This window comes from Helianthus annuus, chromosome 10, assembly GCF_002127325.2.
Source record: "Helianthus annuus cultivar XRQ/B chromosome 10, HanXRQr2.0-SUNRISE, whole genome shotgun sequence".
Lineage (NCBI taxonomy): Eukaryota > Viridiplantae > Streptophyta > Magnoliopsida > Asterales > Asteraceae > Helianthus > Helianthus annuus.
The window spans coordinates 13,487,793-13,631,971 of NC_035442.2; the positions used below are offsets into that span (position 1 = coordinate 13,487,793).

Below are 144,179 nucleotides of genomic sequence, written 5' to 3' on the forward strand. Positions count from 1 at the left end.
TATTTTCTTTAGGGTAAATTACTTTTTGAGTCCCTGTGTTTATGGGTTTTAACCACTTGAGTCCAAAAGCAAAAAGTTTAACGACCTGAGTCCCCATAAGCATTTTCTTTAACCATTTGAGTCCAAAATTTTAACAATGTTAGAATTATTCTGTTAACTTTTGTTAAATGACCAAATTACCCTTGTACTTAAAAACCATTTTATTATTAGGGTGAAGGGGGTGCTCACCTAATAGGTGAGTCCCCTCTCTTACGCCAAACCAATCCCCGTGTGCCACGTCAACTCCCCTCTTAAACTCCCCTAACACTCCAATTTGATGGCGCCACTCCCCTCTTAGGTGAATTGGTTTTTTTTTTTTTTTTAAAAAAAAAAAAAAAGAAAATCATTGATTGGATGGCAGCTCCCTCTCTCCTCTCTCTCTCTTCTCCCTCTCTCCTCCCCCCTCTTCGGCAGCTCACCACCGTTTTAGTCCCTCTCTCTCTTCACCGCTTTTGTTGGCGGCACATTACCGATTAGGCAGGAGGGGTCCCCGATTGCAAATCGGTGGGTACCCCGCCCACCCTTATTAAATATATAAACAAATTCCATCCATTGTCTCAGAGATATCTCTCTACCAAATCACTTTCTCTCTCTTATCTTCTCTCTCAACAAAACAACCACCACCATCATCACTCCACCACAACCACCACCATCATCGCCGCACCAAGATATTTTTTTTTCAATAAGTCAACTGTCAAACTCGTACCTGTAAACAAAATCAACAAATCAATGCTTCAAAATCACAAAAATGACTTCAATTAACTGTAAACAAAATCACCAAAACTCTTAGCTGTAAACAAAATCAACAAATCATTACTTCAACAAATAATAGTTTAAAAATCACTTGTTAGAGTTCTATTAACAGATGATAGAATTGAAAATTATCAAAAAAAAAAAAAGAAACCACCTAATATTACTTCAAAAACTGAATAAGACAAATGAAAATTAATGAATGACATCATCTAATATTACTTCAAAAATCGCTAGATCCGACTACAATTAATAATCAAGAAACAACATGAACAAAAGTTAAAGAAAAATCACCTGGAAAGTTTTTTCCGATAATTCGTAAGATTTTGCGATTGTGTTTATCTTTGCCTTTGATTTTGAACAAATTAAGCTTGTGAATGTGTTTAATTTGATCAGGGTGCGGTTGTTATTCAGCCATGGTGATTAAAGATTTGAAGCTTGATTTGGAGGATAAGATGAAGATTAATGATGAAGATAGGGTTTGATTGAGTGGTTATTTATATGTGGAAATTTGTTGAAGATTTGAATTGAAACTTGAAATAGGATAAAGTGGGGGAAGAAGATGAGATGGAATCAGATCTAGATTTGACAGTGGATATGAGATGTAATCAGATCTGAGATGGATGGGTATGAATACGGTGTCGAGTTTCTACAGCGGGATGAGTATAGAGATGTGTGCCGGTGGGATGGTGGTGGCGGCAGTGGGATGGTGGTGGCGGGGATGATGCGGCGGTGGAGGTAGTGGGATGGTGTTGGCGGCAGTGGGATGGTGGTCGTGGGGACGATGCGGTGGTGGAGGTAGCGGGATGGTGGTGGCAGTGGGATGGTGGTGTGGTGGTGGGTTGGAGGTGGTTTAGGTTTAGAGGAAGAATGAAAAAAGATGAAAAGATCTGGTGTTTATGTTTAAGGAGAAAGGGGTTATAAATTAGTTTATTTATTTATTTTTTAATTTTAGGGGTAATTTGGTCATTTAACAAAATTTAACAAGAAAATTTTAACAGTGTTAGAAATTTGGACTCAAATGGTTAAAGAAAATGCTTATAGGGACTCAGGTCGTTAAACTTTTTGATTTTAGACTCAACTGGTTAAAACCTATAAAACACAGGGACTCAAAAAGTAATTTACCCTTTTCTTTAGAGAAAAATGCCCGGATAGTCCCTGTGGTTTCACCTTTTTTCACCTATAGTCCCCAAGTTTCTAAAACTACCTGAATAGTCCCCAAGTTTTCGATTTTTGTTCCCGGATAGTCCCTGGGTCTAACTTCAGTTACTTTTCTCTGTTAAGTGACCCCATGTGCATATCACGTGAGGGGTATTTTGGTCAGTTTACTTGTGCCTAACATATAAAAGTATACCTGCACCCCTACTCCCTCATTGTCAGTTGTTTTCCCTCCCTCCCTTAGTCGAATCCGGCTCATCATCTTCCCCTAATCTCTTCACCCCAGGTAAACCCTAAATCTGATCGATCGATCATCTGATCATCAGAATCTTCCCACGAAAATGAAGGACGACGATCCTCAACATCCAAACAACAACCGTCAGTGGAATTTCCGGTCCAATTCTGAGTATGTGAAGCCGTTTGTACCAGAGACTGTTTACGGTAAGTATCGTTAAAACCCTAGCTTCATTGTGCAAGAATGCTACAGGTTGAACAACATGCAATATAGAGAAATAAACTGTTAAAACCCTGTCATTTTATACCCTAATGTAAGTTTACTGTATGTGCAGATGGTTTTGAGAACTTTTTCAGCATAAAACTTCTTTATGGTGGTGTGTTTACTCCGTCACCAGGAAGAAAATACGCTTTTGGCAAAGCTGCTTATGTTGACTACTGCAACATTGAGGAATTTTCAGTGCATGAAATCGATTGGATGGTGAGAGATCTTCAACTATATGTTCCTGATGTGAAGTTCTATTACCATTTTAAGATTCCTGAGTTAGATTTAGATGTTGGATTATGTCCTTTAGGTAATGATGGTGATGTTAGGCTTTTGGCCAAATATGTTGCAAAAAACAAACTTATTAAGGTGTTTATAGAACATGGTGAAACCAAGGTTAAAAATTACTTTAGTCCGACACAATCGTCGAAGGTGGTTATTCAAGAATTAGAGAATGAGGGGGGTGCTGTTAATACCATTCAAAGGCCTAGAAGAAAGAAACTTAGGGTATCAAAAAATCTGTTACTTCAATGGAAAGATGTAACTGATGTAGAAGGTTCAGAGGCTGCTGATAAGGTAATTAATGATGTAACTGATGTTGAAGAGGGTAACACAGGTGGTGTAGAGACTGTTAATGCAGAGGGTAACACAGGTGGTGTAGAGGCTGTTGATAAGTTAAGTAATGAAGTTGTAAATGAAGGTGTAACTAATGAAGATGTAGAGGCTAATGTAGGTGGTGTAGAGGCCAATGTAGGTGGTGTAGAGGCCAATGTAGGTGGTGTAGAGGTTAATGTAGGTGGTGTAGAGGTTAATGTAGGTGGTGTAGAGGTTAATGTAGGTGGTGTAGAGGCTAATGTAGGTGTGGAGAATGCATCGTTCCATAACAGTTTTAGCTATGATGGTGCTGAGGCTGATGATGAATCAACTGAGGGTGATGATTCAGATGACAGTGACTTTGTAGAGGGGTTAGAGAGTATGGATGAGGCTGAGTATGACATGATGGACTACCATGCAAATGTTGACAGGGGTGTGGAGTTTATGGGAGCTGAAGTAGAGTCTGTTGGCAACCATGATGTGGATACCAGTGATGACTTATTAGATGATGAAAATCTAAGTTATGAGTCTTTTGACAGTTTGACTGATGAGGAAATGGAAGATTTCGAAACTAGGAGAAGTTTGAAATTAAGAGAGTTGAGGAGGAAAAAGAGGGTTGCACAATCAACATCCCAAGTGACCTTTTATGTGGGTCAGTTGTTTCCAACAGCCAAAGCGGCAAAAGACAAGATAAACAAACATGCAATTGAAACAAGGAGGTCACTGTCTTTTCTGAGAAATGATAAAAGAAGAATTAGGGTGGTTTGTGAGGGTAGATGTCCAATATTCACATGTGGGCCAAATCAAACTGGGCCCAGCCAAAGTGGGCCTGGTATCCATATACAATCTGCAAGTGGGCCTGGTATCCAAAAAGGCAAGGAATCTTCTGCAAATGGGACAAAAAAGGGGTTTAAAAAGGGATTGGTAGAATGCAATGATAAAAGGAAGGGTAGGTTAAATAGTGTTGATTGTCCTTGGGTTTTGTACTTGTCTAGATTGAGTGATGAAGATGAGACTTGGGTGGTAAAGACTTACCAACCGGATCACAAGTGTCTCACATCCAGAAAAATACAGCCTTTCACTTCTACCTTCTTGGCTAAACAAGAGTTTGTGATGAATCAGATTGCAGCCAACCCTAATATTTCAGTAAGTAGGCTACAAGAAGAGCTTGGGAGGAAGTATGAGCTGTCTGTGACAAAAATGAAGGTATAAACCCTAATTTCTGCTTCTGTTTATTTTCTTTAATTATAAACCATTGACTAATTTTAAGTTGATTACAGGCTTTCAGGACAAAGCTCAAGGCCACCAAAAAGATTGAAGGGGACTTCAAAGTTCAGTATGCAAGCCTCAGGGACTATGTCATGGAACTGCACAGGACCAATCCAGGTACAACAGTTAAATTTGTTGTTGAGCCTGAGTGTAACCCACATGCACCCACAAGGATCTTCAAGAGGATTTACATTTGTTTGGGACCACTGAAAGAAGGGTTTAAAGAGTGTAGGAGGGAACTGTTGGGGTTAGATGGGGCATTTATGAAAGGCCCCTACCCTGGTCAGATGCTAACAGCAGTTGGTTTAGATCCCAACAATGGCATTTATCCTTTAGCTTATGGAATTGTTGAGGCTGAGAACAAAGACTCCTGGATCTGGTTCCTACAGTGTATTAAAGATGACTTGGATCTTCCAGATAATGCAAATTTCACCTTCATTTCTGACAGGCAAAAGGTATGGTATTAAATTCAGCAAGAGTCATTCAGCAATTAGCATAAGTCTGTTTTTTGTATGATTAATGTTTGAAATGTGATGAAACAGGGAATAATACCAGCCATAAGTCAGGTATTTCCAGCAGCTGAGCATAGATTTTGTGCAAGGCATATTTGGCAGAACATGAAACTTCAATGGAGAGGAGATGCCTTCAAGGATTGTCTTCAAAATGCATCCAAAGCTTATACAGTTCCAGATTTTGAAGCAAAAATGGAGGAGTTGAGGTTGTACAACATTGAAGCTTATAATTGGTTGGCAAGTATTCCACCCATTCACTGGAGCAGGTCTCATTTTACAGGTATATGACTGCTGTTTAACCTGTTTATTGATGTTTCTGCTGTTTATTGTTGTTTCTGCTGTTTAATGCTGTTTATGTCTGTTTATTGATCATTCAGTTTGGCAATTTGATATACAGGTAGGGCACAATCTGATGTGGTGCTGAACAACATGTGTGAAGTCTTGAATGCAAGGACAGTCAATGGTCGAGACAAGCCTATAATTTCTGCTTTGGAGTTTGTCAGAGAGTATCTAATGCAGAGGATAGTGAATGTCATCAGGAAGATTCGGCAGACAAATGGTCCACTTACTCCTAGAGTTGCAAAGATCTTTGAAAACACAAAGAAATTAGCTGCAAATTATAATGTTAGGTGGAGTGGTGGGACAAAGTATCAAGTCAGTGGTAAGGTCACAGTGGATGGTGCTGCAACACATAAACAGTATGTTGTGGATGTTGTGGATAGGGTTTGCACTTGTAGAGAATGGGAAGTTTCAGGAATCCCTTGTAGGCATGCTGTGGCTGTCAATTGGGACATGGCAATGAATGGCCAAGAGGTTGGACCCCCAGAATCATGGGTTAATGAATGTTATTATCTTGAAACATGGAAGAGGGTTTACAGTCATACCATTGGTCCCATTAATGGTAGAGAATTATGGCCAAAATCACAGGTTCCAACCAACCTAACCCCACCTCTGCACCACACACCTATCGGCAGACCTAAGAAGAAAAGAAGGAAGGATGCTGTGGAGTTGCAGGATGAAGTTGAAAGGGCTTCACAAGCAAGAAACAAGAGAAACAGGGCTGCTGAAGCTGATAACGAGCAGGCTGTGGTTGGTGGCAAATTCACAAGAAAATGGAAGTCCGTGAAGTGCCAGAAGTGTGGTGAAAAGGGCCACAACCAAAGAACTTGTGGAAGGACCAAAACAGTTGTCGGGCCGAAGAAAGGGAAGAAAGGTAAGAAGAAGAAAGATGGTAATCAACCTACTGAGGCTGGTGAGGGAGCTCCAACTGTTTAAGGGTTATGGTTCTTCGGGTTGTCGGGTTATGGTTTTTGGGTTGTCTTAAGGGTTATGGTTCTTTTGGGTTGTCTTAAAACAGTTATGCAGTCTTTTGTGTCTCTTTAACCTGTTAAAACACTATGACAATTATCATGTATGGTTGGATGTTTAATGTTCAGTCGTTTAAAGTTTATGGTTTGTAGTATTTTCTGTTTTACTTTCATGTTTGTGGTTTAAAGTTTGGACAAGTCATGTACAGGTTATTGTGTTCATTTGCAGCTCATGTTTGTGGTTTAAAGTTTGGACATGTCATGTACAGGTCATGCACAATGTTGTATGTGCAATGTACATTTTGCAGGAACATGTTATTATGTTCATTTATAGGAACAGCTCATGCACAATGTCATTTGTGCAATGTGCATTTTGTAGGAACAGGTTCATACACAATTTCGTTTCGCATAAGATTCGACCAATATGTTTTGCACAATTTCGTTTCGCATAACATTCGACCAATATGTTTGCACAATACACTTTGCACAATACATAGTTACTTCCAAACAACCTGCTGGTCATTGAATGCTAACCATATTTCACCAAACACAGTTTTCCAACATTTAAGACATTGAATGCTAACCATATTTCACCAAAACAACCAACTTCATTGAATGTTATCCATACATCAGATTTTCAAAAACATTACAACATCCTTAACATTTAACACATTACAATATCCATACAAATGCATTCAAGCCTTAACATATATCCAAAACACAAACCCTAAAACTATCAAAAGAACCGTAATAATCTTGTTCTTCAGCCGATTCTTTTCCCGCATCTTGGCTAACTCAACATCAACTTGGTTTCTGTGTCTTAGAAGCCCTGGAATAATTGCCACTGCACGACTGCACATTGGTGGGTCCACCCACCCTATGAATCTTCCACAGTTGGGATTCTACAGAGAAAGACGAAAGGATCAAACCTTTTAAGCCCTAGACTATTAAAATCGCTAATAGTATACATTACCATGGTTGGACAGGAGTAGAATCGGCGACCAGGGTTGAGATCAGTCCATGACGTAACTATGATTGCATCTTGGCCACAATTGCAGAGAACCATGACGATGATGGATTCAGGCTGCTGAGGAAGATGAACAATGGAGAAGACGATGGAATCGATGCTGTTGGTGGTTAGGTTTGTGGGAAAAAGGGTGTTATTTAATAGGCAGAGAAAACAATGAATGTAAACTGACCAAAATACCCCTCACGTGATATGCACATGGGGTCACTTAACAGAGAAAAGTAACTGAAGTTAGACCCAGGGACTATCCGGGAACAAAAATCGAAAACTTGGGGACTATTCAGGTAGTTTTAGAAACTTGGGGACTATAGGTGAAAAAAGGTGAAACCACAGGGACTATCCGGGCATTTTTCTCTTTTCTTTATTTTAGACTTCATATTGTGTTACTATTACAAAGTATACCAAAAGATGAAGTACTTCCATATTTTGTTATTGTTATTTCATACCAAAGGATAAAGTAGTTTCATATTTTGTTTAAATTTGTTATGCATATTCATTAAATTTGTAAGCTATTTTATGACATCATCTGGTTTTGAAACTAGTATGGCCAACAAGACAAACAATTTTATAACTAGCCTCATGATAAAAACATTGGATTTAGACAAACAATTTTACAACCGGCCTTATGATAAAAATATTGGATTTAACATTTTTCCGAATTCGTTCTAGGTATATTTCTTTTCATTCTAAAATTTGATGTTAACAAATTCTATATAAGTAAAGTATATAAAACAATAAAATTCAGTTACAATTTCTTTAAGTTTCAATCAAACAAACTTTTTAGTTTTCTTTAACGACACAATAAACTAAGGGTCCCAGAGACACATGTTGTGTAACCAAGCTCCCTTGCATGCCACATCTTCAATATTTGTAAGTCCATTCGAACGAAGAACAAACACAAGATATCGAATCAAAGATGTTCCAGTGAGTGGAAATCACTAAAACACCTATCGTGGGTAAAGAAAACGACATGAACAAGATAACACGAGATTACTTCAACTTTCCTGAATTTACTAATCACTAACAAACCCACACAACACTACAATAATCCAGATGGTCTTCTATGCAAGGATTCAAGCTCTCAAGAACCTTAGGAAAATCATTAGTCACGAACTCCTTAACATGCACTATATATAGGTATGGGCTAGAAGACCTAGGCTCCCTAATGGGCTTAAATCACCATTAGGGCCCTAGTTACAATACAAATAAACCAAAATGACTAATCGAGCTAACTGTCAAAATATGCATCATCAATATTCAAACTACCTAAATCGGTGGGGGGCGGAAGCTAATGGATCCAAACAACCTGATCTCCAACTTTCTATAATAAACCGATACAACTAATTATAGATTTATACCCGAGCTCCTACCTATGAGCCCTACCCACACACCTTATGATGGTGTAGTCCCACTACGTGAGCAACCTGAAAGGAGTTACCCAAATGATGCCTCCATAAAAAACGCTAGCGGAAAACTAACAAAAACCTATACAACAAACCAAAGAACCCCACCAACTAGGGCTGTAAACGAACCGAATGTTCAGCGAACAACCGTTCGGTGGGAAGTTCGTTTATGTTCGTTAATTAGCTTAAAGAATGAACACGAACAAAAAATTTTGTTCGGTTAGTTTAGCGAACGAACACGGACAAAGGTCTCGTTCGTTCGACTGCGTTCGTGAATGTTCGGTAATATGTTCGGTTACGTTCGTTCGTTTTGTTTGATTATATTAAAAAAATAGATAATAAACCTTTTATCTAAACATATTGAAAACTTGAAACCCTGTTTTTTCTAAGCTAGCGAAAATTTGGACATTCAAGACATTTTTTTGGCACAATTATGTCTAAGTTAGTTAAACTTTGAATAATTATGTTAAGTTAGTTAAACTTATTCATCTCTTGGTGGTTGTAGTAAACTTTTTGTGTTTTGATTTATCATTTAATGGTTGTATTTAACTATTTATATCCAATATTTAACGTTAACAATGTTTTTATTTTTTATTTTCAAGTTAAATGTTCGTTTTTATTTATCTGCGTTCGTTTGTGTTCAAAACTAGTGTTTACGAACAACTGAATTTCCTTAACGAATATAAACTTATTAGTTATGTTCAGTATGCGTTCGTAAACAGTTCACGGACATAGTAATTTTCTGAACGAATCGGTTCGATTACAACCTTACCACCAACCCTTCTACTTACGTAACATGATTGCTCTCTCAAGAATCTATATATATATATATAAATGAGATGGATTTGGGCTAGGTGTCATTTGTATTTGGCCATCTTGGCTGATGTGGCAATTTAGTTTAGGAGGGAAAACATTTTGGTTCTACAAACACGATTCCAAGTAAAAATAAGCGGCATCCGAATGACCTCCGGGTCGGATGAGTTTGATTTGGATCATCCATGCCCTAAAATGGACCTCATATATTATTTTTCAAAACCCTAGACGCAACCTTCTCATCTGTATTTTCTCTCATCTCCATCCTCCATTCTGGTTCAAGCCATTCCAACGATTCAACATCAGGTATGAACAATCTTCCTAATTCAGAATCTTCTTTCAATTCGCCATTCCAACGATTCAACATCAGGTATGAACAATCTTCCTAATTCAGAATCTTCTTTCAATTCGAAGGGGGTTCATCATAGGTATGTTACACAAACTTATGATTCAGATTGCAATTAATTTGCTCCGTCATTCTTCGTCTTCTCAACCGTCTAATAGGAAGGTCAATTTCCGTGGATTTTATGGTTTTCAGATTTGAGGTTTTCTTTTCGTAGATTTTAGGGTTTTAAGATTTGAGGTTTTCTTTGCATTTTGATTTATTAGGGTATTTTATACATCAGTTAAATCGTTGATACTTTATCATATTAAGGAATTGATTTTATGGTTTTTACACTAAAATCATCAACGACGACTGTCACCGTGCTAATATATTCTGATTAACATCCGACCAAAGCATGTGTGTATTTTTTCGGTACGTATTCCTTTGAGCTGCTATGATTGATTTGATTTCTTTAGTATGCTCTTAATATTTTAATGTTTGACCTAAATGATGGATGCATTCCAATTTCCAGGTGTGTGTATCTATAATCTAGACGATCTTGATGATCGTGGTAATGATTAGGGCTCAAAATTTCCAGATCTGAAGGTAAACATCACGCAAAACAAAAATCATTTTTTTTTGGGTTTCTTCATTTAAAACAGTCAAAGAAATTGATTTTTGCCTTGGATTGCATCCATTGATTATTTAGGGTTTGGGATGTTTTGCTTTATAATGCTGTGATATATTCTACATTAGATAATATTTGGCTCCTAAACTACTGAATTCGGAACCATTGGCTCAGCAAAACATTATATGTAATTTAGCTTTGGTTCATTGTCTTGCTACATAGTGATCGGTAAATGAGGCTTTTTTTTCAAGTTCTAATGCTAAAAATCATATTAAATAGCTGCCCAAATTGTTCGTAGTTCTCAAGTTGAACAAATTTATTTTGGAGGTCTCAGTTTGCCATAAAATTCCTTTTTTTGCAGATACGAAAGTATCAACGAGTGGCTAAACAACAAAAAAAAATTTACGGGTGATAACCTAGCTGAGTGGCAAGAGGCAGGAACTGATGGTACTCTATCCACATGAAACTGGGATACCGAGCTTCTTTTCAAAATCACCACATCTATGATTTGATTTAATATGCATGTCGGTGGGACATTGATGAGAACACTGCGGATTATGGCAACCAAGCACCTCAATAAAGCTTCTTAACAGGGTAGTTTTATCATCTGATGAACTATAATAGTCATGTCCTCCATTTAGCTTGTGGAATTGCTTGAAGAGGCTTGGTTCTAAAGGAACAATAGTAGGGTCTCAAGGAACAGGTGGTAATGAATCAAGTTTTTAGCTATTTTTTTTAATTGGCCCATTTAATATGTTTGAGATAAAACACAACCCGTTTGACTTTGTTTGTTAGTAAATTTGTCACCTATTAGCTCATTGTTACTTAATTTTACAACTATTCAAAAATTCAGTATGCATGTGTTTGTGTGTGTGTAAATAGTTGCACACATAATCTCACTAAATTCCTATATGTTAACATTGGTTTAAAAAGGTGCACTTGAGGCATGAGGTGATCAGAAAAGCGTCCCATGGCCTTGATACAACTGAGTTAAAAATGGTCAAACATGTTGTGATAAGTAAAAAACAACCAGATGAGACAAATGCATCATTTGGTTGTATATAAATCTTATTTTTTGGTTGTACATAGAGCAATGCCTTACATATGTGAAGCCCACGCCTCGGCGTTTTGGACCTAAAAGCCACGAAGTACCTTGCGCCTTTTTAAACAAAGATGACAACTTGGACAGGTAAATAAGCTTTCCTCATTATTTTAAAGTAGGGGTGGTTAAGTAATTTCACACTTATCCTCAACAATGAATTTCTTTGCAGATATTTAATCATTATTATATAATTTTGCAGGTTCCAAAACAAACGAGTTGCTGCCACAATAGGCTATTTAGGGTGGTAAAGGATAGACCAGGTATTTTATTTTCTATAAATTTTTGGCGTGTCTGATTGTTAAATATGTTATCAAAACTATTTAGTGCAGCTCAGCGGTTCGGCGCGTCTTTCGTACATATCACGTTTGAGATCCAAAAATGACATGTCATCAAGTGGATTTATAAAACTGGTAATAAGTTGCAGCTTTTGTTCATGATTCTTTTTGCACAACCAGAACAAGGATTAAGAAGGCCTAATGAGCTACACTTCGGAGTTAACTTTTGATTCATTTAAACTGTTAGACCCGTTTTCTTTCCAAATGCATCAATTACCATTTTTTCTAACCCATTAGAGACAAAATTGCCACCTCTTGATTGTATTATTTTTTTTAGTTCATTAATTTATGATAAAATTACCTAAATATCAACCAGGAGTATACTGATACTATGCAATATTATGCAGATGACACTTGAAGGAAGTATTGGTTACATGGCATGCCATATAATGTGCTAATTGAGGTGGTAAATTAAGATTCCGACACTCTTGGGATAGAACGGTGATGTTAACTTTTCTTTAGCTGAACCACAACAGTTATATAAGCGAATTAAATAATAAATTTATTTGATGCTCAAAAACCAAATTCAGACTACTATAAATCTGGTAATGCCATTATCCAGTCATTTTACCTTGATTGTTTATTCAGTCTTCACAATTATTTATTAGCGAGACCGTTTAGTAACGACGAGTTGATGAACAATGTGGCCCAGGTGGAGTGAGGTTGCAGTTTGTTAGAGCATTGCTGAGAAGTAAACTGATAGGGTGTTTACTTTTGATAAGGTGTCGTTGTTAATGCACTTTTGGGTGATAAGTGCAAGGCTTCCAACATTTAGGGTCTTTATTGAACAATGTCCAAAGTTTAGAAAGAGTTTATTGTCTAGAAAGAGTTTATTGGCTAGAAAGAGTTTATTTGGAAAGAGTTTAATTTTAGACAGAGTTTATTTAGACTAGCCTTGTCTGAGTTTGTATAGAATAGTTTTGTCTGAGTTTTGTAGCAAAAACTCTGTGCTTGCTTTGTGCTTTTTGTTTAGTCCGAGCTTTCTATTTAGTGTGGAAAGTCCGGGTTTCACCTTGTATATATACTTTAATATGGAATAGACAAGGTAACGATTTCTGTGTGAATTTATGTGCCCTAATCATTGTGCTCTTTGTCTGGCGGCGCTTTGTGTGAGTGACGTCATTCATCTTCATATACTCTGTGTATTCTTGATTTCTCTCTCAAATCCTTGCATTCTTGTGTTCATCTACAGTGGTTGATCATCAGGTGGATTCCGCACACCTTTTGGTTGCTTTAGCTGAGTGAGATCTTGGATTAGGAGGCCTTACAAGTGGTATCAGAGCAGTGTGCTCATACTACTGTAGGTGTTCTTAGTTTGAAGGTTTTGGTGAGTTAAGTTCATATTTTGATTGGGTTTAGTGAGATTTTAGTGAGTTTTTGTGTGTTATTCATGATTCTTCATTCATTTCTAGTGTTTGGATGATGGATTTTGAGTAGTTTAGTGAGTTTTTAGTGTTTTCTTCATCTGGGTTTTACAGGGTTTTTGTTCTTGTTCATACAGAGCTTTGAAGGAGATAAAGATTCTGAGTTTTGATCTTTGGAAGCTTGGTCTGAGGTTACACTTTGTGTTTGTGTCTCCGGGGTATTGTTGAACCAGTGTGTAGTCACATTGGGGAGATACTCCGAAGATTGGTTTCTTTCTGAGTTTTGAAACTTGTCTGAGTTTCAAATCAGTCTGAGTTTTTTTCCTAGTCTGAGTTTTCCATTTAGGGGTAGTAGAGTCTGAGTTTGTGTTTAGGTTTGTCCGAATCTGTCTATTTTAGGTAAATTGTGTCTGAGTTTTTATCTTGTCTGAGTTTATTTTCTAAGTGTCTGAGTTTATTTTGTTTTTACTAGGTGTCCGAATTTGTTTGATATAGTAAATCTTTGAGTCTGAGTTTTAGAATTTTGGTTATAACCGAGTTTAAATTAAGTTTTGAGTCCGAGTTTAAACTTGAGTCTGAGTGTTATCTCAAGTCTGAGTTTGTTTAGAATTACATTATACCCGAGTTTAATATATATATATAGCCGAAGTTCCCCTGTGTCCGAGTTTGTATATATTTAGTGAGTCCGAGAAAATTGATATATATTAGTCCGACTTTTAGTATTATATTATATATAAGTCAAGAGTCGGTCCGAATTTCTTAAACAATCTTGAGTCCGAGTTTAAATTTTTTTGTTCTGTCCGAGTTTCTTTTGTTGTTTTTCTTTTAGGTTGAGTCCGAGGTATAGAGTGTCTAGATGGTCCGAGTTTAGTATTTTTTTCTTGGTGTCCGAGTTATTTAATATATAAAGGTCCGAGTGTTTTAATTTATTGTTATGTCCGAGTTTAGATATTATTATTTAAGTCCGAGTTTATTAGAAGTCCCTTGAGTCCGAGTTTATTAGATTGTCTTGAGTCTGAGTTTACTTTTATCCTGTAGTTAGAGTCTGAGTTTAATACTCTCACTCTAGTCTGAGGTATTAGTGCAGTGTGTCCGAATTTTTTTCAATCAGAAAGGGTGTCTGAGTTTTAAATTTCTAACAGTGTTGTGTCCGAGCTCTGTTGTGTGTGATTAATTTCAGGTTTCTGTGATCTTGGGTACACACTCTGACTATAGCTCACTTCACTACTTGGAAGTTCACTGTTGTTGTCTAAAATGGCAAACAACAATCTCACTACAATGGTGCAAAGCCTCAAGCACAATGCTGAGGTAGGAAGTAACGACAAACCTCCTTTGTTGATCAACGAACTTGATTTTCCTGAGTGGAAGGAGCGTTTCGAAAGATATGTTCGAGCAAAAGACATCAAAATCTGGTTGTGCATCGTTAAAGGATGTGGAGCTACTCCAGTACGTACGTTGACGATTGATACGTACTTGGCGCTTACTGACGATCAGAAGAAGTTTTATGACTGTGAAGAGAAAGCAATGTCAATGATAACGATGGCAATGACACAATCTATACTTCATACGTTCCGTAAGAGAAATAGCTCAAAGGAATTGTGGGATAGTATGATCCAGCGATATGAAGGAAACGAAATGTACAAGAAACGACGTCTCGAACGTTTGAAGACTCAATTCGTTGTGTTCAAGGCTTTGAAGAATGAATCGTTTGATGACACAGTGAATCGATTTTATCATCTGCTGAGCGAACTTGATAGAAGTAAAGAGGGTATCTACACTGAATTCGAGAAGGTTGAGAAGTTTCTGAATTGTCTTTCGAGAGAATGGAATATGTACACCGCTTTGATCAGAGAGGGTGTTCTCTACGAAGAGCTTACATTGGAAGAAGCTGTTCAGAAGCTGAGGGGTTACGCTTGGAATATGGAAGATCAAGCATCTGAATTCGAGAAGATCCAAGATCCTCAGTTGTATAAGGCTTCGAAACCAACGGATAAGGGTAGTAATGGTGGAGTCGGTGTTGCTTTGTATTCGGAAAATGAAGGTGCTGCAAGTGAACACGCCTTCATTAGCAACAATGTCAGTTCAAGCGGAACAACCAATTCAAATCAAGGGATGTACTCTTCTAGTGGCGCTCAGAAGTCTCAAGGAACAAGTGTGAACATTCCTAAGATTGATGCAAGCTGTTTAAAGATGATTGAAGAAAACATGAGTCTGTTGGCATCCTTCATGACTGCTTACGAGAACTTCTGTCTTGGGAAACTCGTTGAACCGTCAAGTCTCGATGAAGACTTTGATCAGATAGATCAAGACGAGATGGAAGAACTTGATCTACAACTCAATATGGCACTGCTGGTGCGTAGAGCGAAGAAGTTTCTGCTAAAGACGGGTAGGAAGTTCATAGGGGGACAGACAAAGACTCGTATGGGGGTTGACATGTCAAAGGTAAAGTGTTACAACTGCGGGATCTACGGGCATTTCGCACGTGATTGTCGAAAGCCGAAGATGGAAAGATCTGACAACAACTCCCGAGGAAACAACTCAAGACCTCAATACAATGCATCAAATGCTACGTCCAACTCAAGTGCTCGTTCAAGTGGGTCTGAAAATACCACACCTTCGACAAACAATGCTATGGTGGCTCAACCTTTACAGAGTGTGACTGGGCCTTATGACTGGGGTTGTGCTTTGGAAGACATCTCAGGAGCTATTGTGTCACAAGCGTTTATAGCTGAAATTGTGAACGAAGAAGTGTATGAAGAGGTTGTTGAAGAGACAAGCATTGAGGAGCTTGAAGTTGTGGCTGAAGTTCTTGGGGAAGAGTTGGATTCAGGGAATGTTACTGAGAATGAAAGTCCTTCGATCGAAGAGACTGTTGAGAAGCCTAGCAAGACAGAAGATGGAGAAAAAGGAGAACGCTTTGAATTCAACATCTCCACAGCTGAAATGCAGCAATTTGCGGATGCAGAAGCTAAAAGGTTGGAAGAAAACTCCGTAGAAAACGAGGCTTGTGCATTCATGGCTGGCATTGAGGTAAAATCATCTTCTGTAGATAAGCGTTGTGCTAGATGTGTTGAGTTTGTGACTAAGATTGATAGGTATGCACTTCATAACACAAACTTAATTGCAGATTTAGAAAAATCCAGAGAACTCATTGCTGTTTTGTCTAATTCGGATAAAGAACACCGAATTAAGATAAAAGCACTGAAAAATGATATCTCTGAATTTGAGAGACTTGTGGCTGTGGGTAATCTTAGAAATCAGGAATTAAAATCTGAACTTGAAATGAATCAAAATTGTGTTTTGGAAAAGAACAAAATCATTTTGGAAAAATATAATCTGATTTTAGATTTGCAACGAAAGATCGAAAAGTTCAGGGATTCATCTGAAGTGATGAACTTCTGTATTAACAGCCAACGTCTCAAAGAATCTGAGGAAGGAATGTTTGGCATTGGTTATAACAAGGTGCCTCCTCCGGTAAACCATAATTATACATCGATGCCAAGCATTGACCCTGAATTGGCAAATTTTGTGCCAAAGACTCCTCTGACAGTTGAACCACAAAGTGAGTCAGAATCTGAACCAGATGAAGTCACTGACTCAGATCAGTCGAAGAAGAGTGGAATTTCAAAAGAAAAATGAGGTGAACCTTGAAAACATTGAAAATTTGATAAGCAACAAGATTTTAGAAATTTTCAATCAAGTTCAAAATGAGAAGTCAAAACCTAAGTCACGTGGGAAAACTAAAAGGACTTTGAAAAATATCCCTAAAACTGAGTTTGTTAAAGGGGAGGATTTTGTCAAAGAAGAAGTAAAAATCGAAACAGGTTCCAACTCTCAGTTTGTGAATCAAATTTTGAAAAATTCCACCAACGGCTCTTCATCTTCGACCGATCATGAGGAACGTCCGAAGAACGCTGCGAAAATTCGCAAATGCTACAAGTGTCGTGGGAAAGGACACTTAGCAGCAGACTGTCCAGATGACAGGGGTAAATCACTTGTTGATCCTGATCAAAAGAAACCATTTGTTGAAAAACCACAAAATGAATCAGTTAATGTGGAAAAGAAAAATGGTAAAAATCAGAAGGTTGAAAAAAACAAAGTGATTAAACAAGAAGTAAAACCTGATATTAAACCAAATGTTAAATCACAACAAAATCAGGATCAAGAGGAGAAACCCGCTGTTATTAACCGTGGGTACAGATCAGAAAATGTACCTCAAAGACATGATACTCGTGAGAAAACCCCTCACAGACGACAAAATCATGTCACCTTTCAAGGCGTTGAGAATGACAAACGTTCTGGAGGTTCGAACAACAACTATGCTAGACTTCATGCACAGAACAGATTCGTGAATGATCGAAATGGGTCACCCCCCCGATTTCCAAATCTAAGACCGCATTCGGATAATCATCCACGATCATTCTCAAGACAAGAAGATACTCCTAGATTTGGTAGGAATTTTGAGTCTCCCAGGAATCAAAATTACAATTACCAAAACTATGGAAGCCGAGGGTATGGAAACTCTGGTTATACCAACAGATCGTCAACTCCGTATAATCCACGATTTGCGGGGACTCATTCCAACAATTTCCGAAATGGAAATGGTGGACACAGAGGCGATGATGGTTATTTCAAAGAGTTTTCTTATGTTGACGAATCAGGACGACCCAAGACCATCATGGCTTGGGTCCCACACTCTAACTAAATTTTTGTTGGGGAGTGTAGGAGCAGCTGAAGAGGGCTATCTATATTTGGTATATCGATAGTGGTTGTTCCAGACACATGACAGGAAATAAAGAATTATTGAACAACTTTAAACAATTTCGTGGTGGTTATGTGAATTTTGCCGGTGAAAAGGGTGGTTATATCACCGGTGAAGGCTCTGTGTCCAATGGAAAAATCACGCTGCATAAAGTGAACTACGTTGAAGAACTGAAGCATAACTTGATGTCGGTTTCTCAAATCTGTGATAACAAGTACACGATGCTGTTCACTGATAAAGCTTGCTTCGTATTGCGTCCGGGATTTGTTGTTCCTGAAGATTGGATCGTTATGAGGGCTCCAAGGGTGAATAACACATATGTCATGGACATGCGCCCGTTGGTTAACTCGTCTGCTCCAGTGACTTGTCTACTTTCAAAGGCGACTGAAGATCAATCGTATCTCTGGCATAGGAGAATGGGCCACGTGCATCTGCGAAAGATGAACCACTTAGTGAAAAACAACTTGGTGTTGGGGGTTCCTTTACGTAGTTTTAATATGCATAACAAATGTGAATCATGTGAAAAAGGAAAAATCAAACGAAAGCCTCATAAACCGAAAACAGTTAACTCAATCCAAAAACCACTTGAATTGCTTCACATGGACCTTTTCGGCCCGATCCATGTTGCTAGCATTGGTGGGATGTCTTATTGCTTAGTTGTCACTGACGATTTGTCACGTTATTCATGGGTATTTTTCTTAAAAACAAAGGATCAAACCGCTGGTATTTTAAGAGATTTATTCAAACAACTTGAGAAAAATTATTCACTTCCTATTAAGAAAATCCGAAGTGACAACGGCACTGAGTTTAAGAATCAGTATATGGATGAGTTATGTCGGGAAATGGGAATAATTCATCAGTTCAGCGCTCCATATGTTCCTCAACAGAACGGAGTTGTAGAACGGAAGAATCGTACCCTGATTGAGGCGGCCTGCACTATGCTTTCTGAATCAAAATTGCCAATTTTCTTCTGGGCCGAGGCGGTGAACACTGCATGTTATGTGTTAAATCATGTGCTTACTGTCAAAAGAGAAGATAAAACTTGTTATGAATTGCTTGAAGGCAGGAAACCGAACCTATCTGGTTTTCAGCCTTTTGGGATTAAGTGTGTTATCAAACGCACCAAAGATACTCCGAAAATGGGTGAAGTTGGTGAAATTGGGTTCTTTTTGGGTTATGCGAATGGAACTCCAAACAAACGCGTTTATAACATCAAGAAGCGAACAGTGGAGATCGTGTTTGACATAACTCCTTTGAGTTTCGATCCTCCACCGTCCGAATTCGGTCCCAAAAGCGGTTATGATTATGATAAATTATTTGATTCGTTTGATCTTCCTGATGTTTCAGAAGAAGATTCGGAGGTTGTATACACACATCTTGTGAACCAAGATGAAGTGGATGCGAGCTGGAGAGCAAGTATTCCTACAAATGTGTCTTCGAGTGTTCCAGTCGCTGATTCTTCGACCGTAAATGATGTTGTTGCTGAGCAGATCCCCAATGCAGCTGCTCAAACTACAAGTGGTGATCTATATGTTGACTTTTCAGCATATCCAAATGTTGTTGCGTCTTCTGGTAATGGTGAAGCTTCTAGTAGTAATGCAAATGCTGAGGGGGAGATTCAATCGAATTTGGGAAACAATCTTCAAGCTCCGGCAATCCCAGTTCCAAGAACAAATATTCATCATCCTGTTGATAATATTATTGGGAATCCAATTGCGGGAGTGCAAACGCGAAGAAGTATTTCAGAAATGCAATGTCTGTTTTCTGCTATCAAGAAAGAAGAAATCTACAATCTTAGCCTGCACGAATGTTTTATCTCTCAGATAGAGCCGAAGAACTATCAAATGGCTCTGAAGGATAATTCTTGGTGTGAGGCGATGCAAGAAGAGTTAGCTCAGTTCGACAAGTTAAAGGTGTGGAATTTGGTCGATCTTCCTAAAGGCCAGCATGCAATCAACACGAAATGGGTTTTCAAGTGCAAGAAAGACGATAAGGGTGTCGTGGTCAGAAACAAAGCACGGTTGGTTGTTCAAGGCTTCAATCAGGAAGAAGGGATTGATTATACAGAAGTGTATGCACCGGTGGCAAGACTGGAAGCTATTCGTTTGTTTCTAGCCTTTGCTGCACACATGCGTATCAAGGTCTATCAGTTGGATGTGAAAAGCGCGTTCCTTTACGGGAAATTGCATGAAACTGTGTATGTGTCCCAACCGCCGGGTTTCGAAGCTCCAGGGTTAGATAACAAGGTCTATTTGTTAGACAAGGCTCTCTATGGTCTCCATCAGGCCCCTCGAGCTTGGTACGAGACGCTGTCAAAGCATCTTTTGGAGCATGGGTTCTCGCGTGGTGCAATCGACTCCACACTGTTCATTTTGAAGAAAGGGGGAGATTTTCTGATCGTGCAAATTTACGTTGATGACATAATCTTTGGTTCTTCAAATGAAGAGTTGTGTCGTGAGTTTGAGAAGGTGATGAAGTCAAAGTTTGAAATGAGCGCGATGGGCGAGTTATCATTCTTTCTAGGTCTTCAAGTGAGTCAAGAAAAAGCCAGGACGTATGTGCATCAGACAAAGTATGTCCACGAGATTCTCAAGAGATTTGGATTGGAAGATAGCTTACCTTATGACACGCCTCTACCGACAAATCTCAAGCTTTCACCCGATGATGAGAAAGATCCTGAAGTGGATCCGACTCTATATCGCGCAATGATAGGTTCATTGATGTATCTTACTGCTTCACGACCAGATATTATGTTCTCTGTTTGTTTGTGTGCTAGGTACCAATCAACTCCGAAGGAGTCGCACTTGAAAGTTGTCAAGCGTATTTTCAGATATCCGAAAGGAACGCCTAAGCTTGGATTGTGGTATCCAGCTGAAGGTGGTCTGGATTTGATGGCGTATGCTGATGCAGATTTCGGAGGGTGCCGGATGAACAGAAAGTCAACCTCTGGTGGCGCACAACTTCTTGGAAACCGTCTTGTCAAACACGGAAGTTTATAGCTCAAGAGGCTTCGATGTCTGCTCGTCAACAGACCTTGGTTAGTACTACGGATCGGCTTATCGGGGTCGTGACAGGTCTCGTATCACTCCTTGCTGCTCAGGGGGAGAGTTCATCTTCTGATTTTCAAGTCCAGGCTCAGTGCAAAATGGATGAACTCAAGAAAATCAGAGAAGACCTTGATAAGGACAAGGATCCCAACGCATCAAAGCAGGGGGAGCAGTCAAGGAGTACACGTGCTCCTGAAGCTGCGACTCCGGCTCATGTTGAGGGGGAGTCCTCAGGTGCAGTTACAGGTGGTGATAAGGGCCCTGTAGAGGCTGTTGCTGAAGTAATTTTAGAGCCTGGAGAAGTGGCTGAGGGAACATTTGAGGATTGGCGTACAGATGATGACTTGGCTGGCAAGTTCAGCTTTATTGAAACTGCGAAAGGGAAGTCTATTCAGTATGAGTCCTTGCCGGTAAACAGCGATATTCTCAGAAGCTATGTGTTTGGCGTTGAAATGCCTGAAGAAATCTTCAACCCACTACGAGTTCCCGAAGAAGTTAGTGCAGCAGCTCGCCGATGGTTTAGGGTTCTTCCAGATGACACGCAAAGGAAGAGATACCTATCGACTAAAGGCGAGTACTCGGGTCAAATTCGTAGTTGGGATTTCGACGAGCAGCATGGCTTGGTGATGATTAAGAGGACTGATGGAGTTCAATACTTCAGGCCTAGGGCTAAGGATCTTCAGACTCTTCCCGCACGTGATCTTCATCACATCGCTCAACTTGACCTCAACAACCATACAAGCGTGGCTAGTATCAGAGGTTTGATTCCTCATTTGGTTGCTGAAAGTCGTGAGAGCAAGTGGAAGCTGTTCAAGCCAGCTGTCGGTCAAGGGGTTAAATATCTGAATAAGTTCACTGGAAAAGAGGAATGGAAAGTGGTTTACCCACCATCGAGTTGCCTTCGTGAAATCCCTATGAGAAAGTTCGATCGCAATAAGTTTGATAAAATAGGGTATTGGTACCTCAATGGAAAAACTGGGGAAGCCGTGATTACTGAGACGAATGTGGCGGTGGAGATTGCGAAGATACTGGATCCGATTTGGCTCGCAAACTTGAGGGAAGGACACTTGAAGAAGCTTCGTCGCCTGCCCCTGAAATACAATGCAGAGGATCGTGTTCTTGCGGACCAGTTCATCAAGGTGGTCCAGTTCTGTGTGAAGAACAAGGTCTGGGCAGGTAGCGTCTTCTCAAAGAGGAATTGAAGATCTCAAGTTCAATGAAGACCATGCACTGATCAAGGGGGAGTTTGTTAATGCACTTTTGGGTGATAAGTGCAAGGCTTCCAACATTTAGGGTCTTTATTGAACAATGTCCAAAGTTTAGAAAGAGTTTATTGTCTAGAAAGAGTTTATTGGCTAGAAAGAGTTTATTTGGAAAGAGTTTAATTTTAGACAGAGTTTATTTAGACTAGCCTTGTCTGAGTTTGTATAGAATAGTTTTGTCTGAGTTTTGTAGCAAAAACTCTGTGCTTGCTTTGTGCTTTTTGTTTAGTCCGAGCTTTCTATTTAGTGTGGAAAGTCCGGGTTTCACCTTGTATATATACTTTAATATGGAATAGACAAGGTAACGATTTCTGTGTGAATTTCTGTGCCCTAATCATTGTGCTCTTTGTCTGGCGGCGCTTTGTGTGAGTGACGTCATTCATCTTCATCAAGAATACTCTGTGTATTCTTGATTTCTCTCTCAAATCCTTGCATTCTTGTGTTCATCTACAGTGGTTGATCATCAGGTGGATTCCGCACACCTTTTGGTTGCTTTAGCTGAGTGAGATCTTGGATTAGGAGGCCTTACAAGAAAAAAAATTTTCACACAGAAATCGTTACCTTGTCTATTCCATATTAAAGTATATATACAAGGTGAAACCCGGACTTTCCACACTAAATAGAAAGCTCGGACTAAACAAAAAGCACAAAGCAAGCACAGAGTTTTTGCTACAAAACTCAGACAAAACTATTCTATACAAACTCAGACAAGGCTAGTCTAAATAAACTCTGTCTAAAATTAAACTCTTTCCAAATAAACTCTTTCTAGCCAATAAACTCTTTCTAGACAATAAACTCTTTCTAAACTTTGGACATTGTTCAATAAAGACCCTAAATGTTGGAAGCCTTGCACTTATCACCCAAAAGTGCATTAACAAACTCCTCCTTGATCAGTGCATGGTCTTCATTGAACTTGAGATCTTCAATTCCTCTTTGAGAAGACGCTACCTGCCCAGACCTTGTTCTTCACACAGAACTGGACCACCTTGATGAACTGGTCCGCAAGAACACGATCCTCTGCATTGTATTTCAGGGGCAGGCGACGAAGCTTCTTCAAGTGTCCTTCCCTCAAGTTTGCGAGCCAAATCGGATCCAGTATCTTCGCAATCTCCACCGCCACATTCGTCTCAGTAATCACGGCTTCCCCAGTTTTTCCATTGAGGTACCAATACCCTATTTTATCAAACTTATTGAGATCGAACTTTCTCATAGGGATTTCACGAAGGCAACTCGATGGTGGGTAAACCACTTTCCATTCCTCTTTTCCAGTGAACTTATTCAGATATTTAACCCCTTGACCGACAGCTGGCTTGAACAGCTTCCACTTGCTCTCACGACTTTCAGCAACCAAATGAGGAATCAAACCTCTGATACTAGCCACGCTTGTATGGTTGTTGAGGTCAAGTTGAGCGATGTGATGAAGATCACGTGCGGGAAGAGTCTGAAGATCCTTAGCCCTAGGCCTGAAGTATTGAACTCCATCAGTCCTCTTAATCATCACCAAGCCATGCTGCTCGTAGAAATCCCAACTACGAATTTGACCCGAGTACTCGGCTTTAGTCGATAGGTATCTCTTCCTTTGCGTGTCATCTGGAAGAACCCTAAACCATCGGCGAGCTGCTGCACTAACTTCTTCGGGAACTCGTAGTGGGTTGAAGATTTCTTCAGGCATTTCAACGCCAAACACATAGCTTCTGAGAATATCGCTGTTTACCGGCAAGGACTCATACTGAATAGACTTCCCTTTCGCAGTTTCAATAAAGCTGAACTTGCCAGCCAAGTCATCATCTGTACGCCAATCCTCAAATGTTCCCTCAGCCACTTCTCCAGGCTCTAAAATTACTTCAGCAACAGCCTCTACAGGGCCCTTATCACCACCTGTAACTGCACCTGAGGACTCCCCCTCAACATGAGCCGGAGTCGCAGCTTCAGGAGCACGTGTACTCCTTGACTGCTCCCCCTGCTTTGATGCGTTGGGATCCTTGTCCTTATCAAGGTCTTCTCTGATTTTCTTGAGTTCATCCATTTTGCACTGAGCCTGGACTTGAAAATCAGAAGATGAACTCTCCCCCTGAGCAGCAAGGAGTGATACGAGACCTGTCACGACCCCGATAAGTCGATCCGTAGTACTAACCAAGGTCTGTTGACGAGCAGACATCGAAGCCTCTTGAGCTATGAACTTCCCCAACTGAATACTCTGAGCCTTGGATAGACGGAAAAGCTGGGCCAACTGTTGCTCTCGAGCTACATCCCTTTTCTTCAAGAGTTCAATTTCACTTTGCAGCGTAGAAAATTGAGTCTTGTGTTGAAACATGACCTTGGCTACATCTTGAAACTGATCACGAACAAACTCTTGAAAGTTCTGCTTTGTACCTGAACCGGATGGACTCGAAGCAGAAACTGGAGCCGATCTAGGAGCAGGAGGTCTCGAACCAGACGGCTGAGCCCTGGATGGCCTAGAACCTGAAGATGGCGACACTGGAGGACGTGAAGAAGCTTTCTTCCGTCGAACTGATGGCGGATTTTTACCAACAGCGGTCCTTGCACGTGTCCTCCCTGTCTCTGGATCTGGCAAATCAATAGGAGAAGTAGGCTGAACTGGCAAAGATGAACTTCCTGATAAAGCAAACACATTGCTCGTACCCGTCTGAGATGATAAAGACTCAAATAGCGGTAGTACAGGAATAGGAGAAGACATAATCGGCGTATCCGGTAAAACGGACGTAGTCACACTGGTAGCTTCCACAAAGGAAGGGAATGGAAGCGGGGAAGATAGTGTCGGAGGAGCTACAGATAACTCCGCATTAAGAAGACCTATTGAGTCGGATGGAGCAGAACTGGATGTGACTGAAACTGAGGCAACCATCGGACTAGAAGACTGAAGATCCGAAACAGCGACACGTCGTCGCTTAAATTTCCTCAAAGGAGCTGAGGCACGAACCGTATCAAGGACAGGACGTGGACGGTCCGCATCATCATCATCATCAGAAGAGCTAAAAACAATGGAATCTGGATCACTTGCTTTTTCATTCCATCTAGCTAGGCGAATACCCCACTCGGAAGAGGGACCGAGAGAAGCAACCTTTGCTCGAAATAACTCAAGCGATTTACTTTCGTGGGGTCGAAGACAGTTTTGGAGCTCACTCATTACTGCCATAAGATATTCCTTTTCGGTTGGCATATCATCTAACAACTCATTCACAACAGCATCCTCCATAGGCCGTTTCCCTTTGTCAACAGTACGGGAAGACGGACATGCATCTAAAGCAGCATCAAGCTCTAAAATCTCATCATCAGTTTCTACAGCAACCTCTGTTGCCGAAGACGTAGAAACTGGAACTTGAACAGACACAGCGTCTTGAATCGAAGTAACAGTAACTGGTTCAGAAATCATAGGCTCTTGAACAGGTTCTGGCTCCGGAATAACCGCCGGTGGTTGTTGAAGATCAACCTGAGGTTGAACAACCACGGGCTCTTGAATATCACCAACAAAGATGTGATCTAAACCATCTCTAATGTTTAACCATTGCAAATCAGATTCTGGATTGTAGTTGTCTTGAAGAATAGCACCACACAGGGGAGTCAGAACTGGGCGTGCATCAGTTCTTGTGGACTTGTTAATCTTCGTACAATCCTTGAAAATACGATTACCCATCGGCGTTAGACCGTACGCAAGCAAAGTTCCTTCGAATGAAAGATTCGGCAACAAATGTCGAAAGATAATACAAAGGAATCGAGGATACAAAAGCATCAGTCGCTTATCATTCGCCTTTAGACCAATCTGCTGTTTGAGAGCTTGGAAAATCATTAGAGAAAAATTGTATGGCTGGTTGTAGGGTAACCCAATCATCCCAGACACAAGATCATTACTCATCGTATCAGTTCCCGATTTTCGTGGAGACAAACACTGCATCAACACATGAAAGAAGAATCTCCACTGCCCGAGAAACATTGCCTTGGAAATCTCCTTTTTATCAAAAGAACCAGCATAACCGAAGGATCTAACTCCACGTTCCCGTATTTGACGCACATAACACGTGCTACCATAATCTAAGTCACCAAAACGGAGAGCCGCACGAATAACCTCCTCCGTGATAACAATAGAACTCCCAGAAACAGTAGCCTCGATAGTATCATCAACAACCCGAGCTGTACGCCAAAAATCATCAATATACGCTTGCACTAGATGAATACTTTCTGAAATCGCGAAACCAATTCTTGAATTTCGAAGAAAACGAATAATATCGGCATATTCGGCTCCACCACGAATGTTTACATCTAGCAAAGCAGTTTGATTATGACCTTTGTGAAACTCACGAACCGGATGCGGTTGTTCGGCCATTTCTGTTGAAACCAAAACATAAGCGAAACACATGCATCAGTTTTAAAAAAAAATAAACATTCCGTTTACACATAATAAACTTCAATGCAAAATGACGGGTAAAATTTACTGTCACATAGACTGTCACATAGACGAAAACATACAGTTTATGTATATAGAAGACAAAGCATGCATAGTGCACAGGTTCAAACTTAAACCAAAGTATAGAAAAGTATGTAAGATTAATCTTCATTAGTTAACCAAAAACACGCAAGTAAAGTTAAAACATCACACATAGTTAACAGTTTGCAGAAACAACAAAAGATATAAAACTCCACAACAGAGGACTGTTTGACTAACCTCGGACCAACAAACAACCTCGGACAGATGATCAAACATTTTTCAGACATAAAAATTTGGAGCAATGAAACCAAACTCGGAGATGCTTAACCAATAAACAAACTCGGAGACCAAAACTAGAGGCAAAACTCGGAGCTGTACATGTGTTTCTAAATTCTCGGACTGACGTTTCCAAAACTCGGGAGAGATAATGCACGGACCTGTGTTACACTCGGGACAGTTTAAACTCGGATTGGCTGTTTTAAACATTTAAACTCGGAGACAAAAGTTTGATGGTTTAAAAACTCGGGTTAGTAAACTCAGCTGCCCTTTTATTAAACTCGGGGACATCAGTGAAAAGTCAACCATCCTCGGTACTGCAGAAACAAACTCGGGACAAAAAGGAAAGAAATTAAACTCGGTTTAAAACTTTACCTCTCCAAAGAAAACTTAAACTCGGGATGAAGATTGAAAACTCGGACCTTTGAAACCTCCGACCTAAACTCGGGACATGTTTAAAACTCGGGAAATGATAGATTTGAACCTCGGGCTGTAACACGGTACTCGGACCTTTAATTTTTAAAAACAACAAACGAACCTCGGAACAAAAGAAAAGAAAACTTGAAACCTCAAACAAACTTGGACTTGTTAAAATCAAATCACCGAATCAATCTTCCTCTCTCCGAACTTACGGAAGAGACAAAGGACCGATTCTCAACGATTTTAACACAGGAACTCAACTTTCATTACGAATCAAAACGGTAAGAATTCAAAAAGTTTATCTTCTTCCCAACCAAGCTAAATTCGCGCCAAGAACATGTTCAAGAACTTTGTTAACCATATAAAAACAATCTAACAATTTTCATATGAACAAACACATTCATACAAGATTTTGCAATCTAAGAAAGCTCAAAAACATTCAATTAAGCCCTCTTCTTCAACATTCATCAACCCCAAGCTCAAGAACACCAAGTTCTTGAACCTAATCTCAAAACCCCCAAATTTTCTACACAAACCCTAGCTTCAAGAACACCAAAATCAACACATGAAACCCACAATTTGTAAGAAAACAACCATGTTCAAGCATAAATTCATCAAGAATCATGAACACAAAGTTCTATCCAAGCCCTAGAATTCAAAATTCCTTACCAAGAGAGAAGCCATGAAGATGTAAAGGGTAGAACACATACCTTGATGATGAATACTTAGTTGAATCTCTACAAACAAGAATCTTGCTAAAGGAAAGATGGAGATGAAGAAGAAAGTGTAATGGAGTTTTGAAGGGATAATGAAACCTCAGAGGTTTTTGGAAGAAGAATAGAGAAAGACTAAAAGAAATCGGACCCTATATACATAAACTCGGTCCCGATTTTTTTTTTTTTTTTTTAAGGTCGGACTAATTTATCTATTTTCACTTTACACCCTTAGCCTTTACTCAACTTAATCATCCTTACCTAAAAACTTTTGAACTCCTCAACAAAAACATTTAAATCTTCTAATTTAGAAAAACGAACAAATCGAGATGAAAAATCTTAACACTTGAAAACCGAATGTTTTTATCGACTTTCCCTCCCGATGAAATTTCCCAACACTTAGATGAATCTCACACGACCGATTTTTCAAAGAAAACTTATTTTAACCTTACCAAAGTTGATGTTTAACACCTTATTAAGTATTTTTTTTTTCACGACCCTAGAGTATTTCAAATGAGTTAACTCGCACATAGAAACAAGAAAGCAAAATCTTTTTGTGATTTTTCAATTTAAACTAAACTAAGAATTTAACCTAGAACGTATTTACACTAATTATCCTTTTGTGAAGTCGGAGCAAAGGAATCATATCGGTTTTTCTGTCGGTATCCAACACAGAAACCATAGCATTTAGCTTTAATGTTTTAGACTAATGTTGACAGTTCAAGACGTTCAACGGTATTGTAGTCCACTTAAGTTTTAGCACGCTTTCGAACACTGTTTTCGAGATATGGAATTAAGTGTATTAAGCTGACAGTAACTATGTTTACCCACCTCAGAATATACTCCCGTATCAAGGTATGCGTGAGAGATCATCTTACTGGTGAGTATACCATTTATCATCTGTTTTTGACGTATAAGCTTATGTGAGATACTCACTTATTTGAATTTCAGATGCAAAGGGCACAGGAGCAAGTCATTTGTGATAGAATCACTTATTGAGTATAGACTTGACTCCCGCAGGATTTTGAGGGACATGTGATTGTTTATCACTTATTCGGGTCGGATGCATCATGTTTTGAAGATATTTACACGTATGTATGGTATCATGGAAGATCTAGACTTGCGTCCCCGTTATTTTCCGGTAAAAGAAGCAACCATGATACCCAGATGATAAACAGCATAAAGACCACGTATCTCAGAACCTCGGCAATCTATCAAACGAAATTACGGTACCAAGACCATATATCCGAGAGATGCGCCACACGAGTTACGCAGTTCATTATGTTTATATACCAAAAACAGGTTCTTATTTACGCGTAAAACCTACCGATGCAACGTATAATGAAGCTGTCACATTTAACAGTTAATCTCATATATATATAGCCATAGTCTTGCACCAGATACGACTAACCGATGTACTATCATTTCCCTTATATCTCAACACGACTTCATTTTAGATTTTTCATATGTTTTTGTATTTTTCTGAAAATTTTTCCTACAATTAAGTAAAATATTTTTGGAGTTTTTCAATATTTCGAAAGCGGTAAGAACTATACAGAAAAGATAAAATAAAGTTTCTATGCGAGTTTTGAAAGCATTTTACTCTGGGTTGATCATGCCAATCATTCGGACCAGATTTTCAAATCTAGCCCGATCAAATGTTTTCGTAAACAGGTCGGCAAGATTATCCAAGGTGTCTACCCTAACCACTTCAATTAAACCCTTCTCAGCACAGTCGCGAATAAAGTGATGCCTAACATCTATGTGCTTAGTGCGTGAGTGATTTACCGGATTGTTTGTTATGGAAATGGCAGAGTTATTATCAACAAGGATAGGAGTTCGATTAAAATTCAAACCGTAGTCCCTCATTTGCTGCTGAATCCACAAAACCTGAGCACAACAGCTTGAAGCAGCAATGTACTCGGCCTCGCACGTGGATAGAGAAACGGCAACTTGCTTTTTGCATTGCCAAGAGACAAGACGGTTTCCAAGAAGTTGTGCGCCACCAGAGGTTGACTTTCTGTTCATCCGGCACCCTCCGAAATCTGCATCAGCATACGCCATCAAATCCAGACCACCTTCAGCTGGATACCACAATCCAAGCTTAGGCGTTCCTTTCAGATATCTGAAAATACGCTTGACAGCTTTCAAGTGCATATTGTGTATTTGGAAATTGAAATTGCATTTTGATTAGTGTTTTATTGAATATTGCTACATGTCCAACAATATTGTGTATTTATTTTTGAAGGTTTGTTGGATAAATTTTTTCCATGACTTGAATGAAGAAGTGATGGCGGCTGCTGCTCATGGCCATGGTCTACTAATAGGCGTTCAACAACTTGAGTCACAAATCCATTCAATTGAAATTTGAAAGGGTATTTCTATCCGAAACACCCATTCAGCCTTAAATGAGTTGACCGATGTCCTTTCTTAGTTAGTGGAGCTTTTCTTAAGGTAAACTATATCATTAATTTAATATATATTTAGTTTATAGTTTTTGTTTTATATTTGATTTTTTGAGTTAATTACTGTTTTCGTCCCTGTGTCAAAAATCACTATTTCAGTCCATTAGTTTAAAAATTATGATTTCAATCCCTGTGGTTTCACTTTTATAACCATTTCAATCCATTATTCTGTTAAGTACATGTGGGTAGTTTTATAAGGTGCTTTTTGCAGGGTATTCATTTGCATAAGACGGGTCCGCTTATTATAGAGTATGTATGAGTTGATTCTGCTTGGACGTACAGTAAAAAGAAGAGAGAGCATTTTTTAGCTTATATCAGTAGGGGTTTCAGAATCTCGGTGAGCATACACTCTCTCTACCTACCAAAGTCATAGCATCTTTAGTTTATGGCTTAATATCTGTTTTTTGTGTGGTATGGCTATATGCCCATGCTTTAACTTGCAGGCCTATTGAATCATAGATTAAATGACCTACATACTTGCATATGGCACACAATTTGGAAATTGGTTAGGGGAGACCCATGCCACTTGACTGGGAAAGGATGTTGGAGGTATTGTTCTACAGAAAACTTTAAACTTTGGATAGTTTTCATAGGAAGCTTATTACAATAGAATTTTGTTTTGCATCTTGGTACCATAAAAAGAATTACCTATATAATGAGATAGATGTGCTATATGGATTGGGTAACATGTCAAAAGCGGTGGGTTTAAACGTGTCATTTTTAAGCATGCGTCATGGGGGGGGGGGTGACCTGTTCGTCTTTGAGCTCAGTTTTTTGACATAATCCTGGACTCATGGTAACTTTCAATTTGTGTCATTTTGTTAATATTCTCAATTAAAGTAGTTTTATTTGTCTTTAACTTCTAAAACAAACTGTTATAGTTGTGGGGAACCGGAGGAAAACACGACATACTCAATAAAACATTAGTGGGCATTTTATTTGACTTAAACTTCCAAGAGAACCATTCTACTTGGCTTTAACATCCAAAAAGAACAATTGATTTTATTTGACTTAAACTTCCAAGAGAACCATTCTACTTGGCTTAAACTTCCAAGAGAACCATTAAGGTGTTCAAATTTAAAGCTTTTTTTGGTGATACGATATTTATGCTTATGAGAATGTATACTTTATTTTTACGATAATTTACTAAGATGTGACATGTTCAAGACTTACAATTGATTGAGCACTAAGTATTTGTTGGGTCTCTCCCATCCGGATGATGATATGGGTTTAATAAAGTTGTAAAACGGAGCTTTGCAACAATTATATTTGTATTCATATTTACACGTATTTTACCATATTATGTAATACAAATTAGTAATTATATATGTGTGCAGGTGCATTCGGTCCGCCCCTAAGAGCTGGAGAGACTTCATGTGGGTATTTTATAAATATATTTTTTTTCTTTTTTGCTTTTGGGTATTATTATTATTTCTTAGAGTTAATAGCTAAAATGGATGTTTTAGTTTCTTTTTAAAGATAAAATTTAAAGATTCAGTATATCATGTTCTTGAAATATCATGAAATTCATGGTGATTTGAAGCATAGATCTTCATGTGGGTATTCTTAATTTTTTTTGTATTACCTTTTTGCTTTTGGGTATCATTATTTCTTAGTGTTCATTGCTACAATGGTTGCTTCAGTTTCTATTTAAAGATTCAGTTTTTTCATGTTCTTGAATAATTACAAATTTTTCATGTTCTTGAATAATTACGAAATGCAGGGTGATTTGAACTTTTGGTTGGGTTGCATATGATTCTTTTATGCAGCATGATGTTCAAGAACTCAATAGGATTCTTTGTGAGAAATTTGAAGATAAAATAAAGGGAACTCTTTTAGAAGGCCCAATTCAACAATTATTTGAAGGGTTGTACATTACCATGGAATTGAGGCGATTGGCTGATGGATATAGTGAAGCAAAAATTGAAATTACGGACTGGCATGATGTATAAAGGTGTGTTTAACTCTGATTTTAAGGACTCTAACCAAAATTGAGTCCGCCTAATGATGAATTTGAACCAGTTTAATTGAGATTTTTTATTGTAGATGCAGCTAAACTTTTTTTTAATTTGGCCCATTGAGACTATATTGTTAATGATGGCAGGTATGTGAAACTGAAAAAATGTGCGAGCCAATCCACAGACGGAGAAATTGCTGTTGGTGCGATTCCAAAGTGGCCAGAACGACTAAAACAAGCTCCATCACGGACCGCATTGATTAAAACGGAAATGACGTGTTTGATGCCGCCACACGCCATTGGGAAAGAAGGATTTTTCAATATAAGAATTCATTAAACTTAAAACTGTGGACTCCAGCGGTAAGAAATGTGATGGATATGAATGCGTTTTTTGGTCGTTTTGCTGCTGCTTTAGCATCCGATCCGTTGTGGGTGATGAATGTTTTTGCAGACCGCAAGCCTTCAACTTTGGGTGTCATTTATGATAGGGCTTATTGGTGTTTATCATGATTGGTAATTTTCTTGTAGTTTGATTTTGCTTTAAAACTATTATATTCGTTTTTCAATATTTGCACAACTTTATATCATTATTTTGTGATGTCTCTAGGTGTGAACCTTTCTCAAGTTATCCTCGAACTTATGATTTCATTCATGTGGTTGCAACTGAATCCCTCATAAAGGATCCAGCACCCGACAAAAACAGGTAATTTATTGTTGTTTGCTACAATTTATGATCTTATAACTAAAACGATAGCATATCATATTGCTTTTTTTTTAAATTCTTTTATGTGTCCATAGTGTAACTAATGTTGGAGAAGTCTATACCTTTTTGTTTCCACTTTTTGCCGCCTTATTTTGCGGGGCTTCAATTTTACAACAAGGTTCCCAAGCACAAAATTACTATTTCTGCAAGTCCTTTTTAGACTGGAGGGTAATTGTTAGGAAGATTGCAAGTGGTTTCTTTTTCACAAATGGATGAACAAAAGTAGCTAAAGATGTGTTTTGGGGTTTTGGCTCTTTGCTTTTATGTCAGGTGATGGAATAATCTTACTTCCCTATGACTGCTTTTAATGCAAATTGCTTTCAAAACGTACTACCTACTGAAGCACCTCTCAAGAATGTTCAAGACATCTTAGAAGAACATGTTATTGATGTTGATGCTCATGATAATTCAGATGAAGAAGATGATTTAGACAATCGCTTGATTAATGAGGAGCGTGTCTACGACATAACCAATCTTGGAATCGAGTGTAATAATCAAACTGTACACAGCAAAAACTATACTCTCCAATGTGATTGTGCATATCAAAATATATCGTGTTTGTGTGCTTCAAAGGTTGGTGACGGTGGCGATGTTAAAGCGTTGGAGAATTCATGATAGTTTTTTAGTATTGGTACATGTTAATTGTTACGATAAAGAATGGACACAACATTAATAAAGTTCTAATAATCTGTTATAATAAATAGAAGTTTTTTTTGTGTCGTGGGTCATTCAGTGACACAAGTTTCTGCCTCCGGTTCTTGCCCAAAGTTTCTGACTCTACTCGCAACCCTAATGACTACAACTTTCAATTTAAAACAATTATAAAACAACTTTCTTCGCAACCTTAATGACTACAACTTTCAATCCAAAACAATTATAAAACAAGTTTCTAACATAGTTCGATTAATATAAAGTAAATTTTCCTACCCGCGAAGTTCGCGGGTGATAACCTAGTTTAATATAAAACCTTAAAAGAAAAACCCATGTATTTCAATATTTCATAGAACCCTAATCCCACAAGAAAACACTCTCCTAAATCAACAAACATTTTTGGGGGCATTCATTCTCTTACACAAATCACACTTGAAACCCATCTCCAATTCACCATAAAGCCCCAATCTTCATCCCCATTTTCATGCTTCAATAACACTCTCACTCTAATCCTCCATTAATGCATCAACAAACCTTAACCTTAACCCTCAATCCCCACGTTCCCACGCCCACTTATGGAACACGATTCTCTCCCCCACTGTTCATCCAAAACCCCAGATTAAGAATACCCAATTTGAGAACCAGTTGTGTTGTTAGGAGTAACAATCATGTCCCGGTTAATAATGGTGTTGAGGTTACTGTTTTTGAAGACGATGATTGTCGTGTGTTTCCGTTTGGTTTTGGTGGAGAGAAAGCGGTTGATGTGGCTACACTTGGGAACCTTTGTGTTGATGTTGTGCTTAGTGTTGATAAGTTGCCCCCTTTGGGGTTTGATGAAAGGAAGGAGTATATGGAACACCTTGCTAAAACACCTCCTGATAAGGTCTTGTTTTTTTTTTTTTATATTCTTTAACTTGTACTTTGTTTTATTAGATTTAGTTACCTGTGCAAAAGTGTTGTTATGGAGTTTATATATTACAAGGGGCGGGAGGGGGCGGTCGACCCCCTGAACTTTTCGCTCAGTAATGGAGAATATGTAGTTTTCGTATAGAAATTTTTGGGTATATACGTTTTCGACCCCCAGTTTTATAGAAATTTTTGGTCCGGCGGTCGGAAATCTCAAGCTTCGTCACCAGTGGCGAAGCTTGAAAATTTCTACCGGGGGGTCGGAAGTCACCGGACCTAAAAGTATATACCTAAAAAATTATTTTTTTATAAAACCGGGGGGTCGAAAATGTATATACCTAAAAAATTCTATACGAAACGTACATACATAACACTACGGAGCGAAAAGTTCGGGGGGTCGGGCGCCCCCTCCGGCCCCTTCATAGCTGCGCCACTGTTCGTCACTAACAAGGGGTGTTTGGATGTGTCACACTATGTGTTCATAAGATAGTGTTTGGAATTTGGATGTTTATATGGGAATGATAACCACTTTTTATGCTGCATTTTGCTTGAAACTTGTTATTATTTAAGGAAGACCGTGTAAAGTAAAAGCAGTGTTGTAATAATCACTAGGCGCTAGTCGGCCAGTGGGGTACGGACGAGCGGTTAATCGGATTGAGATTTTTATATGTAATCTTCAGTTTTATTATACAAGAGTTGTAAGAATCGGTAGGCGTTAGTCGGTCGGTGAGGTACCCGCTAGCGATTAATCAGGATTAATAAGATTGAGATTTTTATATGTAGTTTCTAGTTTTATATATACATACATATTGTAGACTTGTTTTAACCCCTTGTAGACCCATTTTTTAAGTAATTTGAGGGAATTTACAAAGTTTGGTCGATGTTTGGCCGGAATCTGGCCAGAATTTGGCCGAAATAGGACCAGCGTTGACCGCCTAGCAATTAATCAGCCATTACTCGGTGAACCTCCGCTTAGTGATTAATTGACGACTAATCGGAGCCTAGGTGGGATTTTTACAACCATGGTTTTATATATACACACACACATTTTTATGTTTGATTTTTTTAGCAAGACAAGTTTAACCCCCTCGTTGGCTCATTTTTTTAAGTAGACAAGATTAATCATCGATATTTACAAGTTTTGACCGGAAAATGACTGGAATTTGTCCGGAGCCATCATTTTTTGCTGATTAGAGGAAAATTACTCGGTGAACCTCCGACTAGCGATTAATCGGATGCTAGTCGGGATTTTTACAACCATGAGTAAAAGTATGTGCTGTGTATCAGAAGTGTTAATCAAAATCGAATATTTGATCCTTAAATCGTTTGATTCTATAAAAAAACTGATTATTTTACTCTACCCTTTTGATAAACTTTTTTTTTTCTAGGAATTCAATTATTTTGTTGTGCTTGTAGAAATACTGGGAAGCTGGTGGTAACTGCAACATGGCTATAGCAGCAGCAAGATTAGGACTCCGCTGTAATACGATCGGTCATATCGGGAATGAAATTTACGGGAAGTTTCTATTGGACGTGCTTCGTGATGAGGGAATTAACGTGATCGAAATGAGAGACGAGGATGACACTATCGACACATCATCAAGGAGTGAATACGAGACACTTTTATGTTGGGTCTTGGTGGATCCATTGCAAAGACACGGGTTTTGCAGGTACACATGATTATTTAAAGGTTCGTTCATGTTTAAGTTAGTTTATATTCGAGACGAGAGTATCAACTTTGGGAATGCCATTTCAACTGGTATATGGTAGCGGTGGCATATTGACCCGTTTACGTATTTGAGTCTAGGGCTGCAAACAACCTGAACGAACATGAACAAGACCTTGTTTGTGTTCGTTTATTTGTTAAGGAAATATATGTGTTCATGAACTCTTCATGAACACTTACCGAACAAGATTTTCTGTTTGTGGCCGTTCATTAAGGAAATGAACGTGTTCATGTTCGTTTGTTAACTTTAGGGGACGAACGTTCATGAACATAAACAATGAAAACAAATGAACACAAACAAGCATTCATGAACAAAACATATAACACAGTGATACTTATTAAATATTTTATTTGTTTAAATTTTAAAGTGTTTAAATAAAATATAAAAATTAAAACACTAATGAGCTATCGCACAACACAAAAGAACATAAATGAACACGTTACCAAACGTTCACGCAAATTAATGAACGAACTCGGTCTCTGTTCATGTTCGTTCATTTAACTAACCGAACGAAATTTCTTGTTCGTGTTCATTCATTTATTAAACGGACGAACACAAACGAACTTCCCGTCTAACGGTTCACGAACTATTCACTGAACGTTCAGTTCGTTTGCATCCCTATTTGAGAGTGTTCACTTTGGGAATTACGTGTTAACTAGAATATGGTAGAGGTGGCATATTTTGACCCGTTTACTTATTTTGACGCCTCTAGTATTTGACCATGATTTGATTATTAGTCGAGCAGATTTTAGCAAGGAGCCTGCGTTTGCTTGGATGAAAACATTATCTGATGAAGTGAAGTCAAACATCCAAAAGTCAAAGGTCCTATTTTGTAACGGGTATGGGTTTGATGAGCTTCCCGCGGGTCTGATTTCTTCTGCACTGGAGTATGCGGTTGAAGTTAATACATCTATCTTTTTTGACCCTGGACCAAAGGGAAAGTCTCTTGCGGTTGGAACACCGGAAGAACAAGACGCACTTGCGAAATTGTTGAGATTTAGTGACGTTCTTCTTCTAACGTCAGAGGAGGTTTGCTTAATAACCTTTTCAAATCAAAGTCTTAGAATTTCTTGTACACATTTTCATTTGTTAACTTGTTTTTTTTTTTTTTTTTTTTTTTATCAGGCTGAATCAATAACGGGCTTGCGGAACCCTATAGCGGCTGGAAAGGAATTTCTTAGTAAAGGAGTTCGCACAAAATGGGTTATAATCAAAATGGGATCCAAGGGTTCTGTTTTAATAACCAAATCAGGCATTTCCTGTGCGCCTTCGTTTAAGGTAACATTTATGTCCTTTTGTTGTTTAATCGCTTATGAAACATACATTAATGATTAAACACCCCCTGCTTAGCCACTTAACAAGTCATTTTGCTTGATGCTTCTCATCATTGCCAAATGATGTATCAATACTCGATAGGATCATTGTATTTGTATGTACACTGTAAGAGGGAATATTGGTTTATACATGGAATATTACAACTTAAATACTTAACTATTTCCAAATGATGTTTTATTAGCGTATTTTGCCTTTTTGCTAGCTAGTTTCATGAGTTTTTTCCTAATATGGATTTCGATTTTATATATATCATAACAAAAAGAATATGAGTTGTATTTTATAATTTCACGTATGATTAGAACCAGAAGAATCATAATCGATTGTCTATGTTTTATAAATCGAACCAAGTTAATGCGATATAACATATAATTCAAAATGAGATAAAATAATTGTCCTTGCTCAACAAGACTACAAAATGGAATGAATATGATTTTCGATTGTGTTTGATATAAGACCACTAGCTGGTCAAGTATTAATGTTTGATTAAAATATTTTATGCTTCTAATTTGATTGTGTAAATTTATATAACATGATTCTTATAGTTCGTACTTGGGGAAAAAACCATTAGAAAGCCTATAAAGAGCACAATTGTCAATAGCGGCTATAGCACTCGCTATAGCGTGCTACGTAGCGTATAAGTCATATGTCGCTATATAGTATGTTACCACTGCTCGATACCTCAAGTATGGTCTTATAACATGTATTTTTCCCATCTCCACTGCTTGATAACATGTATTTTTCTGTTTCTCTACTTTATCGCTAAACATAATATAGCGGGTGCTATTTTGTCACTATCGTTACGTAGCATATAGGTAGCTTGTCGCTATTAACCGCTATTCGCCATTGACAACTATGATAAAGAGTTGATTGATAAAAATTATTAAATTAACAGAATAAAGAAAGAGTGTTATAAAAAATTAAAAATGATAATGGAGCATTTGAGGAAAAGAAAAACAATAAAAAAGTATAATATCTTGGTTAGAAATAGAAGGTAAATACAAAATATAAGGTAAACATTTTAGTAAATAGTTTTCAAGGAACACCAAAACGATAAATACTTTTTCCACCAACACTAGTTTAAGAAAAACTCCCAATTTCCTAGTGCAAGGTAAAGATCTTTTTGTTCATTGGTTTATACATGGAATTTTACAACTTAAATACTTAACTATTCATACTCGGTAATTATTTGTATAAATTACACAAAATGTGTTCATGGTCAACCCGACCCGTATCAGCCTATATCAACATTATCCAATTCTAATGGAAACGCACGACCCATTATTTTTATAGGTAAATGTCATGGACACAGTTGGATGTGGGGACAGTTTCGTGGCTGCAATTGCATACGGTTACATACACAATATGCCATTGGTTCATACATTAACCATAGCCAATGCAGTTGGTGCAGCAACCGCAACAGGTTGTGGGGCCGGTAGAAATGTCGCACGTTTGCAAGAAGTTGTGAGACTTATAAAGGAAGCAAATATTAATGAAGACGACGACTTTTGGAACAAATTACTTGATGAAATTTCAAACAAAGAAGACATCACAATTCTCTCAAAAACAACGGTAAACGGTATCAAGAACCGATTTTTTAACCTTGTAAACCTCCAAAAGGTGGTTAGTGAGGTTTTGCATAAACTTGAGGCTGCATTGGCAGATGGGATATTGTCTTCTTGAATGTTAGAAACTGAGATTTGATGTGGATTTTTGTTTGTTTAGAGCAGGAAATGAAAATGGTAGAAACTGATATTTGATCATGTGGTTAATTGGTTATGCTGCATGATTGATAAGCAGTGAAAATTATTGCTTGTTGCTATATTGATGTAGAACCTGTTCATGATTGAGTGTAATCAAGGATAGTTATGGGTAGTTTGTTGAGGCTGTCTTTTTAGATTTCTGTTTGATATGCTGAGAAGAGTAAGAAGTTTATAATGTATTTGTGCAATGTATATATTATAATATAATATATATTATAATAATGGGAAATTGGCCTGTAACAATTCCTAGTGGACGTCATTGGCTATTGGCAGTCCCACTTTTGAATATACCCTCTACCAGTCCAACCTTTCACCTATTTTTCCTCCACCGGTCTCTCGTTAAAAAAACTCTCTCGTTAAAAAAACTTAACAGGGTTAAGTTTTTTTTCGAATTACAAACATATGTTTTAGGGTTTTTGACCAGAATGACGATACGAGTCTATTGATGTAAAACTTACCTGAAAATGGTGCTCTAAAAGACTTAATTTTTGTTAATTGTAAGTTTAAACACCCGAATTGAAGCACCGTTTTTGTCGTTTGGAGCACTGTTTCGAGGTAAGTTTTACATCAATGGACTCGTATCGTCGTTCTAATCAAAAGCCCTAAAACTTCTGTTTGTAATTCGGAAAAAAAAAAACTTAACTCCGTTAAGTTTTTTTAACGGGGGTCCGGTGGAGGAAAAATAGGTGAAAAGTTAGATTGATATGGGGAATATTCAAAAGTGAGGCTGTTAATGGCCAATGACTTCTACTAGCGATTATTACAGACCAATTTTCCTATTATAATTAAAGTAGTGGGAGAGATTAAGTGTGATAGTTATGTAATTGTCCTATGCATCACGTTCAAAATACTAGATACAAATGTATTATGAAGTAAAAAGGATGGTATAAGGTCTTTAAAAAGCCTTAAATTTTTGGTTATATTGTTTCTTAACAAGAAAAGACCACGGAACAAGCGATTATAACTAGGGTTATGAAGAGCCGATTCTTCTAAATCCGAGGCTAGCTCGTTTAATGTAATAGTGTTCGGCCATGTTTGTTTCGAGCTATATGTCGAAAGCTTGGACGGGTTTTAAACTCAAGATGGACTCTTTTATTATGTAATTATCTTGCTTATACACATAATTTTTTAGGCATGTACCTTATTATAACTGTATATATATGACATAATATATATAGTTTAGTTACTTAATAATAATAGTTTTTATGTATTATATACTTATAATTATAATATTATATAAAGTTTATTATAGTTATATAAAGAGTAAATTTCAAAGTTCGTCCTTTATGTATGTCTAATATATCAAAGTATGTCCTTTATCTTTAATAACCTCAGAAAACATCCTTAATGTTTGAAAAACCAATCAGGTTATGTCCTTTACCCTAAACTTTGTTTGTTTTCCCAGTTAAATCAGGTCATGTGAGAAGCACATGAGGGTATATTGGTCTTTACCTTAATACTAGAAAAATAAAATTATAAAAAATTCAAATCTTCTTTCTCTTAACTATAAGCTTCATAATCTGCACATTATATCTTCAAAACTTCAAACAAAACCCAGATCTTCAAAACACAAAGAAAAAAATATTCAAAACTTCAAAACCCAGATATTCAAAACTTCAAAACCCGGATATTCAAAACTTCAAAACCCAGATTATCATCAACATTATCATCAATAACCCATGAACAAAAAAACCCCAATTTCTTACAACTCACCAAAATTAGGGCAACAAAGTGGTTTATTGAGATCTAACAATCCTACCACCACCACAACCTACCTACCGCCACCACCGCCACCACGACCCACCTGTCGCCGCCATCACCGCCACCACGACCCACCTGTCGCCGCCATCACCACCGCCACCACGACCCACCCGTGTTGACTGTTTGACTGATGTTGACCCGACACCGAATCTGAACCGAACCCAAACTGAAACTGGGTTGTAATGAATCTGAAAATAAATCCAAACAGAATCCGATTTTGAAGTGAAACTGGAACTTAACCGAAAAATACTCAAAACCCTTACCGGAATAGAGACGACCATGTTAACCCGGTGTCGACTGAACTCGAACCGAACCGAGTCTGACCCGTGTCGTGACACCCAAACTTAGAATGATGCCCGACCCCATCAACCATCAAACCTGAAACGCAAACAAAACGGACTTGAGAGATAGCTCGTTACAGACCTGAGAGTAAAAGAGGTGAAGATGACGAGTTGGATAAGTTTACCGGAGAAAATTCCTGAACCCACGACTGCTGTGACTCGAGAGGGTCGCTGGAACCACCGCCGCCGTAGACGACGGCACCGGCTCCGCCTGTTCTCTCTCTCTTTCCTGCCTCCTCTTCTGCTCGATCTCTCTCTCTCTCACTCTCTCTTGAATATGCCAGGTTGTGGTGGTGGTAGGATTGTTAGATAGAGAGAAGAAGGGGGGTATGTTGATGTGCAGGTGATTGAAAGATGAAGAAGATGATGGTGGAGTTTTAGGGTTTTTATTAAGGTAAAGACCAATATACCCTCATGTGCTTCTCACATGACCTGATTTAACTGGGAAAACAAACAAGGTTTAGGGTAAAGGACATTAACTGATTGGTTTTTCAAACATTAAGGATGTTTTCTGAGGTTATTAAAGATAAATGACATACTTTGATATATTAGACATACATAAAGGACGAACTTTGAAATTTTACTCTTATATAAATGATGGGCTCAAGCTCGTTTAATTTCAAATTAACTATCTATGTAATTAACATTAACACGAAGACTCTTACTACAAAGTATATTTAAAAAACAATTGATTCCAACCAACTTGCCATTTCTTCTTCCATGATTCACCCTCTAGCTAACACCCTTGCTATCACATCCATCGAGGATCACAACCACCACTCGCAACAACGATTCACCCTTCGTTCTTCTATGACCACCCTTGACCAACCCCGCTATAAGATGCCCTTGCTAAATGCACCACTACAACCCCACAATATTCAACAAAATTGTGTTTTAAAAACAAACCAGAAGAAACAACCATGACTTAGTTGTTGCCAATTGTGATGAATTAACACTAACAAAATTGAAAAAAGTCTACTATTTAATAAATAGTTACCAAAAGGCTTATTGCCTAGCGGTACTAAGATACCATGAAAAAATATTCTTCAATAATTGGTCGTTGAGGGTTCAAATCTTATAGCAAACATTAGTATAGCTTTAAGAATATGTTTTAGAGTGTCCCCGAGTTCTCAAACCGCAATTAAGAAAATAAAGAGTAAATTACAATTTTTGTCCTTTATTTTTATATCAAATTTCAACGCATGTCTTTTGCCTTTAAAATTGATGACTTTTGTACTTAATGTTTCCAAATGCTACATGTTTTGTCCTATGGCACTAGCTAAGATTTTTTTTTTGTCAAGTATAGTCATATGCCTTACACATGAGGGTATTTTTGTCATTTCACCTTTTTAAGGACTATTGTGTAAAAACTTCTTACCCTCCCCCTTCTCTCTACCTGCAACCACCCTCCACCACTGTAAACACCACCAAATGCCACTACCCTCCACCATTGTTAACACCACTACCAATCAACTACCATCCACCATGTACCCTCACCGTTCACCTCTAACTACCATCTCTACCATCAACCCCCACTCAAACATTGTCGCCAAGCACGCAATCGTTTAGTCGTCGCCCTTGCTACCACTTCAGCCACCGCCCGACTTTAAACCACCAACCATCTCTAAACCCTACCACCATAACCATCGCTCCGTACCAGCCACCACAAACATCAATGAACCACCACAACCACTTTTCACCTTCATCCAACCTCCGCCTCAACCTACAATTTCTATTCAACCACCATATCCACCACATCACTCACCATTTCGTCACCTACCAACCACTGATGATCCACGATCCTCCATCACACCACACACCCACTCAATACCCGAACCCGCAACCCACCATCACCGCCGCAAACCCTAACCCACCATCGTCTAACCATCTTTGGTCACCATTCTTGTCGAACTATGTTATAGACTGAAACCATTGCAAGGTATGAGACTTGTCCCATATCGGTTGTATGGGAAACCAATGTGGGTTTTATATACCAAATGAGTTCTCTCATCCATTAGACTAGTATTTTGGGTTGAGTTATCTTGTTTGGTATGTAACAAACTACCACTCCCACAAGTTTCACCTTTACCTGATATCTCTCGTCACCAAGAATGTTAAAGGAAAGAAAGAGAGTTAAAGTTTTGTGAGTAACCGCTGGATAAAGGTGTTGATTACGCGAAAGTTAAAAAAAAAGTGGACAAGGTTTTAAGATGGTGGTCAGAGTGTTCGGTTTTCAGATGATAGGGGTGGCGATGGTGATTGTCATGGCAGGTGCCAGGTGGTGGTTGGCTAGGGCTAGGGTACATATAAAGAGGGGGATAGAAACAGAGATAGTGTGTGTGTTTAGAAAGAGAGTATTAGAGAGAGAAAATATAGCGTATGGTGTGTCGGTTTTATATGTTTTTCTATTAAACGAAACTATTAAAATAGAAAAAGACAATAATACCCTTAGATGGGGTGCACATCATCTAATTTAATAAAATAAATTAATTGAGTTAATGCAAAGTAAAAAACAAGTAACATTTTGAATCATAAAGTATAAAAGTGATGCATTCTCAAAACAAAAAACATGCTTTGTAAGTTGATATAAAGACAAAAGGGAAAAATTTGTAATTTACTCAAAAATAAATCAATAGTATGAGTTCATCAATATACATATAGCAACTAGAAGGGGCAAAATAGGAAAGACAGAATAATAAAGGGAAAAGATGGTTGGATAAAATAAAAGCCCTAAAAGTCCCATCGATACCCCTACTTCTCATTCTTCGTTTTCCCCTTGTTGCCCTCCCTCACCCTGTAATTTCACTCTCACTCCCCGCCTTTTTTTCAAAACCTCTTTCTTTATTCATCAATTCATCCATCTTTAATCCCAATTTTGTTCTTCTTTGCAGATCTTGGACCCTTTTTTCACTCGAATTCTGCCCCAAAATTTCATCTTTTTTTCGCTGGATCCAACGCTTGGTGAGTTTTCGTGTTGATCGATTCATGTATCTGTGTTTCTTTTGTTGGGTGTGTGTTGATTTTTCAGATGTCAATGTTTGGTGTACGGAATTAAATGGTTTATAAGCTATTATTAGGAGATGTGATTGTTTGATTTTTTTTTTTTTTTTGTGACATTTGATTTTTTTATGATGAGTTTATATGTTTGACATAAGGTTAGGGGCCTGGTGATAAATTGTTTGTTTTAGCTTTAATATAAAGGAAGGTTTATTGTAGCTTATTAGATATTGTTGGTGATTTAAGTGTCATTAAGTCATTTTGGTTGATTGGGACCCACTTAAGATTAAAGAAGGAATTTGAATAAACATTGAAACCTAAGTAGTTAAAGAAGGAATTTGAATAAACATTGAAACCTAACAATTACGACTTGAAACACTAATAGCAGCAATAAGAAGAAAGACGTATGGTAGAACTAAGAAGAAAGGTACTGATATCGGGAAAATCGGTGATATATCGCCGATAGTACCGATATTCTCACCAAGGGATGATAACCGATATATCACTGATATATCGCGATATTAACTACATAGATTGATACAAGTCAAAAAGAGGTGTGGAGTACATGCGTGCTTGGTTTTAAAAAGCGATAGGCGCACAAAAGCGACGAGATCTAAAATTGAGGCGCGAAGCGCAAAAGCGGTGGGCTTTTTGTACCCGAGGCGCAAAGTGTTTATATAATTTTTTTTATATATCCCATAGGTTTTTAGCTTCTTTTAACCAAAGTATAGCTATAAATAAGGCTTTTATACCATTTCACTTACATGTACAAGTAAAAAAACCCAAGGTACAACTTTTTTCTGCAGAAAAACGCCTCAGTTACATGAGGCGCGCACCTCAGGCCAAAAAGCCCCCCCCCCAAAAAAACCCAAAAATCTGCGCCTTTTGGGCGCTTCTTGTAATTACACAAGGCGCTGAGGGAAAAAAGCCCCAGAAGCTGTGCCTTAGTGCGCCTCGCGCCTCAGCGCGCCTGAGGCACGCTTATTTAAAACCAAGCATGCCTGCTCAAGACTATGCTTTTTAAAATTATCTACTACCTTATCGCTAAACACGAAATAGCGGACGCTATTTCATCGCTATCGCTACGTAGCATATAGGTTGTCTATTGCTATTGACCGCTATTCGCTATCGATAACTATGTTTTCACGAATGGTTGCAATAAATCGTCGCGACTGTTCCTCACCTATAAAAGGGAAATCTTTGGTCTAGGTTTAGTACACGTGTTTTATAATAGAATTCCATATTCGTTTCTTCGGATTTGCGTGATCCTCCATTAGTCCATTTGTCCCTTGTCCTCATCTCGCTATAGGTGATCTCCATGTCAAACGCTGCCAGTTCATCATCCGTACTATACTTATCGACGTATATATTACCTATTCAGTTTAACATTTTTTTGATATAGCAAAGAAAAAAGTTTGATTTTTAACTTTGTTGAACAGGTCTGTTTGGCAGTCAAGATTGATGTTATGGAGAATCACAGCATGATTATTGGTCAAAGGCCCGACATACCATGGCATGCACATACGATGGTGACTGGACAGAACCATAATTCGCAACCGGGACAAGCCCTAAAGCCCGAAAACGGATTAGGAGAGAACGGTAACCGACACATGAGCATGCCACATCATCATCACGATCACGAACTTCTTTTGGACCACGAGATAGCATCCATGCCACATCATCACGGTAACGGAGAACCAACTGAGTTTGATGGTGATGACGGCGATTTGGATCACGGTGGTATTGGTCAACCATCGGTCAACAATCCTGATAATCAGTTAGTTCTTGCTGATCAACATCACGAGATGGGTTTATCCGTTGTAGATAACCATAACCATGATCTTGCTGGCCCGTTATCGTTTCACCAGCCGGAACTCGTGTTCACGAATCAAGTAATCCAAACCCGAACCACACCGCCTCCAAACTATGAACTAACAGTGGGTCAAGAATTTCCAGATGTTGCCAGCTGTCGTAGGGCGTTAAGACACACGGCGATTACGCTTCATTTCGAGATACAAACCGTTAAATCGGACAAAACACGATTTACCGCCAAATGTGCGAGTGAAGGCTGTCCATGGAGAATACACGCAGCGAAACTACCTGGTGTACCGACTTTCACAATCAGAACGATTCATTCGGAACACAACTGTGGTGGGATCGCTCATTTGGGTCATCAACAAGCTTCGGTTGACTGGGTTGCAAATACCGTTGAACAACGGCTCAAAGAAAATCCGCTATGCAAGCCGAAGGAGATTCTAGAAGAAATCCACAGGACGCACGGGATTACGTTATCGTACAAACAAGCCTGGAGGGGAAAAGAACGGATTATGGCTGCGTTACGTGGTTCATTTGAAGAAGATTACCGTTTTCTGCCGCAATATTGTGACCAGATTCGGCGCACGAATCCCGACAGTATCGCCTCTGTTTACGTGAATCCAAATGATAACTGTTTTCAACGTCTTTTTATCTCTTTTCAAGCTTCGATTTACGGGTTTTTAAACGCGTGTAGACCGCTTATCGGGCTTGATAGAACCGTTTTAAAAAGTAAGTATCTTGGGACGTTGCTTCTCGCAACGGGTTTTGATGGTGACGGCGCTTTGTTTCCGCTAGCGTTCGGTGTTGTTGATGAAGAAAATAAGGAAAATTGGATGTGGTTTCTTTCGGAGCTTCACAATTTGTTAGAAATCAACACCGAAAACATGCCCCGACTCACGTTTTTATCCGACAGGCACAAAAACATCGTGGATAGCGTCGAAGTGAATTTCCCGACGGCTTTTCACGGGTTTTGTATGCACCACCTCAGCGAGAGTTTCCGGAAGGAATTCAACAACACGATGCTAGTCAACCTGCTCTGGGACGCCGCCAATGCGCTCACGTTAATGGAATTTGAATCGAAGATTCTAGAAATAGAAGAGATATCTCAAGAAGCTGTATATTGGATAAGACGAATCCCGCCGGGTTTATGGGCTACAGCGTGTTTCGACGGGACCCGTTTCGGCCATTTGACGGCTAACATAGTCGATTCGTTAAACGCTTGGATTGCGGAAGCTTCTGGGCTCCCGATCGTTCAAATGATGGAATCTATTCGTCGGCAGTTAATGATGTGGTTTAACGAGAGACGTGAAATGAGTATGCAATGGACTTCAATTCTCGTTCCGACTGCTGAGAGACGCGTATCGGAAGCTATTGACCGTGCGCGAACCTATCAAGTGCTTAGAGCAAACGAAGCTGAATTCGAGGTTATTTCACATGAAGGGACTAACATTGTCGATATCAGAAACCGTCGGTGTTTATGTCGGGGATGGCAGCTTAACGGCCTGCCGTGTGCGCATGCGGTGGCTGCGCTTTTATCTTGCAGACAAAACGTTCACCGGTTTACCGAGAGTTGTTTCACGGTGGCGAATTATAGGAGAGCGTATTCACAAACGATACACCCGGTTCCTGATAAGACGCTTTGGAACGAAATGACGGATTTACCCTCGCAAGGTGATGGGATTGAAATCATTATCAACCCCCCAAGGTTGATTAGACCACCGGGACGGCCGAGAAAGAGGAGGATAAGATCGGAAGATCGTAGTTCTGTGAAGCGAGTTGTGCATTGCAGCCGGTGTAATCAATCCGGGCATTTTAGAACTACCTGTTCCGCTCCAATTTGACCCGACCCGTTTTATTTGTCAAGTGGGTCGTGATGGGTCGATAGTCGGGCATGCGGCTAAAGTGTACTGACTAGTGGTTTGAGGTTAAAACTTGTTTAATATGGTTAACAGATTTTAGGTTTGAATGTGGTGTTTGTGTATTGCTGTTTTGAGGTTATAATGCATATGGTTGAATATAAATACTGTTAACAGGTTATTTGAAGTGAGGTCCAAACTGTGTTTTTCAAAGATGAATACATTTGTTGACTTGTTGAATTTACTCTTAAGAAGGTTGTTGTCATGTGACCTGCATGTCACAGGTTCGAGTCGTGGAAACAATCTCTTGTAGAAATATATGGTAATGATGCGTACATCAAACCTAAGTTGGTCTGATACCCTCGAACCTCACACATCCGGGAGCCTTATGCACCGGTTTTGCCTGGTTTTGGTTCAAAGATGAATACATCTGTGTAATTATTTCATTATTAAACTTTTCTTTGGTTTTAATCATCCCTTTTAACTATGCCTATCAATACTACACCACGGTGAACATCGCATGTTTTCTCTCACGTCTTTTTCTCACCACACGGGTGCACCTACCATCTTTGGTCGATATCATCCTCGCTAAGACTATCTTCAACCCAAAACACTCATGAACGCGCATAGTAATATGCAGCGTCACATTTCCACCATTTATTCAAACACACTTATTTTCTCCCCTAACCTACAAACATCTTTACAAATCCTTACATTTTCACATGATTATTACTTTATACATTTATTTTTCATAATCATAATTTTTTTATATCAAATCTAATTACCTATACAAAGTTATATAACTATTATAAAAACAAATACTCAAAGTTCGGTTTTTATTTCGGTTCGGTTATTTTGTTTTTTTACTCACCTCTACCAACAACCCTAAAAATTGTACTACCCAATCTATCATAGAATGAATACAAAGGCTAGGCTAAGCTAACATAACATGATTATGAGACATAAAGGGCATGATCAAATCACTTATGAACATGATTCAAGTTGGTGTATTTTGACATCCCCTCAACTCAATTAATCATTGCACTTCTTTAATATTGATAAGCTTGCTCTTTTTAATAGCTATAACTAAGGTTCGAGTTCATAAAGGTTCGATTTGATAAGCTTTGATAGTCTCACAAAGTGTAGGTTTAGGATGTAAGCCTTGCAAATGAACTCAAGCTTTAGCCATAGAACTCGAAACAAGTAGAACTCAAGCTCTTTTAAGTTATGCAATGTAGGTTTCACAATGTAGATATCTATATGAATCATGTATGTATTACCATCAACTTGAAGTATTTCAATGGTACTCTTGAAATCTCAATCGAATAATTCTGATAGAAACAAGAACGAGCATCTTGTGGATAACGTGTATAGGAAATGACCGAAGACTTGTGTTTTATAGTTGGAGAACCATCACAACGTTGTGCCAACAATAATTTAATTACTATTGATCACTCAAGTTGTTGCTAATGCACATTTACTTCTAATATCCTAAGTTGTTAGTAGCCCAATCTACTTTTGAATGAAGTTACTACTAAGGCCATCCGTAGTCATAAAACCCCTTGTGGGGCGTTATACGACACGTGTAGTGCCACGTCACACAGGGGCTTTATGGGGCGTTATATCACTAGAGCCCGTAGTCATAAAGCCCCTACCTATCATTACCTAATTATTAATTTTAAATTTTATTAATTAATTAAAAAACACTTGCTTTTTTTTATTGGTCCATTTTTGAAATCCTTCCCCCCATCAAGCGCTATATATATAGCGCCACCCACCATCTTTTATCTCATAAAGCCCCCTGTAGTGGTGTTTGGGGCTTTATAGGGGCTTTATGATGGCATATAGCGCCCCACTACACAAGCTCTAACAACATATTTATTGGTGATCATAGTTGTCACTAAGGCCATGTGTAGTCATAAAGCCCTTTTGGGGGCGTTATGCGACATGTGGCATGCCACGTCACCCCGGGGCTTTATGGGGCGTTATGCAATTTGAGGCCGTAGTCATAAAGCCCCTGTGTAATCATTACTCATTTTTTAATTTTTATTTTTTTAATTCATTTGTAAGTTTTTTAAAAATAAAATTCATTTCATTAAATAAAAAAAAAGTACAATAAAATAAAAAAACATTAAACTAGAAAAAAAAACATTAAACTAGAATAAAAAAATTTTTACACAATCAAAGGTTATATTTTTTTTCAATCAGCTCCTTTTGTGCCAACGCCATTTTCAAAGCTTTTCCCGTTAAGTGGTCATGCGGTTTCGAGTAGAACTCAAAGTCGTGAGCCCAATGTCTATCCCGCATAATCTCCGTAACTTCGTGGTTCTCCTCCAAACATTTATTACCGAGTTCGTGTATGTCTTGAAGTCGCTTGTTTATCTCCGAAAATGCGTTACTCATATCCGTTCCCATAGACATCGACGACGACTCGGGTTTTTTCGCCCGGCTTTTTCTTCCGGGCGGTCTTGGTAGCTCCTCCACCGGCTCGTCATCCAGAATATCCTCGTTCAAGTCGGTGTTTCGAGCGTCGGAGGTTGGCGTTTCGGGTTCACCCGACTCGTTTGTTTTGGACCTCTTTGATGGCCGTGTATTTCCCAAACGACCACTCGGAGTAGATACGGTGGCCCATTTGGGGCTATGGCGAAGGATTTGCCAACACCTCATGTACGGGAAATGGCCATTAGCCTCCGTATACTCGACCAATGCCTCTTGCGTAATGTCTTCATCGCTACTTCCACTTTTCCATCCGGAAAACAAGCGTTGGTACACGGTTTGAAAGTTTGTGCATTTCTTGTTTATATCGGTCCACTTCCCCGATATAGAGTCCGGTAGGCGGTATTCGTCTCCTCTACCCATGAGATCGAAAAAAAGTTCTCGTATTCGGTTCCAAAATACGGTTTTACTTTGATTGTTTGCTAAAAAAAACAAAATATAATGTTAGTCTAAAATTTAAAAAAAATAAAAACAGAAAATAAATAACAAACAGAAAATAAATTTAAAAACAGAAAATAAATTTACAACAGAAAATAAAAAAAAAAACAGAAAATAAATTTAAAACAGAAAATAAAAAAAACCGAAAATAAATTAAAAAACAGAAAATAAATTAAAAAACAGAAAACGGAAAAAAAAAAACAAAGAAAGAAAAACATACATATGACCGGGTCCTCCGAAACATCGATGAAAGCGCGGGTTAACGCATACTCCTCTTCGGGCTCCCACGTTATCACATTTTTTTCGCTCGGGTGGTGGTTTCCACTTTCTTTTTATGTGGCCGTTTTGCTTTTGCTTTTCCTTTTCCTTTTTGCGTCTCCGGTACCTCATGCAACTTTTCAGCAACTATGCAAATCCGAAGCAACTTCCAAAGGCCTTACAACAAAGGTAATAAAAAACTTCCACTGTAAGTGCCACTTGAGAGGGTTCACCCCCTTGGACCGCACAAGCGGGCCAACATCAAGGGTTGAGTCCATGGGCCGCACCAAGGAGGCGATGGCCCCGGGAACTCATTAGTCAAAGAGGCTTTGCCCTTTTAAACCATCGGGTTCATTGGTGCCATAAATGAGAATATATTTGAACACGTGTGTATTCCACACCTCCTAACTCGTAAGTCGTAACAATATTTGTACAGTGAAGATTATAACAAGTTGATTTGGAAAGAGTCATTTTTGTATATATTGTGTTGAAAGTGGAAGATAATGGTTGTTTAGTGAACAGAAAATGGATGTTACATAGGTTGTATACACAAGCCTTCATTATAGCACAGGCCTTACAATACTAGTTACTTATACACAATACTTAAAAACAATATATTACAGTCCATATTTCGTCACATATTTTTTTCTAATTCGATCCTTACGTTGTAGAACGAGTTCAAGATCTACTCCTGTCAACTTGCTCGTATCCATCAACAGGAACTGGAAATCCTTATCCTCTCGTTTTTCAAGTTCCAGACTCGTGAGCTGAAGCAAGCTTTCATGAAACTGACGAAAACCAGCATCCTTCTCGGGCTGCACTTTGGACCCATTCGCAAGATCCATAATTTCTTTTTGCACAAGTGCCTCATGTAATTTGGATCCGGTTGATGACGATGTAGCATCTGACTTTCCTTCTTGATGGGTTGACTTTTTACCAGGTGGATGTTGAAGCTCAACTTCATCATCTTCCGTTTCCAGGTTTACTGAACCATGTGCGTGTGAAGACGACGTGTACACCCCGGTCTTAGACGTTTTTAACCTTTTGCTTTTGCTTTTGATTTTGCTTGTTTGGTCGGTTAAAACGGGCGCTTTCCATTTCGGCGAGTCTTTAAGCAGAATCCACACGTGCCAGAGACTGAAATCCCGCCCGACGTCTTGTTTGTATCTAGTAAGGGCAAGCGGAAGGATATCCTCTTCAGATTGACCACTTTTACAATCTCTCTTCAAGTTTGTTATGATCTCGTTAAACTTACCGACCTTTTTGTTCATATCGGTCCACTTACTCGTGAGCTGATCTTTCGTTCTGTCGATGGTAAACGAGGTGTTCTGTCGAAAGTACAACACGACTCGGTTCCAAAAAGCAGTAACGTGTTGCCCGTTTCCTACTGTGGGATTCTCGGATATTTTAAGATACACCGTAGCTAAAAACTTCTCTTCATCAGGTATCCACGGATTCTTCATCTTTTTCTTCTTATCTACGTAAACATTGTCCTCCGCTCGTTGCTGAGTGTCCTCTGCCATTTCCTATAAATCATAACAAGTATCAAACTTATCAATGCAATCATTTACAAGTTCATACTTCCTGCAAATTCTACTTTTTTTGCAACCATTTCCTTATGAGAGCTAAAAAATGTAACCGAACTTGCACCACTGTTGTAAAAATCGGGATTAATCAACGATTAATTGGTAATCGGAAGTTTACCGATTGAATTTCACCTAGTCGGACCTAGACCCGGTAACCGGTCAAAGGCAGTCAAAAGCTGTTAAAATTCGTCAAAATCTTTGACGTATTTGAAAAATTATATGAAAAATTCCAATCTGACGAATCCCGATTAATCACTAGCCACGCCAGTACCCCACCCTCGCCGCCCGACTAGTACCTGACGATATCTACAACCATGATTGATAGTAAGAAATGGTACATTAAAGGGGCGTTTGGTTCGCGGAATGATTTGGAATTTGAATTGGAATTTGTTTAGGAATTAGAATTTGAAGGAATTGGATTTGGAATTTACACATACCGATTGGAATTGGAAATTGTTGGAATCGGAATCTCAATTCCATTTTTGTTGTGTTTGGCAGTCAAATGAAAATTGGAATCCATCACCACGGCACCCACAATCACCAGTTCGGGTCGAAACGGTTCGCGTCGACACGGTTCGCATCGAAACAGTTCGAGTCGAAACGGTTCGATTCTAAACGGTTCAGGTCGAAACGGTACGGGCGTCAAAACAGTTCGCATCAAAACGGTTGGGTCAAAACAGTTCGTGTCGAAACGGTACGCGTCAAAACGGTTCGATTCGAAACGGTTCACGTCAAAACGTTACGGTTCGAAACCGTTATCATCGAAACAGTACGAGTCGAAATTGTTCGCTTCGAAACGGTACGGGTCGAAACGGTTCGGATCGAAACGGTACGGGTCGAAATGGTCGAAGTTTCCAATGAATTTACTTTAATTCCTTCACATATAGGAAGAATTTTGAATTCCTTTAGTTAAAGGAATTTGAAGGAATTCATGCGTAATTCCAATTCCAATTCCATTGTCAAGCAAACACATGAAGATTGGAATTAGGATTCCAATTCCATCAAATTCTGTGAACCAAACATCTTAAGAGATGGAATTCCAATTCCCTTAAATTCCACTGAATTCCTGCGAACCAAACGGGCCCTAAGTGTTAACAACGGAATTCAAACGGAATTTCGTTTGTAATAACAAGATCAAAGTTCAAAATCTGTTGCTACATAACAGTTGAGGCAAAATCAAACAATCATGAATCAATTTAGGGTTAACAAGTCATGGTGTTACTAAGGTAAATTCAACAACTAAATTCCCAAAATCAATGTAGGTAAACGGTAATAACTGAACAGTAAGGGTTCAACAAAACCCTAAGCAAGAAGAATACAACACAGATCATCAATTCAACCTAAAACTACACATTAAAGTGAAATGACGAACAACAAACTCAAACGAAATTAGAGATGATAGAGCGAAAATCAACAAGAACACGAGACATCTTTTATGATTAAATTGATAGTTATAGTTCAGTAATGATTTAAAAGCGAGTGATTGCAATCAACTTACACTAGGGTTTATAGCGAAACAGAGGGCTGGCTGGCTGGCTCTGTGAATCGGAAAATTAAATTGCGTATATGGACTACGGAAATAAATAAAGGAGGACAAGAGGGTGTTATCTTTATTAACGGCAAATTTGGATCACTAACGGACCACTAGAGTATCATCACCAAAATGCCACTAGGTTATAATGTCATGAGTGTGTCCTTGTTGTTAACTTGTTATACGGCAGGGGACACAAATATTGTTTTTGGTTTTCACGTAACATGTTAGATTTTTATAAATTAAAAAATAAAAAAAACTATAGCAATATCATGCTTAAGGTAAAAAGAAAAACATGCTCGTTTTTATGATGTGATTTCTTTTTAAAATATTAATGTATGAAAATTTTATAACCGTTTAAAAATAATATGAGAAGTTGGTTTAAAAGTTAACAATATATTTTAATGAATAATGTATTACACGTTTTAAAGTTGTAATTACTTAAGCTATTAAATTTATATAAAATTATTTTTTTTGTCATCCTTATATATATTATAATAATAGGATCAAATTCAAAGGCTCTTAAAAATAAGAAGTCGTACAAAGGGTATCAAATGGACTTCGATTGACCATATTCAAGTGGCATTGGAACCGTCTCATTGAACTCTACGATGTGAGATTTTAAGTTTTCACTTTTGGATTTATAGGTTGTAGATTTTAGAATTTTTGTTTATTATTAAGGGTGTGAATTACTGACACGACACGAACCTAACACGTAATTCGTGGGTTTGGTTTTATTCTAAACGGGTCCGGGTCAGTTTCAGGTTGAACCCGCGAACCAATTTAGCTAAACGGGTCAGGTTCGACATTGTGTCATCTTGTGCTATTCATTGTGTCTTTGTACACTTCTTACTTTTAGGAGCCTTTGTAGAATAACTTAACCCTACAAAATAAATTATCTTTTTGCTACGTGGACGATATAAGTTTTGCTTTTGTTCCTTCACTTCTTAGGTTGAATATTGAAATAAACGTTTTAGAAGTCTCGGGTATGTTTTGTTCACTTGCATTTAGTTGATAAGATTAAAGTTGTAAACTAATCGAACAAACACGAACAAGATTTTGTTTGTGTTCATCGTTAAGGAAATAATTATGTTCACGAATGGTTCATAAACACTTGATGAACTATGTTCAGGTTCTTCCATTAAGGAAAATGAACGTGTTTATGAACTGTTCACAAACACAAATAAAATTGGCAAAAGCGACGGAGGCTAGAGGTGAATGGCGGAGGTGCAGTGCCGAGACTTGAAGTCGTAATCGTGGAACAAGGTCGATAGTGATCGCCGATATCAATATTGAGGAACGGGAAAAGTGCATAAACAGGGGGGGGGGGGGTAAGGTTTACTATTATAATTATTAGGGTAATAAAAATAAAGAATATAAACAATTTAAACAAAATAAAAGTACAAAATCTCTCATAAACAACATAAACAAACGAACATTCACGAACACGTTACCAAATGTTTACGAACACAATTAAACGGATGGGACCTCTGTTCATATTCGTTCGTTTAACTAACTGAACAAAAGTAGAGAAAACCATGTAAGATCATGTGTAACGATGTACTATAAGTCAAGTCACATGCATCTGTCATGGTTCACATACGACTTACATATCAAGAAAAGAAAACAATGTCTACGACGAAACGGTCTATGTATTGTAATACTGTGTGTACCCAAAATGTATACAAGTATATGAGATATAAATTGATTGGATATGGTTTTGCAGGTTTTTAAAAGAATAAAATGAAATAATCAAATGGAAGAAAGATAATTAGTCCCTATAAGACCACCATGGTCAAAAACCTTGTTAGCAGCTTGTAACTTGAGCCGAAAAGTAGATCTATTTGACTTCAAAAAGTCAACCCGTATCATCTCCTCAAAGCAATGTTTCAAAAATCTCACCCATATACACACTGCATAATTTAGCAAAGATTAGGCAATCTAAAAACTGTACGGCTATATACATAAGGCGCGCAAAAATGCACAGATGAATCAATGACTCTATGAAATCATATACCATTAGGGTTGTAAACGAACCGAACGTTCAACGAACAGTTCGTGAACTATTCGGTGGGAAGTTCATTTATGTTCGTTCGATTAGCTCAACGAACGTTCACGAACAAAATATTTTGTTCGGTTAGCTTAGCGAACGAACACGAACAAAGGTCTCGTTCGTTCTACTGCATTCGTGAACGTCTGGTAATACGTTCAGTTACGTTCGTTTACCTCCGTTCGTGTTCGTTTAATTATATCAAAAAAATAATAAATAATAAACCTTTTATCTAAACATTTTGAAAGCTTGAAACCCTATTTTTTTAAGTTAGCTAAAATTAGGACATTCAACACATTTTTTGGGATAATTATGTCTAACTTGATTCATCCTTTGGTGGTTGTAATAGTTTTCTTGTGTTTTGATATTTCATTTAATGGTTGTATTTAACTACTTATGTCAAATGTTTAAAGTTAATAATGTTTTTATTTTTTATTTTCAAGTTAAACCTTCATTTACGTTCGTTTTTATTCGTTTGTGTTCGAGACCAGTGTTCACGAACTGTTCGTGAACTGAATTTCCTTAATGAACGAACACGAACATAAACTTATGTTCGGTTTGCGTTCGTGAACAGTTCGCAAACATGTTAGTTTCCTTAATGAACGAAACATGGCCTTGTTCATGTTCGTTCGGTTCGATTACAGCCCTATATACCATTGATCCATGAGAAAGATACAATTTGACCTTTTAAAGTCAACTCTGACTTCTCAACTTCAGAAAGGATTTCTTGATGAATTTGCAGCATTTGTATTAAAGTTCAATGTGATTATCTATTAACCGAACTAGAACGTCAAGGTTCGATTACAGCCCTATATACCATTGATCCATGAGAAAGATATAGCATTTGTATTCAAATATGACATTGTTTGTAAAATAAAAAAAAATAAAAAAAAAAACAAAAAAAAAACAAAAAAAAAAACTTAATAATGGTTTGTGAAATGAAAATATAAGTCTCTCAAATTAGAGATTAGCTGTTGCAGCTAGAACCGATTATTTGATAAGTGTTTATTATCAACAAACATGCTAGTATCTTTCATAAGTCAAACGGGTGGTTTTCATTTTAAAAACGTGTCTAAAGCGATAAACGAAGGTACATAACTTTATGATTTTGGAACTCAAATTAAGTTCATTTTCTTTCGATAGATTGTGGTGTCATTACTAAGCGGACAATGGGACTCACTATGGGGCGGTGGAAACTTACCTGCATTCAGGGTGGGAGCCATGGCGGCTGCCGCTAGTGGGATTTTTGCTTTCACTGTGCTTCCTTCACCATCGCCAGACGTCGTCCTTGCAAAGGTTTAAGGTGGCGGGATGCATTAGAGTAAGTTGAATGCAAAAAACCCACTAGCGGTGCAAAAATCTCTAGGTCCCGCCGAATACCAAGTCCCGTTCTCCACTTAGTAATGACATCACAATTTGTTGAAAGAAAATGAACTTAAATTGAGTTCCAGTATCATAAAGTTATGTACCTCATTAATCTCATTATCGCTTTCGGCCCGTTGTCTAAATGTACATATAGAAGCATATATATTATTGTCAAGTGAAATCGCACTAATTTTACGCCCCGCTTGCGGCGTGCAAATATAATGTGTATATGTGTGGGCCCTCGGGGGGGGGGGGGATTGCACTAATTTTAACGTTATTTTACTAATTTCATGAAAAAACGTTAAAAGTGGCGGACAGTTAATCATGCATCATGTGGTGGCATTGATAGCCGAAAGACAAAAGGGTACATGCACTAATCGGCCTTTGTTCCGATTGTTGAGTGTTATGTGCCTTATGTCCAAGGTTTGATGCAACACTACTATCGAGTCGTGGGTCTCACTGTAAGCAACCTCTTTATTCCTACGGGGTAGAGGTAAGGCTGTCTACATCCTACCCTCCTCAGACCCTACCTTAGCTTTGTTGTTGGTGGGATTTATATCACATTATCGCTTTGGACCAGTAAGAACAGTGGTTTTATACAATAATTATATAAGAACAAATGAGAGGCCTAATGTTACAAAAATTAAGCTGCTACTTTGCTAGGTCATACTATAAAATTAGAAGAGAGACTCGGGTCACAGTAAACTAATTTGGTTTCATGCTAGGGCGGGTCAATCACGGAAGCGATACACATTCTAAGGAGATTAATGGAAAAGTATAGGGAGAAAAGGCGAGACCTACTTATAGTGTTCGTTGACCCGGAAAAGGCATGTGAGAGTGTGCCATGTAGACTGATTTGGGATAGTTTGTAGAGTAGAGGTATCCTAATGAGGTATGGTAAGACTGAAACTAGTGTACGGGTACTCGTAAGGGATACTGATCTCTTCCCTGTGGAGGCAGGACTCCACCAATGCGAGATTAAAGGAATGGCGAGTAGCTTTAGAGGCCAAAAGTTTAAAACTTAGTCGATCTAAGACCGAGTACATGTACTATCAGTGGTGTAAGGGACAATGAGGACACCTAGATAACCACTGAGGGTCAAGTGGTTCCGTAGACACCTAAGTTCAAGTATTTAGAATCGTTTGTACAAATGGATGGCCGGATGGGGATATAAATAGTAATGTAGCCCACCACATCCAAGTTGGCTGGTCATTGGAGTATTGTGCGACATAACTAAATTAAAGGGGAAATTTTATAGGATTCGGGTTAGACCTACTATGTTATATGGGACATACTATCGGGCCATCAAAAAGACACGCGCGCAAGATGGAGGCAACAAAGATGAGGTGGAAGTGTGGGCAAACAATCTAAGACTGGATAAGAAATGAGGATTTTAGGGAAAGGTTAGAAGTGGCTAGTATATCGGATAAGATAAAGGAGGGGTGATTGAGATGGTTTGAGCATGTGAAGAGGAGGCAGGCGGCAACGCCAATTAGAGTAGTCAAAGGTTCAAAACCCTCACCATGGAGAGGAAGAGGAGCAGAGGTAGACCTAGAATTGCTTTGGATGAATGGATTAGACATGATTTGCTAGAGTTACACCTCTCTAAGGACATGATCCAAAATAGGACTTTATGGAGACGTAGGATTAAGGTTAAGGACTTTTAGAGATGGATACACTTTAGGTGGATGTTGCATGTGCTTGTATTCTTGTACTTATGCATATATGTTGTTTTATGATGTTATATCTGCTTCTATTTTTACTATGTTATTCTTTCACCACTCCTTTTGTATTGTTTTTGTTGTTGGTAATTTTCTATTTCTATCTAAATAGAGTCAGGGGTTTCTCTAGAAGCAGCCTCTCTATTCCCGGAGGTAAGGTTTGCTTAGTCAAAACTAGAGCAATAATTTGGTACTACATTTTATTTGAAGCAAAAGATTATAAATATTAAGTTTGCATTTAGAAAAGTGGTAATTAGTATTGAAAAGAAAAAGAAGGAAAGTATAGGTCAACCTGACACGGTTTGACCTGTTATCCAACCCGACCCGACCATTTTGGCACCTCATATTACATGGTTCCTAAACTAAATGGATAACACTTCTTATAGAGCAACATTAGACAATGATTAAGTGACTTAAGCAAACATAAAGTTGGCATGTTAATTGTTAACCTAGTGTCGATAACGTTAATCGGATTGTGTTATTTAACTTTATCCATCTTTTGCAAGTTGCAAGTCTAAAATACATACATGTATAAACCAGACCGCCAAATAACACTTTTATAGCATATAAACTAAAATAATCAACAAGATCATTTTTTTTTTAAAAAGAAAGAAAATTCTCACCTTCACTGCCTCTTGAAATCCCATTTTAACTGAATTTTCGAAAAGCTTGTTGCTTCTGCAAGACTTCTTCTTGAAACAGCATAAAGAAAAGTTCCACAATAAAGTTTCCCACAAAATAAATCTGTCAAAAAAATAAATAAATAAAAAATACTTGTTAGGGTATTATAGCTTTTTCGATCCGTTTTGGCGATTACAACTTTTGATTGGCCTGCTTTGGTAATTAAAGTTTTTTTTTGTGTTCCACTCTAGTAATTATATGAACTTATTTTTGGCCCTAAACAGTTATTATTTACTACGTTTTTTCCCACTATATTAACCATAATAGGTTGCTTAAAAAGTCTTAATTAGCAAAACATACCACCCCCCTAATTTATATTGCTATTTTACGGCAATTGTCAATCATTTTATTCAAAAGAAATTAGATTACTAAAAAACAAACAAATTTTGTAAACCATATATGACGAACTAAAACTATATATTTAGACACAAACTTCTTTCGGATCAACCCATCTAGGCTCCGATTAGTCATTAATCGGGGGTTCACCGAGTAATGGCGGATTAATTGCTAGGCGGTCAACAGTGGTCCTATTCCGGCCAAATCCTGACCAGATTCCGGTCAAATTTCGACCAAGCCTTATAAATTCTCTCCAACTACTTAAAAAATGGGTCAACCAGGGGTTAAAAACTTAAAACATGTCTACTTAAAAAAATTACATATAGAAATGTGTGTGTATCATAGTTGTTGATAGCAAATAGCGGACGATAGTGACAAGCAACCTATACGCTACGTAGCGATAGCGATGAAATAATGGGGCTATTTTATGTTTAGCGATGCACTAGGAGAAAATTTTAGAAATTTTTAATATGTATGTTATATCCAAATACGGTGTTTCTATACGTATATTTAACAAAAAAAAAAATCCTAAAATCCAGCTATTGTATACATATATTTTATTGCTATTTATATTAAAACAAAAAAAAATAAACAAAAAACCTGAAATCCCGTTATTTGCTCGCTATAGTGGCACCAAAATCAGATAGAGATGAATGAGCGCTTCACTTCGCTACGCTATTCGCTATAGCGCTCGCTATGAGCACTGTTAACAACTATGGTGTGTATATATAAACCATTTAAAAATCCCCATCTGATTAATCCCTATTAATCCCGATTATTCGCTAGTCGATACCTCACCGGCTGACTAGCGCCTACCGATTCTTACAACATTGGCCACAACTAAATTAAGGGTGAGGGGTCTAAATACCTGTTGGATGTGCAGCCTGACATGAATTATAAACCAGCTTACACCTTCCCAAATCAAGCTTTACAAGACACCGATTACGACAGTTTTCCTGCCGTCTGTTTTGCTCTTCCCTTTTCTTGTTAAAAAAGGTTAATCTTTAACAAAATTCAAGATATACGATCAAAACTCTTGATTATTAGCCTACTTCAAGAAACGTTCTAAGCGTATCCAAATACTTTTTATACTTCTCATCTTTGGATAACAAATCTACCATCAACGAGAGCGTGGATGCATCCGGGGTGACTTTACGTTCCACCGCTTTCTTAACCAATTCAACCACTTTCGGTCCCATATTTGAACCTTTTCTCATAAACGCGTTGAAAGTGACCACATTTGGAGCACACTTGTTCTCGATCATTTCAAAAAACAAACTATCCGCTTTTTTTACCTGACCCGTTTTGCAAAAACCGTGGATCATGATCGTATACGTTACCACCGTTGGTTTCAAGCCTTTCGATGACAACTTTGTGTATATGTCGTAAGCAGTCTCCATTCGTCCACTTTTACACAATCCGTCAATCACGGAGTTATAAACTTTAATCCCCAATTCGGTTCCATTACTTTCTAGAGCTTGAAGCAAGTCTAAAGCCTGCGAAACACGATCGTTTTTACAAAGCCCGCTTAATAAGATGTTATATGTACATAAACTTGGAGTGAGATGATAAAGCGGCATTTCATCAAAAAGCTTCCGTGCAGTTAAAACGTCACCTTTTTGCAGAACACCGGTTAATAAAACGTTATAGGTAACGACATTTGGCTTAATCGTTCCACGAACCATTTGTTTAAAGATCCGTAAAGCTTCTTCTACTCTCCTAACCTTGATATACCCGTCAATAAGCACATTGTGAATTTGAACATCCGGTTCGATACCCTTAGCCACCATCGAAACGTATAACTCCTTCGCCTCTTCAATCTTGCCCTCTAAACAATACCCGTGCATTAACGTGTTATACGACAAAGAATCAAGCTTTTCTCCTTTCCGAACCATGAACTCAAACAACCCGCTCGCCTCATTCAATCTCCGGTCTTTGCAAAGCACGTGTACCAAAAGATTAAACACCGTTACACTCGGACGAACCCCTTCGTTAACCATCTCGACAAACAAACGCTTAGCCTCCCGCAAATCCATAAAACACAAACCACGAATCAAAGAACTAAAGGCGACAACATCCGGCGAGATTCTTCGCATCCTCATCTCCATAAAAAGCTCTTTCGCCTTACTCACACGCCCATTTTTACAAAGATTATCGATCAACACGCTATAACACACGCCACTCGGCTTACAAACAAACCCTAAACAACCCATCTTCCCATGAACAACATCTTCATGTAACCGAATCGCAGTATCTATATCCCCAGCCCTACACAACCCACTAATCAAAGTCCCATAAGTATAACTAACATTAGTATAACTAACATTAGTATAACTAACATTACCGAACAAAACCATCTTCCTAAACAACCTAACAGCCTCAAAAATTTGATTTTTTTTCAACAACCCTTGAATCAATGAGGTGTAAGTAACACTATCAGGAACAAAACCCTTTTTGAGAATCAACCCAAAAACCCCAAAAGCAAAACCAACTTCATTCAAATGACAATAACAGTTAAGAACGATGTTTAGGGTTATGAAATTAGGGGAAATGGGGAGATGGGTGTTGTTGAATTTGCGAAAAAGAATGATTTTGAGTTGAGATTTGGGTACGGAATTGAGTAATTGGTTGAATTGGGAGATTGGGGGGATGGGTTGTAAAAGAATCATGTAATCGAAACAGTGTAATGGGTTTGTGGTGGGGGGTTTGAAAGTGATGGGGGGTTGGGGGGGTTTTGGGATTGATTTTTGGAGTAAAGATGAGAGCTTTGTAGCATTTTTGGAAGCAGAAGATGTGGAGGGTTGGGGGAATGAATGTGGGGTTCTTCTGAAGCTCATGGAGCCACAAGGGGAAGGAGGACTGTGGCGGATGAACTATGAAGAAGATGTAAGACGAGAGGGATCTAATCCAAGTTTTTGTTTTTGTTTTTCTTTTTGTTTTTGTTTAATGTGTAAAAATATTGGTTTTTTTTTTTTAACTTTGTACATATTATAAAAATTCGGTTACTATAGTTATAAACCATGTATTTTACTTGATTACTTATATTTTATAGAAGAGATATAATATGTTTATTGGGTGGAAATATTAGGAAAAGGTTGAAAAAAGAGTTTGGTTTTATCATGATTTTATATTTTAAAACCAGGTTTTAGACGAAATGATTAGGAGTTTGCTACACGTACTTTGTGAGTATAGTAACCGAAAAATCTTACATTCACGTAAACATGTTCTCTCTCATGTAATGATCAGATTTTTCGGAAAAAAAAATTACAATTATCTTTGTTACATGTCATTAATATAAGAATAAATCATTAATAATTACATGTGAAGTTGTGAAGGGGCAGACATATATGCGAAAACGTATATCCAAACACGTGTGGACACATACAAGAACGTGTGTTGATACGTCATAAGAGATAAATTGATTGAAAAAAAATGTATATCCAAACACGTTTGGACACGTACAAGAACGTGTGTTGATACGTCATAAGAGATAAGTTGATTGAAAATTTACTTCGCCACTCACAGAAAATACCGCACACGAACTCATTATTTAGTATTAAGCTTAGTTTTAAAATTACAATGACAATAGTTATTTTCTTAATTTCCCAAGTTATCTCTAACCCAAAGCCATATTTTCTCACCAATTCGTAATTGTTACTTTAAGACTAGTCAAATTCACTTTCTTTCACTAATTATTCTTTTATTCTCTATTTGAATAGAAATTAAAGATTTATTATTGATTAAAAACTAGTTGTTGCCCAGCTCACGTTACGAAGCAGTACATCAAATATTTCTCAACCAATTAAAAAAAAACATTACCATAGATTTGCTAGAAAAAAAAGCTAAAACGATGGCAAGATCATAATTTTGAGCTCGGGGCAAAACTGTAATTTTTCAGGATTAATGAGTGAGTGTTAGGCAACTGTTTGACACGAAAAAAAATTAAATCGAGTCAATTAATTAAAACAAAACACTTCAATCGTTTTACTAAAAAAACTAAAACGGTGACAATATTGTAAATTTGAACTGGAGGCAAAATTGTAATTGTTGTCTAGGGGTAAAATCATAATTTGTCAGAAGCTAAAGCGATGACAATACTGTAATTTTTAACTAGGTTTAAAATCATAACTATGAACAGGGGCAAAATCATAAATTTTAATACGGTAAAATCGTATCATACTCGGGCCAATGGAGGAGTGGTAGGCTATTGCCCGACTCTATTCCCTCACACACATTTAAAAAAATTAAAACGATAACAATACTGTAATTTTTAACTAGGGTAAAATCGTAATTTGCCAAAAGCTAAAGCGATGGCAATACTATAAACTTTGAACACGGGGCAAATTCGTAATTTTAAACTAGAGGGTAAAATCGTAATATACCCGGACCAATGGGGGAGTGCCAACCAGCAGCGTGGCACTATTCCCCCACATTGGTTTTGTAGGATACTAGTTTTTGCCTCGCCCGTGTTGCAGGACACTAAGCCGAATATTTCTCTCTCATAACATGTATGTCTGTGTTTCAGTTACTTGTACATGCTACTCATAACACGATCTAAAACAATTACATCGAGTCAACCAATTAAAATAAAACACTACCATACTTTTGCTAAAAAAAAACTAAAACGATGGAAAGACTATAATTTTAAACTGGGAGCAAAATTGTAATTTTTCAGGACAAATGAGCATGTGTCAGGCATGCCTGGACAAATACAAATTACACTTATGCCCGCTCGCGTTGCGGGCCGTTAAATCGAATATTTCTTAGTTTCATAACAGATATGCATGTATTTAGGTTACTTGTACATACTACTTATAACACGATCTCAAAAAAAAAATATACATCGAAACAACCAATTAAACCAATGAGCAAGTGCTAGACAACTGCTTAACACAATAAAAGTTACATTGAGTCAGCCAAGTAAAATAAAACACTACTATAGTTTTGCAAAAAAAAAAAAAAAAAAAAAAAAAAAACCCAACTAAAACGATGGCAAGATCACAATTTTTAACCGTGGAGAAATCATAATTTTTGAAATAGGGTAAAGTCATAATTTTGAATAGAGGGCAAATCGTAATTTTAAGCTGGGGGCAAAATCATAATTTTATTTTGAACTGGGGGCGAAATAATAATTTTGAACTGAGGGCAAAATCTAATTTTGAGCTAGGGGAAAACATAATTTTATTTTGAACTAGGGATAAAAACATAATTTTGAGTTGAGGGCAAAATCGTAATTTTGAGCTAGGGACAAAAACATAATTTTATTTTGAACTGGGGGCTAAAACGTAATTTTAAACTGAGAGTGAAACCGTAATTTTAAACTAAAGAGAAAATCATAAATTAATTGAATCAATATGGAAATGACACGCATCCCCAACTTCTATAAACTTGGCACTATTCCCCAACTTCTGAACGTATATGTAGTATTATATAATATAATATAATATAAATATGTATATAATAAGTTATATTCCACAACCTATAGAGCTTTTGACTTTGATTAATGAAATGGTTATATTCAAGAATCAAATTCAAAAAAAGAAAGAAACAACCAAACAATTTATTTAATTTATAAATATGGTCAACTAAGTTTAAAATTATCAATAGGTTTAGTCATGGCCTTTATAATACAACCCAAATAAGCCTTACTCTGTATCTTTACAGAACTCCCTTCTTATATCATCAACCATTACTATTAATACAACACTATCAATCAAGAAAATAACTATTGTAGATAAAAAACATGTTGATCGACACTTGAGTAACACCAGCAATAAAGAGACTACTTTGATTCGAAGTAATCTTAGTGGTGGTGTAATCTTTCTTCATTTGCACACTAGTAGACATGACCAGTGTGGGCTAAAGCCTGCTAGACTAGACTCATAATTGGTTAAAGAGTTAATTACTGTTTTCGTCCCTGAGGTTTGTCAAAAAATAACGGTTTCAGTCCATTAGTTTAAAAATTGCGATTTCAGTCCATTAGTTTCATTTTCGTAACCGTTTCAGTCCACCAACTTAACTCCCATCCATTTATTCTGTTAACTTTGGGTGAAATTACAAAATTGCCCCTATTGTTTAATTAAAAAAAACGCTGGTCACAGGTTCGAAACCTGTGACCTTTGCTTTGAAATGCGATTGTTAAACCAATAGGCCATGTATCAAACTTGTGAATGAATTCAAATTGTTTACCTTATAACATTGCATATTCATCATCATCTTCCCCAAACCTTTCATCTTTATCAATGGCAGAAGCTACCATTAACAACCAACATCTTCAATTGAATCCTTGGAAAAGATGACTGTTGCAGCATAACAGCTTCAATTGAATCGCCTGAGAAGATGATTGGGGCCGCCGGAGATGAGGTGTGGTGGTGTGTGGCGGAGGCGGAGGTGTGGTGGTGTGTGGCGGAGGTGTGGCGTGTGGCGGAGGTGTAGTAGTGTGTGACGAGGATAGTGGTGGTGTTTAGGCAGAGGTGGTTGCGATGTGGTGTGGTGGTGGTGTATGGCGGAGGTGGTTGTGGTGGTTGTGGTGGTTGTGTGTGGCGGAGGTGGTTGTGGTGTGGCGGAGGTAGTTGTGGTGTGGCAGAAGTGGTTTAGGGTTAATGGTGGCTTCTGCCATTGATAAAGATGAAAGGTTTGGGGAAGATGATGATGAATATGCAATGTTATAAGGTAAACAATTTGAATTCATTCACAAGTTTGATACATGGCCTATTGGTTTAACAATAGCATTTCAAAGCAAAGGTCACAGGTTCGAAACCTGTGACCAGCGTTTTTTTTAATTAAACCATAGGGGCAATTTTGTAATTTCACCAAAAGTTAACAGAATAAATGGATGGGAGTTAAGTTGGTGGACTGAAATGGTTACGAAAATGAAACAAATGGACTGAAATCGCAATTTTTAAACTAATGGACTGAAACCGTTATTTTTGACAAACCTCAGGGACGAAAACAGTAATTAACTCTTGGTTAAATTTCAACAAAGTTTATATTTTTTTCTAGTGCTTTTATATTTCTTTTTAGAAAATATATGATTTTAATAATCTCAACTATTCGTCGTTAGTCGTTAATAGTCCAAACTTTAAAAATAACTACCGGCAAACCCAACTATTAACATATTGGCCTCCAATGGACCCTAGCTAACGGAACCCATACGCTGTTAGTCTCCGGTCGGCGGAAAAACGTTTTTGGCCGGAAAACTCAACATTTTCGTCCCAAACCTCTGTGTAACCTTATTACGGACCTTTAGGAACCTTTTTCTAGTAAAAACCCAAATTATTGAAGTCACCGGAAAACTTCTTTTTTTGCCGGAAAACTCAGTTTTTTGGCCGGAAAACTCAACAATTTCGTCCCAAACCTCTTTGTAACTTAGATCGGACCTTTAGAAACCTTTTTCTGACCAAAAACGGTTTTCCGACGACCGGAGACTAACGACGTTAGGGTTCTGTTAGTCAGCGTCCATTAGTGACCAATATGTCAATAGTTGGAACTGCCAGTAATTATTTTTAGGCAAATTGGAAAATAATAATCCCATCTTTCTGAAATTGGCTAATAATAATCTCAAGTCAGTTATTAGCCAATAATAATCCGACCTCGTACAATTTTTTTTGTAAAATAGTCTGCCGTTAAAATAACTTAACGGAGTTAAGTGTTTTTCCGAATTACAAACCGATGTTTTAGGGTTTTTGATCAGAACGAGTATACGAGTCGATTGATGTAAAACTTACCTCGAAATACTGCCCCCAACCCACGAAAACGGTGCTTCAATTGGGGTGTTTAACTTCCAATTAACAAAATTCAAGCCAAGGTAAGTTTTACATCAATCGACTCGTATCCTCGTTCTGATCAAAAGCCCTAAAACATCGGTTTGTAATTCGGAAAAACACTTAACTCCATTAAGCTTATTTTAACGGCAGACTATTTTACAAAAAAATTGGACGAGGTCGGATTATTATTGGCTAATAACTGACTTGGGATTATTATCGGCCAATTTCAGAAAAATAGGTTTATTATTTTCCAATTTGTCTTATTTTTAAAGTTGAAATTGTTGATGATCAACGGCGAAGAGTTAGGATTATTAAAATCCAAAATATTCCTTCATTTTTAAATACATCACTAAAATTATATATGACAATTAACTTGGATAACAAGCTTTTGGAATTAAAGATTAGATCTTTTCTTACAAAGTTCCTGAATTTCATCACAATTTACACTTCACACCCCTCCTAATCAACTTCCACTCCACTTCCCTCTCCATCTCTCTCGCTATCCATTTGATTAATTCTATACAACATTTCAGATCTCAACATGCATGCATGCAAACCACCACCTTCTTGATCTGCATTCACATATTCATCTCATAATATAAAAAAAAAACAACAGGCAAGGTGATCTAAAAGCCATGAAAGAAGGTAATATTCCATCTTTTTTTCCTCAAGTTATACAATGAATTATATTTGAAAAACTTTTTTTTTTTTTTTTTGCAGATTCTGATGATGCCAGCGGCGAAAAACCGACATACAAACATGTTATTGTAGCATCTTCCATTGGTTTAGTTTTAGCTGCCACCATGCATTTTGGCCTCAAAAGAAGAAAAAGATATCAGATCATCCCCAGGATAGGTGCTTCAGACACCGGTCAACCGTTAAAAATTGAGACTTTCCCTCATTATGTAGGTATGATTCACCAAATGAGACGATTCGTTATGTTTTCTCTATGTAAAAGCAGTGATGTAACCAGAACTTTTTGTCAGATCATCATAAAGTTCTCTTGTATACTAGTTACAAGTATGATTTTATATATATATAAATGCAACAAATTCCGGTGATTGTGAGTCAGCAGACCCACTTGACCCCTTTGGTTTCGCCCCTGCGTAAAAGGACATATGTGTGTATAAAGTGCATGGGCGGAGCTTAGTGTGGGCCAGGGGGTAGCCACCAACCCCCCCCCCCCACCACCACCACCACCACCACCACACACACACACACACATTTTTTTCGCTTCGTAGTGTAAATATTAATATTACTGAAAAATTTTATATGTATTGAGTCCGGCCCCCCTATTTTATCCTTTGAAACTTTCGGCCCCCTCTTTAATAGGTCAAGCTCCGCCAGTGATAAAGTGTGTGTATTCATGCAGCTAGACAAATGGGCTTTTCAGACAGTAAAGAGTGCCCGAATTTATATAAACTCGCGGCTGAATATATTTCGAAAGCAGAAGGGTGGGAGGAAGAAATGTATATGTTCTTTGCTGAAGAACCCGAAGCAGATTCGTTGTTTATAAAGCTGGTTGAGGAGTTTGAGAGATGTATTCTTAGTTATTTTGCTTTTCATTGGAGTAATGCCCATTTCATGATATGTCAGGTAGTTATAAATATTTGTAGATCTATATATTCGTATCGAATTTCCAGGGTGTCTAGACGTGTGTTTTGAAAGTGATTAGACGCGGTTTGAGGGGATGGATTTGTGGTTTCGAATGCTATCTATTGATTTCAGTCCACCTCGTAACCATTTCGGTTCCTGTACTTACAGAATAAATGGATTGAAATGGTTACGAAAGTGAAACCACAGGGACTGAAATGGTTATGAAGGTGAAACCACAAGGACTGAAATCGCAATTTTTAAACTAATGGACTGAAATAGTGATTTTTGACAAACCACAGGGACGAAAACAGTAATTAACTATTTTCCATATCACCAAAATTCATTTGATTATTACAACTTTTAGCGGTATAAACGCACCTAAACATTACTTTGTAGTTTGTACCATTGTAACACCCTAGGCAAATAACACATGCTGGGCTTTATATGCAATGTTCAACCTTAGATACGACCAATGCGTTTTGTACGCATTAGCTGTGGATGATGGAAAACTCCACAGTAAAGTGTGCTTGAGTGGAAGTAAAGCCATGAGCTTCTTGTGGTCAAAACGGACAGTATTGGTTGTTATTCATAGATCTAATAAGAATGATTTTTTTGCTTTACGATTTCAGGTATTGGCTGGTTCTGATGCTCATGAGCCAAGAAAGAAGCTCAAGGAAATAGTCATGCAAGCCACCAGGTTAGTTATGGTGTTTGGAATCAAGTAAAGACAGCCAAAAAGAACCGATCGAGCCGAGCCAGGCTGGGCTCGAGCTCGAACTTAAACAAGCCGGCTCGGCTTGACTCGGCTCGTTTATATTCTGAGCTGAAAAATCGAGCTCAAGCTTGGCTTGTAAAAACTTCAAGCCAGCTCGACCCAATCGACCCGGCTCATTATTTTATATATTTTTTTATTATTTTTTTTACAAATACTGATAACATTAAAAACAAAAATTAACACACAGTTCTAAAGTATACACACATACACACACACACATCCATACGAGCCATCGAATCAAGCCACGAATCAAGCCATAGAGTCGAGCCATCGAGCTGAGCACCCCTGGCTCGAGTTCGGCTTGATTAAAAAACGAGTTGGCTCGGCTCGAAAACAAAACGAGCTTTTTTCAATCGAGTCTCAAGCCGTGAGCTTTTTGAACACCCTAAGAACATGTAATATATAAGAGGCTGCAACAAAACTAGGTTAATCAGGTTGTGTAACGGGTCATATTCAGTTTGTTCACTTGTAACAAGGGTAACTTTTTGTATGAGGTCGGGTTGGGTTGGCCCAAATCACTTTTTAACTAAAAAAATTTGGGTAACTTTTTGTATGAGGTCGGGTTGGGTTGGCCCAAATCACTTTTTAACTAAAAAAATTTGGGTAACTTTTTGTATGAGGTCGGGTTGGGTTGGCCCAAATCACTTTTTAACTAAAAAAATTTGGGTAACTTTTTGTGTGAGGTCGGGTTGGGTTGGCCCAAATCACTTTTTAACTAACTAAAAAAAAATTCATTTTCAGGGAACAGAGATTTGAGAGGGTGACAAAGAACCTAAAAGTGGCCCGAGTGTTTACAACTTTGGTGGAGGAAATGAAGGCGATCGGGCTCGTGTCTGCCGATGATTCAGAGTGTACTGATGTTATGGTCCCGATGGCCCATAAAGATAGAAGCCCGGTTCTACTCTTCATGGGCGGTGGCATGGGGGCCGGAAAGAGCACAGCTCTAAAGGACATTCTTCAAGAGTAAGTCATAAAGTATATTATACAAATGACTCCCTCGAGGTAAGATGAACGGGTTGGATAATAGGTCAAAACAGATATATAAAAAAAATAATGAGTAGGATATACTTAAAGGTTTTTCACATAAAAAATAGAGTTGAGCTACTTTCAATGTGTTTAATACTTTCAACCCATTTGACCCACGTACAAGGCGGTTTCAGTTTAGAAAATAATAAGAATTATGGCGTTAAAAATATCGATTTTTGTTAGATTTTTAAAAGTGTAAGGCTACATTTGTTACAAATAAAAGGTTTATAAGAGTTATAATGTTGGTTTGAATGTACACAGACCATTTTGGGCAGGAGCATCAGCAAATGCAGTTGTAATAGAGGCTGATGCCTTCAAAGAGTCTGATGTTATTTATAGAGCTCTTAGCTCTAGAGGCCATCATGACATGCTTCAAACAGCCGAACTGGTATACATACACATACACATACACATATACGTCGTATATATACAGGGTGGGGATCCTGAGAGAACCACAAGTTATTTGAGAGCTTGAGAGAACCACTATCAACCAAGTAACTTTTTTTAAATGAACTTTTTTTATTAGAGTAAACTTCCATTTTGCTCCTTGTGGTTTGGTCGTTTTAACGGTTTTGCCCCAATACTTTAAAAATAGTCATTTTACTCCCTGATCTATGAAGCTTATCACGATTTCACTCCCCGGCCCAAACGGCATCCATTTTAAACGTTAAAAACTGTCGGGTTTCAGTCTAGGTATTGGTCTAGTTATGGTCATAATTGTCCATCATGTGTTATGCACGTGATAATTCTTAACATTTAAAATGGATGTTGTTTGGGACGGGGAGTGAAATCGTGATGGGCTTCATAGATCAGGGAGTAAAATGGCTATTTTTAAAAGATTGGAGCAAAACCATTAAAACGACCAAATTACAGGGAGCAAAATAGAAGTTTACTCTTTTTATTATAATGTTATTATTGTAAAAATATAAAAAAAAAATAAACCCAAAAAAATATACGTAGATTGATGATAGTGGTTTACGATATATGTACATGTAACTTGTCGATCTACATATATGTAGCATGCCAATATACACATATCTATATAAGTAGTTTACGATATACGTACATGTAACTTGTCGATCTACATATATTTTTTCAAATTTTCTTTTATTTGGGTAAAGTTAGGGGCTGTTTGTTTACCTCTTAATGAGCCTCTTAATGGTTCAGACCTCTTACTGATTCAACACTTAATGGTTCAGATTGTTTGTTTCACTGACGGATGTCTGAATGGTTCAGATATTTGCCTCTGAATGGTTAAGATTTATACAGAGTCTAAATGGTTAAGACCTCTAATCTGAATTGGTCAGACATTTGCCTCTGAACGGTTAAGCATTATACAGGCTCTTAATGGTTCAGACCTCCCTCTTACTGGTTCAGCACTTAACCATTCAGATGTTGACAAATAGCCCCTTAGTAACATATAACTAAAAGTAAGAAAAAATTTAAAAAATTTGATTAGTTGATAGTGGTGGTTCTCTCGGTTCGCAAATCTCATTTTGGTTCTCATTCGATCCTAATCCTATACGTATACGTATAAATATACATACACAGGATTCTTCTTAAGGTTATATTATTGTCTAAAACACTAAAAGATAATCGAATAACCGTATGATGACAGGTGCATCAATCGTCTACAAACGCAGCATCATCCCTCCTGGTAACAGCATTAAATGAAGGGAGAGATGTGATCATGGATGGAACACTCTCATGGGTCCCATTTGTGGTGCAGACAATAACAATGGCAAGAAATGTGCATCGAAAACGTTACCGTATGGGTGCGGGATACAAGGTGAATGATGATGGAAGTGTTACTGAGAACTATTGGGAACAACTTGAAGAAGAAAGTGAACCTGTAGATGGTAATTCAAAAAGAAGACCATACAGGATAGAGTTAGTTGGAGTTGTTTGTGATGCTTATTTAGCAGTTGTAAGAGGCATAAGGTAACAAACAGTCAAAGGAAAACCCTTTTATAAATATTTCATATTTTAACACATAAACTAGAGGTTGGAAAATGGTGGAGTCAAACGGGTCGGGTAACAGGTCAAAAGGGTAATTTCCACATCTGCTACCAAAGTTTTCTCATCGAACTAAAGGTGGCAAATTGGACGGGTGGAAAGGAGTGATTTTTTCGATACATGTCAAATTGTTCGGGTTTAGACTATTCCAAAACACTTTTTTTTGTCAAAGTTTCAATGTTTTTAAACAACTAGTGTGTCAAGTGTGACATAAAAATAAGAGTAAACTGCCATTTTGGTCCCTGTGGTTTGGTCAATTTTGCCACTTTAGTCCAAAACTCAAACTTTTTGCATCTGGGTCCCTGTGGTTTCAGTTTTATTGCCATTTTGGTCCAAAAATGAAATCAGGTCATATGTGTCTTATAAAATCCTGTTATTTTGTCATTTTCTGCAGGGGCAAAATGATCATTTCTTTTTTATAAATAAATACCATATTTTATAAGACAAATATGACCTGATTTGCCCCTGAGGAAAATGACAAAATTGCAGGATTTTATAAGACAAGTATGACCTGATTTCATTTTTGAACCAAAATGGCAATAAAACTGAAACCACAGGGACCAAGATGCAAAGAGTTTGAGTTTTGGACTAAAGTGGCAAAAGTAACAAAACATCAGGGACCAAAATGGCAGTTTACTCTAAAAATAATTATATTTTGAAAAAAAACAATCATGATATATCTGTATAAAATGATTTAGGAGGCTTTATATGTTAGAAATACATTTTGGGCTACTTTCTACCTTTACGACTTTTTTCTTTTTTACTTGTTTTTTTTTTACCTGTCTGACCCGTTAGAGATAAAACATATTATGAATCCGTTTGACCAAATTTGAGTTAACTGTTTAACAGGAGAGCAATAATGTGTAGAAGGGCAGTGAGAGTGAGGTCTCAGTTAACATCACACAAGAGATTTGCAAGGGCATTTATGACATATTGCCAAATAGTAGACACTGCAAGGCTATATTTAACCAATGATCTAGATGGGCCGCCAAAGGTATATCTAACTTAAAATGTTCTTCTTCTTCTTCTTCTTATGCTTTTAATCATTACGTTATTTCCGTTAAAAATGTGAAATTTTATGTCTCTAAAGTTGATAGGGTGGAAAGAGAAAGAAAGAACATTGTTGATTGATCCTGATGAGATATCATGCTTAAAAATGATAGAAAACTTGAATGAGAAAGCAGACTCAATATATGAACTTTATAGCAACCCGAATCCCACCCATGAAAACGGGTCGGTTTGGCATGATATTGTCATGTCACCTTCAAGATTGAATATTCAGAAAGAGCTAAAGTATTATATTCAGAAACTTGAAAGCAAGAAAGAATAATAATCAACTCCTGCAAAGATCACGCGGCGCTGCAATATTAGTTCGGTAAAGAGATCTAATGTGTTTTGTATTAAAATTTTATTTGGATGAACGTTTTTTTTAAAGCGAATGCCGGGTACAAATTTATTGATATCAACAATGTCATTTGGTAGATTACAACAAACCGCTATCGACTTTTATGTTTGATCACGCGGTTATTGTTTAAAAAGGTAACCAACTTTAGCATGTTTTATGTTTTTTGTAACAGTTTATTCATTAGCTTCATTAATATTGTCACTTTCAACAAGTTGATGTTGGATGGAATGTTTTTGTTATGATAGAATTATTATTATTCTCCATTTAAAGAGGAAGGGGTTGAGAGAATGTTTCATATTGTGGTTTGATTTAAAAAAGAAAACAATTTTAATTTTTTTGAAAGTGTTTGGGATTTGATTATCCTAAGTACTAATCTAATTAAGGATAAGTATATATTCACCATATGTGACATTTTTGAAAGTGATAAATGCCAGCCGTTTAGCACAATACATGTTCACTGACTTTAAGCTCTATATGGATGGTCCTCCATTGCATTATAGTTCTATTTATATCCATCACACGTTTTGGAATATTCAATTGTCAAATGAATTTTGGATTGGGCAATTTATTTTGTTGGTCCTAGCTTGTTTGTACGCGTATTTATAATTAGAGTAAGGTAGAGTTTCTGTCTCTGAGGTTTACACCTAATTTTACACCTAATTTTAGGTTCAGCTCTCATTTGAAAAAAAAAAAATCAACAGTCTAGTCTCTGACGTGTTCAATTGCTCACAATCAAGACCTTGGACCAAACGACCGTTAGTTGACCGTCAAGTATTTTAATGACAGGGAGGGCAAAAAGGTAATTTCGTAAAGCTTTGAAACTTGTTCTACCTTTTTAATGCTCAATCTTCATTCGTAAGCCACAATCCACTCCCCCTCCTCCTCCCCCAAACCCTCCGACGACACAGACTCTCCGGCGACACTCTTCTGATCATCTCCGAAATGAGGCAATACGCTATAATTTTATTCACATTGCACGTAGTTGATACGAATTGTCTTAAATTTGCATTTTTCAAGTCTGTTTATGTCTGATTCCAGTCGTTCCTTGAATGAAACCTGGATTTTGGGTTGTTTATGTTTGATTCTAGTGGGTTTCAGGGTGCAGGTCACTAGAAACTACGTCAGAATCCAGTATCGGGTCCTGATGAGGACCGGCAGGGGGTTCCGGGTGGAACTCTGTTTCCAACGCTCGTTTTGGCACCTCTACTGTAAATATATGATGCATATATAATATATTAACTACAATTGTTGTGGATGATTTGGGTTGATCAAATTTTTGGTATGTAAGATTAGTTGATGATCACCTAACTAGTAGCTTATGTATGATAGTTTGAAAGGGTTACTTTGGAAAAATTGATCATTTTTTGGGTCTCTGAAGTTAATGTCAGGATTACCGTTTGTTTTGTTATGTAACCGTTATGATGCTAATTAAACTCTCTTTGATTTAGTGGTGATATATAAGTTCTTAATGATGCCTAATCAACTGTCATTGATTTAATGGTGATATATAATTAGGAACGATGCTTATTAAATTGTCTTTGAATTGAAGTTATTAACTGTGTTTGGGATCTAACTACTTGACTGTGTTTAGGGTCAAATGACACTGAGCATAATTTAAGTTGATATGCTTAGGATCAAATGACATTAGTGGATGTTTGTTTGAGATGTATGTTTGATGTGCTTAGGATCAAATGACATCAGTTGAAGTTTGTTGCAGATGTATGTTTAATGTGCTTAGGATCAAATGACATCAGTTGAAGTTTGCTGCAGATGTATGTTTGATGTGCTTAGGATCAAATGACATGGAGTGGAAGTTTGCTGCACATAAGCTTTTTGCTGATTTATAGGATAATTTAAGTAGATGGTATTGTTTGTTTGTTGCACATAAGTCTTTGATTTGAATTGTGTGTTTAGGATCAAATGACTTTGACTGGTACTTGAGTGTGTTTAGGATCAAATGTAACATTTGAACAAGGGTTCTCCCACTTGAGTGTGTTTAGGATCAGTTGTAGCATTTGAACAACTTGATCAGGGTACAATAGGATTTAGGCTAAAGTTCAATTGCATAATGTTACTTTGTTATTAATAGAACAGGGATGTTACAGACAGTTTGCTTTGCACAATAGGAATTAGACTAAAGTTCAAACATGTGTAATTTTGGTAGGCATTGCTTTACCTGTTTAACCAGAATAAATGGTCAAACATGTTTAATCGAAGGTAGTTCAACTTCTGAAAGTAAAAGCCACTTGAAGTTATGAAGGTCAATCACCATTCTAGTTCTAAAATTCAAACCCGTTTCAAGTTCTAAACCTTATTATTTGAACATGTAACTTCTTAAACCGAGTTTACTTAAATTGTGTAACAATTTGTTAAAATACTAATTACAACTTGTTTATAGGTAGATATTGTTTAGTAGACGTGGGCTTACCTCATACCGATACCCTAATGGCACCATATAGAGGTGTTAGGTATCATTTGAAAGAGTACTCCACTCGTCCCACTCTGAATGCAAAGGAGTTGTTTAACCTTCGTCATGCATCATTACACAATGCAATTGAACGAGCATTTGAGGTACTAAAAAGAGGTTTCCTATAATTAGAAGTACAACAGGACCATTTTACTCTTGCGATACACAGTCTGCCATCTTTTTGGCATTTGTATTTTACACAACTTTTTACTATAGGAAGATCGTGACAAAGATCTTGAAGATGAGGTCATACAAGAGGTGTTATTAGGACCACAAGAAGAAGAACGCCAACGAACAAGAGACATCCGTGAGGGAAGTACTAGAGCCGAACAACTAAGGAACTCAATTGCAAATGAAATGTGGACTAATTATATGACTTATCCAAACAATGAAATTGATATGTCAAAGTAGTTTTAGGATATTATATTATAGTATTTCATTTTGACTTTATATTGACTATTCTTGTTTCAGTTAATTGGGATTTTGTTCTTTTTTTTTTAATTCATATGTGCATACAGTAATTCTATTTGTCATAACCCACCATTTACATATGTACATATGTTAATTTTTGTGTAACCATGTAGAAGGTTATCATGAGCAAACTCAAAGCCACCGGAAAGAAGGAAACACTAATGTGGACAGAAAATATGGACAATTTTTTCATACAAGCCATGTTAAAGCAACAAGAGAATGGCTTTAGGATTAATGGCAACTTTACTACACAAGCATATAATAATATGGTTGAGGAGCTGAGCACAAAGCTTCAAATTGATGTAACAAAAAATCATTTGAAGCATCGGCTAAAAATGTTGAAGGACCGTTTCTCGCAGTGGTATGATATGTTTCGCGGGACGTCATTGAGTGGGTTCTCATGGAATCCTAACACTCAGTTAATTGAAGCTGAGTTGTAGCATTGAAGACGAAGAAACTCTCTAAACTATAATGAGATGTTGGAATTATTTGATAATGATAGGGCGTCCGGTGCACAAGCCAAAACTGCTAAAGAACGAAATGTTCGATTCCAGAACATAGAAACAATTCCAGATGTGGATGACTTCTTAGTTGCCAGTGATGTAATTCTTGAGAGCCAACACCATATAGATGATGATATTCAACCTGAGCAGTCTGTAACTTCAAAGAAAATTAAAAGTAGAAAAAGAAGAGTTGCACAAGAAGATGAAGATTTGACCTCAAAACTTACGAAAAGTATTGACAATGTGGCTCTTGCTATTCATGAAAGTAATCAAATATTAGAAAGAGTATATCACCGGGAGCCGATGGGTTTGGAACCTAATGAGACACCGTTGCCTTTCAATTATTTGGTGGAGAATCAAGCTAAAGCAAGATCATTATTTAGTTGTCCTCCGGATGTACGCTTGAGTTTGCTGAAAGGTATGATGGGCTTAGGTGATTAAGGGAGTTAAGGATGCATTTGTCTAGTAAAGGTTTTCTTCTTTGGTAACTTAGAACATTTATGACATTTTTTTCTTACGTATTTGGCTTTTTGTTCATGGATCTTGAAAGCAATGGTTGGTTAAAGGATTACTTTTATCAAGGGTTGTTTGTGACTTGTTGAAGTCATGGGTCACACTGTCATGTTTATAGTATTTTTTCATATTTTAAAAAATATTTCATGAGTGGGCTATCCATGTTCTTCCATATGAGGCTTGTTAGTTGTTCATTGGTGCAGCTCAAACTTAGCATCACGCCCACTGTTAGTTGCATATTTGATGCAGATGAAGATCATCAACTTCTGTAAGTAAATTGTTTGATGAAACAACTAGTAACCTGGCTGCTGCAGCTTTTTTTTTTTTTTTTTTGATAAATGATGTAAGCAGTTTTCAACCACTAATAACCTGACTGCTGCAAATATATTTTTTGTCTTGACAAATAATGTAAGTTGCTTTCATTTGACCCGTTACAAACAAAGACTAGTTAGGGACAGCTAGGGGTGCATATGAGCCGAGCTCGAGCTCGACAAGGCTCTAGGTCGAGCTCGTTTAGTTTACGAAAGCTCGAGCTCAAGCTCGGCTAGATTCGAGCTTTGTTTTTAAATTTATTTATTTAATAAAGTATAACTATTAATATTTTATGTAATATATTAAGGAAAAATTAAATAAATATTGGGCTCGTTTAGGCTTGCGAGTTGGCTCGAGCTCGATAAGCGAAGCTCGGGCTCGGACTTGTTTACTTAACGAGCTTGTTTTTAGTCTCGGGCTCAGGCTCGTTTAAGTTCGGCTCATTCGAGCTTTTTTCGAGCCAAACTCGACTAACTCAGCTCGTTTGCCCCCCTAGGGACAGCCATGATTTTGGATCCTAATATAGTTAGGGTGTGAAATTTGTAATAAATAGATAGGTAGTGCAGGTGTGGTGTTTTGATTTTGGATTGTATCTGCTGGTCACTTGCTAGCTTCTGTTCGTTATATGTAATGGACTCCAGTATGGTTATGGTGTGTTGCAACTGTTAGATAAGAAAATAATTTGTTTGGTGGTGTGATTAAAAACTTAAAAGTCAATTGAGTGAAAAGTCAAAGTATTATTAGATTCAGTAAATATTTTGCATATGTATGAAAACCTTTATCTTATTCTCGTGGCTAAAGAATAATATTACGTCTGGATCTCCGTTTGCTAATGGTGAAGTCATAGGAGTCATAACCTGATTTTAGCATTTTTTTTACTAGTTCAGATCGGTTCAGGTCAATTAATGGCATCGATATTATTATCCCCTTTTGTAAGGTCCAAGTTCAGATCGGTTTGGATCAGTTAACAGCATCTATATTTTTTTTAGGGAAAATTACCAGACTAGCCGCTTGACCAGCCATTTTACGAAAATAGCCATTTGACCGGGCTTAATGGACCTTCCCATCGAAGTGAACTCCCATTTTTATGCACCTTCAATCCAGCCACAAACAAGCGGACACGTGTCCCTCTTACCTGACCAGGCTTTATGCACCTTCAATGTCAGCCGAGCCGCTACAAGTACAAGCCGAGCCGCTTCATGGCCAAGCCGAGCCGCTTTGCCCCATTCCAAGCCGCTACACCCTGGATCTAAGCCTCTTCAGCATGCCACCTACCCCCAAGCCTTTACATTTGAATTTATGAGCTTTCAACCCATGCCCAAGCCGCTACACCCTGGATCTAAGCCGCTTCAGCATGCCACCTACCCCCAAGCCGTTTCATTTGAATTTATGGGCTTTCAACACATGCCCAAGAATTACATGTGTTTTTTATGTATAATTTCGTAAGTATATATAACATCTGGATTTTGCACACATGTGTTTTTTGTCTTCTCGTTATCTTTGTTTGAATACATACTTTGGTCACGTTTAGTTTAATTTTTTTTTCTTTTTTTTTCGAACAATTACTTTAAAAAAAATATGCACACATCCATAAGACTATATATATTTCGAAACAAATAAAAAAATATTTATTTTCAAACCTATGAATATTAATTTTAACTTACGAACAAGACATTACATTTTTATAAAAAAATAATAGTTTTACATCTTGTGCAGGTTATATTATAAAAAAAGTGAGTTTTTTTTATAGTTTTAACCTATGAATTAAAAAATAATATTTTTTTATAATTTTAATAAAATGTATATCAAGACATTCAGGAAAAAAAACTAAAAAATATCGTTTATATAATTTTTTAAATAACTAATCATGATATATATCGGTAATTTATATCGGAAATTTATATATATTTTTATCGGTAATTTATGTATATTTTTTAAAATATTATCTAACTTACATATAAATGTACAGGTTATATTAAAAGTCACCGAACGTATTTGTTGTCTACCATTTTTTGAACCTTTGCATATACACTAACATAACTTATACATATATAGCAATCAAATTGATTTGTTCACATATTTCTTTATTTCGATAAGAGATGAATTAGAAACAATAAACATTATACTTATATCAATATTACACAAAACGGTCTTATAAATCCTAAAAATATTACAATATTAAATAATTTTGATACCTGCAAATTAATAAAAAGATAAGTAATTTTGAGTAATGTTTATTTGGCCTGAAAACAATAAAAAAATATGGCTAGAAAAAGAAACACTGTCCACATCAATATTTAAAAACGATATTTCTTAGTTAAAAGATATAAGCTAGTATGTGTATAAATTTTTTTATATTTTTCTTAGACGGCCTTCATAAAAAAAATGGAGAAAAGAGTATTTTGATATTTTTTTGATGTATTTTGATATTTTTTTGATGTTTTTTGAAATTTAAAAAAAAATACTACTGAAGCGGCTCGGCTTGTACTTGTAGCGGCTCGGCTTGTACTTGTGGGGCAGGGGGCGAAGCGGCTCGGCTTGTACTTGTAGCGGCTCGGCTGACATTGAAGGTGCATAAAGTCTGGTCAGGTAAGAGGGACACGTGTCCGCTTGTTTGTGGCTGGATTGAAGGTGCATAAAAATGGGAGTTCACTTCGATGGGAAGGTCCATTAAGCCCGGTCAAATGGCTATTTTCGTAAAATGACTGGTCAAGCGGCTAGTCTGGTAATTTTCCCTTTTTTTAACAGCTAATAATTTTCAACCTTATTGCACCTTTGGTCAATGGCATCTATATTATTACCCCTTTTATAAGGTCCATAATATCTCCACCTATGTCTATAGATGGATCCAATTGTATAAGTGATTCATCTTGTTGTTTATTTAGATTATCATAGTAAGTTAAGAAGTTTTATATTAAAGGGCATAATATCTCCACCTTTGGTATATATGTTTTTGACCTCCATCATTCAGGTCAAGCTTCGATACAATGTATTCATTACCAATCTAACTGAACAACGATATCAAGCAGATAAAACGTTTTAGTTCCAACCAGAATTTGTGATAATCAAATAGCTGAACAACAATTAAAAGATTATATGAAAACATGATAAGATAATGCAAACTCTATAAATTTTCATGGGTACAATAAACCCACAAATCAAACTTTACAACTGAATCCCTACAAACAAACAAACATCTCATTCTCATCACTTCTTCCCTTTTCTTGTGGTGGCCCCACCTCTCTTCGGCGCAGCCGCTGCTTTCTTAGCCACCGGCGCCGCCTTCTTAGCCGGTGTCTTCTTCACCGCAGCTTTCTTCCCCGGTGACGTTCTAGTAGAAGTCTTTGCAGCCTTAGCCGCCGGCTTCGCAGCTGCCTTCTTCTTCGCAGGAGCTGCTGCCGCTTTCGGCTTAGCAGCTGGTTTCGCCTTCACAACCGGCTTAGCCTTTGCAGCCGGTTTAGCTTTCGCAGCCGGCTTTGCCTTTGCAGCCGGTTTAGCCTTCGCAGCTGGCTTAGCTTTTGCAGCCGGCTTGGCTTTAGCTGGAGCTTTGGCTTTCGGCTTAGCTGCAGCCTTAGGTTTGGAAGCTGCGGCTACCTTCTTCTTAGCCGGTGCTTTCTTCTTCGCAGCTGGCTTCTTCTTCGCCGGAGCTGATGCACTAGCAGATTTAGCCGCTGGTAGCTTGTAAGAAGCTTTGACTTTGACCAGCTTACCTCCGGCAACAAACTTCTTCAATTGAGTCAACAACGTCTTCTTAAAACTCGCCGGAAGATTCTTCTGCTTCTCTTCGATAAACTTAGCTATCGCATACTGACTCGATCCATTTCTCTCCTTCAACGTCACAATCGCTTCCTTAATCATCTACAGTTTCACATCGAACGTCAGATATTTCAAATCGAACAACAAATTCACATCAATTATTCAAACAATCAACAGTTTCAGATCGATTACTCAGTCGAACAACAAATTCAGTTCGTTTATACAATCGATAACAACTAATTCAGAGCAGTTATTCACACGAACAACAATTTCAGATCTATAGTTCAATCGAACAACATAATCAGCTCAATTATTCAATCGAACAACGAAATTAGAGCGATTATTCAATCAAACAACAAATTCAGATCAATTATCGAATCGAACAACAAAATTAGGTCAAAAAACGGAAATGTAAACAACAAATCATACCTCAAAGTACGGAGGATGTAGAGCAGGTTTTTTAGCTTTTCGTGGAGCAGAAGCTTTCTTCGTCTTCTTCACTTTCGCATCCTTAGCCTCGGTTTCAGCCGGAGGAGCTTCCGTCGCCGTGTCGCCGGCGGCGGCCGGCTCCGCCACAGTAGGCTCAGTCGCAACAATCGGTTCTTCCGTCGCCATTACGTGAGCTAGAGTTTCGTTAGGGTTTTGATATAGCAGATCGGAAATTGCAGGTGTGTGATGTTGATGATGATGATGATGATGATGAAATTTGGGATTTAAATAAAGTGAATTTAATGAGGGGTGTAGAGATACTGAAATCTGATTGGTTGATAGGCCTACCACACGGATGGTGTGAGTTTGAATATTATCCGTTCGATTATTTAAGATCAACGGCTACAAGACAAGATGGATGAGGTGTTTAATGAGAGGTGTAATGAAGATTTTGGATGAATGGTAGGCATGGTGTGTTTCTATGCTTGATTTGTTTTGGTATAACTTGAGCTACACTTGATGGATTTTGATGAGGTTTTGTTGGTTGTGTAGAGAATTAAGTTAGCTTTACGATGAATATTCGCATTTTCGTTAACGATAAGTCGTTTAGGAGATAATTGGTTTTAAATCGGTGATGGTCCAAACTTACGTTTTTTAACAAGGAATTGCATTTTCGAGTGGTTTTGATAATGTTTTAAGGTAATTATGTAATATTACTGACTTATATTATACTATACTAATCGAGTAACATGTAGGTCGAATAATTTTTTAAAACGGACAAAGTTTGAGTACGATAAGCTTGGTCGTAACATCAGTAAAGATGAACACCTTAGAATACTTAACTAGATATACCATTATAGGTTATGAATACCATTCTCATATAAGTTATACTAATACATCTTGTTTTTAAATTCGTTATGTGTTTAGATTAAAGATTATAATTCCATGTTTTGTAGGTTTTTTAGTTTAATCAGCCCATATGCATATGGCATGTATACTAAGGTAGTAGCATGTATACTAAAGATGCTAGTTAAGATCTCAAAAAATCCTTATGGATAAAAACTGTTATAGATGAGTAATAAAGTTTATAACATGTATAAAACTACTAAAAGCAATAATAATATTAGCAAGATAAATTCTTAGATAACAAATACTTGTCTATATATAAGTATTTGTTGGTCTTACTCTAGTTCCCAATTGATAACATAAATTTTTTTAGTAGTATCAAGCAACAATTAATTAGAGTAAAACAAGATGTGACAATTAACACACTATAAGGGGAAACATATAATAAGAAAGATGAAAGTAACAATAATGGAGATATAGGTTTTTAGCATTTAAGTTCAATTAAGAGAATAAACTAATTGTCTTGATGGAATCAAACTAGCAATTGAAGTTCCAAATCTTTCATGATTGTTTGCAAGCCGTAGAGTGTTTACATGACTTTCAAAGTAATGATAATAACAAATACAAAACATATGGTACTTATATATTCATATCATACATTTAAAAACATCAAGTATAAGTGTCCAAAAGCTCAAACAATTGTTTGGTCAAATATAATATGTTTTCATGCTTATTTTTGCGAATGTTTTCGATCGGTGTATGTTTTGATGTAAACTGTGTTTGGAAACAAGTCGGGTAAAATATAAAACGTTTTCATCCAACGGTATAAATTCGAGTTATGTACGTTTTGACAATGCTAAGTCTTGGTGCAAAGGTAAAGATGGTATAATTGTTAGGTGGAACCTTAAATAAACGAACTATTCGGGTTCGATTCCGTTTATTTTGTAAACGTAATGCTTTAGATCATATACATTGAAACATGAGTTTCGTAAGGTTAACGCATCATATAACGTGTTGTCAACTATAAACAACTAAGTCGTCACCGCCGCAACGCGTGGCTATGACAACAATGTCGTGAAGACCAATAACAAAAGATCTCACTTTGATGAAAAGTAGGAATGATGCATAGTAGGCACACGATCAAGGCATGGTACAAACGTAGATCTAAAATGTTGAGGAAGAGACCATATCAAGCAAGTTAAATAATTAGGAGTAGATTAGGGTTAATTTGGTGTAAATTAGGAGTGAGTAAGCATTGACATTAAAAAAAATAACAAATGAAAGGGTAGAGAACAAAAGGACAGATTATATGCACGTGTCATTCCTATGCCAATCAAACGAGTCAAATTTCAATTTTCAAGTCAACAACGGGCGTACATATCCTTGGACAATTGCGACGCCTGAAAATTATGGGTCATAAAATTGACATTTTGATCACAAATAATGAATACATAAAATTCTAAAGAGGACTTATTAAAACGTGTTCGTTTCTTGAAAAGTATGTGTTAAACAAAAGTGAGGAGGTCATCTAGTTTGGTTAAACTCAAACTTAGTTTGCAAGGTCCAATGAAACTTTTCCTAAAGTAAGGTTTATAGTTAAATTTTTTTCTAAAGTGGAAAAAGGTTGTGTGCATTTGGTCAAGTTGAAACAATGAAACATATCATTTCAGTTATAAAAAGACCAAAATGGTGGAGACATGGTCATTGGTAGACCGCTCTCATTTCAATTGCAATCCCACCCCACACTTGCAAGCTTAGTATTTAATCTTTAAATTCTTTCTACAAATCTATAAGTTCTTAAAAAACTCTTATTGGATATGTGGTTATAGATCAGTAAGAGAATAATGTGTGGGTAAAAGTTGTAATAATTCAAATGCTTGTTTTTACTTGTGTGTGATGGTCTATCACCTTCACCTCTTACCTTCAACATATAACCCCGTTATCACCATCGCGGGAATCAAATTCACCAACCCAGAGCGTCGAGGGGGCAATGTTCCCCGACGCTATGGGGCGCCATGGTGAGCATCACGGCTGGATGGCGCTCGACTACGTATGCTATAAGTTTTAAATGGGCATCTACCTTAATTAGAGATAAGATTAATAGTCTATACAAAGTGTATACCAACTTAAGGATAAGTTCCTAATTGATCTCAAGATATTCTTATATAAAATACTAGGTTAGTTCCCCGTGTGTTACACGGGTTGAACAATTTAAACTATATAGTATAGATATTTCTTGTAAATGCAAAACAAAGACAGAGACATTTACATACCATATTGACATAAATGAGTTAATATAAATGTAACCCATCAACTCGTACATATTAATTAATGTCGTAGAGTTCGATAAGACGGCTGTAATGTCGGTTAAATGAGGTCAATCAGAGTCTATTTGATACCATTTGTACGACTTCTTATTTTTTGAATCTTTGTATTTGATTTTAAACCTATTATTAAACCATGTGTAGTGGTTAAGAAAAATAATGCCCCTACCATGGGGCATTATCCGACACGTGGCAACCCAGTCAGCATGGGGCGTTATTGCAAAATTGGCGTAGTGGGAATAATGCCCAAATAATGCCCCTTTCAATCCTTAAAAAAAAAAAAAAACAAAAAAAAAAAAAACAAAGTGATTTCTCATTGGTGGGTCAACCCAAGTCAAACATCCAACAAGTGCAAAATGGCGTTTTAATAATAACGCCACATTCATTTTTTTTGAAAAATAACGCCCGGTAACGCCCTGTGTAATGGCGGCCGAGGCGTTATAAGGCGTTTTTTTTAACAATTTTTAAAAATCACGCCCCACTACGAGTGGTCTTAATATTATTGATAATAATTTGATTTTAAACCTATTATTAATATTATTGATAAGACGGTTTCATTTTTTTAATAGGTGATGGCAAACTAATCGATTCATAAATTCCGGTTATTTCAAATATGTAGATAAAGGTTGTTAGTCATCATAGTTATCAACCTATGGAGTATATATATATATACACACACATAAATATGAAACTATTCAACTCAAAGAGAAGTATTATTTCAGTAATTTTTTTTATTATTAGTATATTATTAATAATTTTAATCAATTAAATAAAAGAATGACAAGTGTAACAAAACAGGTTTCTTTTATTATATAGTATAGATGATGAAAAGAACTCTTGATTTGAGACCAAGGAGGTGAATGTTTCCTGAATCACCATACATATATATGGTGTTATGTGTTTGTTCTGGTAACTTTTGTTTATTTGTAGCATTTTAAAGAGTTTTCATATAAGATACAACAAATCATCATCATCATACTCAATAAATCCCACCAATAGCAAACCTAAGATAGGGTCTGAGAAGGGTAAGATGTAGACAACCTTACCTCTACCCCAATAGGACTAGAGAGACTGCTTCCAGTGAAACCCCCGATTCTATAGTAGTTTTGCATCAAGCCTTAGACATAAGGGGCATAACTCTCGGCAAAAAGGCCGATTAGTGCATGTACCCCCTTGTCTTTCGACTATCAACGCCACTACATGATGCATGATTAACCGTCCCCCGCTTTTAACGTTGTTTTCACGAAATTGGTAACGTTAAAATTAGTGCAATTTCACTTTTGCCCCCCGTCTCCCGAGGGCCCACACATATATACATTACATGTGCACACAGCAGGCAGGACGTAAGTGGATAAAAAAAAACTAAAATTACGGAATTATAAAGTCACAAAATATTGAAATAAAATAAATAAACAAAAGATAAATAATAAATTTCCCGATGTGACTCCGAATATGCAAAGTTTTTCAAATGTGCCTTTTGACTTAGAGGAGTGCAACTTTTGGGCCATGTGATTAACGCGAGTGGCGTTTTGGTAGATCCATCTATGGTTGAAGCCGTGATGAAATGGTTTCCCCCAAAGAACCTTAGTGAAGTAAGAAGCTTTATAGGCTTGGTCGGCTACTGTAGAAGGTTTATAAAGATTTTTCCAGGATATCCCTACCTATGACCAAATTAACAAAGAAGAATGAGAAGTTCAATTGGGGATTAGACCAGGAGAAAGCCTTTTAGACCTTGAAGGTAAAATTGTCGAGTTCTCCGGTGTTGTCCTTACCGGACAGAACGAAAGACTTGGTGGTATACACGAATACATCGCATCAAGGGTTAGGGTGTGTCATTATGCAAAAAGGTAAGGTCATTGCCTATACCTCAAGACAACTTAAACCTTAAGAAGGTAATTACCCAACTCACAACTTGGAATTAGCGGTGCTGGTGTTCACCTTAAAAATATCGAGACATTATTTGTATGGGACAAATTGTTCTATTTACTCAGATCACAAGAGTCTCAGATACTTTTGCGAACAGAAAGATCTCAACATGAGACAACAGAGGTGATTAGAAATAATCAAGGATTGTGATATTCTTTACCATACGAAGTAAAGCCAATGTTGTAGCGGATGCCTTGAGTCGAAAGGACTATCCACCTTCGATTCGGGTAAAGTCCATGAGAATGATTGTTACGCCTCATGTTCTTGAGAAAGTATGGGAATCCCAAGTCAAATCATTGAATGCAGAAGATCCAAAGAAAGAAAGAACGAAAGGAATCACAGACAAGTTAGAAGAGAATGCAAATGGAATCAAAATAAGGCATGACAGGATTTGGATACCTTGGTTTTGTGATGTGAAGACTTTGTTACTTGAGGAAGATCATAAGTCTCGGTACTCGGTTCACCCGGGAGCCATAAAAATGTATCGAGACTTAAAGAAAAACTATTGGTGGCCTAGAGTGAAACTTGATGTCAATTATGTGGAAAAATGCCTAACATGCTCATTGGTGAAAGCTGAACACCAAAAACCATATGGGAAGTTGCAACCGTTGGAAATACCGGTGTGGAAGTGGGATAATGTAACAATGAACCTTGTAACCAAACTTCCCAGAACAAGGAAGGGGCATGATGACATATGGGTTGTTGTTGATCGCCTCAATAAGAACGCTCATTTCTTACCCATTTAGGAAACCTACTCTTCGGAGAAGATTGGGCGAGAATTTATGTAAATGAGATATTATCTCGTCATGGGGTTCCTGTGTCCATTGTGTCGGATCGGGACTCCAGATTTACTTCCCGATATTGGCAGGAATTTTGTAGGATCAATCTGTGACCCAAACGAGTCGATCAGAAGGGTTCTTGTCTGTTTCAGAGGCGGAAACAAAGAAACAGACTTTGAAAATAGCTGGTTTCACACTTAATCCCCTTGTTTTATTGATATAACAGCAATACAGATCAAATGACGCGTCGGCAACACTTCGGTACCAGAATCATGAAGGTTACAAATGATTTCGCTTGGACGGTATATATAGGGGATTAATTCCGCTCGAAACAGACCCAAGCGGAATTAGAATTCCAAACGGAATTTAATTCCGCACGGAATTACAAGTTGTCATTTTCAAGCGAAATTACATAGTTCAAGCGAAATTACCTATACAACCTATTCCTCGAACTTCGCACCCTGATCTAACATACTTAGAACAAGACTCGATATAAGACGAAGTCGACAGACGTATGCACCAACAGACTCCCCCTCGGATGTTGACGAGTCTTAAGTGTCGAGTCTTCAATGTCTTCAGTCTTTATCAGTCTTCGAGCTTTTTCCAGAATCTCGATCTGGCTCTTGCTTTACTCTAACTCTCTTCAACTAGCCTCCTCCTCGGATGTTGATCTATCAATCTCTTGCATCTTCAGGATCAAATTCCTAGCTCTTGCATCTTCAGACTCTTCATTCTAATAGACTCCCCCTCAAGTTGTACTGGGATCGTAGTCTGGCTTTTGCAGGATCAGGATCGAAACCTGGCTCTCTTCTCAGAAATATACTCCAGGTTATCCTGCAGATCCTCTACCTCAAAATAAGATTTACAAATTTAATAATTTAACAAATTTTATACTTTTGCAAGAATCAATCTGAAAGATTTAGCATTTAATATATCTGATGACCATTTGTAAATATAACTTTCAAACAAACTCTTCCCAAACCTGTTCGTCATATTTAGCACTTGGAATTTTGAAAATCAGCTTTTCACCATCAGTTGTCGAAAATATTTTTGACTTTTTCAAAATCTATGCTAAAACACACTGAAACTCTTTTTGGATTTTTGAATATTGAACAGAAAGCTTGAAAAAAAAATATTTACAGACACTATTTTTTTGTGAGTTTGTGTAAGAGGATCATATCAGATTATGAGACAAAACACTAACACCGTTAAGCTTTAAACATTTTAAGTTCTAAACGATTCACTTAGATTGTCAGTGTATTGGACCACTTAAATTTTCACACAAAGTTCAATTGTTTCGAGATACGAGATTAGTGTTTTAAGCATTTAAACTTATTCGTGTGTCCCACCTCTTGAATATACTCCCGTATCCAGATCCCAATATTCAGTCTTACAGGTGAGTATATCTAGATGATATCTGTAAAGGGTTAAATGCGAAACCGTGAGAGCTCAGGTCAGAACTTCCGTTCAGCAAAGAGATGACGGCTCATCTTTTGGTGTGTTCCCTTTAGAGAATCTTTTCTTCAACAGCACATGATTAGCATTTTGCAATGTTTCATCATTTTTTGTACTGAGGGCAGCGCTATATTTCAAGCAAGCAGAAAGTATTATACGGGGACTAGGCCATTGCTTCCGCAAAATCAGAAGTCCCGGGGTAATACCCCAGATATCACTAAGCATAAAGACCTAGTATCTCGAAAGAGGGATCTTTCAAACAAGATTCGGGGGTAACCCATATATCCGAGAGATGTTCCCCACAAGATAAGTAAGTATTTGTATTTATGTTTATATCTCGAAAACAATCTACTAAATGTGCAAACACCTACTGGCACATCCTCAGTGAGACCGTTTATCACATTTTAACTTTCCAATTCTTTAGCGTGTTGTGATAGTCCACTGATGTACTATCATTTCCTCTTTTTACAAACACACTCATTTTGTATTTTATCATGTTTTTGACTTTTTCAAATTTTCTAATGTTTTTGGATTTTCTGAAACTTTAAAGAAAACTTGAAAATAAACTGTACATTCAAAGTGACAACTGATCTTCAAGCTTCAATTCGCCATCCACTTGGCATAAACAATGAGAACTCCCCCTCACAACAAACCATTTTCCCATTATGATTTCAAAACACTTAAGTTTGTTTTAATCAAAATGGTTTTTTTTTCGGAAAATTAGTTGTGTTTTTACCACTTGTAGGTTAGGGTTCAATTCATCACGTTGCTCTTTCAACCACTTTGAACAATTTTAACAATCTTATATTTTCACAACAACTACCACTTGTAGAAAATCAAGTACAACTTAATATCCCTGATTTACCACTTGTAGGTCAAACCAAACAAACCTGATACAAAGAATGACGCCGATACCTGCTCCACTCTTACCAACCTGGGAGCTCCGGCAAGTCAGGATTTTAATTAGGAAATACTTTCCCCCAAGCGTGACCAGCCTTGGGAGATTCTGGTACACATCTATCCCACCAACATTTTGATTTATAAAACTCTTTTGCACCTTTTACTTTCCCATCAACCATCTTCCCGAAAATATGTTTAACTTTTCCATTAAACACTTTTTCAGCGTCAAATTCTTTCTTACCAGCAAAGAATTGGCCTGAAATTTGAGTTTTACCCACTTTCAACTTCAAATTTTCTTTAGATAGTTTTGGAAAATTTTCATCATTCACCTCTGGAACAGAATTCTCATTCTTCTTCTCAACAAATGACTCCTCTGATTTTATGGAATTAGATTCATTGTCAGAACTACTATCTGAACTTTTAACAACCCATTTCTGTTTGTTTTCATTAGCTTTTTTTTTGTAAAACCGTTTTGAAGTTTTATCAACTTCAATTTTTCCTTTTGATTGTTCTGATTTACCAACAAATTTACTTCTTATTTCTGAATTAGAAGAAACTTCCTGTTTTGAATAATTGAACTCGTGGCAGTTCCAAGCAATGTGTCCAGCTTTTCGACACTTGAAACAGGTTCTTCTGTCAACTCTTGAATCAAATTTCTTCACATTCTTCTTTACTTCAGCAAGAAATTCTTGATTTGATTGTTTCCAGAATGGTTTCTTCTGCTCATCTTCAGAACTTCCTCCTGCAACAAATGTTGTTTTTGGTTTATAATTTTTCTCATTTTTATAATTTTCTGAAAAACTAAAACCCAAACCTTTCTTTTTGAAATTACTGTTATGGTTTGGTTTCTTTTGAAAACCATAGCCACAACCGTAACCCATTTTCCTGTTAACTCTTTGTTGAATTCTTGAAGAAGTGTATTTATTTGGTTTTCCATCAAGATTTAAATCTTTTATTTCAGAAATATTAATTTCGGTAATTTGAAAACCTGTTTGATCATTTCAGTTTTGACACTTCTTATTGGAAATTCTTTATCAGAATATAATTTGTCTAAATCATTCAAAGTATAAGCTACTTTGATTGATTCATTATTCAAATTAGATTTTGATAACAAAAATTCCTTATTGTAAACCCTTTTAACCGGTGAACTCGGACTCTTTTCTGACGAACACGAACTCTCAGATTTAGACTCTGACTTTGACTCTTCATCCATATTCAACACCTGATCGACAACTTTCTTTACTAACTCAGACTCATAATCAGTGTCAGATGCTGTGAATGTGACATCAATATTGTCTGGTAATTCATCAATGATTTCAGACTTTAACTTGATGTTGAGAGCCTTATTAACTCGTTCCTCATTTGGCTTTCTGGGAGAATAACTTTCATAGATCGGGGGCGGACATCTGTTATACTTGACACTTTGTTTCTTACCAGTATCAGTATCTTCAGTCTTTTCCTCTTTGAATGCTTCAAGACCTGCAACAGTAGGATACACACGATCAATCAAATAATCACATGTTGTATAACTCAACAGTAATCATTTAATCCTTTCACTCTCAATTTTCTCAAGTTCCAACTCCTGCTTTAGCTTAGCACAATCTTCAATATACTCATTGATGACCTTCTGCTTCATCATTAATGTTGATTCATTTTTGTCATTACATTTTCAATTTCAGAATTTGTCTTTTTCAGACTATCAACTGTTTTGTTCAGCACATCATACGACTCCTTCACATACTTCACATCAGACAGTAAATCTTCTTCAATCTTCTCTAATTCATCAATCTTCTTATCTTTCTCCTCACAAACTTTGCAAGGTTCTAAACACTTCAAACATGGTTTTTCAACTTCAACCACTTTTTCAATTATCTTTTCAACCTCAACGAGTTTCTCAACTTCAACAATTTTTTCTACTTCGACGATTTTCTCTACTTCGACAAGTTTCTCAACCTCGACTATTTTTTCTACCTCAACTATTTTCTCCACCACTTTTTCAGTCACTGGTTCAACATTTGCTTTTCCAGCTTCTGTCTTTGCCTTTTCATCAGCTAGCATTCTTACTGCATCCAACTCTCTCCTCAATCTGGCAATTTTCTTCTGATTTAGCATCTCAACTTTATCTGCAAAAAACAAATTAAAACTGTCAGGATCTATGCCTTTTCTAGCTTTGTTAAGATATTCTTCCTCATCATCAGTATCAATATCACTTCCAAGATCTGGAAAAATCGGGATTCTTTTCTGAATAGCCTCATCTTCACCCAGAATTCTAGCAACAAGACCTGAACCAGGTGGAATATATTTATCCCAACTGAAACCTTCAGCCACTTTCTCATCGTCTTGATCAATGATACCAAAATAAGCTATCTTATTTGTATCTTCGATCATTCTAGCATGAGCAGTTTGTGGTTCCTTTTGTTGAGTAATTTGATGAAAAAGTGACTTATGATAATAGTCATTCTTTTCTTGATTCCCGGTTGCTTCTTTACTTGTACATTCTCTCTTAAAATGACCCTTTCCTTTACAACGGAAACAGGTAACTTTTGATTTATCAAATCCCAAAGGAGAAGTAGCCATTCCCCGAAACTCATCTCTACCTGTGATTTGCTGAAACTTTTCTGCCCTCCTAACAGCACTGGCTAACCACCACTTCACATCCATCAACTCCAGTTATTTAGCATCGATTTGGTCATAATCTTCTTTGATTAGCATTGGATTTCCAATTTTACCACCGATCAAACTTTCATATGATTCCAACATAGCAACAAGTGATGCCATGTGCTGCTTAGTCATTTCCGGAGACAGATTTTGGCCATTCTGAATGTTCAAGGTAACATTGCATTGAAGATTCGCTGAGTTCTATCTTTGAGGACTTGATGTTGTATGATTTGGATCAAAGCTTGAAAACGAAGACGAAGATCCACCACTCTGAATTACATTACTACTCTTTGTTCCAGACAAACTGTCAGCACTAAAACCAGTTTGGATCTTTGGGCTAGGTGATGCGTGTGTAGTGTAATATATTTTTGATGTATATTTAAACCCTTTTTACACTTTTAGCCAAGTTTTAAATTTATAAAAACACGATACTCACTAACACTAAACACACATATGGGCAAGTGCACCCATCGTGGACGTAGTATAGTGTTGGTAAGATACCGAGGTCGTCCAAGGACGCAAGAGCTTTTAATACCGGTTTATCCTCAACGTCTAATCAAATCAAAAAGTAAAAAAAAAATGTTTTTAAACTAAGAAAATAAAAACTAACTAAATGCTGAAAAATAAAATAAAATAAAAACAGATAGACAAGATGAATCACTTGGATCCGACACGTGTATTAGTATAACCTTTGATTATTTTCGCACTTTTGCACTTGTTTAAGAGATTATCTTAGTTATTGTAGTAGGCCCCTCTTTTGAAGGCGACGTTACCCTCAACCCAGTAGTTTGAGTCAGCAAGGATACAATCCTAAAGGGTCGGATTATTGAAAGATAATGAATTAAGTTATTAATGCAAATTGTGGTAGGCCCCGCTTTCGGCGGTGACGTTACCCTCGGCTAAGTAGTCTGAGTCAGCAGGGATACAGTCCTAAATAGCCGGGTTATAGTATTAATAGTAGTTAACTTATGAGGGGGTCAAAGAGTTTGGATCCCCGCCATCCAATACCTATGGGCATTGAAGGAGATCCTACTAAATTTGACCCAGGTCCCAAGCAGGACCTCTAAACGCTGAACAAGGGCAAGACCCTTACCAAACCGTTCCCTTAACCCCCGACCAGGTAGCCAACATACCTCCATATAGACCGTGGAGATATGAATGGTGAAAATCTTTTATTTTATATAGACAGTAAAATAATGCCAAGACACCACGGACAAACGATAAGGAAAGATCACCTTCAACATAAGCAACTAGTTATTAAAGTCATTAATACAAAACCAAATAAAAAGTGCAAAAGATTGAAAATAAAAAGTATTATACTAAACACTTGTCTTCACCAAGTGATGTAAGAGACTTAGGCAAACATGGCCTTGATTGTCAAGAACTCTTACGATCAATCTTGGATCCCGAGACGACTCACACACTCTACGATGGACAATGGATGATGGTGGTGGATGATGGTGTTATGGTGGTGGTGGGTGGTGGATGAAGTGTGAGAGAGGTGGTGTGCCAAGGGATGAGTTGAAATGAAACCAAGCACTCCTATTTATAGGCTGAACAGAAGGCTGGGCACGGCCCCGTGTCCACTGGACACGCCCCCGTGCCCGTCTGACACTCTCTCTCCTCATTAATTGTAATTCGCAATTACAATTAATGCGCCTGCTATACTTTCACCACGCCCCCGTGCCCGCTGGACACGGCCCCGTGGTGGGCAATGGAAGCTTCTATAAGTTTGTCTTTTATGCTGCTTCTTGGGCACGGCCCCGTGCTGGCTGAGCACGGGGCGTGTTCAGACTTCTGCTTTCTCTTCTTTGCTCTGGAGGATGCTGTTGAGGGTCCGGGCAGTCTACTTTTATTCCTTTTCTTGTATTTATGCTAGAATTAGTTGTCTTTTTGCTTCTTTTGTGAATTTGAGCTCATTTCATCCTGAAAATACAAAAGGAAGACAAAAACACTCTTTTTCCAACATTAGTACTTAAAAAGGGTTAGTTTTATGCCTTAATTGATGTGATTTATATGTTGCATTTTACACACATCAAATACCCCCACACTTGAACTTTTGCTTGTCCTCAAGCAAAACTCTTTAAATGTGGCTTACACTCCCAAATGGAATAGGTAGAAGAGAAAGTTTTTGGCTTGTCATAGAGTGTCGGGAATCCAAGATCTTTGTAAGTTTTATTTTTATTTATTTACAATCCTATTCGTTATGATTTATTTAGAACGTTTCACAGGATAAATTACTTATTCGGGCAGTAGCATGCCTTATTAAAATTCCATTTATATACAAGTTCACATACCTCACGGGAGATCACTCAACACTCGGCCGAAGGTGTATTTTTTTTTTTTTAGTGAATCACTCGAGAGCGGCATGGAACTTACGCCTTCCATAGGCTTGCCAAGCAATCAATCCTCCTCCTTTTTAACTTTTTACATTTGTAAATATCAAGAGGACTTTTTGGGTGAAGGGTTAGGCTTGGGTTAAAGGTGGGTGGTTGGGTTAGTGGTTAGTAAAAGGGTGAAAATCGTAAAAAGCGTCGGTTTTCGTGACACACCTTGTTTTTAGTGACTCTTTATTTTGAAGTATTTCTCCAAACAAGCTTTTATATAGCTTTTGTTTGTTTTTGACTTCATCATATATATTTTTTTTTATTTTTTTTTGATAAGTCACATAAAATAGCGAGCTTACGAAAAACCGAGCTTGTTACTAAAATAAAGGGTGAAAAATAAAAAAGGGTTTTTGGTGGGTAAAAAGGGTTTTAGGGTAATGAAATGAAAGGTTTAGGCTCAAAGGGGCTAACTAGGGGGATTTTGGGTAGGTGGTAAAAAAAATGAAAAATAATGGTGTAGAAAGAAAAATATGGCTAGTCCTAATGCCTCCATCACTTACTTACTTGGGTTTAAGTTGGTAAGGACCGAGAATGTATCGTCGTGGCAAGTTCTAGAGTTGTAAGAACCAAGCGGCTATTCACACAAGAAACGAAAAAATGAGCATTTAGTCTAAAGATGTATATTTGTATGCTCAATAAAGGCTCAAAACTCACTTTTGTGGGAATGGGTTTTTAATTCGATCAAGTATATATAATCGAATTTTTAACTAGACTTGTTATGCCGTTTCGTAATTTTCTTATGTTGGTTCTTTGTTATCACGACGCTATCGGTTGTAAATTTGTAAAAATATAACCTTTTTAGAACTTGTTATTCCCAAATTAAACCAAGACAAGTAAAAAAAACGAAAAGTTTTTGAAAAAAAATTTGGGGTGTTTAGCGGTTCCAATAGAGTTTTGTGTAAGGCTTGTAATTAGGATTTGCAAAATTCAAGGTTTTAGCACCCCCCCCCACACTTAACTTACACATTGTCCTCAATGTGTCCCAAAAATAAGATTTTCGGTTGATTAGAATGTGTAAAAGTGGGTTAAAAAGCAAAGATTTATGTTACTGGCATCCTGGACACGGCCCCGTGGTGACCGGGCACGGCCCCGTGGTCAGGTGCCAGTAACAGAAATTAAAGAAATAAGACAGAAGCCTGGACACGGGGGCGTGTCCGCTGAACACGGCCCGTGTCCAGTTACCTGAACTGGGCGTTTTTCTGCAGGTGGCTCAGCACGGGGCCGTGTTGGTTGGGCACGGCCCGTGTTGAGCCTTCTGTGATGGAGATTTGTGTCGGGTTGCTCTGTTCTTTGTGCATGGGGCCATTTTTCTCGTTCCCTTTTTCATCCATTACCACCATGAGTGTGTTTTATTTATTAATAACCATCAAACCTTAGAAATCATCATATCATTGCAAACATAGAGAATTACATATAGTTAGCTAAATAACTAGGGGATACATGAGGTTATCATAAAGGTTCTACTTATTTAGGAAAATTTCGGAAATAGCTTCCCGATGTAGTAACACCCTTTAGCCGACGGCTCCTCGGTTGTTGTTCAAAGCCACTCTTCTATCTCCCTTGGGAGGTAGAAAGCAGCTTCATTCTCTTCAGTGGCTTGAGGAGGAACATTCACCGGGACTCCTTGCACCACCCTTTGCTGAGGCACTTGGTGCATGGCGTGCCATTCGGCCGGAATGATGACCTCGGGCACTACATTCCACGCTCTTTGGGTTATTACGGGAACCAAAGGCGGGGAAGCGAGAAGGTTTAACCTCTGGTGCAGGAGGTTTACTTCTTGAAGACAGCCCTCCAATCCTACCGTCAGATGATTAATACGGTCCACTAATGCTTCTTCTACTCCCGTCATTTCGTCTATGGCTTCCCTCAAAGCGTAAACGTAGTTTACTAGGGAATCTTCTGCTGTGTACGGCCTTCTTCCATTTCGGTTATTTCGTGAAGATGATCCGCTATTCCTGCTGGCCATTTTCTGTGAAAGAAACCGAAGATAACTAAACTTTTGCAGAACAGTACCTCGAACACGGCCCCGTGCTCACTGAGCACGGCCCCGTGTTCAGTCTTCTGCAGGATTTTTGCCTTAACGATTCTTGGGTTTTAAATTATTTTAACATCTTTTAACTGTGGTTTAAGCTTAGATAATTTAAAACAAAGTTATGGAACTAACTTTAAACAAGAATCCGCAGCCAATAATCTTACAAACTTCACATAGAAGATTGGAGTCATGGGGTTTCCAAGCTTCCATGGAGGAGATGTTTGAAAAATTTTGAAAGAAGGAGAAATGAACAAAAGTGGAAAAGACAAGATGGTCCTTGGGAACCTTCTTTTAGCACTTACCTAGGATGGTATATGTGAAGATCCCAAGAATCTCTGTTTAGTGAAGTGGTCAAAAATGAGCAGGAATCAGGCTGCATTTAAAGAAAACGACAGCACACTGGACACGGCCCCGTGTCCGCTGGGCACGGCCCCGTGTGCAGAGAAAATCCTGACACATTTTGTTCGTATTCTGACAGAATCAGCAGAGAATCTTCTGAGTGAGCACGGGGTCGTGTTGACCGGACACGGCCCCGTGTCGAGAGGCTGTTTTATGGAGTTTGTTGCTCCTAAGGAGCTTATTTATATCGGGTGGTTCTTGATTTGTTGGAACAACCCCAAAGTGCCTAATATACCTTAATTGTCCTATACTAAGGCGAGAACGCAAGAGGTTATCGGTGAGGGTAATTCCTATTTTCATTCTAGGTGGACAAGTCCAACCCTTTTCCGGGCTCTCGTTAAAGAAGGTGTATGCCGAATCGCTCAGGTCTATGTATGCATCGAACGAAGTCGATGGGGAGTCCTTCACGGCACAATCGGCAGAGGGACGACTATCGTCCAAGTCTTTTCTAGGTATGAAGGTATTTTCGGGAGCAACGAGGTTGTCGGAATGCGGTTCCAACATTTCCTCATGGTCATCATCTTGGGGGGGATCAATAAAATCCTTCCTAAGTTCTTTTGACCAATTTAGAATTAGTTCTTCTAGTTGAAATAACTCGTCAAGGAGCATTTCCCCTAGAATATCTGGCTGGGCGCATTCGAGGGAGAGATAGTGCTTATTTTTACTTTCGCCCCTCTTAAGGTTATAAGGAATCGGTGGGTCTATATAGTGGGGCCTATAATTTAGAAAATAACATTTTAATTCTTCATGTTCGCCTCCACATAATCGACACCACATACCATAAGAGTGCCGAAAGTAAAAAGAATTACTATCACCCATGTTTGTGTCAGAAATTACCAACCGCCGGGATCTAACGGTTCTGTTTTCAGTAAGAGAATCTTGGGCACGGGGGCGTGTTGAGTGGACACGGCCCCGTGTTCAGCTTACTATCTGACTTAAAACAGGATTGTCAGTTCCAATGATTGAGCACGGGGGCGTTTTCAGCAGGCACGGCCCCGTGCTGAGCTCTGCAGAAGCTGAAAAACTAAGAAAAATCCTAAAAATTAAAAAGAAAAATAAAAATATGATTAGGCCGTTGATTCCTAACTTTCTTAAAATCCTTGTGTCCCCGGCAACGGCGCCAAAAACTTGATGCGTGTGTAGTGTAATATATTTTTGATGTATATTTAAACCCTTTTTACACTTTTAGCCAAGTTTTAAATTTATAAAAACACGATACTCACTAACACTAAACACACATATGGGCAAGTGCACCCATCGTGGACGTAGTATAGTGTTGGTAAGATACCGAGGTCGTCCAAGGACGCAAGAGCTTTTAATACCGGTTTATCCTCAACGTCTAATCAAATCAAAAAGTAAAAAAAAAAAATGTTTTTAAACTAAGAAAATAAAAACTAACTAAATGCTGAAAAATAAAATAAAATAAAAACAGATAGACAAGATGAATCACTTGGATCCGACACGTGTATTAGTATAACCTTTGATTATTTTCGCACTTTTGCACTTGTTTAAGAGATTATCTTAGTTATTGTAGTAGGCCCCTCTTTTGAAGGCGACGTTACCCTCAACCCAGTAGTTTGAGTCAGCAAGGATACAATCCTAAAGGGTCGGATTATTGAAAGATAATGAATTAAGTTATTAATGCAAATTGTGGTAGGCCCCGCTTTCGGCGGTGACGTTACCCTCGGCTAAGTAGTCTGAGTCAGCAGGGATACAGTCCTAAATAGCCGGGTTATAGTATTAATAGTAGTTAACTTATGAGGGGGTCAAAGAGTTTGGATCCCCGCCATCCAATACCTATGGGCATTGAAGGAGATCCTACTAAATTTGACCCAGGTCCCAAGCAGGACCTCTAAACGCTGAACAAGGGCAAGACCCTTACCAAACCGTTCCCTTAACCCCCGACCAGGTAGCCAACATACCTCCATATAGACCGTGGAGATATGAATGGTGAAAATCTTTTATTTTATATAGACAGTAAAATAATGCCAAGACACCACGGACAAACGATAAGGAAAGATCACCTTCAACATAAGCAACTAGTTATTAAAGTCATTAATACAAAACCAAATAAAAAGTGCAAAAGATTGAAAATAAAAAGTATTATACTAAACACTTGTCTTCACCAAGTGATGTAAGAGACTTAGGCAAACATGGCCTTGATTGTCAAGAACTCTTACGATCAATCTTGGATCCCGAGACGACTCACACACTCTACGATGGACAATGGATGATGGTGGTGGATGATGGTGTTATGGTGGTGGTGGGTGGTGGATGAAGTGTGAGAGAGGTGGTGTGCCAAGGGATGAGTTGAAATGAAACCAAGCACTCCTATTTATAGGCTGAACAGAAGGCTGGGCACGGCCCCGTGTCCACTGGACACGCCCCCGTGCCCGTCTGACACTCTCTCTCCTCATTAATTGTAATTCGCAATTACAATTAATGCGCCTGCTATACTTTCACCACGCCCCCGTGCCCGCTGGACACGGCCCCGTGGTGGGCAATGGAAGCTTCTATAAGTTTGTCTTTTATGCTGCTTCTTGGGCACGGCCCCGTGCTGGCTGAGCACGGGGCGTGTTCAGACTTCTGCTTTCTCTTCTTTGCTCTGGAGGATGCTGTTGAGGGTCCGGGCAGTCTACTTTTATTCCTTTTCTTGTATTTATGCTAGAATTAGTTGTCTTTTTGCTTCTTTTGTGAATTTGAGCTCATTTCATCCTGAAAATACAAAAGGAAGACAAAAACACTCTTTTTCCAACATTAGTACTTAAAAAGGGTTAGTTTTATGCCTTAATTGATGTGATTTATATGTTGCATTTTACACACATCACTAGGGCTGGGGGTAGCCTCAAACTTGTTCCCCCTGTAATACAAACTAACATCTTGTTGAGCATTTGGATTCTTCATGATTGCCGTTTTCTGGATATCCAACTCATGCTCTTCAATCTTCTGAATGAATTGTGACAGATTCATATTTTCAGTTTTTCTCATGTGTTTTATAATAAACAAATAAGTTCCCCATTTTTGATGTGGTAATGCATCAGCAAGTTTGTCAACCCATTCATCATCATCTTTCACAATTTCCATTCTTCCCATTTCCAAAACCAGATGACAATATCTGTCAATTGTTATTTTTGTTGTTTCATGATCAAAAGCTAAGAACATTTCAAATGATTTCTTCAATAACGCCTTTTTGTTTTTTATCATATCTGCGCTTCCTTTGAACTTTTGAATCAGTGCATTCCAAATCGATCTAGCAGTATTATCATGTTGAAGCAGAACAAAGATATCTTCCTTTACTGCTTGTTGTAGAAGACTAATCATCATTTTCTCACTTGTATACTTCAATTTATCACTCTCAGAAAAATCACAAAAAGCTTTTTCAAGCCCACGCTCGTTTTTCGGTTTCTCGTAATCTTTGGTTAAAGCACACCATGCGTCAAACTTATATGCTTGCACCCAGTTCTCAAATCGATTTTGCCAACCTTTAAAATCTTCAATGAACATTAGCTTAGGTGGTTTTTGATAAGTTCCTATTTCATTCTCACTGTACAATGTCTCGGCAACAGTGACAGGAGCAATCGGTGTCGCAAACGCATTGTAAAATTCCTCGTCCATGTTTCGGTAAATTTTTCACAAAATTACAAGTTCAAACAAAATATCAGTCCAAGCGAAATTACTCTTCAAACGGGATTACCTGAAAAACACTTCAAACGAGATTATAAGATTCAAACGGAATTACTTCACGCGGAATACCAAGTTCACACGGAATTGCAATTCTCAAATGGAATTAGTAATTCCACGCGGAATTACTCACACACAATAACACTTTGAAACGGAATTAACTATTTCAAGCGGAATTAGTTAATTTCGTACGGAATTAAGTAATTTCGTGTGGAACGGTTTCAAACGGAATTACACACAGAAGCGAAATTATGAATTTCAAGCGTGATTATATAATTTCGTTTGAAAACAAGCTGGTGATTCCGAACGGAATTAGGCTGACGTCATCTTTTGCGATCTGTTTCCCAAACGGAATTACCAATTTTATCAAATTTTGATTGAATTAAGGTCCAATTTTCTCAAGGATTCATTAAAACACAGTTTCGCACATAATATGTGAATTCAATACATTTTGACCGTGAAAACTTGTTCAATTTCAAAAGAAGGTGTAGAAGTCAGAAATTAAGGTTGTTTTTGGCAAGAACTCTTCTTCCTGAGCTCTGATACCACTTGTAGGATCAATCCGTGACCCAAACGAGTCGATCAGAAGGGTTCTTGTCTGTTTCAGAGGCGGAAACAAAGAAACAGACTTTGAAAACCGCTTGTTTCACACTTAATCGCCTGGTTTTATTGATATGACAGCAATATAGATCAAATGACGCGTCGGCAACACTTCGGTACCGGAATCATGAAGGTTACAAATGATTTTGCTTGGACGGTATATATAGGGGATTAATTCCGCTCGAAACAGACCCAAACGGAATTTAATTCCGCACGGAATTACAAGTTGTCACTTTCAAGCGGAATTACATAGTTCAAGCGAAATTACCTATACAACCTATTTCTCGAACTTCGCGCCCTGATCTAACATACTTAGAACAAGACTCGATATAAGACGAAGTCGACAGACGTATGCACCAACAAATTTCATGAAGACATGGGTACCCAATTGCACTTAAGCACCTCATACCACCCCCAAACAGATGACCAATCTGAAAGGACCATTCAAACGCTTGTAGCCATGCTTAGAGCGTGTGCCTTAGACTTTGGAGGAAACTAGGACAACTGTCACACCCTGACTTTTGCGGAAGTGTGATTATGGTGTGACTTTCTTGCTATCATTGCATTCAACCATATCAAACAACTATATGAAGAAAACCAAAGATTTGTCATCCATAAAATGAGTTTAAAACATAACAACACTGTCTAAAACGTAGACTTCAAATTTAAGTTTTAGAAACCATATGAATTGTGTAAAAGTTCGCTAATGACTCGTCAAAAGATATTAGTTGCAATCAAAGTTTGGAAGGCATGTCTCGTCCAGGATTAAGACACACTAACCAAACCCAAAGACCATGGATGACATCTTTATACTTAACATGACTTGAAACTCCAACGCTCGCCAGATCCATACTTAATTTCTTGAAATACATGTAGTTTGAAAAACATCAACAAAAGTTGAGCGAGTTCATGTGTATGTGTAAGAATAAGCCTTTAAAGTATTTTCTGTATAAATGTATGTCCCTGGTATGTAGCAGTAAGGAAAAACAGATCAATTAATGTGTAGCTAATACATTAATATGTGACATGGTCTAGGAAGCACTCAAACCTGTATGCGTATTTCGTACCGGCCCCTCCGGCGGAACGACATAGTCACCACATGCAGCCACTCGCAGGCCCATGGGTGGGGCTCGCAACACCCAATAGATCTATCACTAATGCCCCTCGGTCCTTATACAAGCATTAATGGTCTTAAGACAATAGCCTACCCATTCACGTGATCTAGCAATACATTCCTTAGCTAATCATACCATGTATAAAATGTTTGTTATCAGTCTGTAACATGTATTTCACCCCCAAAGTTGTAAAACGGAAAACAGTTAAAAGAAAAGGGGGACATGAACTCACTGTATTGCGTCTTCAGTATGTGTAACCCAAGTCTCCTCAGCAAACACGACTACCTACAGTGTACTAACGTCCATTAAACGAACGGGCCATGCCTTTGCTTAGTATGAAGGTTTTTGAATTACGTTTCTTGTGTTCTCAATATTATTCCAAGTTATAATTATTAGTTAAAATAATTATTTTAACTCTAAATTATACTTCATTTTGGAATAATTGTTTAAACAATATTTTTGCACTAGTACATCTCCAGTATTTTAACTTCGTACTTCCTTCCCAAGGATGGGGGGGGTATCTCATACATGTGTATTCGTATTTTTGTATGTGTGTATTTAGCCATGCATTGGCGTCGTATTCCGGTGTATTATTCCAATTAAAAATATACCATTGTATTCCCAATATATTTCTAAAACAATATATTTTCAAGTCCTCACTAGAAAATATATATAACTTATTTGTCAAAAACAATGTATTCCAAGAAAATATATATTTTCCCAAAGATCATATATTTTCTAAATATACTTAGGAAAATATATTTTTAACTCCCCAAAAATAATATATTTTCTCTTTGTCGAAAATATGACATACTTGGTAATATTTACAAAAAACCATATTTTCGTTCCCTTCGTTTCCAAAATAATATTTACCAAAAATATATTGTAATGATATATTCTGGAATATTTTGTAAGTTATGTTTTAGCGTACGATTTCACAATATCAAGTGTGTAACTTAAATATTTATTCCGTGGGATTTTTGGTATTATTTTGGGGTTGTAATTTCATGGTATATGTTAGGTTATATTATTTTACCCTAGAATAATATAACTATTCCACGATGTATACAAATATTCACACAAGTGTTTTAGTATATATATTCTAGGTGTATATTTATCCACTTTCATTTACGAAAACCAACCTCCGACACTTTGTATTTTGTAACAAAAATTATGGCGAGGTTTATATTTGAAAAGCATAGTTTAAAATATACTAGTAAACACTTGTCTAGAAAAATATTTTCTAAGTGTTGGGATTTTTAGAAAATTTTGCCATAGTTTCCTTTGTAAATGGTGGTGTCCATGTTTTTTAGCATATCATTTTCTTTTCGAAGACATTCAAACAATCAACAACAATTCTCTAAACAATATTATACTCACCAAGTGTAAAAACAATACACTTTACATAATAACATGAACTTGATCCTTCATAAAAATGGGTAGTAACTTGGTAAAGTGTTTAGTAGGTTTAGTTATCCTTTAAAATGTATTTATTTCTTTAAAAACTTCATTTTTAAAGAGGTTGAGTCTTTACAACTTCCAAACACATTTTCTAAAAATGCTTCTTTATGAGATCTTTTTGTTACACAAGTGTTTCTATACTTGTTTAACCCTTAAAAATAGTATTTGTTTATGTAAGAACCAAGATCTACTAAAGCTCATATTTCAAGCTCGGTTCTTTTGGAAAACCATTTTAAATCTATATGATTATTAACCCACTTTGATTATTATTTTTCAAGAAAACAATATATCTTTTCAAGTTCATGTCTTTCATGAGGATGATTTATAAATCTCTAACATTTTTTTCCTCTCATCTTGCTAGATTATGTTTTTAGTCATGATCTAGCAAGATCATATAATGATTTACATCATTTACACAAACCAACAATCATCAAGCATCATAACGACACTAAACAACATGATTTCTTTAAGATTTCTTATAGTTTTATGCTTATGTTCATGTTTCATCTTCAAGTTTCTTAGTGTTCTTCATGATTAACTTAATGTAACCTCTTTTAACCACCCAAAAGTAGAAGTAAAATGGAAAGATCATGGTTCTTACCACTAGCTCAAGGCTAGGGATGATCAAGTGTAGAAATGAAGTGGATAAAAGCAAACGGTGAAGGTCCTTGAACTTCCGAAAGCTCCTAGCTCCTTTGTGCACCTTCTAGCACCTTATTATAAGCTTGGAATGTATGAGAATTAGTTGAAAAATGATGATGATGAGGGTGTTGGGTTCGACCGAAAGCTCCCAAGGGGAGAAGAAGATGATCAAGTGTGTGTTTTAGTGTGTGCACAAATGAGCTCTAACCTTCCATGTATACTTATAACCCATTTAATCATTCCATCCATTGTGTAATATGTCTTGTAGTAGGAGACAAGATCTTATATTATATTGAAATAAAATCTATTAAATAGGCCATGTGTTGGCCATAGACTAGGTTTAACTAAACTAGTTAGTTACTAGTTAAATTTTAAGTATGTAGTTAAGATCTAGTTACTAGATATTTATATGGGGTGTTATGATGTTCGGGGACCATAACTAGCTTGGTAATGATGAAACAATGCTTCTAGTGAAAATTTGGTGTTTCGGGTAGTGTCCGGTTGTTCGGTTAGATACCGTTCCGTTAAAGTGCTAAGTTATACCGTATAGTGTCTTTTATGTAACTTTTTGTGACACTTTCAATTCCCGGCACTTAAGAAAGCATACAGGACCATTTTGCCATATTTTTGCAAGTGACTAGCATATTTAAATGCTGAATTTTGTTAATAGATGCAGAATTTTGCATTTTAAGTGGGTTTTAGGCACTTTCCGGCACCTAGACTATCACCTAGTGACGCAGTTTTATGGTCCTTACTTCCCTACACTCCATACTAGTGTAGTATCCTGTCTCTGGCTCATACTAGCCTCAAAAACATTGTTTGTCTATGTGCTGGCATTGTCAGCATGTTTCTGAATTATCCGCTCACTGTGCTAACTATGCTTTGTGCATCAAGTTTGTCACTAAGGTTTGTGTGCAATAAATGGAGTAACAGTATGAAATGTGACGCATTTGTATGTATGATACAAAAATCATAAAGCAGTTTAATCATCAGCTGGAATTTAGCACAGTCATTAAGCACAAATCAATATTAGCTGGAATTCAGCTGGAATTTGATCTCGTTCGGGCTCGACAGAAAGCGACTCAAGACTGATAAAAAGCTTATGTGGATCGAAGGAGATACCCCATTGAATTTCAAGTGGGGGACCGCGTATTGTTGAAGGTCTCCCCATGGAAGGGCATAATCCGATTTCATAAACTAGGGAAGTTGGGCCCTCGATATATTGGACCTTTCAAAATTTTAACTCAAGTTGGAAAGGTAGCATACCGGTTGGAATTACCACTGGCATTTAATGGGATTCACAAAATATTCCACGTATCATAAGTACGAAAATGTCTTGTGGATGAAACAACTTATGTTCCATTTGATGATATTGAAGTCGAAGAAAGAATGAACTATGTGGAAAAGCCAGTAGCCATAAAATATCACAAGGTAAAGTACCTTCGCAACAAACTCGTTAGACAAGTCTTGGTCCAATGGCAATATCGAAAGGGATCGGATCTTACGTGGGAATCAGAGAATGAAATGCGGCAGCACTACCCGACTTTATTTGGTATGTATCTAGGTTTCTGGGACGAACCTCCTTTAAGGGGGTAGAGTTGTAATGCCCCAAAGTTTATAATCGGTTATTGTGTACATTTAAATGTTATAGCATGAGGTGTAATAACCATAATTAACTAACCAAGTTAAGTATTATAGTCTTTTTAGTAGAAAGTATGGGGTTATGGCCAAAGAAACCAACAAATAAAATTGTAGGAACTAAAAGTGTACATGTGTGATATTTAATTTAATTAAAGAAGGAGAAAAAGAAAGTGTAGTGTTTAGAGAGAGAGAGAGAGAGTGTGTGTAGCGAGATCTGAGAAAGAGGGGGAACAAAACACTCAAAATTCAACAATTTAAGTTGAAATTAGGGCTAATCTCTTGCATGTGTTAAGATTCTTTATCATCTAAGGTTGCTAATCATTATGTAAGTTGTAATTTTACATTTGATAAAAAAGTGTATGAAGAATAGGTATGAAGTTGGCCAACCTTGAATGGGTCTTGGTAGTTTCCAAGTATCTAGAATTGTTGCCCATCAAGTGTTGGATGAAATGTCTTGAATGTGAATTATGTGTTTTTGGGAGGAGTTCTTGTTGAATGTATGTATGTATCTGTCAAGTGTAGGAGTGAAGGAAGAAGGATCAAGCAACGCGAAACAACAAGGAACCCAAGATCGAGGTAAGTTCTTCTAGCTTACAATTTGGTTTAACAGTATTTGTAGTTTGGTTTAATAGTAGTGGTAGTGTCCATTTGAGACAAGACGCTTCCAAAGGTTTAAGAACATGCCCGAACCTTTCATTAATCTTGTTAAATATATGGATGTCTCAAAGAGTCGACGGAACATCCCTGATTGAGAGCCAGGCTATCCTTTAACACTCGTGGTCAAAACCCTCCCAAGTAGAGAGCTCAACACACCATTTCTCCTATATGTGTTCCTTGAGTTTCCAACTCTTGCCTCTCCGTTAATAAAAATTCATATTCTTGTTTATTCTATCAATATTTATAAATCATAATAGCTTATGGGGATGAAACATGTATGTTCCATTTTCCTAACTATTGCAAGGTAGCTAAATTAAATGGTTTTAAACTAATAGATTAACTAACACCTTAACTTTTCTTCTATGTAGTTACCAAGCAAAAATTATCTTATCAAGGTACAATGACCTATTACAAACTAGTCATAAATCACTATGTATTTGTGGATCTTATGTTGGTTCATCACTAACACTAGTAACCAATTGAGTCCAAGACTATCGGGTATGGGGCTTGGGTTAGGGCGCGGGTTGGGGGAAAACGTCCAAGCCACCATCTCGGGTGGGTTTGGGTTGGGGCGTGGCCCTTGGGGCTTGGGTTTCAAGCCGGGCGTGGGGCGGGGGTGACATCCTAGCTGGCTGCCTTCTATTCGTTGACCCCGTCATGTCATAGCGGGCCATTTTAACCATTTGAAAGTTTGAATTTTAAATTCAAACCGTTTGGCTACCCCAAACCGCCATGGCGGTCCCAACATCCCCTATAAATAACCCCCAACCCCACCGGCTACCCCACTTCCAAACCGTCGCTATCCACCGGCTACCCCACTTCCAAACCCGTCACTATCCACCGCTACCCCAACCCGAAGAAGATGGCATCTTGGACCCACGAGGAAGAATTGACTCTCGTTACAAGCGTCGTTGACGCTATGAAGGCTCTGCAACCCGGCCAAACACGATATTGGCCGGAAGCATTCGCAACCTACAAACATAACGTCCGTCACGACCGCCACAACCTCAACGCGTGCCAACATAAATGGCGCGAGCTTCGGCCCAAGCTCTATCGTTTCAAGGCTTACTACGAAGCCGTTCCGAGCGGCGATTTAAGCCACGAGGATCGGGTGGTTTTGGCGAATATTGAATTTCTAGGCAAGGAGCGAAAGGCGTTCGACAAGATCGCCCTTTTTGAAATTTATCTAACGCTCTAGGTTTGTTATTTTGTAATTTTTAGGATTATGTAATTTTTAAAATTTTAATGAAATTGTAGGTTTTTTTTTATAAATGTTGTGTGAATTTTATAAATTTTTTGTAATTTTTTTTTTAATAATATGCCACGCGGTGCACCCAACCCAAGCCCAACCCACACCCCGCCATACCCCGCGGACACATCACTAGGCGGTGGGGGTGGGGGGGGGCTCCCATTTCACGTATCAACTCATGCCCCAACCCAAGCCCCACCATAATTGTTAGATCGAAATATGTGCAAGTGATACTTGAAATAATATGAACCGTGATTATCTCATTGATATCCTTCACAATATATAATACAGAGATACAGGCTAAATATGGATATAGAATATTTACAATAATCACAATATAATCATGCCTAATATACGGATGCTATTACACCCCCGCAGTCGAAGCGGGAGGTGACCGAATGCTGAGACTGGACCTGAAATCTTCAAACAAAACCCGTGGTAGTCCTTTGGTAAATATATCCGCAATCTGATATCGTGACGGTACATGAAGGATACGGACATTTCCGCGCTGAACCTGCTCTCGTACAAAGTGGATATCTAACTCGATGTGTTTGGTTCGTTGATGCTGAACCGGATTGCCGGAGAGATAAATGGCGCTGACGTTATCGCAATAAACCATTGTAGCTCGTGTAAGCGGTACTAAGAGCTCAAGAAGCAGGTTCCGGAGCCAACAAATCTCAGCAACAACATTAGCCACCCCTCTATATTCTGCCTCAGCACTGGAGCGAGATACAGTGGCTTGTCGTTTGGAAGACCATGAGAAAAGATTGTCACCAAGATAGACGCAGTAGCCACTAGTAGAACGCCTGGTGTCGGGGCAGCCAGCCCAATCAGCGTCAGTGTAAGCCACGAGTGATGTGGCTCGAGAAGGACCGAGTGTGATACCAAACGATGAAGTGCCCTTTACATACCGTAAAATTCTCTTGAGTGCATGCCAATGATCGAGACAAGGTGCGTGCATATGCATGCACACCTGTTGAACCGCATAGGTGATGTCAGGTCGGGTAAAGGTGAGATATTGGAGAGCTCCGGCTAAGCTGCGGTACAAAGTAGGATCATGAAATGTTTCACTGGGCGTGGCACTGAGTTTGGTGTGTGTGTCAACCGGAGTTGCAACCGGGTTGCACGATTGCATCCCTGCACGAGCAATAATGTCAGTAGCATAGGCCTGCTAAGATAAAAACATGGAGTTCGCATGCCGAGTAACAGAGATACCCAAGAAATAACTGAGAGGGCCGAGGTCTTTCATGGCGAACTCAGTTGCAAGACTAGCCAAGAGACGATGGCGAAGAGCACTAGAAGAAGTGATAAGCAGAATATCATCGACATATAATAGTAAATAGGCTGTGTCACGACCATGACTGAACGTAAAGAGAGAAGCGTCGCACTTGCTGTGACGAAACCCCATGCTGAGAACGTAATCTGTGAAATGTTGGTACCAGGCTCGAGGTGCCTGCTTAAGCCCATATAGAGATTTGCGTAGGAGGCAAACATGGTCGGGGAAGTTTCTATCACGAAACCCCATAGGCTGATACATGTAGACTGTTTCGTTTAAGTTCCCGTGTAAGAATGCATTGGTTACATCAAGCTGATGAACCGCCCAACCCTTAGATAGTGCAAGTGACAGAACAGTCCGAATAGTTGCGGGTTTTACCACCGGACTGAATGTCTTACCACAATCGATGCCCACCTGTTGTGAGCGCCCATCGCAAACCAAGCGGGCTTTATACCGCACCAATGTGCCGTCCGACCTGTATTTATGTTTAAATAACTACATACACCTGACAATATTCATGTTAGCCGAACGAGGTACTAACTCCCATGTACCGTTCCTAATTAATGCATTAAACTCAGTAGTCATGGCAGACAGCCATACCGGGTCTCGCAAGGCATCAGTTGGGTTCTTAGGGATGGGTCGGATAGGAGATGTGGAAGAGGTAGTGGTTAAGTTGAAGTGTTGTTTGGGCTTATAGATCCCGCTCATAGAACGGGTGTGGATGGTGCGAGTGGGTTGGCTGGTGGTTTGGGATGACTGAACAGGAGGTATGGGTGGCATAGTATTTGACGGGCTGGTAAGGGAGTGGGCTGTAGGGTCGGTACGGGTTGCGGAGTGGGCTGGGGTGGGAGCTGGGGGATTCGGTTGGGCTGAGGTAGTAGGAGAGGTAGTCGGTTGGGCTGGGGTAGTGGGTTGAGGGTTGGATTGGGCCGAGTGTTGGTTAATGTGGGATGGGCCGTTAGGTGGAGGGGTGTGATGAGCTACAGGATTTGTGACAGGGGGCGGATATGGAGAGGATGATAGGGCGATGTGCGGACAGAGGTGGTGAGGGAAGGGTGTATCGAGGAAATCATAGGTAGGGACGGGGGCGATGGATTGTTGGAAGGGAAAGGTTGTCTTGTCAAACGCAACATGACGGGAGATGAAAATTTGGCTAGTGGCAAGGTCGAGGCAACGGTAGCCTCGGTGGGTGGGTAGCCTAGAAAAACGCATGGTGTAGAGCGGTTTTCAAGCTTGTGAATAGTGGTGGACGGTGTTAGCGGGTAACAGAGGCACCCGAAAACACGAAGGTGGTCATAGGTGGGTGTGGTCTTGTAGAGTAATTCAGTGGGAGTGTTATTTTTAGTTTGTTGAGATGGCAATATATTTAGTAAATAAGTAGCGGTTTCGAGTGCGAAGTGCCAAAAATGAGAGGGGATCGAAGCATGGGCGAGTAAGGTCCGAATCATATTATTAATTGTGCATATTTTACGTTCGGCCTTGCCGTTTTGGGAAGATGTATAAGGGCAAGAGAGGCGGTATAAAATGCCGTTGGTGGTGAAAAAGTTTTGGAAAGTGGAATTAACATATTCACGGCCATTGTCACATTGAAAGGTTTTGATTGTAGATTCAAATTGGGTTTTAATGATAGAAGCAAAATGAGAAAAAGAGGGGAAGACGTGAGATTTATTAGTAAGAGGATAGTCCACAAGAAATTAGTTAGGTCATCTAGAAACAGCACATAGTATTTATGGCCCGAAGAGCTAATGATTGGGGAAGTCCAAACATCGCTATGCACAATATCAAAAGGTTTAAATGTCATATTATGAGAAGCAAAAATGGCAAACGTATGCTTTTCCCAAAAATACAAGATTGGCAAACATTATGCAAAGGTTTATCAAAGGAAATAGAGCTAGAAGTTTTTAATTTATTCATAGTAGGCCGTCCTGGGTGGCCAAGACGGTGGTGCCATAGCTGAGATGAGATGGCGGCAAAAGCAGTAGGTTGAGTGGTAGGAGACCCGAGCACCAGAGGGTAGAGATCACCGCTGCTGTTGCATCGTAGGAGCGGTGTCTTGGTCTTGAGGTCCTTCACAAGAAAACCAAATGGGTCAAATTCCACAGAAACAGAATTGTCCGTTGTAAATCGACGGACTAAAATAAGGTTTTTAACGAGCTTGGGTGAATAAAGAACATTTTTAAGTACAAAGGGTGGGTATGGTTTGGGTAGGTATTTAGTGCCTTGACCAAGAACCGGTATAGTGTCACCATTACCTACAATTATGTTTTGAGAAATGCAAGAATTAGAAAAAGTATGAAAGTCACCTTGTTCGTGAGACATGTTGCCAGTGGCGCCGGTATCCATGTACTGAGTGGGATCCGGTTGCTGTAACGACATAGTGTATAAGGCCTGCTCAATGTCAGTTGGGCTGTAAGCAGTGTGGGCCTGATGAGGACGTGGGCCGAGAAGGCCAGCTTGTGGCTGTGGTGATGTAGTAAAATTGGGCCGGTTGGTTGAAGGGTATGGGCAAGGTGGAGGGGACCAAGAATTGGGCTGCTACGATGGGCTGTAGGGGTAGTGTTGGGCCGAGGGATGTGGAGGGGGAGTGGGCCAATATGGTGCCCATGGATAGTACGGTTGGGGCGGGTAGTAGTTGGATTGGTTGGGGCGTCCTCGGCCATAGGATCCTCGGCCACGGCCTCGACGACCAGAGCGGCCACGGCCACGGTAGGAGTCAGAGGGTGACCGGGTGTGCTCAGGGTTGGGTCGGGTTGCTTGGGCGGTGAGGGCGGTAGAGGCGGTTTTGGAGGATAATAAGGCTTGCTCGTTCTTACGGGTTTCAACCTGGATAAGTTGAGACCGGGCGTTGTAAAACGAGGGTAGAGGGCGCTGTTGAGTGATGATGGTGCCAATACCCTCATATTGATCATTCAAACCGGCGATGAGTTGGAGAACGAGCCGTTCATCAGTCACAGCAGCATCAACATTGGCGAGTTGGTCAGACAGTGTTTTAAGGGCTTGACAGTAAGCCGAGATATTTGGAAAGCCGTCCAGTCGGGTATTAGCGAATTTCTGCATTAGGTAAATGGCCCGAGATGCCTTGTTGTCGTGAAACAGATTCTCGATAGCCACCCACGCGTCATGAGCAGTGGACGTTTTGTCGATTATGGTGTGAAGAAGATCGTTGGAGATTGTGCTATAGAGCCATTGCAACACGATGGCGTCCAAGCGATTCCAGGTAGCCAAGGCGGAGGATGACTCGGGTGTGGTGGTTTCAGGTTTGGCTTTGAGGTGGTCTTCGACTAAATGAGCACGGCAGTGGAGGGTGAACAAGGTTGCCAGGATGAGTATTGACTAGACTCGATTTCTAAGGTGAAGGGAATTAGGGTTTTGATATTTGTGACGGTGGTGGCGGCGTGGATTTCAGATTTGATGGTGATGGGAGAGGTGTTAGAAGTAGTAAGGTCATCGTCCCCCATGGCAAGGGTTACAGGGAAGAAAAAAATCGAGGAAGCAGGTGAGGGAAGGAGGCGGCGAGTAGGGTTTTAGATGAGGGATACCCAAACTCATGATACCATGAAATAATATGAACCGTGATTATCTCATTGATATCCTTCACAATATATAATACAGAGATACAGGCTAAACATGGATATAGAATATTTACAATAATCACAATATAATCATGCCTAATATACGGATGCTATTAATACTAAGATTCAAAAGATTTTTTTCCTGATAATCATATAAACACAGTTTTTTGCGATACTTCGTATCATAAAATTAAATAATGAAAACCCACTTTAGAGCAATGGGGCACCAAAACAAAGGAAATTATCAAACTAACAAATTTCACAACACAAACTAGAATAAACAATCCATATTTCAAACAAATCGATATGGTTCGAAAGTTTCTAAACCACACTCAAAATTCTTGAAAAATGAATGCTAAACCAAATTGGCCGGTTTATTTTGTTTCACCAATTTAAATCAAACAATAAGGCTACATGGTGTGGTATAAAGCTCCTAGGGGCTTTATCACGCCGCCTCATCACCACATCACACATGGGGCTTTAAAGCCCCTTCCTTTAACTTGCAGGGTGTGGTTTAAAGCCCTCCTTTAAGCTAGAGTGCCCCCCTCTAACCAATCTCAGCCTTCATCCTCTCAATTCTGCTCGTTAACACAATGGCGAGGACATGATGGCGCCCCCCTTTAATTCCGACGGTATGATCGATGGCGCCCCAGAGACGCTATGGTGGCTGAGGTGGCGGGGTGGCGTTAAGCCACACCCACCGCCTAAATGTCCCCAACACCCTTCACAACATCTCCCTTATATCTCCTCAATTTTTTAAATTTAAAACAATAATACATGAAAATCATCATTTTTCATTTTATAATTTGAAAAATCGCTACAATAACCTTTTTATTTATAAAAAGCTACTATTTATCATCCATTAAATTACAATGAATGTAAGAAAATAAGGGGAGGGGGTGGTCACTAATGACCATTTTCCCATCACTCACAATATTCAATTATGTTCCGCCATGTCAGCAACAATTTTTCCATCACTCACAACCTTTTTTAGTGGGGGTGGTCATCACTCACCACCACACCCAACAATTTCCCCCCCAACCAACAATTACACCCACAAAACAAAACAATAACGCGTGAAGAAAATAACGAAAATTGATTTCGTGGAAAATATAACGCGTGGAACTTTGTTGTGGGGGTGGAAAAAACATCCTATCACGCGTTGAAAACGGTTTCCGTGATGATATAACGCACGGCCCCCTCCCCCCAAAGAAATATAATAAAATAAGTGTTTACTATTTATCATCCATTAAATTACAATGAGTGTAAGAAAATAAGAAATATAATAAAATAAGTGTTTGTTAGTAAGACAAAAATAAAAAATGGTGAATGATATGTGAGATGTTTTAAAAAATGAGAAATGAATTTTGAAAAATATGATTTTTAGTTGAATTAGAAGGTAGAAAATGATGAAACTAATGTGAATGCATGCTCTAAGTTCCCATCAATAGTGTAAAGATTTTTATTTGTCACGATAGTGAGGTACTGAGGTTAGTTGTTAAAACTTTCTTGCATCCCTTTTATCTCAACTGATTTTTAGTTCATCCAGTCATGTCTTAGTGAACCCGAATTACATCCAAACAGAACCGAGGACATACCAAATACTACATAAACGCTTTGGTGCATTGTCAACCAAGGGCGCAGCTTAATAGGGCCGGGGGGGGGGGTGAACTTTTCGCTCAGTAGTGTTATATATGTAGTTTTCGTATAGAAATTTTTGGGTATATACGTTTTCGACCCCCGGTTCTATAGAAATTTTTGGGTATATACGTTTTCGACCCCCGTCTTCATTGTCAAGCTTCGCCATTGTTGTCGGCCCTATCGTTTTCATAGCACCAAAGCAGCAAGATTTGAAAGGCACAGCACATGTGTTCCCCTTGAATTAACCATCATTTCAGGCTTTTAGCCCAACAAAAGGGGCTCATTTTCGCCAAAACGCAATGTACCAGAAAAACATAAAAAACCCGAAAAAGTCTACCCTAGGTTCAAATTTTGAACAAAAACCAACCGTTCCATATGAAAAGTTGATCTAAACCACCATATATTTCCCTAAAATCGCATTAAAAACATGTACGGGACCAACCCAAATGCGACCAAGAAAAGAGTTAAACAGACAACAAACAACATTGATCTTGAGCTTTTCTCGTATCAAAAGACTGTTTTTTTGTTCATGTGTTTGCTGATTGAGAAGGTACCCTTGTATGGTTGTGGTCGCCTTCATATGTGACGATAAGCATTGTTGAGTCATCCAAACACCTCTCCACGTGCTTCCTTGCCGGACAACCTCTCATACTGCTGCATTTATAGTAACCCCTGTTCATCATCAACCAAAAAATATTACTATCTCCCTCCGTTCTTCACTTTCTATCTTCTAGTCGAATAAATCCATAAAAGTTGTATATGCGGTAAGCCGGTAATAACTAATAAGGAACATGCTTATCAATAAGACCACTTTTTGTAAAAGGTTTTTTTTTCTTATTCGTTTGATCATAGACTAGTACATAATCAAGTATATTATGCACATGAAACAGTGGCGGAACTAGCCCATTAAATCAGGGGTATCCAAAAAAAAAATTACCGTACAATCATACAATATAAAAAAACGACACTAAATAAATAAAGTAAAACATATACCTAACTATCTAGGCCACAATTTCAATCATATTATTATAAATTTGGGCAATTGGGCCACTGTTTCAATCGGGCTCCCTTATTCTACAAGTTTGGGTTGGTTAGGGGTATCCTTGTGTTATTTTAGGGATATCCTTGGTATGAAACGGAAAAAAAAAAAAAAAACACTACGAATACGCACTTGAGCCGTAGCCCGTGCTACGGCTGCTAAAGCATTGGGTCCGCCCCTGACATGAAATCATGCAAGATAAATATTGTAGATGAATGCTAGTCAATCATATTGCACATACCATTGATTATTTATTACTAATCATCATGTAAGTATTAACAACATAATATTTCTCAAAAGTCAAAAGCGAGTTAGGTTAAACCGCAGATATCCGAGTCGTTAAAAGGTACCTGGGATGAGGAGAACCCTTGATAGGTTTCTGGCCATATTTCCTCCAAGAATACTCGTCAGGCGGGATATCCGCAAGCTTGTTACTAACAGCGGGTACTTTGATTTGCCTCTTAACCCTGTGTTTCCTGATTAACAAGACAGAAAAGAAAAAAATATTTAATTATTTGTAATACTGTAATAGTCATCTTTGAAGACATTGATTATCGAGTGTTTGGCAAATTTTAATTATTTTATAAATAAGATATAGAGAGTTGATAACGCTTATTATCAAGGGGAAAACACCAAAAAATTATGATAATTTTGAGGTGTTTGGACGTAAATTTTGAAAGCGAACGTTTGATATTGACTAATCAAAACTATAACCTTTTCCAAAAGTCTTTGGATGTGTTTGTTATGCTTCACGTTGTAATTGTCACTATTGGCAATATGCGATTATTTAAAGAAGTAATAATAGATAAAATGACCTTTCGCAATCAATTTTGTTGCGACCTGTATCAAATTTGTTATTAAACCATTAAATAATTGTACGGTCAAAGCAGAATATGTTAATCCAAACACCAAAACCGATCGCTATGACTTCAAGTCGCAATAATCTAATAATTACTTTCAAAACAAACATCCAAACACTTCCATACCATTATTATAGACAAATTATTAAAAAATCGATCATGTGTAATAAAGCAAAGATAATGAGTAATAACCTCTTTTTGCAGTGACATCTACCCGAACTCCCACATTTCACGCTCCCGTCATCTCCCCTACCCGTACACCTCGGTTTGTGTTGGTGTGTACCTTGATCGCTTGACCGAGTTGACCCGACTAAATGGAAAGAACTCCCGTCTAACGTAGTCACACTTCCTTCCATACTCAACGACGACATAAACGACCTATTCGACGAAATAGTAGGGGTACAAACCGCACTATCGAAATTCAAATTTATCCCACTATTGCTACGCCGATACATCATCTCAGTCTGCTGTTTGAGCTGTAACTGAGCTGGCTGCTGGTGATTGTGTTGCAGAAACTGGTAATTAGAATTAAGGTTAGGGGTTTGTTGGGAACTCCCGATTTGAACCGAGTTCTTCCCAATTGAGTTCAACTCGAGCGACGGTTTGTGGGTCGATAACGAAAACGCGTTCTTGATCGCACCGTTGGGAACATTTTCGTGAACCGGGTGAGTCTGATTTGGAGGTGTAAGCTGCAACTGTAGGGCTTTTGGTGTTTCTTGAATTGTTGAACTATCTAGAAGTATGTTTTGGGGGATCAAGTTTTGAACTTTTTTGAATTTTCTTACTCTGCAATGACTTAAATTATCATCAAGAAGAGATACAACTTTCTTGAACCTAACAACAGCTTCTTCTGTTTGTACAAAAAGGTGTTTGGATTGCACATGATCTTTAGGTTGAGCTAATAGATTAAGAATCCTATGGCAGCTTTCAACAGCTGCTTTATTAGCTGCTTCAACCTCCTCCATAAATCCCCAAATTCAATCCCCTAAAAAAACCCTAATCACAAAACCCATAAAAAGAAACAATCAATTATCAAAATCATTAAAAACCCAACAAAATTCTACAGATTTATCATGTTATAATCTCATAAAAAGTTAAAAAAACACCCAAAGATAGATACCCAGATGGAAATTTCATGTCTTTATCTAAATAACTAAAGGGGCAAACTATAAAGTTTCTAAATTTAACAAAATTTATAGAAATTAAAAGCAAAATAAACAAAAACAGAGAAACCCCAGATGGAAAAAATTACAAAAACATATGATGAATCAAGAAAGATCATACCTTTGTTCATGGGTTTTCAAGAAACTCTATTTCAAGATTCTTTAAATCTTCATATGGTGTGTGAATAAGAAGACTTTCTGTTGATTCACGCAGAGAATTCACAATCACAATGTTGTTTTTATTAAATTAAATTAAAATAAAAAATGGGGTAAATTTGTAGAGAGAGAACACATTGCAAAGAGGAGAGAGAGAGAGTAGAGAGTCAAAAGAGGGGAGATTGTACTGTTTTATAGTAAAGAAGAAGCAAGAAGTGGTCAGAAGAAAAAACTGCCGTCTCTGCCCCAGATTTCAAAGGTGGGACCCACCGGTTGAACTTGGTTACACATTTTCCACTTTTATTTTATTTTTTTTGTTTCTTGTGTTTTAGTGCACCCTATTATTATAATAATAAAAGAATATAATCATCAATTAAGTTTCCTATGTTGTTCGTAATTAAAAGTAACATCATCATTAGACTTAAAGTAAGCATATATATAGTAAACAAATAAAGTGGTTTTTTTAATCATGAACAATTTTTAACGACTTAGTCTAGGGGTGTGGTTTAAAGCTCCTATGGGCTTTATAATGTCATTTCAGATTCACATCAGCTCCATGTTACATAGGGGGTTTTAAAGCTTATTCATTTAACTTGCATGCAATGGTTTAAATCCCCCATCATAATTACTTAATTATTTTTTATTATATTTTGTATTTTTTTTAATTTACATGTCACTTTGTAGATTCGCAAAGAAGCTCCCACGAAGGTATCATCGTAAATGGATGCTTATGATACAATCTATATGCGTTGTGGACGGCGGTCATAATGTCCACGCTGCTTGAACCGCTTCTTCTTGTATGATTGTTGACGAGACTATTGTGTATGTTGTTGAAGTTGTTAATCTTGGTCCGCATTGCGGTGCATTTGCCCGAAAATGAGTCGGACGAACGGTATTAACCATGGCCCATTGTGGCGAAAAACTTCTCACGTACACGCATCCAAAATACGGATATATCTTGGTCAGTTGCTATAATTTGAAAAAAAAATAGTAACAATAAAATAAAAATAAAAAAATATTTATAAAAAGTTAATGGCGAGAAAAATTACAAACAATCGGATCCTCCGACACCTCTTGATCGTCTTAGGAGCACGTTTTTCGTTCTCGCCCTTCTTACGATGCCTTCTAGATCGTCCACCTTTTGAGAAAGTGGGTTGGGTTTGGGGTACTTTTTGGGTTTGGGGTATGTTTTAGGTTTGGGTAAAATGGCGGTGGGGAATAGTATCCAAAAAACCGGGAATCGGTGGCGTTGTCGGATGAGGGGAGGTTGGGGTGGTAGGTGGCATCGGATAATACCCAACCTCACCCGTTCGCGAGTATCTTCGGTATCGTTCTTCTTACTCGTTTGCTAAATTACCCCAAAACGGGTTGTTGGGATCTCACGAGTTTTGATTGTTGGGAAACATTGTGTGAATATCATAAAGTTTGAAAAATCTTTAGATGGAGAATAGATGGAGAATGGATGAATATTTGAGTAAAGGGGGTAATATATTTATAGTGTTAAAATTATAAATTAAAACTTAATTTTTTTATAAAGTTGACCGTTTGGCAACGATCATATTTGACCAAAACCTCGAACAAACCGCTAAAACGCTCGTTACTAGGCTGGCGAGACTTCAATGGCACCCCCTTTGGCGTGCAGGGAATGGGGTGGAGGCGCTATAGGGCGTTAACGACGATGTGGCCAGGGGCAGTATACCACACCCCTTGGCCTTAGGGGGCGGGCCATTTAAACTTTTGCAGTGGGTACCCTGCATTATCGGCGGGTAGGGCTTGGGTATTGTGTTTGCTGATGAGTGTGTGCAAGGGTAGGTGAGAGATATAAAGAGTCATGTGTACGGAGGAAAGTGTGGTCTAAAATGGTAGGGTTCATATTTTTGAGGTAGCGGTGCCACCAAATTGGGTAGTTTAGCGTAATGGATGGACTAGGTGACGTGACGGGTAACGATTGAATGACGTTAAGGTAGGAAAGCAAGTGACCATTCCCCATTTAATAGTTAGTAGAGACATATGGTTTTTAGAGAGAAAGGCTGAGGTTTATACCTGGACAAGCAGATTTATTTAAATAAGCGATGTAAAGTAAAGTAAAAGTAATCTTTGTCATTAATAAATGATAAATACTTACTAAAGTGATTATTTTTTTTCTTTAAAATAGATTGATAAATTTGTAACTAACTTTTATGATGATTAAGATGCAATCTTTGTAAATTTGTATGTTAAATATTAAGTAATGGGATTCCCAACGTGTTTTGACAGGAATTCGGTTGTCGATTTATTTCATTACAACAATGGTACAATATAAATACTCGATAAAGTTACGATACCAAATTTTCATACAATGTTGCTTTCAACAAAAAGTATATACCGGAATTTGGGTAAAAAAAATAAAACACGCTTACATATTCAACTTTTTTTAAATAGTTTACGAACAACAATTGTTTAAAGAAAAATCATATTTAATGAAAACTAAATGGGTTAAAGACATCAAGTTTGAATACAACTTCGTGCCAGAATGTTGAGAAAAAAAAATGTAAATACACTTGCATACTCATTTAAAAAAAAAACTATCGAAAGCAACATTTTATATAAAAATAAAATTAAATGAAAACTAAATGAGTTAAAGGTATAAGATATAAAAAAATCTAAAAAGAAATATTTTATAATAAAGTTACTATTATAGCCCATCCAAATAGAAAAGTACAATAAATAATTAAACACTTGTTGTTAAATAAAATATTAAGGTAGTGTTTAATATGCAGGAACGAGAGACGGAATGGAATAGACCATGTAAGGAAATGAAAAAAAATATGTTTGTTTGGTCAAGGTAATAGAATCATCTATTACATAAGGCATTCCATTCACTCTAAGGTGGCGTTTGGTATAAAGGATAAATAGGCGAAATGGAAGGGATCATTCTAATGGAATGAAAAAAATATATTTGGTTATCATTTGGTTATTATAATTTTATTATAGTTGTTGTTGTTGTTATTGTTATTATTATTAAGGCAATTATATTCTTATCGTTTTTAATAAATTGTGTTTCATTACCTCGTTTTTTTTGTCTATCAGACTGTACAAAGTAATGATTAATTCTATGCGCATATAAGTAACCAATCACAATGGAATGCAATGATTCATTTCATTTTGTTGTCCATTCTATTACTTTGTTCTTTTCATTTTCTCGCCCATTTCATTACCTCATACCAAACAGACCGTAAACCTCAGATTCATTCCATCCATCTACCTTGTTTATTTTTTCATTTCATTCCCTCTCTCACCCTTCATCACCACCATCACCTGTTGCCGTCGCCGTCACTATCACCCCCACCATCGCAGACACCACCACCACCTACCGTCGCCACCACCTCGCCGTCACCCACTACCGTTGCTACCCACCGCCGTTGCCACCCACCCGACCACCGCTACCGCCCGCCGGCGACCACTGCCTCAATCCATTGTTGCCGCCACCCGCGACCCACTACTACCACCACCACAACGCACTACGAGCACCCACCATTGACTTAATTCATTCGTCTTTTCCTGCCTACCAAACACCACAAAGTAATGATTTATTCCAATTCCATATGGTAACCAAACAAGATCATAGAAGGGTAATGATCAATTTCACTTTTTATTCATTCCATTACATCGTCAATTCCATTACCTCATATCAAATAGTCTCTAAACAGTTTTTTGACGTTTATCATTTTTGTAATAAAAAGACATAAAATTTTGAAAATATGACACGACCTTTAGTTGTTTTTACATGTTGGATCAAAATAACCCGTTGGTTAAATATAAAGACGGTTTAAAAGTATTAAACTAGACCAGACACGTGAGTGGTTACCTTTTATTTTAGTTTAAGTATCCTATATGTAAAATAACAACATATTATCATTTTTATCCTTTGTATAACTAGACCTTTTTTATTAAATTGTACCAAATGATTAGAGACGAGTCCTCCTAACTAGGATCAATTGGTCAAGTGATTCTAAAGCCATTTTTAATGTGTAATATACGAAGAGTTACTTAGATTTGTCATACATGTTTAAAGAATGACCAAGTATCTAAGTCACCAATGCAAATAATTAAGTATTCTAGTTTATAGAAAGGTATTTCAGTTGTTGTAAAAAATTAACAACGAAAATATATTCCGGATAAACTTACATCTAAAATGTTATAAATTAACAATGTTAAATTTAATCCATCGGGAATAGTGCAACGATGTTAATGAGTTAGATAAGACGTAGGATATATGAAGGTTATGAATTCAATCTTCATGATATGCAAATTTAGTTATTAAAAAAAATATGTTAAATTTTGAATGCTAAAGATGCATTCTTTTAGGCAAACCTTTGACCAGATTGCTATAATTATCAGGACAATAAAAAAAATTATCAGAGCTTTTATCCGTCAAATTATGATGAACTAGTTGATTTTTCGTCTGCGCGTTGTGGTGGAGACCCAATGTCTGCAAAATACGTGTTAGCAGAATATCAAAACATAAATAAAAATGACGTGGTAAGGATGGTCACTCTGTCAAAAAAAAAAAAAAACGACTTTAAATAACCTAATATATAATAATAGGACTTACACATCCTACACGTTGAAAATTCTGTTGTTTTCAATTTAGTTATTACGGTGCTAACACGTTAAAATATGGATGAGTTTGGTACCGGTAACGGCACCGAAAGTACCGATCCGGAAAATCATCGAAATTAGGTACCGACACCGAAAATGTTTGGTACCGATACGATACCGGTTTGATTACAGGGTTTGATACGATTTGCTCATCAATAATCTAAATATCCAAGTTAATTTTACATGCCACAATTCATTCATTACAGAAAAAAGACAAAAGAGAAAGCAAAATAAGTTGTTGTGTATATAAAACCTCATTCAAACGAAATACAGTTTACTTCTTGTGTGTATGAAAAATAATCTAAACGGTGCAATTACTTGCACTGCTACGTTGCTACAGGATTTGATGAGCTCGGTACCAACCGGTACCGAAAATACCGTTACCAAAATCCCCAAAAGTGTGTACCGGTACCGAATACACCTGGTACGGTACGGCTCGGTACCGGTCGGTATTGGTATGACACCGGTATTTACGGGTAAAAATCGGTGAATACCGGTGCCGAACCGGTACCGAAAATACATCCAATTTGATAAAAGCAGGTACCGGTACCCAATACTCTTTGTTTATCCGTTAATAAAGTTAGTGTTCATTCACTTCTAAAATTAATATATAGGTAAAATGATTCCCTATCTTTAGGACGCATATACTAAACTATCTTATCATCTTTAAAACTTAAAAATAACCTAACCAGTGGGATTTTTTCGTGCGTTACGACAGGCTTTTGGTCAATATAAGTTTGGTTTATTGCAGTGTCAGTATGATACCGACAATCGACATGTGTTTTACATCGATTGAAAACTATAAAAACAAATACTTGTACCGAGTAATAGTACTGTAGCGGACCGAGTTGCGTTCAGAACAATGCATTGTTTTTTGTAATCACGTCAATATCTCCGCAACAACGCACCGTCAATATCTCCGCAACAACGCACCGTAACGATCACTAGTTCATTATAAAGTTCAACAACTTTGGCTATGGTTTTTTTTTTTTTTTTTTTTTTTTTTTTTTGTATTTTTGTTATTTTCTTGTAAAACATTTCAGAAATATTAGAACTCTTTGTAAAACATTTCAGAAATATTAGAACTCTACGATAAATAATATTTTTTTTTACCACTATGATATATAAGATTAGAAGCCATTTTTTACGATTGAAAAATATTATTTTAAGTTTAAATTAGTAACATTTCCACATATATAAGTTTAAATTGGACATATAAAATCAATATAAAATATCAATTTTATTTTATATATATTGTTTACGAGCTACCATGAATAATAAATTTAAATTTAAAATAATATGTAACTTTTTAATATTTTATTATATCAATATATTTTTTTTAATAACTATTTTTAACTTTTAACATATTATCAGTTTTTCTGTTTATTATTATATTTACTTTTTAACGTATTTTCATTTTTTTCTTTTCTAAAACCATATTTCCTTTATCGTTTACTAGGTTATTTCCCATGTGACACACGGGTGTAATAAATAAAACTTGTATAAACTTTAAAGCTATAAGTAACTTAGATTACACATAAATTTTAATAACCAAGAGACATAAAATGCATTAGAGTTAAGGCACTGACTCGGTGAGAATATGATTGTATTACGAAAATATACGAATAATTCATAAATTTGTAAATACTGTTTACTTGGTAAATAGTGTTGCTGGTGTTCTATTTTTTAGATCATACGTAATAGATTTCGAAAAAATTGATGATGGTAATATCTTGTTAGAATTTGTTGTTTTAAGTATCATATTGGATCTATGAGAATCCAACAAAACTTTTTAAATTTAGACCTCTCGGTAGCGTTGGTATAAGCATTGTCGGGGGTACAACCTATAAGAAATAGTTAACTTTTGTTTTTTTGAAAAATTGAAGTTAAAAAGCACATTAATAATGTATACGTGTATAAGATTTTATATATATACATATATATATATATATATATATATATATATATATATATATATATATATATATATATATATATATCATACCATCAAAAATGCTAGATGAAATGTTCTTTCCTTGTCACCTAAAAAATAGTTGTTTGTTTTTTTACGTGTGTTACATATATTTTAAAAATGTAAGTCGTCAATCGATGTATGGTGTTGGTAGGTTTTACAGAAGAACAACGAATTTGAGCGTTTGATTCTATTACATTTGCTTGTATATTGAGAATGCAAAACAATAAATTGTATTATAAGATTATTTATGTAATAATATAGAATATCGGTAAATATTTTTATGAGAAAGATTGATAGATGCCAAATTTTTTTTTTTGAAAGGCATTAACAGATGTCAAATAAGAAAAACAATTATGCAACTCTTCGTATTCATTAATTTCATCAACCAAACCAATATATGATATTTCTTAAATAGTTTATTAGCTTAATAAATAATCAATATGAATAATATCTATCAATGTTTCGAGTTAAAAAGAACAATTATAAATAAAAAGTTATTAATGACATATAAACAAATTATATATTATGTTTCAAACACAGAGTTATTTGGTTGGAATATTGTCCAAAAAATGAAGATGGGTAAACTTTTGAGTAATATAATATGAAGTTTGGAAAAAGATAAAAAGCACAATAAGTTTAAAATAAAAAGAAAAACAAATTATTTACTTGTATTTAAACGAATAATTAAATAAACTGTTAAAATGGATGATTCAATGTGAAGAGAACGAATGTTCGTTGTTTATGATTATAGACGAAGATGAATATGAAAGGTAGGTGTTTGTATGTTTGTATAAAATAAAAGTGTAGTTATTTATAAATTAATATTAATTATTCAGAGTATATTTTTTTTATTTTTTAAATTATATCATAATATAATTATCTATAAGAGATGGCCTAATATGATGACAAGTGTCCCTAAAGTGGTTTCTTTTATTATATAGTATAGATATAGAAGATTAAGAGCATTCACATCCAATCCATCAAATTATACATACATTCCACTAAAAAACAACTCTTATATCAATATATTTCCACTAAAAACAAATAATTTTTCTCTCTCCTTTTCAATTAAATAATATTATCATTACATTTTTCTCTTTCCTTCACTCACAATCACTTTCAATATATATTAAAAAAATTATAGTGGGTGAACAGTGTCCCCTCAAATATACAGATGAACAGTAACATTTTCTCTCTCCTCCACTCACAACCACTTTTTATACCTTTTATAATATAAAAACTCCCCCTCACATATTTTAATGGATAGAATGTGAATGCTCTAAGTAGGAGAGAAAAATTAGATGGCTCCAATGAATGACATGTGTCTCTAAATTAGTTTCTTTTATTATATAGTATAGATTTTTGTTTTAATAATTCTTTTTTTTTAATTCATCTTTGCTTTCTCAATTAATTATTTGATATTTCTTTAATAACTTATGTTCGTTATTTTTTTAAGCTTAAGTACATAGTTTTGTTTAATTTTTACCCTCGATCAGTATAAGTTTTATAAAAAACGAATTTACATTCCAAATAAAGTATTTATTTGGTATCGTAATATGGTACGATGATATCATCTGAACCGATTCTAACGGTTAGGCTTTCTGAATAACATGCTACATTTTCAAATAACGTTTGTTTTACATTATCATTTACTTCGTTTCGCGATAACACGCGACGTAAAAGAACCTAGTAGTGATTTATTTTCAAACCGATTAACATTTCCACATATATAAGTTTAAATTAGATATATAAAACCAATATAACTAGTTTTTTTACATCGCGCGTTGCGACGAAACCGAGCAAATGATAATGTAAAACAAAACGTGATTTGAAAATAAAGCATATTGTTTAGAAAGCCAAACAATTAGAACGGCTTAGTTTATCATCGTACCGTTTTATGATACCAAATAAATACTTTATTTCGAGTACAACTTCGTTTTTAATAAAACTTAAAACGCAATGTAGGGGAAAAATCAAGCACAACTATGTACTTAAGTTCTTAGAAAAAAGTTATAAACGTTTAAAGAACTATCAAATTAATTGATAAATTAATATATCTTCTAGAAAAGGAAAAAGAATTATAAGAAAAATCATAAATATAAATATATGGTTTTAAAAAAGGAAAAAAAATAAAAATATTTTATTAAAAGTAAATATAATAATAAACTATTTAATATATTAAATAAAACAATAATAAAAAGCTATATATTATTATAAAAATAAAGTTACTTTTTATCGTCTTTTCTCAAATATATATATATAATATTAATTGTGATTTATTTTCAAACCTATTAACATCCCCACACACACGTGTGTGTATATATATAGGATTAGATTAAAATAAAAATTTATACGAGTTGTGAGAACTTATTGAATTAAGTCTTATGAAATATTTTTTTCAATTTTTTTACCCAAAATCCTAAAAAAATTATTTTTCCCAAAAGAAAACTAGTTTTTTTTTTTCATTTACAGCAGCCGTAAAAGCTGTAAAAAGTGATGTCATGCTTATGTCATCAGCTTTTTACAGCTGCTGTAAGGGGCCGAAAAACAATACTTCGAATTTTATTTAATTTTTTTACGGCTGTCTTTTGTAACATTTTAATGTAGGGGTTTGAAAAAAATGGGGACAAAACTCGCACGAGAAGGCCGAGTTCTCTAAGTTCTCACAATTCAGAAGGGTTTTCCCTTGTTGTTGATTATATATATATATATATATATATATATATATATATATATATATATATATATCACTAATTTTATATAAAAAAAGTTTAATTATATAAAAGAGATTGCAATCTGAAAACTTACAAATACCCACATTTTTTTTAATTTTGGCTGTTTGGCGTTGTTTTTTCCACACCCAACTTCATTCCTTTTCTCCAATCACCTTGATCTTCTTTTTTGTTTGTCCAATGAGATTATTTGATTTTTTATTTAATTTTATTACAAACATAATGCCACACAATGCCCACATCCCCACTATACACATTTTAGAAAACGCCCCATAATCCCTCATTACTGACTAGACTGTCATATGACGCAAAACGTCCAAAAGTAGAGTGTTAACCAGTACACATGGTCTAACTTGTATTAACACTTATTGAATAGTAGATATTGTCACTGGTCAACTAAGTTTAACTTATTAGAATATATTTAAATACTTTATTAAAGGTAAATTTGTGTGACAAACCAATGTGCCATTAGCATGAGACAAACCTCCCATGTGTCAATTATACACTTAGAACAAACAAACAAATGTTACCATATTAAAAGTATGTATAAAAAATATAAGTGTGAACCTTATTATTTTAGTTTGACCTAAAACTAATTTTTTGTTCTAAAATAATTAGTCAAATTTCTAATCTTGCTTGTACATGTATTATATCATTAATACTAGGGTGTCCGCGCAATACGGCGGGGGCGACACTTTGCATTGCGACACTCGTTTGTGGTAGTTTTCTTATTCGTATTATATTTTATAAATTTTAAAAATAGTTTTTATAAAAAAATAGGATGTTAAGAGTTTATATCTTTATTAACTTTATATCATAGTAAGTTCAGTTTTTTAGTTTAGCTTTAAAGTTTATTATTTTTAATTAAGAAATACAAATTATTATATTAATATCCAAGAATAACTACAATATTGTATAATTTTAGTTTGACTATATCTAACTGCAATATCTATTTATTGCAACTTTAGGATATTAACTTATATAAGTTTAGTTGTCTTGTAAATTTAGGATACTAGCTTTATTTTGAACTTTATTAATATAGTCAATAACTACATTATATTAACATAAAAAATAAAGTTCAAATATAAAATAAACTTTATTCATACGTCTATATCAAACATAACAACTGAAAATGAAAAAAAAAATCATAAAACACTTGATTGATTTCATATTAGACTATATGAAATCTGTTCCGCTTCTGAATTGACACTCGAGGTATTTTTAATCGGGTTTTCTGGTTTGTGCTTGAATCAGCAATATCTTCTAATTCCTCTTCTTTGTCATTGTCCTCAGAATCGTCTAAATTAATAACCTCACCCCATTTCCATTTAGAGAGTCTCTTGGATCTCTTCCTTTGAGTCTCAAACTTGCGATCCTTAAAAATGACAAAAATAGAATACAAAAGTAAAAAAAAAAAATAAACCTTAAAATTACCTCTTCACTAAATTCACGTTGAAGATTAAACTTGTATGGACTAAACATTGCAACATAAGAAATAATTTCAACAATTTTATCACCATCATCCTGCAATAAAACACACATATAATAACATAACGAACATGTTAATATGAAAGATATACACAAAAATAATACTTAAAAACCAGCAAAACCAATACCTTAGAAGATTGTTTGACAACTGGATTGTTTAAATTGGCATGTTCATCATGCAACTGAATCTAGAAAATCAAATAAGTTAACATTCACATAAAAGTAAATAAAAGAAAACAGTTATTCACTGTTGCGATATAACAGAACTGACCTTAGAATTTTCAATCGCATGCTTGGTTTTTCGCAACAATTGAATTTTGAACTAGATCCATTTTTTTAACTTTGTTTAGCAATAGATATAGGGGTGTCATGCTATGTATTTATAGTAGTAACTATAGAAGTGCATTAGGGTTTAATTTTAGATCTGCCACTCCTTTATTTAGGAAGTTTGTTGTGGTTAGTTTTAAGTTTTCATAAGATATATCTAAGTATAGATATTAGGCAGTTTTAATAAAATAAAATGTGACACATAATATCTTCATTTTATGTTACGATACTTTTAAATTCTTTTTGTTTTTGTTTGCATAGATGGAGCCCATCTTTGTAGATTAGGCGCATTAAATCACAAGTGCTAATTACTTGTACATTAAAGCATTATCGACTTGTACCTTTTAATTCGAGTGTCGATATTGAACAAGACAAGTACCGAAACGTCGACAAAAATGTGTAGGTCGTTATGGTATCTTTGGATTTTTTTTTTAAATAGCATAGTTTATAAGATATGTCAAAAATATGTAAAAAAAATTAGAAGTTTGTTGTGGAGGGGTGATTGTAACTAATTATCTATAATTTTGTTAAAACCTCAAGGATATAAGTGTAATAAGTTTAGGGACTAAAAAATAAATAGTGTTTAAAAGACTAAACAACCCTCATTTTAGGGGCCTTTCTATAAATAAGGGGGAAAATTTTCTTAATTTTTGGGTATCTTAAAATACCCTTCCTTCATGTAACACCTCGTAAAATCACGACCAATATTATAACGACACGTGTCATGGAAGGTAAACGTGTTATAAACCCGGATCAAGTTGAAAGATGTATGGTAGGATTAAAAAGTGTCAACATGTTAATTAATACCTCTGAGTGACCTTTTTTTATAAATTCCAAACCTTAATATGTTTTATAAACATCTGATATATATTCAAATCCGGTTAATTATTGTGATGAAATAATTCAATTTGCAAGGAATGGATCCTATGTGAAATTATGATAATTCTCATTCAAAAACCTTCTTCAATAAGTCCAAGAACATGTAAGTGCATGGCATCTCTTCCAAAAGCATGCAAGGTCTGATTACATGGTCCCCTCTACTGGAAAAAGACATAGGAATCAAAGTTATAAAGATTGCATGGTCAAAATCTAAAAATTTACAAATTTTTGTCTTCTGGTCAACGGATGCGGACCGTATGGGCCTAGGCTTACGGTACGCAAGGACTGTAACTGGGTAAGTCAGTTCAGGGTTGGTTGCGGACCGCATCAGATTGGGCTTACGGACTGTAAGTGGTGTATGCGGACCGTATGAATTTTTGCTTACGGTTCGCAAGGATGTCGCTAGCAGTAAAAATGGACAGATGCCTGTTCCAGCCAGTTCCACCGCATTAGTTGCATGGTTTTCGAATTCAAGGGCTGCACCAGTGGTATTTCATGCATAGGGACACCTGGGATTCATCAGAGATCACTTGTAGGCTTGTGTGTTATGATCTTAAGAGCTTTGACATCCTATATAAGAGCTTGATGTGTTACTAGTTCAATGCTCATTCACAAAATCATTCTAAGCTTACTCTCTGGAGCTCTCTGGTCTTCAAGCAAACTTCCATCACCTCCTAATTCGTGCTAAGAGCCCTTAAGCTTTCTTAGCCTTCCTAATTCAAGTTTTATTAGTCTAATGACCAAAAATCAAAGCCGTCGTAATTAAGCTTTGACTTAGTGATTAATCACTAATGGTCCACTCATTTTTCGAATTAAAAGTGGCTATGAGTTGGTAATTATGTGGGTAATAAAACAATAAAAGGGCACCCTCTGATTTCCACTCTAACTTGGTCAATTGTCGGGTCAAACTTATTTATAAAAAAGTCAACAGAAAGCTATTTTACAAATAAATACATAATTAGCAATGTAGAAGCTATGAAACCTGTTTTGACACTTATATAACTTGGTAATTAATGTAAGAACATGTCTAAGCATGTTCAATCCGACAATTTTGAGTTTAGGCTCGGTACGGAACCGAAAGTCGCAAAAGTAGACTTTTGCTTTGACTTTCAGTTGTGATCCGATTTAGCTTAGTTTAGACATTCCTTAGAGTACCATTAGGACCAAGTTATAGGTTAGTATAACCCTCTGAGATTATACAACTTGGTTCCTAATTTATCTGATTCATTTGCATGTTTCCGTTATATGCCTAAAAGTTGACCATTATGCCCTTTTGACCTTAAAACGATATTTTTGAAAATGTGAGAGGATAAAAACCTTTATTACTGATTTATAAACATGTCCTAAAAATTTGACATCAGTTTGAGGTCTAGATTAGGAGTTATGCTCAATAGCGTAAATTGAAAGCTTTTTATTAATTAAACGGCATATTTGGCATAAAGCCTATTTAAACTCGAATTTTTACACCAAACCTTTTACCTCCTGATGTAATATAATATTTTGGGATTTTTAAAGATTTTTATTTATTTTTAAGCTGAGCATAACATAGGGTTCTTGCTTTAATTCGGTAATTGTCGATTATACCCTTTTTACTAATAAAATGAATTTTACATAACATTTTGATAACGAACTTTTTGCTACTGAATTTATATAATAAATAAAATATTTTGAAATTTATAAACTGATCAAAACTCAGATTTCCTATTATAACCCGGAAATCGCTTAAAACCGACTTTTACGCGTTTTAAACGCATAGTACGGGTTAAAACTATTTTTGGCATATAAGACTTAATACCTACTCATGTTTTAAGTGAATTTTTATACCTTAATAGTAAGAAAAAGTTTTGAACTCAGATTTCCAAATTTGACCTTTAAAGCTTTTGTGAAATTACTAAAATGCCCCTTCGGTGCATAAATTGGTTATAAATGATAAATTTCACATATATGCAATACCCTATTGATATTCGGACTTGAACCTCCGATTAATATTTAATCTCTTTTATAACCTTTAAAATGACCAAAATACCCCTACAGGGCTTAATTTGAGTTTAAATTCGTTTTGGGCATAATGGAAGGTATCTTACTGATATCACAACATATTTAAGGCATATTAACTTAGGAAACCTGTTCATGACTCATGTGTTTACCCGTTATGCATTTTTCGCGTTCGGTGCGGTTTATGTAACTAGTTTGCATAAATTAACTGAAACGGGTCAAACCCTATCATTTTCACTTCAAAATCGAGAATGTGTTTAGTTTACCCATATTATACAAGTCTTCAAACTTGTCGGGTCTAAATCACATTCTATTCCGGTCTTCGCTTAATCTTGCGTTTTGAACCATATACATTTCCTTAAAACTAACCGGTCTAAGTTTAAACTTAAGTAAGACCCGTTAGGAATCTAATAGGTTATTAAAACCTTCGTTCCAGATTTAGGAGACTAGTAGAAGATACTTGCACTTGCTGATTTGTATGGCTGGGATAAATTTGAATAATTTGCTCAGGTAAATACTTTTACCTTATTTTCCCTTATACGGGCTTGGGGTACGGTATGTAAAATACCGCTTGGTCGGGTATTGAATTTTTAATCGTATGAAGGTTAAATCATCGAGATAACCCGTTTATTCTGTTATGTTTGTTTTAAACCTTTGGGGGGTTAATGACCATATCCTGGATATCCTCGGCTCATTCATTGAAATGGCCACGACTTAAGCACGGGGTGTAGGCATACACCTGCCGGTGCGTATGTAAAAGTAATGTACCCGCCTGTTCGAGAATAACTCGCCGTGGGATATATTATGTGGTGTGTCTATTAATCTTTAACCCGGTAATCAGCCCGGGCTACTCAACGTATAATAAACATGTAATTCTTTAACAAGTTTATTTTTAAATAATTACCCCAAGTTATAAAAGATTTTTTGTGCCTTGTGCATTCAAATCAATTTTCTTAGACATTTTCAAAATGAGTCGGTTAATTGTATTTACCAGTGTAAACTGACGTATTTTCCAAAAAGGTTAAAGTGCAGGTTCTAGGCGGAATAGGCTGCCTACTCCTTGCATTAATAAAGAGTCTTGCAAGCTTAGATGTTTAAGAATCCGTTGAACAATATTTCTTTTATCTTTGATCTGCCTGTGGATCCCTTATAAAAACCGTTTGTAATAATTGATATTACTTTTCATCTGTTTGTAATGTTTTTATCTTTCGACTTCCGCTGTGTATTAAACTATGATAAATTGTCTATGATGATATCAACTACGTCACGATACTCCCCACCGGGCCCACCGGTAATACGTGGAAATATCGGGGTGTGACAGGTTGGTATCAGAGCCAACGTTGAGTGAATTAAACACTAGCCTTTTGTGTTTAATCTCAATGACACAGTTTGCACATTCCTCGACTTCCGAGGCTAGATAAAGAATTTAGGACTAATCTTAATTTATTTTATTTTGCTCTTTATTTTCTTTGTTGTTCTTTGTTTATTTTGACAGGTTCAATAAAATGCCACCAAGGTTCAGAAGAGGAGGACGAGGCAAGGCGCCATTCACCAGCCACGATCATGAGACCGGACCTTCCCACCGGCGAACTCCGTCTGCAACAATGAGCACAAGTTCTCAAGAGGATTGGAGGACATATTTGGAGCCAGCGAGGCGAACTGTCTCGCTAAGTTCATCACCCTCTTACCATCATTTCTTTGGGCCGCAATCGGAAAACGAGCCCAACGATTCGCACCATTCTTACCTACCACTCCAGCGGTCGGGGTTACACCGCACGCTTCAAAACCCAACCCCATTTTTCCAAAGCCGGTTTAACCCGGCAAATCAGATTGAAGAACCAATGGGTCATAACCCATTGGACCCCGAAGACCATTTCCCTGAGGCTCAGGACATGGAGATGGATGAAGATACCGGATCCTGCCGAGCCACCATCCGGGACACCAACTCACCTCATCGAGATTTCGGATGGGTCGTCTTTTCATGGATCACCTTATCGTGGTCTAGACAGCTATGAGGCAAGATTTGCCCAATATGACTGGGTGTTTATCCCTCTTACCACCCGTCTCCGCAGCAGCAACAACAGGATCACTCGGAGGAACTCCACCGCCACCACCGCCGCCAGAGCAGCAACCGCCTCCGGAGCCACCGAGGCGTAGGAGATCAGGATCACGGATGTCCGTGCGAGGGGGATTCCATTTCAGCACCCCTCAGCATTCAAGTGGCAGTCATTACCCGCCACTATATGAAGACCCGTAGATGGGTGGGCCTTCGAACCCCGTTTTCGAGGTGGAATCTGCGCCAGTCGCACCACCACCATCATACATGGGTTATGATAACCCGATTCCTACATACGCCGGTGCAGCGGCGTACAGCCCTTTTGAGCAGCCGGCCCATACTAACTACAACTACGCTGAAGTTGACCCATACCTCGTAGCGGCAAACTACAATGCTCTCCATCCTGAAGGGCCCTATGGGGCTCCCTGGGGGATTGGATACCCGACCTATGGGTATCAAAACCCGCCACCTCCTCAACCTCTACAGCCGCAGCAGCCGCAGCCACCGTAGATCCAGCCGCCTCAACAGCAGGAGATCCTTCAGAGGTTGAGCCAGGTGGAGCGTGAGGTTCAAGAGGAGCGTAGAAGCCACCGGGGATTTCTTAAGGGGTTGGCAAATTTAATCAAGGGGAAGAGCAGAAGGGATCATTGAAATTCCTTAATTATTTGTATTGTAATTTCCTTGTTTCAATCAAGTCCCTGCGTGGACATCTATGTTGTATTCAGTCCCTGCGAGGACTTGTATTTTTCAGTTTAGCCCCTGCGTGGGCAAGTTGTTTCTGTTAATGTCCCGTTTAGGGCATTTATGTTCATTTAATTATGGAAGGTATTAAATTTAAAATTTTCGATTATCATTATATGAATGAAAATAATATATAAAATAAAATATCATTTCTTTTAAAAAATAATTCTGCTATTAAATATAAAAGAAAATCTTGAAGGCAAAACCTAGCCATTTGTCATTTTGAGACAGGGCCATGATGGTAGTTCCTTGTAAGATTCAAAATCCTTGTTAACATCTGAAAACATGTTGACACTCCTGGCAAATGTGATTCGATAAAATCACATAAGTCATCCTTATATTGGATCCTTCCAATTTCCTTCTTTTATTTTTTTTAAACATCCATTTGTGATGTAATGCCTACGGGCCATAATCATTGTCATATAAGACAAAAGACCGTTGTAGACTATAACTCCGTGTCAAGAAAGGTAATGAACTATGATTCAATACCTTAAAGCCTTGATCATATAAGATCATGGCTTATAGTCTACATTGTCCCTGTGACTTGGCCTTATGCGCCATTATAACATATTAATAAATTATGACTAAGGATAATTATGATCCTGAATGAATATGCTTAATTAAATTAGCCAATATGGTTTATTAATACCATGGTTAATAAAGATGTCAAGATAATGATCCTATCATGGAATTCTAAATGAATCATTATCATTATTTTATGTAGCAATCAAGCTACATGGCTGGGTCAGACGAAGTCAACAGTCACCCAAGGGAGAATCATGACACTTCCAGAGTTAATGTAGCAGGTGCAGAATTGCAGGCATTAATAGATAATGCTGTTACACGAGCTCTTGACAGACAGTTCAATGAATCTAGTGGTACCCGTGTCAGAACTCAGTCTGTACCACACTCAAAACCACCCTCAAAGACTCATACTCGCAAGAGTGAATCTCATCATTCATCGAACCAAAGGAGTATCCCATCTAAGAAGATTGAGCTCAAACAAGAACCATGTGTTAAGGGCTGTTCTTATAAGTATTTCGTCTCCTGCAAGCCTAGAGACTTCACAGGGGAAAAAGGAGCCATTGATTGCATGACTTGGCTCGATGAAATGGACACTGTGGTAGATATTAGTGGTTGTGCAGAGCAAGATATTGTGAAGTTTGTGTCAGAATCATTTAAAGGGGAAGCTCTAGCATGGTGGAGATCATTGATTTAGGCTACTGGGAAGATCCCGTTGTATAATCTGTCTTGGGATCAGTTTGTTGCGTTGATCAAAGAGAATTTCTGTCCTCAACATGAAGTTGAGAATATTGAGACCGACTTTCTGACACTGACTATGAAGAACTTAGACTGTCAGGCTTATCTCACGAGTTTCAATACCATGTCTCAATTGGTTCCGTACTTGGTGACACCGGAACCGAAGCATATAGCCCGTTTCATTGGGGGTTTAGCTCCGGAGATCAAAGCCAGTGTGAAAGCCTCTCAACCGACTACCTTTAGGTCCGTAGATGATTTGTCATTGTCTCTTACCCTGGATGCGGTCAGGCAGAGATCGCTTAGAAACTTTGATGTTGGGAAGAGAAAGCGTGAGGATGATAACTCACACCGTTCAGACAAGAAGCACAAGGGGAACTCTGACCACAAGAAGAGTTCAGGGTTCAAGAAAGATGACCAACAGTCGGGTGAGAAGCCCAAGTGCAAGACCTGCAAGAAGCGCCATCTGGGAAGGTGCAGGTATGAATCAAAATCCCAATCGCAGCCTAGGGCTTGTGGGATCTGTAAGTCTTCCGAGCATAAGACGTTAGATTGTAAGAAGATTAAAGATGCAACTTGTTACAATTGTAACGAGAAGGGGCATATCAAGTCCAACTGCCCAAAATATGCCAAGAAACCTGAAGAAGGAAAGAAGACCAATGCTAGGGTCTTTCAGATGAATGCACAGGAAGCCATTCAGAATGACAACGTGATAACAGGTACCTTTCTTATCAATGATGTTTATGCAAGGGTATTATTTGATTCGGGTGCAGATAAGTCATTTGTTGATGATAAGTTCTGTAAGTTATTAAATCTGCATGTTAAACCCCTAAGCATTAAATACGAAGTAGAATTGGCCGATGGTACCATAGAAACCGTTTCAACCGTGTTAGATGGATGTTTCATATCCATTAGGAACCACTCTTTTCCGTTGTCCTTGCTTCCTTTGAAATTAGCCGGTTTCGACATAGTAATAGGCATGGATTGGTTATCTCATAACCAAGCTCAGATCGTTTATGAAAAGGAACAAGTGGTTATCAAGACTCCATATGGTGAGCCACTTATCATACAAGGAGACACTCAGTATGGATTACCTGGGCAAGTGTCTATGCTTAAGGCATCCAGGTGTATGAAGAAAGGTTGTGTCATTTATATGGCACAAGTGACTATCGATGAACCAAAGCCTAAGGTTGAAGACATCCCTGTTATTTCTGAATATCCAGAAGTATTCCCTGAAGAACTACCTGGTTTACCCCCAGATAGGCAAGTGGAGTTCAGAATTGACATCATTCCTGGAGTAGCACCTATTGCAAGAGCCTCTTACAGGTTAGCACCGACTGAAATGAAAGAGTTAAGGACTCAACTGGATGATTTATTGGCAAAATGATTTATTCGACCTAGCTCATCTCCTTGGGGAGCACCGATCCTGTTTATGAAGAAAAAGGATGGATCAATGCGTCTATGCATTGATTACCGCGAGCTTAACAAGGTTACAATCAAGAACAGATATCCATTGCCCAGGATCGATGATTTGTTCGATCGGCTTCAAGGAGCAAGTTATTTCTCCAAGATTGATTTGAGGTCAGGTTACCATCAGCTGAAGGTTAAAGATGAAGATGTGCATAAGACTGCATTTAGAACTCGTTATGGTCACTACGAGTTCTTGGTGATGCCTTTTGGGCTCACTAATGCACCAGCAGCATTCATGGATCTCATGTATCGCGTTTGCAAACCCTACTTGGACAAGTTTGTTATTGTTTTCATTGATGACATTCTTATTTATTCAAAGAACCAGAGTGATCATGAGAGGCACCTTCGATGTATTCTGAAACTTCTTCAGCAAGAAAAGCTCTACGCCAAGTTTTCAAAGAGCGAGTTTTGGCTTCACGAAGTCCAATTCCTTGGACATGTGGTTAGTGAGCGTGGTATCCAGGTGGATCCCGCTAAGATTGAAGTTATCATGAATTGGCAAGAACCGAAGACGCCCACAGAGATTCGCAGCTTCTTGGGTCTGGCAGGAGATTATAGGCGTTTTATAGAAAATTTCTCAAGGATTGCTGCACCCCTAACTGCATTGACTCGTAAGAATATCAAGTTTGATTGGGGTCCTAAGCAGCAAGAATCCTTTGATATTCTTAAGCAAAAGTTAAGCAATGCACCAGTGTTGACATTGCCAGAAGGTATTGAAGAATTTGTGGTTTACTGCGACGCATCGCACACAGGCATGGGATGTGTGCTTATGCAGAAGGGCAAAGTTATTGCTTATGCTTCCCGTCAGTTAAAAGTGCACGAGAAGAATTACACCACCCACAATTTGGAGTTGGGTGCCGTTGTATTTGCACTAAAGCTTTGGAGGCATTATTTATATGGTACAAAGTGTGTGATCTATTCTGACCATAAGAGCCTTCAGCATCTGTTCAATCAGAAGGATCTGAATGTAACATTTGTGCTTGTAATCATTATGAACAGTTCTATTATCAATAAAACAATTTTATTTGATCCCAATGTTTGTTTGGTTGCGTTTTACATTTTTCATGTTTTGACTTTTGTTCAATTTCAAACTCTAAATCGCTTTCTGGAGAATTATACGCAAACTGGTGCGTAAACGTACTCAATTTAATGCGACAAATACTCTGGACCATCAACATATACTCAACATACCTTAAATAACCTTTACATAACTTAGAAATAAGTTTTGAAGGCTTTGGTATGGCAAAAACAAGTTAATTCGCTTACAGGGACTAAACTTCAAACTGCGAAAGTATGTCAATTTGAACTGTAACAAACATTCCGGAACATGTCCATAAGTTAAACATACCATAAATATCCTTTACATATCTTAGAAATAGGCTTTGAGGGGTTTGGTATGCTAAAACAAACTTTTGGATCATTCACGGGATAAAAGTGTCAAAAAGTGCACAAGTTTGCACTTTCGCGCATAACTTACGTTCTGAATATATCCGGACATCCAAAAATTTATGTAAGCATCCTTATATTATGCCTTAGTGTTTGGCATGAGAAAAATCCATTCGTCGCGTCATTTGGATCGTTTTTCGCGCTTATGCGCATTCCGTCGTAATTAACCGAACATCGTGATCGTACGGCCAAACGAACCAACATCCGACATATTTTTGAGGATGTTTCATGTCCACAATGTTTAGGCATCATTTTAGGGCCTTAAAGTTGGCTTTACGGGCCTTAGAAGTGTCGGAAATGGCTTAAACATGCAACAGGGACCAAAACTGCCAATTCTGAAAGTTGGTGCAGATCAGACATAGCCAGGCGGCCCGCCTGAGTTTTGTCTGATCCTGATGCGGGCCGCATGGCCCCTTTAGTTGCAGAAACCTTGTTTTCTTGCAAAATTTGGCCTTTCAAACACTCCAAAGGGCAATGCCCTTTCACAATCTGTAAAGTTAGGGTCATTTTGAGCTACCACAACAACTTGACAAGTGTACGCTTAAGATCATGGCACGATATTCAAGAAACGATCCTAACGGCTTTACTTTTCCTATAAATACCCCCCCTTTTGGTTAAAACCCACAAAAATCTGATCTAAAGCTCTAAGTTGGAACCTTTTTTCATACCTGAGCCATTTTGATCTAGATTAGCATTCGGGGACCCTTCGTAAGTGTTCTTTCGTTCTTTTATTCGCTTTTCGAGTCCGAAAGTCAACGTTTTGTTTGACTTTCTGCGTTGACCAGCCTATGGTCAACACGAAGTTCAATGGAACTTCATAACGTGAGCGTGATCACGATGGTTATAGTCCGTAGTGACTATACCTACTGATTACCACGTTATTAAGGCTCAGTGACGAGTCGTAGTTTCGGCCAAAATGCGCATTCTTGCGTATTTTGTAACCAAACTACTCGTGAGCATCAAAGCCGTTTGTTTTGATGCCAAACCTGTTTTCTAAACTTAGTTAAGCATGTTCTAATATGTTTAGCTCGTCAGTTTTAGTTTAGTGCTTATATAGGGTCGTAAGGTAAGCGATCTAAACCATCGCTTATACTTTCGAACCCGACCCATTTGGTCGATCGTTAGGATCTGACCAAACACATTAGGTGACCCTAGCTGTAACCTTCCGAGGTTATATCTTATGGTCACGATGTTAGGCGTTCCAAACGCGTTATACGCGAACGACGCGTTAAGGTAGCATAAGCTACCTAAACGGGTCGTAAAGGGTCACAAGCACTTAGGTTAGGTTTCATTTTAGTATGTAGGCTTTGTTAAACCATATTACACGAGTCTCCATACTCGTTTGGTTTACGAACCCGCATACTATCCGATCCTTCCGATTTAGGTCCGGTATATTAACATAGCTACCTATTAGGTGCCGTTTAATATCCCGTGATCTCTAGCATTATTTGGTTATTACACAAGGAATTCAAAGCAATCTCAGGTGAGTACATTAAACCCCATCTTTTACTGTTTTCCAAACTGTTTTGGGGTGAAACACATGTGCCTACTTGTTACTTTCATGCTTTCCATGTTTTCACATCATATACCTGCTATGTTCGTTAGTACATTATAGTACATGATTTCATTACAGTTCATGCTATGTATGCCCATTGTGTGCGTACTTAGTACATTGTTTTACATTACATTTCATGCTATGTATGCCCATTGTGTGCGTACTTAGTACATTGTTTTACATTACATTTCATGCTATGTATGCCCATTGTGTGCGTACTTAGTACATTGTTTTACATTACATTTCATGCTATGTATGCCCATTGTGTGCGTACTTAGTACATTGCTTTACATTACATTTCATGCTATGTATGCCCATTGTGTGCGTACTCAGTACATTGTTTCACATTGCATTTCATGCTATTTATGCCCATTGTGTGCATACTTAGTACAATTGTTTACACCACATGCCTTCATTTTGGTATAACACTTGGTTTGTTTAACATGGAACAATACATTCATTAACATTAGCTACGCCGTTCGTTAGTAGGTAGTGGTACCATAGGAATTGACAACTCCCGTTCCTGAAATCCTGGGTTTGTTTGGATTAGAAGGAATGACCGAATTCGATATACATAACTTAGATAAACCTTTAATTTGTTTAAGGGTTTATCGCCACAGTCTCAATGTCACACCCCCAAAATCCACCTGCGGAGTATCACCGCTTGGGAGCGTGACTGACCAGGATCAAGCCACCAATCATATCGAACATGTAGTTAATGTCAAACATAATAAATGTAAACCAATTATTCAATACGATTGATGTTCCAACAAAACATAATTTAAGTAGCGGAAGCGTAATAATGATATCCAATGTATGTAAATGGTTCAAGTGTTGTAAGTATAACATAACATCCACGATCCAATCTCCACAACGACCTGCTCCTCCCTGTGCAAGCTCCATGTATCTAACAACCTGCAAGGCATGTAACAGAGGATCAACAAACTAGTTGAGCGAGTTCACAGTTTAACAGTTCAGTAATAGTATAGTGTGAGTAGTAGTATGTTCGTTCGTTATGTCGTGTATCGTAATAGTTTCCATCGCGGCCTCCCAGGCAGGTATGCGAAGATATTAGGGGGATGATCATCCCGTATATTCTAGACTAGGTTTACTTGTATCGCGGCCTACCAGGCAGGTGTGCGAAGAATAGTAAATTACAGTTCGCGGCCTTCCAAAGGCAGGTGTGCGAAGTCAGTCATAATATCGCGGCCAACCCTTGGCAGGTGTGCGAAGATCAGTTTAATAAGTGTTACTAGTCTAGTCGTAGTTCAATCAGCG

The 144,179-nt window shown here is 37.4% G+C and overlaps 11 protein-coding genes and 3 long non-coding RNA genes across 15 annotated transcripts; 7 read left to right on the forward strand and 7 right to left on the reverse strand.

Moving 5' to 3' along the window:
* The first annotated feature begins 1,962 nt into the window (after nt 1–1,962).
* On the forward strand, nt 1,963–6,271 carry LOC110880602. The gene is made up of 5 exons (XM_022129097.2): nt 1,963–2,388; nt 2,517–4,246; nt 4,321–4,764; nt 4,852–5,101; nt 5,219–6,271. Exons 1-5 carry the CDS (start codon nt 2,289–2,291, stop codon nt 6,094–6,096), a joined length of 3,402 nt encoding a protein of 1,133 aa, XP_021984789.2. The 5' UTR covers nt 1,963–2,288; the 3' UTR covers nt 6,097–6,271.
* Nucleotides 6,272–9,608: 3,337 nt separating this feature from the next.
* LOC118483369 lies at nt 9,609–12,308 on the forward strand. Its single transcript, XR_004870568.1, has 5 exons — nt 9,609–10,302; nt 10,686–11,513; nt 11,626–11,686; nt 11,751–11,836; nt 12,109–12,308. It is a non-coding gene; the product is annotated as an uncharacterized LOC118483369 (long non-coding RNA).
* An 18,699-nt stretch (nt 12,309–31,007) lies between these two features.
* Nucleotides 31,008–33,743, forward strand: LOC118483370. 2 transcript variants are annotated; one of them, XR_004870569.1, is made up of 6 exons: nt 31,008–31,063; nt 31,852–31,890; nt 32,238–32,468; nt 32,619–32,984; nt 33,079–33,174; nt 33,505–33,743. It is a non-coding gene; the product is annotated as an uncharacterized LOC118483370 (long non-coding RNA). The 2 variants fall into 2 exon arrangements; XR_004870570.1 differs by having other exon boundaries at nt 31,012–31,063; nt 32,284–32,468.
* A 486-nt stretch (nt 33,744–34,229) lies between these two features.
* On the forward strand, nt 34,230–39,737 carry LOC110884035 (fructokinase-1). Its single transcript, XM_022131709.2, has 5 exons — nt 34,230–34,768; nt 36,208–36,461; nt 37,256–37,547; nt 37,644–37,796; nt 39,144–39,737. The coding sequence occupies exons 1-5, from the start codon at nt 34,406–34,408 to the stop codon at nt 39,531–39,533; spliced, it is 1,452 nt and encodes a 483-aa protein (XP_021987401.1). The 5' UTR covers nt 34,230–34,405; the 3' UTR covers nt 39,534–39,737.
* A 1,349-nt stretch (nt 39,738–41,086) lies between these two features.
* On the reverse strand, nt 41,087–42,047 carry LOC110884036. The gene is made up of 3 exons (XR_002560869.2): nt 41,841–42,047; nt 41,638–41,752; nt 41,087–41,562 (listed from the first exon to the last, which is right to left on the reverse strand). It is a non-coding gene; the product is annotated as an uncharacterized LOC110884036 (long non-coding RNA).
* A 2,470-nt stretch (nt 42,048–44,517) lies between these two features.
* On the forward strand, nt 44,518–48,570 carry LOC110884037. Its single transcript, XM_022131710.2, has 2 exons — nt 44,518–44,676; nt 46,152–48,570. The coding sequence occupies exon 2, from the start codon at nt 46,179–46,181 to the stop codon at nt 48,366–48,368; it is 2,190 nt and encodes a 729-aa protein (XP_021987402.1). The 5' UTR covers nt 44,518–44,676; nt 46,152–46,178; the 3' UTR covers nt 48,369–48,570.
* A 1,994-nt stretch (nt 48,571–50,564) lies between these two features.
* On the reverse strand, nt 50,565–51,871 carry LOC110880603. Its single transcript, XM_022129098.2, has 2 exons — nt 51,538–51,871; nt 50,565–51,301 (listed from the first exon to the last, which is right to left on the reverse strand). The coding sequence occupies exon 2, from the start codon at nt 51,240–51,242 to the stop codon at nt 50,565–50,567; it is 678 nt and encodes a 225-aa protein (XP_021984790.1). The 5' UTR covers nt 51,243–51,301; nt 51,538–51,871.
* A 191-nt stretch (nt 51,872–52,062) lies between these two features.
* Nucleotides 52,063–54,785, reverse strand: LOC110884038 (glutathione S-transferase T3). The gene is made up of 2 exons (XM_022131711.2): nt 54,660–54,785; nt 52,063–53,101 (listed from the first exon to the last, which is right to left on the reverse strand). The coding sequence occupies exon 2, from the start codon at nt 53,096–53,098 to the stop codon at nt 52,193–52,195; it is 906 nt and encodes a 301-aa protein (XP_021987403.1). The 5' UTR covers nt 53,099–53,101; nt 54,660–54,785; the 3' UTR covers nt 52,063–52,192.
* A 1,436-nt stretch (nt 54,786–56,221) lies between these two features.
* LOC110884039 (pentatricopeptide repeat-containing protein At1g62930, chloroplastic) lies at nt 56,222–63,759 on the reverse strand. The gene is made up of 3 exons (XM_022131712.2): nt 61,714–63,759; nt 60,452–60,572; nt 56,222–56,605 (listed from the first exon to the last, which is right to left on the reverse strand). Exon 1 carries the CDS (start codon nt 63,680–63,682, stop codon nt 61,889–61,891), a length of 1,794 nt encoding a protein of 597 aa, XP_021987404.2. The 5' UTR covers nt 63,683–63,759; the 3' UTR covers nt 56,222–56,605; nt 60,452–60,572; nt 61,714–61,888.
* Nucleotides 63,760–69,246: 5,487 nt separating this feature from the next.
* LOC110880761 lies at nt 69,247–75,374 on the forward strand. Its single transcript, XM_022129218.2, has 9 exons — nt 69,247–69,256; nt 69,332–69,520; nt 69,984–70,207; nt 70,837–70,904; nt 71,724–71,945; nt 72,270–72,396; nt 73,627–73,949; nt 74,874–75,018; nt 75,115–75,374. Exons 1-9 carry the CDS (start codon nt 69,247–69,249, stop codon nt 75,352–75,354), a joined length of 1,548 nt encoding a protein of 515 aa, XP_021984910.1. The 3' UTR covers nt 75,355–75,374.
* Nucleotides 75,375–77,171: 1,797 nt separating this feature from the next.
* Nucleotides 77,172–78,307, forward strand: LOC118482593. The gene is made up of 2 exons (XM_035978129.1): nt 77,172–78,000; nt 78,113–78,307. The coding sequence occupies exons 1-2, from the start codon at nt 77,875–77,877 to the stop codon at nt 78,305–78,307; spliced, it is 321 nt and encodes a 106-aa protein (XP_035834022.1). The 5' UTR covers nt 77,172–77,874.
* A 4,478-nt stretch (nt 78,308–82,785) lies between these two features.
* Nucleotides 82,786–84,202, reverse strand: LOC110884040 (histone H1). Its single transcript, XM_022131713.2, has 2 exons — nt 83,881–84,202; nt 82,786–83,553 (listed from the first exon to the last, which is right to left on the reverse strand). The coding sequence occupies exons 1-2, from the start codon at nt 84,064–84,066 to the stop codon at nt 82,903–82,905; spliced, it is 837 nt and encodes a 278-aa protein (XP_021987405.1). The 5' UTR covers nt 84,067–84,202; the 3' UTR covers nt 82,786–82,902.
* A 30,241-nt stretch (nt 84,203–114,443) lies between these two features.
* Nucleotides 114,444–115,366, reverse strand: LOC110880604. Its single transcript, XM_022129099.1, has 2 exons — nt 115,243–115,366; nt 114,444–115,189 (listed from the first exon to the last, which is right to left on the reverse strand). The coding sequence occupies exons 1-2, from the start codon at nt 115,364–115,366 to the stop codon at nt 114,444–114,446; spliced, it is 870 nt and encodes a 289-aa protein (XP_021984791.1).
* A 2,038-nt stretch (nt 115,367–117,404) lies between these two features.
* Nucleotides 117,405–120,583, reverse strand: LOC110884041 (probable WRKY transcription factor 21). The gene is made up of 4 exons (XM_022131714.2): nt 120,305–120,583; nt 119,213–120,016; nt 118,511–118,636; nt 117,405–117,793 (listed from the first exon to the last, which is right to left on the reverse strand). The coding sequence occupies exons 2-4, from the start codon at nt 119,983–119,985 to the stop codon at nt 117,649–117,651; spliced, it is 1,044 nt and encodes a 347-aa protein (XP_021987406.1). The 5' UTR covers nt 119,986–120,016; nt 120,305–120,583; the 3' UTR covers nt 117,405–117,648.
* Nucleotides 120,584–144,179: the final 23,596 nt, after the last annotated feature.

What these genes read in the sequence shown, in the direction of transcription:
- LOC110880602 (XM_022129097.2), top strand. Translation starts at nt 2,289, where the DNA reads ATGAAGGACGACGATCCTCAACATCCAAACAACAACCGTCAGTGGAAT. An exon ending in TGTCTGTGACAAAAATGAAG is followed by an intron (nt 4,247 to 4,320) that starts GTATAAACCCTA and finishes AGTTGATTACAG; the next exon opens with GCTTTCAGGACAAAGCTCAA. An exon ending in GAGCAGGTCTCATTTTACAG is followed by an intron (nt 5,102 to 5,218) that starts GTATATGACTGC and finishes TTTGATATACAG; the next exon opens with GTAGGGCACAATCTGATGTG.
- LOC110884035 (XM_022131709.2), top strand. Translation starts at nt 34,406, where the DNA reads ATGCATCAACAAACCTTAACCTTAACCCTCAATCCCCACGTTCCCACG. An exon ending in CAAAGACACGGGTTTTGCAG is followed by an intron (nt 36,462 to 37,255) that starts GTACACATGATT and finishes TTTGATTATTAG; the next exon opens with TCGAGCAGATTTTAGCAAGG. An exon ending in TTCTTCTAACGTCAGAGGAG is followed by an intron (nt 37,548 to 37,643) that starts GTTTGCTTAATA and finishes TTTTTTTATCAG; the next exon opens with GCTGAATCAATAACGGGCTT.
- LOC110884037 (XM_022131710.2), top strand. Translation starts at nt 46,179, where the DNA reads ATGGAGAATCACAGCATGATTATTGGTCAAAGGCCCGACATACCATGG.
- LOC110880603 (XM_022129098.2), bottom strand. Translation starts at nt 51,242, where the DNA reads ATGGGTAGAGGAGACGAATACCGCCTACCGGACTCTATATCGGGGAAG.
- LOC110884038 (XM_022131711.2), bottom strand. Translation starts at nt 53,098, where the DNA reads ATGGCAGAGGACACTCAGCAACGAGCGGAGGACAATGTTTACGTAGAT.
- LOC110884039 (XM_022131712.2), bottom strand. Translation starts at nt 63,682, where the DNA reads ATGAGCTTCAGAAGAACCCCACATTCATTCCCCCAACCCTCCACATCT.
- LOC110880761 (XM_022129218.2), top strand. An exon ending in CTAAAGGACATTCTTCAAGA is followed by an intron (nt 71,946 to 72,269) that starts GTAAGTCATAAA and finishes GAATGTACACAG; the next exon opens with ACCATTTTGGGCAGGAGCAT. An exon ending in GCAGTTGTAAGAGGCATAAG is followed by an intron (nt 73,950 to 74,873) that starts GTAACAAACAGT and finishes ACTGTTTAACAG; the next exon opens with GAGAGCAATAATGTGTAGAA.
- LOC118482593 (XM_035978129.1), top strand. Translation starts at nt 77,875, where the DNA reads ATGGCACCATATAGAGGTGTTAGGTATCATTTGAAAGAGTACTCCACT. An exon ending in CAATTGAACGAGCATTTGAG is followed by an intron (nt 78,001 to 78,112) that starts GTACTAAAAAGA and finishes TTTTTACTATAG; the next exon opens with GAAGATCGTGACAAAGATCT.
- LOC110884040 (XM_022131713.2), bottom strand. Translation starts at nt 84,066, where the DNA reads ATGGCGACGGAAGAACCGATTGTTGCGACTGAGCCTACTGTGGCGGAG. An exon ending in TACATCCTCCGTACTTTGAG is followed by an intron (nt 83,554 to 83,880) that starts GTATGATTTGTT and finishes GTGAAACTGTAG; the next exon opens with ATGATTAAGGAAGCGATTGT.
- LOC110880604 (XM_022129099.1), bottom strand. Translation starts at nt 115,366, where the DNA reads ATGGGGGACGATGACCTTACTACTTCTAACACCTCTCCCATCACCATC. An exon ending in CACCTTAGAAATCGAGTCTA is followed by an intron (nt 115,190 to 115,242) that starts GTCAATACTCAT and finishes GTGCTCATTTAG; the next exon opens with TCGAAGACCACCTCAAAGCC.
- LOC110884041 (XM_022131714.2), bottom strand. Translation starts at nt 119,985, where the DNA reads ATGGAGGAGGTTGAAGCAGCTAATAAAGCAGCTGTTGAAAGCTGCCAT. An exon ending in AGATGTCACTGCAAAAAGAG is followed by an intron (nt 118,637 to 119,212) that starts GTTATTACTCAT and finishes CTTGTTAATCAG; the next exon opens with GAAACACAGGGTTAAGAGGC. An exon ending in AAGGGTTCTCCTCATCCCAG is followed by an intron (nt 117,794 to 118,510) that starts GTACCTTTTAAC and finishes GATGATGAACAG; the next exon opens with GGGTTACTATAAATGCAGCA.